This window comes from Dasypus novemcinctus, chromosome 20 (assembly GCF_030445035.2).
Source record: "Dasypus novemcinctus isolate mDasNov1 chromosome 20, mDasNov1.1.hap2, whole genome shotgun sequence".
Lineage (NCBI taxonomy): Eukaryota > Metazoa > Chordata > Mammalia > Cingulata > Dasypodidae > Dasypus > Dasypus novemcinctus.
In genome coordinates, this window is record NC_080692.1 from 29,137,892 (window position 1) to 29,267,453 (window position 129,562).

The 129,562-nt window shown below is 38.9% G+C and overlaps 1 protein-coding gene across 15 annotated transcripts; it reads left to right on the forward strand.

Moving 5' to 3' along the window:
• The first annotated feature begins 6,501 nt into the window (after positions 1-6,501).
• Positions 6,502-87,829, forward strand: RIMKLB (ribosomal modification protein rimK like family member B). Of its 15 annotated transcripts, XR_011646662.1 has the most exons (10): positions 7,643-7,957; positions 9,432-10,232; positions 20,600-20,831; positions 60,051-60,281; positions 62,012-62,098; positions 74,625-74,828; positions 80,492-80,963; positions 84,829-85,040; positions 87,146-87,223; positions 87,669-87,829. XR_011646662.1 is itself a non-coding variant. In XM_058282738.2 (7 exons), the coding sequence occupies exons 3-7, from the start codon at positions 20,657-20,659 to the stop codon at positions 80,953-80,955; spliced, it is 1,161 nt and encodes a 386-aa protein (XP_058138721.1). In that variant the 5' UTR covers positions 7,524-7,689; positions 10,134-10,232; positions 20,600-20,656; the 3' UTR covers positions 80,956-82,910. The 15 variants fall into 15 exon arrangements, 9 of the variants coding, with proteins under 9 accessions (XP_023443664.1, XP_058138721.1, XP_058138720.1 ...); XR_009182082.2 differs by lacking the exon at positions 87,146-87,223 and having other exon boundaries at positions 7,613-7,957; positions 10,134-10,232; positions 20,604-20,831; positions 80,492-80,637; XR_009182081.2 differs by lacking the exon at positions 87,146-87,223 and having other exon boundaries at positions 7,640-7,957; positions 10,134-10,232; positions 80,492-80,637.
• Positions 87,830-129,562: the final 41,733 nt, after the last annotated feature.

The following is a 129,562-nucleotide window of genomic DNA, read 5'->3' on the forward strand; positions in this document are numbered from 1 at the left end:
ATTCCTTTCTGACATGATTTATCTTGGTTGTACATTCATAACAGGTATATTTTACTTACTCCATGGGATATTTAAAACTTTAATAGTTGTCAAGAAAGCTCCTTACCAGTTCTTAGATGAGAGAAAGTTTTTTCTGATATTTAAAATAATGTGTGACGTGCAGGGCCATTGAAATACACCCTATCTTCACATTATAAAGATGACTATTATTTTTACTTTAATACTAACATTTAACAGGGACCATCTACACTTGGAATGAGATAGTTAACCTAGTCATGGAAATTCTTCTAGATCTAGGTAGATACACACAGAGACAGCATAACACTGAACCTGGTTGTGGTCTGGAGTGGAAGTCCTAGTTGGGAGTATCCCAGTTTTGTTTTATTGCCAATACACCAAGCAAGTATTTTCTGCAATTTCAAATTACAACCATTATGATGTCATTCTTTCCCACTAATTTCCTCACTTGATTTTTTTAACCTAAATAATTAGCAATTATTTTAATAATATTTACAATTCTACCTTTGCTCCGTTCATTAATCTCTCTTTTGTCTCATTTGGCCATTTTTTCCTTCTTTCTTTTTACTCTTTTCTCATCTGCTTTTGTATTTCTTCCTCTCATTTCCCAGGATTTGACTAACATTTTCTGTCACTTCTTTCCTCACCGCTCTCTCCTTTATCGAAATCATTCTTTTTCAGTCTCTTTCTTTCCATTCCTTTTTCTAGTGTCTTTGTCCCCAGCAGAGGGGGTCGGATGGTGATGCAGAAATGGGGAATGAGGCCTGGGAGAAAGCAGGCTGGGAGTGGGGGCGGGAAGGGGGAGTGGTGCTTCGGCTGTTTCTGTAATCAGTCTATAAAAGGCAGACCAAAAGCCCTCTTGCACATCCCCGGTCTCCCGCCCCTCAAACGTTCTACTTCCCTACCGTACATTCTGCACGCAACCCCCCTACTCCATGTCTCATGACATAACTCTCAACCAGCTGTGACAGCCAGGGATACTGACCTACTTTTGGTCTATTAGGCACTAAACCTTGGTATTTCTGCTGTTTTGTTCCAACATGTCAGTGGGTCACTTTTAAAATATCAAAACATTTCACAATTTTCCAAAAGATAGTAGTTACAAGAAAAAGCATAGTGATAAAAAGCTAAAGTAGCTTTAGCAATAGCAATAATCATTGAACTTTATAGGTGATTCTTGGTTAATGGATCCTTGGATTCTTTGAAATTATCCTGAGGCTTCTGAGTTCAAAGGCCTATAGAGAACTACTGTTATGTTGTCTTCAATTCAGTTTCCTTCTTTTTCATTTTGTCTCTCTGTGGCTAATTCTAATGTTTTCCAATGTTATTGGAGACATAAGTCCAAAAGCAGACATTGATTTCTAAATAAAACTGTATTCACTTAGAAGTACAGGGCATGGACTCTGCTGTTTGGATTCAAATCCTGGTTCTGCTACTTGCTAGCTGTGTGACTTCAGACATGTTACTTAGCCTTTCTGTGCGTCAGTTAGCCCATTTGTAAAGAGAAGATACTCAAACTCAGCAGGGTTGTTAGGAGGATTAAATGGTTCGATAAATGTAAAAGCTCTAAGATGTGGTAGGCTTATGATGAGGCTGGGTCAGATATTTAACTATGTCTTCCGAATACATACAAGGTATTTGTTATTTTTATTCACCAATTACTTACTAAGCAAGCAGTGTGATAGAGTCTCAGTCTAAGTTGTGTGCCCTATTTTCCTAAAATGTTCTGGGAAACAAGCAAAAAAGATAGGAAGCTGTACATTAGACAGTGAAATATTTCACTGTTTTACTCTCCAGTGATTTTCTTTTTATTGTTAGATTGACATGCAAATGGAAAGGCACTGAAAGAGCAGGAAAATCAAGAAAAGAAAGGAGGTTGGGGATCAGGTGGAGCATTTGGGAAGAAGGGTTAAGTAGGAAAAGGAGGGAAAATAAATCTAGCTCAATGACCAGTGTTGACATAAAAAAAGGGAGCAAAAATGATTTTTAAAAAATGAAGAAATGGGACAGGTAAGATGTGAAAAAAATAGGTATGAACTGCATTTGCAAATGTTTATTGACCACTCAGGGTGCTGCTGATAGCAACTGGTCAAATCCTTGCAGCGGTTTGAACATTATCATTTCTGTGGTTGGACTGCACTGGCTACCAGTCATGTTTCTCTGGAAGGAAATAGTGTCAAGTGCGTGGCAATGGAGTGTGGGGGCGGGGCTAGTTTATTTTCCTTTATTACTTGGTGCTCCCTCTATCCTTTTGTACAAACCCCCTTTCCACATTTACGTACTCCATTCTCTCTTCTTCCATTTTTCCCAGCTTGGTATAGTTTTAAGACACTCTAGTGGATAGACAATCAGATCAGGAAATGACCAATGATTTAAATGATTTTGTCTTTCATCAGAGGTGACTAACAATGTTTGCTTATATGTTGAGTGCTTTAAATGAAGACTATTCTACAAATGGTTATTCTAGTCTCTCTCTGAAACTATTCTCAACTTTCATGGGCCTTAGAGTCAGCTTATGGCCAATTCTATAAACTTTTATGTATGGCTCAAGAAACGTACGTTTGCAGGCTGATTCAGGTGAGAGATGAGGACCAAAGAATCTGCATTTCTGACAAGCATCCCAGGTTATTCTTATATGGTAGAAAAAAAGAAATCTTGCTATCAACGAGATGCAATTAAGAGGAAGGGGGGAAATCTGCATTACTTCTCTTTCTAAATCTTTTTTTCCCTACCACCCTTTTCTCTCTTCTCAGCCAATTTACTGCTCCCTTTGTGTCTGGCATCAGCATTTTGTTGGCATAGTCAGGGAGTCTCTTAAAGTGCAGAGAGGGAGTGGAGGAAAAGGAGGAGGGATGTGGGTGGAGAACGGCTAGCTCTGGGCTGAGCTATTCTAACTGCGAAGACTGTTGTTGTCGGGCTGGTTCTAGCCGGTTGGCTCCGGGAGAGGAAGCGGCCGGGAGGGAGAGCTAGATCTATTGCAGCTGCCGCCGCTGTTGCGTATTTGCTAGTGTAGGTTCTGATAGGAGACACCCACCACCTTTTTGCCAGCCACATGAATTTTGCAGTCATCACAGTAGATATCCCATGAGGAATACTATTTTCGGTACTGACAACTGTCCCGGATTCAGAGATTAGTTCCTATTTACGATTCTCATCTTTACTACTTTGAGGCCTGTAGCTTTGAACAAATCCAGCTTGTTTGCCTGTCTTTACACCCAGAAGGGAAAGATTTCTGCCAGATGGTGCCCACGGAGTACTTAAAGAGGTTTGCTTGACATGTAATGTTGATGCAGCTTCTACTCACGGCTGCATGAGTGAGATCTGCTTTTCTGGCCAATGTAGACATACATGTATGCAACACAAGTTGAATCGGAGAGGGGGAGAGGGGGTTGTTTGTACCCTTAACTTTGTTAGAGGAGATATTCCTTTCATCAAATCACCAATTAAAGGGTGTTCCCTCCCCTGGTATTTTCATATTATTCTACGAGGAGCTTAAGGAAAAAAGGCTTCCTGCTGCAAATTAAGGTATCATAATTCTAAGCAGCTAATCTGATTGACTAATTGAAATGGCTAGTAACACACATATTTCAACAATGTGCAAATATAGATTATTCTAACATCTGTTGTCTCAACTAGTGATTTTTACCTTGACTGAACATTGGAATCCCCTAGAGAGCTTTAAAAAATACTGGGGCCTGGATCCCAATTCCAGATATTCTGATTTAATCTGTATGGGAATGCAGTTTTGGCATCCAGGTTTTAAAAGCTCTCCAGTTGATTCCAGTGTGTCTAGGAATAAGGGCAAAAATCGGGAGGCATTTTGGTTTACTTTGATTCTGTCTCAAATCATAGGGTTGGTCTCATACTCCTAGGGAGATGCAGTGAATGTGCCTAACTGGTCAATATGTACAATGAGCATCAATTAGCCATGAAGAATAATAGCTAAGGATTATTGAGAACTTTTATACTGTGCATTATTTAAGTTATTAATCCTTACATCCCAATTAGTGTTAATATGATCTTCATTTTGCTGATGAGAAAACTAAGATTTATAAAGGTTAAGCAACAATCCCATGCCACTAATAAATAATAAAGCTGGGATTTCATATCCAATTTATTTGACTCCAGAGATGCTAAAGTTACCTATATTACGTCTTCCCAAGGAATTCATCTACTCCAGAGCCTCCTGAAGAATGTTAATTTGCTGGTTAAAAACGGGGGGGTGTATGATTAAGACAAGTTACTTATAGTTTTGAGCATACAGTGTTACCAAAAGGGAATTTGAGTCCATACCTACTTAAGCATATCAACTATGAAAACACAAAGATTATGATTGAATCTAAGTAACCGAACATTTCTGGACCTTGGTTTCCCAGTCTGGAAATGTTCAAAATAATGTTATGACATCATATAGCAAGAATGAAGTATGAATTTGATCATTATACATGTTGCGTGAGCTCCAAATGGAAGATTTACAAAATTGTTAAGTCATCTTCTTTGAAATTACAAATTTGTATCATAAATGTTAAGCCATAGCATATATAGATATATATTATCATTCTGAGATTTTTTTTTTCAACTAACTTAAGTCAAAAGCAATGTTGTTGTATACAGGCATTTCTTAAAATGTGGTAGCAGGGGAAGCGTACTTGGCCCAATGGATAGGGCATCTGCCTACCACATGGGAGGTCTGCGGTTCAAACTTCGGGCCTCCTTGACCCTGTGGAGCTGGCCTATGTGCAGTGCTGATGCGCGCAGGGAGTGCCCCCCTACGCAGGGGTGTCCCCTGTGTAGGGGAGTCCCAGGTGCAAAGAGTGCGCCCCATAAGGAGAGCTGCCCAGTGCGAAAGAGAGTGCAGCCTGCCCAGGAATGGCTCCGCACAAACGAAGAGCTGACGCAGCAAGATGACACAACGAAAAGAAACAACAGATTCCCGGTGCTGCTGATAAGGATAGAAGTGGTCACAAAAGAACACACAGCGAATGGACACAGAGAGCAGAAAACTGGGGGGGGGGGGGGGGGGGGGCGGGGGGGAAGGGGAGAGAAAAATATAATTAAAAAAAAAATCAAGACTTAAAAAAAATGCAGTAGCAGTTCATTGAATGGTAGCTGACTTTTTTTTGTTCCAATCCCTGGTACTTCATCTTTTAATAATTGAACCTTGTACATGGGAAGCAGGTGCTCAAATCACTGAGCACACCTGCTCACAAGCATTTTATTTTCTTAATGGCAAGTGAGTTAATAGTCTACTACTACTTATCCTCCTCTCACCAATACAATCCACTTTGGGCAGGGAGGGTGTTGCATGTTTATCATGAACCCGGTTCCTTAAGGGGGACTGAAGGAGTAGGCTATTATTGATTCTTGGCTGGGCGGCATTACAGAAACTTTTCCCCGTTTCAGTTTCCCTATGTATTGTTGATGGAAAGGGTTCTGTGGCAGGAAAGAATTCAAGGACTAAAATATTTTACTATAGCTGTGTAAAATATTGGTGAAGGAGAACTGATTTTCCTTTTACCTCATATTGTACACTAAAAAGTTCAATACAAATTTATCCAGTGTCAGAAAAAAAAAACAAAACCGAACTAGGCAAGAAGACAGTTTATTGAACGTTGTTAAAGTAAGGAAAGCAGGAGCAAGTGGGTGGGTCTTGTGCCTCCAAGCAGAGAGCTACCTCAGGGGTTGCTAGTTGACAGTAAGTCCTTGGGCAAGGGGTGGGTTACAAGATAAATTAAGCTGTTGTTTGTGTAGCTTTAGGCTTCTATTTCTAGCAAGCAGGTATCTTTCCCCAAATCTTTTAACTTGAGGTTGGTTGCTGGGCTTTCCAAGTAGGGGTCTCTAGAAACGTGAATCTCCACGTGCCTCAGATCTCTAGATAAGTGACTTTCCACCTACCCCAGGTTTCTAAATACCTGATTCTCCTACCTCATATCTTCTGTCAGATTTTCATACAGTTACTATCTCTGGGGTGGAGCCTCCCATGATCACAAAATGCTCTGTCTTTTGGGTTGTTTTCTTTATGTCCTAGAAGGCTGAATATCAGAGTGGAAATAAATAGAAACATTTTAGTTTCTGTATAGACCCGGTAATACCCTTGTTTCTCTAAATGTACTCTATGAAAATAGTTCACTATCCTAGGTGATTCTCAATGTGATAACATATTAGTAAACACTTTTTAACAGTACTAGCGCTCTGCCAAGCATTAAGTATTGTACTCTCGTTAACTCATTAACTGCTTATAAAAGCTCAACGAAGTAGATTATTTTTATCATTTTTTACGTTTGCGCATATTAAGGCACAGAGAGGTTAAATTACTTCTGAAGATCCTAGCCAGGCAGTCTGGCTCCAGAAATTTATCACTCTTAGATTATGCTAAATCTCTTGAAAGACTCTCAGGGAGTGTTTGCCCTGAGGGAAAGACAGGAAAAAAAAAAAGAAAAAAGAAAAAAGAGCAGACCGATGATGAAATTACTTTGGCAAAAGGTTGGAAATAAGCGCTGAAAAGAAGTTACTGGCTGAGACGAGTGGGAAGGCGGCATAACCTGCAAAAAGGCAAACTGGTTAGGCATCTCAGACAATAATGAATGAAGTTCCCCGGAAATGAATCTTCCATAAGGTAAGACACCCACCTGCTGCCTTTGGTTTTACTTTTTAGGATGTTGTTAAGGGAGTAGTAATGTAGCTCAACAAACGCACATTCCTAGCCCCCTCTTTGGGCTATAGTTTTATTTTCATGTAGTTTTGTAATTTCCAAAACGCTCCTAATGACCTTATCTCATTCTCACAGCAACCCTGGAATATATCCTTACCTTTTCCTAAGAAAGGATCAGAGGAAGATAAATAATTTGTCCACGACGTTACACTGGTTTTTAAGTGGCAGAGCTGGCGGTACCACACCACCCAGCCTCTAGTTTGAAACCTACTTAAAGCCAGAGAATGGTTTTAATATTTCCCTCACAATATACAAAGGCATTCTTTACTCCGCACACGAGTAAGGACCTTCTAGATAGTAATGATCTGTGTCCCCCAAGTTTTGCCTCCAGGGTGGGGACAGACCAAGGGAAGAGAAGATTCTAGGCGGCGGCTGGGCGGAGGGTGGGCTGCGGGGGGCCCGACAGGCGCGTACTCGGAGACCCGAGCCCGAGGGGCTTGGCGGGCTCGCGTACTGGGGCAAGTGCGGACACGAGGGCCGGAGGAGGGAACGTGCGGGCGAGGAGGGCGTACAACGGAACGGGACCGATCTCGCGGTTTCGAGTTGGAAACAAACCTCGCCCCCTACCCGTTTCCTTTTCTCAGTGAGGACGGTTTGGGGGCGGGTGGGGAAGCGCGGCCTCGGAGAGCTCTCGCGCTCCCGCTTTCCTCCCTGCGCGCGCTCCGCCGCCTCCCCACAGCCCCCGAGGCTGGCGACGGCCGCGAGCCGGGGCCGGGAGGCGGGAGGGTCTCGGCGCAGGTGTCGGGCCCGCGACCCGCCTGGCTGCGGCGCCGGGAGGGCGGGGCGGCGGGGCGGGGCCGGCGCGCGGGGGCTCTGCACGCCGCGGCGCCTCGGTCTGGGGAACGCGGGGCGGCCTCCGCCGGCGTCGCGCGCGCTGTGTGTGAGCGGGACCGCGCGCGCGCGCGCGACGGCGAATGAGAGTGAGGGAGTGAGGGTGAGGGAGCGAGGAGCGGCTGGGGGTGAGTGTGTGTGTGGGAGTGAGTGTGTGCCGGGGGGGGGGGGGGGGTCGGGGTGAGGGAGAGCCGGGCCGCGAGACTGAGAAAGTGAGCGAGCGTGCGAGGACGCCCGGCCCGGCTGCGGGAGCCGCGGTGGCCGGAGGAGAAAGGAGGCGGCTCCCGGCATCCCGACCCCTCCCCCTCCTCGCCGCGTCCGACTTCCAGCCTGCGGGGCCGCCTGCGCGTCCCTCCGAGGCCGGGCCGAGAGCGAGGGAGGAGCCGCCCGAGCCAGGTGAGCGGGAAGCTCGCGTCCCTGCCCACGGTGTAGGCGCGGGAGGCGGCGGCGCGCTGCCCCCCGGGGGGGGCCAGTTGGGCCCCGAGGGCTCCCTGAGGAGCGGGGCCCGGCCCGGGTTGGGGACGGGACCGTGCGCGCCCGAGGCCCGCGGCTTGTGGAGGCCGGTGGTCGCTCGGGTGGCCGAGGCGGTGGGGAGCGAGTCAGAACCTGGGGGACGCGTGTGCGCAGGGAGGGGGGCGACACTGCCGTGGGGCGTGTGACTGGAAAACTGTCGGAGGGAGGCGGCGTGAAACGTGGTCTCCCCAGTTAGTGAGGGGGTGTGGTAACCTGGGGGCGCTCGTTGGAGTGAAAAATGCGGGTTGCTAACCTATCCTGCAGAGTGCGGTAGTCCCTGCCCCTGCTTCCTTCCGACATTCCGGTGGTGTTCGTCCTGCAGTTAGTACGTTATCAATTCCACGTTTCCCCCCTTCCCTGTAAATTTCGGAGTGTGACAGCCATTCCTCTTTCCCTTTGACAGTCCTCTAAAAAAGGCTGTGGGTGACCAAATGGTTGTGTACCTCTTGGTTGATTTTTTTTAAAGCATTTGACCCATCTTCAAAAAAAAAAAAGGGATGATTTCCTCAGTTAGACCTTATTAATTTAGCCTTATTTCTGATAGTAGTTCGTAATTCCGGTATTTTTTCCCATTGTATTTATGAATGTATTTCCCATGTATTTATGAGTGAAAATGAGGTGGTAATTCTTTTCTGCGCGTGGGACTATTCTACTAACTATTCTGAATGTGACTTTGGTGTAAATTCTTTCAATGTGCTGTTATTTCCCTTGATTACATAAACTTTCCACATCTTTGTGGAGTTGGGTTAAATTCTAAGAATGCACGGAAACTGTATCGGCAGCTTAATACGATTTTTCTTATGTGTGGGCTTATGTTTAGAATGTATGTTCTTTGCTAACAATTAAAATTTAAATGTTATTTAAATCTTATTTTCCTTTCCCAATACTGAGTGATTTAAAGGTCATTTCTTCTGTTGTTTAAAAAAGTTCATTTTAGGCGAGCAGGTATAGCTCAGTGAGTGAGCCCTTGCTTCTCCTGTAGGGACTCTCGAGTAGGAGGTCCCGGGTTCAATCCCCTGTACCTCCTAAAAAACAAAACAAAACAAAAAACCCCAGTTCATTTGAAGTAAAACTTTTTGAAATTCCCAGCGTGGAGATTCCTAAATTTTAGAGTGTAACTCTCTAATTTAAAAATAAACATAGTTAACTTTCTAACGGTTACTGTGTTCTATTTTGTTAGTATGTCAAAGGGGAGGCAGCCTATTTTGTTTTGAGATTTCTTCCTTTTTTCCTTGGTTAATACAATTAATTTCTTTCATTTGATTTCTTTGATTTAGTTAGTTTGGCAACATGGCTGTTGATGTTTTTATCTTTTTCTGTCTCCCTTTTTCTCTCTTGTCTTCTCTTACCCCACCAGGTGCTGGAATCTGCTTGTCAGGTTGGGGGGCAGTCTGTGATTCTGAGAAAAGAGCCAAGAAGGGGAACAGCAATTTCTGTCATACAATTCTCCACTCAGTCAAGAGCCACTTTTCTCTTCTCGCCTTTCCCCCTGCTGGGGGCAAGGAGCCCAGTAACTGTAGACTATTTGTTACCAGCTAAAATTCCACTTATCTTAGTTTTGAGTGGATAACTTCTTTTCTAATGTTTTCTTAGAGTCCCTGTTGAATGTACTCCAGTAGTAGGATCAAGGACAGTGACAATCCCTTTTTTCCCTTCTCATTCAGTCCCCTTTTCCTCTCCAGAGGGAAATTACCAGTAAAATCTTATAAATCTTCTACTCCTTGTCAGCTGTATTGTTAGGAAACCCCTAAAGTGGATATTCTAATTTCTTCTGACTAAAGAACACCAATCAAGCCTCAGACATTAGTTTATTGGGGCACAGGGAGAAACATACCATTTAAAATATCCCCTCTTCCCCCATTTTCCCTGTTTGCACTCACCTAGGATTTGCTGTTGGGGTAAGTCATTAGATTTTTTTCTTTATCCACCTTCCCTATGAACTGAAAGGCTGATAGATCATGAACACAGGAAGGGACTGGGGAAAGGGGGCAGATTACAGTGAGTTGTGCTACACTTTGGGAAGCTGGAATAGATTGTATCATCTTCCTCTGGGGAGCAGGCATAGAGACCTAAACTGAATGAAAATGGGTGGAGGAAGAACTTCTATACCTACGAACATCATGTGAAGAGTGTGAAAACCAAACATAAAGTAAGGAGGGTGAGTTATATTGTATGTATTGACAACTCTTTTGGGGACACTTTAGTGAATGTGGATTTGTAGAGACTTTCATGGCTGGTTAGTTTTTAAAATTTTATTTATTTTTCTGGCAGGTTAGTTTACAAAGAGTAATCTGCAAATGGGATTAAGTAATAAACATGAGAAAAGAGCTTTTAGAAATCATAATAGTTAGGTTATTTTTAAATCAGAGAGGAGATTATGATAAAAACAATGAAAAGTATTTTTTAAATGTTACCTGTCTTGGCATGTGCAGTTATTCCAAGAGTTGTGAAGTAGGGAGATTAAGTACAGATTTGGGGGCATTATCATTCATAGTTTGGAATCTTCCTGCTTGTCATATTAAAGTTTGTTAAGAAATAATACAGTACCTCAAAATAATCTGCACACTGTGCTTTGGATTCATGTGCCATATCTTTCTGTATGAATGTAAAATTTTCAGGAAAGGACTGACTTTCTGGTTTCATGGTAACTAATGCCATGGTGTTATTTTTAATGTTTTCTTTTCCAGTGTTTTTTTTCCTCTCAAAATTGGCTTGGAGGACAAAAGCTACAGAGCTAGCCAGCTCTACTCTCTTAGACCCTGGTCTGCATTGAACCCATCTGCTTATATCTTTTTTCCTCTTATTAAAATTAAGGGGTTTGGTTGTTTCCCCTAACTTTACTCATTAGCAAAGCTATTTATTTCAGGATTGGTATTATGATGATGATGGGAGATAACATTAGGCTTGATTTTTTTTTTTAAGTGAAACTGAAAAAATAGATTATGAATTTCTGACAGCTACGTTTAGATCTTAAGGGGATGTATATCAGCTTGATAATTAATACTGAAAATAGGTAAGGTTTTTGATACTCTGTGATTTGATATAGCAAGCTCATTTTTTTTTTAAGAGGCACCGGGAACCAGGTAGGTGGGCACCCAAATGCTTGAACCACATCTGCTTCCCAGCAAACTCTTTTTAAATAACTGAGCCCTTAAGTCAGTCTGTTATATATCAGGTTCCGTGTTTGCTACTGGGAATAACAGCAGAGAATAAAACAGTTGTGGGTTCTCTCTTTATGGAGCTTACAGTCTGACTAATATCATTGATCCCTGTACCTTTATCTGCCAGTCAGTTCTCCCAGTAGTGTCTGGGAGAGCTTACTAAATTCTTATTGAATTTGTTATCAATTTGTGAATTGAAGAGTTAACAAAAATCTGCTTAAGCAGTGGTATGCCTAATTAATTTTATTACCTGTCTTTGAAAAGTAACAGCATATCACTGAGTTATGAAAAAAATAGTAGTCCAAACTTTATATCCCTACCCCCTCTTAAATTTTTTTAGTCTGTTTTAGGCTCCTTAGAATCCACATCTTTTTAAAAATGTCTTTCCCAACCCCCCTTTCTGGTACTAGCTCTTGGCTTTATGTTCTTATAAATTTAGAAATAAGATTTCCAAAATAGAACATGGAGTTGCTACACAAGATCAGACCACTTCTGTGTTACTGCTGTGGTGTCACATCTTTGGCCACATTTCAGACTGTGATGGTTTATGAGCAAACTGCATCTTAAAAATTCATGCAGGTTTGCCCAAACACCATCCTTGGATTTCTTCCCTGATGCTTTGGAGTTCTCAGTTGATAGTTTACTCCTTGGCACGTGATTTAGTTAGCCATATTTGTAGAGCCTTGAGCATGAGTAAATTAATAGTTTCTCAACTCCCTTTTCAAGGTAATTCCTAGAAAGAAAATTTGGAAGGGAAGGCTTGACATTTAATCATGTTAAATGAGAGAACTTTGAGCTATACTGTGCATTGTATTTCAGGATGTGTACTCAGATTTTGTGACATGGTTCAGAGTTAACTTTGATGTCACTTTCCATTTTCCAGTAAAATCATAAATTTTATTTGGATTCCAGAGATAATTTTATTATTTTTAATAAGTTTTGTGTGCCACAGCCTATTTTGGGAATTTTGTGGAAAATGATTATAATCTTAGTATTAAGAGAAAAGTCCTACTTCTAAAAAAATACTTACAAACAATACAAACAGTACCACTCAGTAACAATACTTACTGATGTAAACTTGATATCAAGGGAACAATTTCCTCTAACTTTGAGCACGGTTTGATAGAGTGTATTTATTAGGGTAAGTTTCAGCGGCATATAGTGAAGAATCCCAAGATACTGACATTTCTGTTGCACATAAAAGAGGTAGTTGGGCTAGGGTTGACCCATATCTTTATAGTTTAGATAGTTGCAGGAGTTGTAGCCATAACACTCACATTCCAGGTAGTATGGTTGGAGGAACAGCTAAAGAAGAGTACACCTCCCTTAAATATGCTTCCTATAAGTTGCAGTGCAGTACAGTCAGATCTCATTGGCAGAATTTAGCTAAATGTCTGTATCTACCTGCAAGACAGTCTGGGAAATAGTCTTTTATTTATGTTGACATTGTGCTCAGCAAAATAACAAGTGTCTTGTTACTAAGAAAGAAGTGGAAAATGAATATGGGGAAGCCACGTGTAATCTCTGCTATAGGGTGTGTGGAGTCAATATGTAGGCTCTACCACTTTCTAATTGTGTGACTTTAGGAAAGTTAACTAACTTCTTCTGCTGTAATACCTCCCAAATGAAGACAGTAATAACACAAAGGAATGGTTGTGAGGTTTAAATGAGAAGATACAATCACCTAACACAGTGTCTGGTACATATAATCACTCAAAATGAATTCATTTTCTTTATCCAAATTTCCTTTGATGGTATCTTTAAATATAGCAGAAAGAGTATGAAGAATTCAGAAAACCTGAATTCCAGTTGTGTTTCTATTATTGTATCTTAGGTATGTCTTTCTTTAAAATGGGGATGATATATATGTGTTAGTCACAGAATTATTATATACAGATTAAGTAAAAATTTATTTGGAAAGTGTTTAAACAGTCACATTTTACTATAATTTTTCTTCAGTCTTTATTTATTTATTTATTTTTTAAAAGATTTATTTTTTTTATTTATTTAATTCCCCTCCCCTCCCCCGGTTGTCTGTTTTCTGTGTCTTTTTGCTGCGTCTTGTTTCTTTGTCCGCTTCTGTTGTCGTCAGCGGCACGGGAAGTGTGGGCGGCGCCATTCCTCGGCAGGCTGCTCCCTCCTTCGCGCTGGGCGGCTCTCCTTATGGGTGCACTCCTTGCGCGTGGGGCTCCCCTACGCGGGGGACACCCCTGTGTAGCAGGGCACTCCTTGCGCGCATCAGCACTGCGCATGGGCCAGCTCCACACGGGTCAAGGAGGCCTGGGGCTTGAACCGCGGACCTCCCATGTGGTAGACGGACGCCCTAACCACTGGGCCAAAGTCCGTTTCCCGCAGTCTTCATTTTTTTTAAAGATACATACATCACAGAAAATGTTAAGTTAAAAAAATATAAGAGGGTCCCGTATATCCCACTCCCCACACCCCCAATTCTTCCCACATTAACAGCTTCTTTCATTAGCCTGGTACATTCATTGCATTTGAGGAGTATGTTTTGGAGAATTGCTACACAGCATGGATTATAGTTTATGAGGTAGTTTACACTCTCCCAGTCCATTCACTGGGTTATGGCAGGTTATATAATGTCCTGCATCTGTCCCTGCAATATCATTGAGAACAATGCCAAGTCCCGAAAATGTCCCAATATCACATCTCTCTTTCCCTCTCCCTGCCTCTTCAATCTTTATGCTAAAGGGACCAGATTGTTTGGATAGGAAAATGGTTATACTCTTATTTTTCATCCATAATCATGTCTATAAAATCATGCATCACATACATAGCTGTCAAATTTTTTATGGGTATTAAAGGTGAAGTTACCAGGAAAAAATAAGAGTGAATGTGCCATGGTAGCTTTATTTTTTAAAATTAATTGATTAATGAATTTTTCCCATATAACCCACCCCTACTCCCCCACCACATTTTGGTAAATTGTATTTTTTTGAAGATATATATGTCACATAAAAAACGTTACATTAAAAAATATGAGGTTCCCGTATACCCCCCACCCCCCCAGCCCACTCCTCCCATACCAACAACCTACCCCATCATTGTGGCACACTCATCTCAGTGAACACATTTTGGGGCACTACTGCACTACATAGATAATAGTTTACCCTGTAGTTTGCACTCTCCCCCCAGTACATTCAGTGGGTTATGGCAGGATATATAAAGCCCAGCATCTGACTCTAGTATCATTTAGGACAACTCAAAATCCCAAAAATGCCCCCACATCACATCTCTTCTTCCCACTCCCTGCCCTCAGCAACTACTGTGGCCAGTTTCTCCACCTCGATGGTAAAATTCTATTACTCGTCACAGTAGAATATCAGTAAGTCCACTCTAGTTCATATTTTATTCCTCCATTCTGTGGACCCTGGGATGGTGTTCGTTCCACCTCTCGATCAAGAGGGGTCCATTTGGATGATGGATGCAGTTCCTCTGCCTGTAGTTATAGGCACTTTTGATTCCCTGGTGTGGTGTTTGACCATCTTCACCTACCTGTTAGCTGACCTGGGTAAGACCAGTGAACCAGAGAGTAGGAGTCGCCACTCTGCTGAGGCTCAGGGCCCCATGGTAGCTTTAAAACATAATGTTCTTTGTTTTTGAGGTATACTATTTAAGAGTAAAGAAGGGACTCTGGGGACTGTCATACATTTCTTTTCTGACACTGCTTAAGCCATCTTTGATTAATATTAGCCTCCTACTCTGACAGCATTTCCAGTCTACCTTTAAGTTAATGTGGTAAAGAAAATGGCATTTTATAAACTCCTAAACAGTGATTTTTTTTTTTTACCAGATGGCAGACATTTTATGGTTGTATTTCACAAAAATAAAACTTGAAAATAAGCTGTCTATTCATTTTCCTTGCTGCGTAGCAGGGCTTTGGGATTGGTGACTCTAATGGCCAGCTGGCCTGCTCTTTCTTTGATGGCTTTGTGGTTCTTGGAAGAAACATTGTGAGCATTCTCAGCACAGTAAGATTTGTTGCACATCAGCCGCACTTCCAACTCCTCGACTATATGGGCCAGGAACTTTTGGAAGCCTCTGGGTAGCATGTGCTTTGTTTTCTTGTTCCTGTAACCAATGTTGGGCATCAAGATCTGGCCCTTGAATCTTCTCTGCACTCTGTTGGCAGTGCCTCTGGGTTTCTGCCAGTTAGCTTAATTTTGACATATTTGTCTGACTGGTGCCGGATGAACTTCTTGGTCCTCTTTTAAATGATCTTGGGCTTCACGAGGGGTCTGAGGGCAGTCATAATGCCGGCTAGGAGATGGTGGCCACTTTTGTAGTCTGTGCTGAGGAAGAGAGAGGCCAGAGTGATATTTTTAAAGGAACATCTTAGCTAAAAAGATGAGATTGTATGGGAATTAACTATAGGGACTTTTCTTTTGTGATCATTTCTGGGGAACATAATTAGTGGCTGATTGGGTAACTGAGCTCACAGTTATTAATTGAAGATGGTTATTAATTTGTTACCATTTGAGAGTCTTAAGATTTTCATCTTATATCCTGTATTTTTAGTTAAAAGCTACAAAGATTTTTTTCCAGTGGGGTGGTTCTTGATTGCCCCCATCCTTTTTCTTTAGGAGAGATTGAGGATTGAACCCCAGACCCTCATACATGGAGAGCAGGCACTCAATCACTGAGCTACACCCATTATCCCCTCCTTGTTAATGTCTTTTTCCCCTTTACTCCTACTCCTCTTCTCATTTCTCTCATTCTCTCTCAGATACCATTTTGATAGTACTTTTGGGTAGAATAAGGGAAAGGAAAGGGGAAATTTTCATACATGTCCAAAATTGTGTTTTTGTTTGAAAAGAATTGGAAGCATTAGAACTCACTGAGAAAAACCCTTGATGAAACAGATCTTTGGTTTAAAAAAGAAGCATGAAATTGGTGTTAAAGGGTACAATTTTTTTTAAAGGATTTTATTTATCCCCCCCACACACTTTGCCATTTAACACTTGCTGTCTGCTCTCTGTGTCCATTCACTGCACATTCTTCTCTGTGTGCCTGTCTTCTCTTTAGGAGGCATCCAGAACCAATCCTGGGACCCCGGACCTAGGAGAGAGGCACTCAATTACCCAAGCTACCTCAGCTACCTGGTCTGCTGAGTCTCTCAGTCTCTTCTCTGTGTCTTCCTTTGCTGCATCATCTTGCTGTCCAGCTCTCCGTGGCATGGGCCATCAGCTCTCTGCAGTGAGGGCCAGCTTGCCTTCACCAGGAGGCCTCGGGAAGGAAACCTGGGGCCTCCCATATGGTAGATGGGAGCCCAATCGCTTGAGTCACATCCACTTCCCCAGGGTACAATTTTATTAAGTTTTATGCAGGGAAGTGCGTTTGTCCCAACTGATAGGCGGTCCTCCTACTACACGTGAGGTCCAAGGTTCAAACCCAGGGCCTCCTAACCAGTGTGATGAGCTGGCCTACACGCAGTGCTAATGTACGCAAGGAGTGCTGTGCCACGCAGGAGTGACACCTGTGTAGGGGAGCCCCACACGCAAGGAATGCGCTCTGTAAGGAGTGCAGCCTGCCCAGGAATGGCTCCGCACACACGGAGAACTGACGCAGCAAGATGATGCAGCAAAATGAGACACAGATTCCTGGTGCTGCTGACAAGAATACAAGTGGACACAGAAGAACACACAGTGAATAGACACAGAGAGCAGACGACTGGGGGGTGGGGAAGTGGAGAGGAAAAAAAAAATGCGTATAGTATGATTTGGAGGGAGCGTCTTGGGACTTCGAATCAGGAAATCTTTGAAATCCAGGCTGTTCTACTTATTATTTTTTTAAAACTTGAGATAAGTCTCTTGATTTCTTTTAACTTCAGTTTATCTGCATTGACTGTAATATCTGAATTGTAGTTGAGGTAGTATATACAAACATGCTCATTAGATTAGTTATTTCTGTGTCTGAACTTTGATAAATACATTTACAATATTGCGCTGCTTTTATGTGGCATATGCTGGAAGTCCTAGTTAATGAGGATACATGGATAAGAATACCTAATTCCTCTCTGCACTTCCTACTTGAATAGACATTTTAAATGAATTATAAAGACAAACAGTAAAAATGTTCTTGGCTCGCTAGATATGTTTGTGGAACCTTGTTTGAGAAACACTATACTGGGCTTATTGTATGAACATGCCCTTCAATGAAGACTTACCCCTGTAAAAAAGAAATTGTCTTTATAATGAATGGAATCATTTAAAAATTTGCCACCTACATGAAAACAAAAAAAACTAAGACTTCATCTTACAGCACTGGCAGACCCTAGTTAAAAAACTCAAACCATAAATTACAGTATATTGTAATATTTGCAAGATATATGTATAATAAGGTGATGTAGACTCATGGAGGAAAGATGACTTCAGGAGTCAGGAATATATACTCTAAGAAAAGGGAACCATGAGAGAATACATTGTAGTCAGAAAATTGGAAGGGAAACGGACTTGGCCCAGTGGTTAGGGCGTCCGTCTACCACATGGGAGGTCCGCGGTTCAAACCCCGGGCCTCCTTGACCCGTGTGGAGCTGGCCCACGCGCAGTGCTGATGCGCGCCACGCAAGGGTGACCCCGCGTAGGGGACCTCCACGCGCAAGGAGTGCGCCCCCGTAAGGAGAGCCGCCCAGCGCGAAAGAAAGTGCAGCCGCCCACACTTCCCATGCCGCTGACGACAACAGAAGCGGACAAAGAAACAAGACAAGACGCAGTAAATAGACCCAGAGAACAGACAACCGGGGGAGGGGGGGAATTAAATAAATAAATAAATAAATAAATCTTTTAAAAAAAAAAAAGAAAAGAAAATTGGAAGTAAGAGAGAACAGAGAGTAGATTTGTTTGGGTGCCTTTATAATTTTCCAGGTATCATATAGTGAATACACTAGAGATGGAGAGAAGGGAGAAATTGTGTGTGTATGTGTGTGGTGTGTTTATGTAGTGAGGGTAAGATGAAAGTCAGAAGTGATTCCCATATTTGGGATTGAGTGCCTGATGGCATTAATAAGGATGAGAAAAACAGGTGCTGAAGCAGGTAAATGAGCAAAAATAAGTTCAGTTTTTTTTGCATGGTCCACTTTAGGCAACAGAGGCATCATTTAGTTAGGGATGCCCAGTAGGCAATTAAAATGGGGTTTGAGAGCTTTCAGTTTGAAAGAGACATGTGGTAGGTTACTGATATATTCAAATTTTAATGATTATTGTTGAAATTGAATGTGGATGACTTTTCTAGAGGAGAGAAAAGGGAACTGTTACGAGGAAAGGGTCATTGAAAAGGAGACAGAAGGAGTGCCTAAAACTTAATCCACAAACCTGCTCCAACTCATATTCCACATTGAAGAGTGGATGAGATAATTACAAGCATGTTTATAATAATTGCCAGATGGAATGAATTCTGGTTGGTATATTGCATAATTTTTTCTTTTCCAACTATTCTTTTTCAGTCTTTTGAATTCATATACTGTGTATTACCTGAAATAGTAATACTAATACTTACTAAGAATAAGATGTGCTTTAATAGGTCCAGATGGTAGATTGTGATTTTGCTTTTTCCTTACTAGAATATTTACCATTGGGAAGGGGCCACACAAGAAAAATGAGGGGAGAGAAAAAATGTTCTCAAACTTTCATTTTAATTTTTCTTCTCTTACTTGAATGCAATTTTTCACTCTCTTCATTTGTCCTTCTGCAGGGAAGAATAGATTGAAATAATGTTTTTTTTAATATACCTTTGGAAACTTTGAGGTTTTTGACTCCAAATATTGAGCTTTTCCTTTGTTGAGGAATCTTAACCTAATAAGAAAAATAATACTAAGCTTTAGATCCCAGGAGTGTTTTCTTGAAAAATTTTGTCAGGTAGAAAAATTAAATTATCCCTAGAACTGCTCTAATATGGGAATTACCACCAAGAGTTGGGGGAAGTAATTAAAGTAATATTTTCTAAAATATTTTCTTAAAAAGAATCTTAAAAATATTAAGCATTGAAACAAGTTTGTTCATTTCCAACGTCTAAACAGTAAATGAAGCATTTTATGTATGAGTTTATGATTTCCAGCCTTTTAATTAAAATCCCAGCTAATTAATTACAATTAATTAAAATAAGTATTTGATGACAGCTGTTTTCTTTTAGTATACGTATCCAGAAGTTTGCAAGGGAAGACTCTCTTGTATAAAAGTAATTCTATGTTTCTAGAATTTATGTTTATTTCAAAAGAGTTGCTCTGTCAGTTTATCAGCATTTATTTGGTATCCGATATATATAATTGTTTTCCTGGATTTTCTGGGGAAATAAAGATAGAGGATGAGAGTTGGTTGACTTGAGTTTTCTTATAGGGAAGACTGCTTCCTGTGTGTACTGATATTTGCAGACATCGCATTTATCTGACACTGCAGGAGAATAAAATATTTCCTTTCAAATGTTTTATTGGGTAGCTAAGGCTTGCCCCCTTAAGTGTGAGAAGAAAATTTTATTTTTTGCATGGGACTTGTATCTTCTTAGTAAACATAGTTTGACCTTTTTGTTAAGACTTGGTTGTAAGTTGCACTATCATTTTACTGGACTTTTGCCACCTTTTTTATTTTTCCTTTATTAGTGAATGGGAAAAATAGAATAGTAGATGTTTTAGAATTTTATTTTAAAGAAAGAGTAAGGACCCTGGGTAAGCATGTTGTCCTGAAATAAACATTTTAGTGAATGGACATAAGTAATTATTTTGGTTACTTAAAAGGCTTTTTCTCATAAATCATTTATGCTATGTGATTCTCACGTGCTAATATAGGTACTACAATCTCATTTTTTCCTATGTAGCTATAAATATGTTTATTTTTAATAAAATGCACATATAATACAAGGAAAGAATTGAATATAAGACTACAGATATAAGAAATACATAATTGGGGTTTCTAGTGATTGGAGAGAGATGAGGATATAGTGTTGATAACTGGAATCTCATATATTTCATATTAAGAAAGGATTTGAACTTTGGAGGCAAAGTAAGTCAATGAAAAGTAGATGACCAAATAAAAGTATACTCTTTGACTATAATATAGGAAGTGGCATTGAAAGTTTTTGCTAATAAGTGACTTGCTGTAATTATTAAACTATAGTGCTGGCTTTCCCAGCTGAAAATGGTGAAATCTTATTTCAGGGAAGGTTTCCTAGTTTCTGTATTTTTAGTGATATAAAAAGGTTTTTATTTGAATGAAAGGAAAGAGGGCATTAAACTCTTATTTGCTTGTCCTTGTTTGTATAGTTAGTATATAATCACGTTTATTTATGTAAAAGGCAAGAATTAAGTAGCTTTCTCGATTTACTACCTTATACATGTATTTTCTCTTCCATTTAGATAGAGTTCACATTCAAGAGGAAATAATCTAGGAAAAGAAAGAACAAGCAGATCAAGATGTGTAGCTCTGTGGCTGCCAAGTTGTGGTTTTTGACAGATCGTCGCATCAGAGAAGACTATCCCCAAAAAGAAATCTTACGAGCATTGAAGGCTAAATGTTGTGAAGAGGAACTGGACTTTAGGGCCGTGTTGATGGATGAGGTGGTATTGACAATCGAGCAGGGGAACCTGGGTAAGACTATACTAAGTTATCTTTTGGATTTTTACTTAGAATAAGGTATATGGTGAATCTGCATGTTTTAGGAATAATTAAGAAAAAGAAATCTTCTTAAGTATTATCTAATCTAAAATTCTAGTATATTTTATGTAAAAAACAGAAACACTAGCATTTATTAAACATCCAGTATTGTAGTATTTGGGAAACCTTTGGGAGGGAAATTAAAGATCTACTAATTTTCTTCCATTTTTTCGTTTTTTTTTTTTTTTTTAAGATTTTTCATTTATTTCTCTCCCCTTCCCTGCTCCCCCCCCCCCCCCAGTTGTCTGCTCTCTGTGTCCATTTGCTGTGTGTTCTTCTGTGACCGCTTGTATTCTTGTCAGCAGCACCCAGAATGTATGTCTCGTTTTGTTATGTCATCTTGCTGTGTCAGCTCTCTGTGTGTGCAGCACCATTCCTGGGCAGGCTGTACTTTTTTTGCACTGAGTTGCTCTCCTTACAGGGTGCAGTCCTTGCGCGTGGGACTTCCCTACGCTGGGGACACCCCTGTGTGGCACGGCACACCTTGTGTGCATCAGCACTGTGTGTGAGCCAGCTCATCACATGGGTCAGGAGGCCCTGGGTTTGAATCTTGGACCTCCCGTGTGGTAGGTGGACACCCTATCAGTTGGGCCAAATCTGCTTCCCCAGTCTTCTTGTTTTTAAATATCTTGTTTATAAGGTGTTCCTAAGGAGATTGGTACCTTCTGGGGCCTCTTGGTAAATTAATGAAAACCCGTGTGAAATTCTTTATAAAATAAAGGTTTTTTTGTATGGATAGAAGTGGCTTAATGATTTGACTTGGTTGACAATCAGTATTTCTAGTAGTTCATATATGTCTCATTGTTATAAGGAGACAGTATCCTAGAAAACCATAGCAATTCTTTAGGACTGACTTCAGGAATCTAAATCTTTGCTTTGGAAAGTTATGACTTAGTATAACTAAATTAATCTTTTTTTTTTTTTTTTTTTGGAGGAAGTATTATGTGGTGGCGTGTGAGTGGAATTTTTGATTGGCATTCAGAAAACCCTTCATAATTTATGAAGGCATTGCAGAAGAATATAATAAGCTTTTTTTTTTTTTTGCTTTAGGCAAATTTTTGTGTTGAGTTAATTAAGGTAAATAAAGACTAAGGTAATTCCTTAGGTCTGGGCTTCATGGGAAGGGACAAAATAATGTCTTTTCATATCAAACTGTTTGACATCTCTGTCAGATAGCCTTTCCAATATTAATTAAAGTAGAAATGATTTTTTTTTTTTCCTCTTTGGTGTGGAATCACTCCAAGATTCTAAGAGTTTTGCTGATTCTGGGAAATATACCATTAAGTAAAAATTGGAAATTAAGTAGGAAATTATTTTCTAGTTTTCCTTTACATATAATAAGCTTTTTGACTTCAGTCAGAATGAAGCCACATGATTTAATTTACCTATTGATAAAATAAAATAAATACAGTGGAGCCTTTTATTTGATACTGTAGGATAATTCCATTCATAATTGGTAGATTCAGACTGTCTGATTAATAAGCTGTAGTAAGTAGAATTTCTTATCAGATGATCACTGTTTATTATCTGCCCTCTTTGCATTTATTTCATCCTCAGTACCTTTCAGCAGTTATTACTGCTTTAGAAATGTTTCTAAACATTTATGATGTTTATAAGAACAGTGCTCACTATTTTATTTTCAGTCCAGTTCTCTTTCTAATATTTGTGCCTAATCCTTATATATAAACTTAATTATTCAGGTTCAGAAGATCTGGGGTAAAACCTGGTTGATGCTGTTATTAAATATTATTTGAACACTTACTGTGTGCTAGTTACTATGTGCAAAATTAGACATGGTCCCTGTGTCCTACATTAAACAAATGGTCATGCATAAAAATGTTCAATTATTTTAACTTTGGTGTTATGAATGAAAGGAATGGATGCCACTTTGCAGCCCTCCTGCACTTGTTACACATACCCTTGAACAAATCAAGGTAAATCTTTTTTCTAAAATTCAGTATCTTTGGTATGCTTTTTCAACTTAAATTTTTTTCAGTTTAATGTATGCACAACTGTTGTTGCAATTGGAGTCAGAAACTTAGATGCTTTGTTGTTAGGAGCTATGCTGTTGAGGTCTATATGAGACGAGACAAGCCAGTCTGGCGTATTTACTCATTCAGCACAATTCCCACAGGCTTCTGATTAATGTTCCTGTGTATTAGAGGTTGGAAAATCAAAAACTTTTTGAGTCCTCTGCAGGTAGGCTTTTCTGTGTGATCTAGTGTCTGTCAAGAATACACAGATCTTATGTACATGGTAAGTGTCATGGGTTGAAAAAAAGCTAAGATTAAAAACTTCTGCTCTTAATTTTTATCTCAGGTGCCTATAGGACATTTTTACTTAGTTCTCAACTGTCTTTTCCATGTAATCTGTTAAAATTGAAGTCTTTTTTATCTAAAACTGTCTTATCTCAGCTTTTTTGTCTGTTTCTGACATCACCTTTTTTCCACTGACCTGACTTTCTAATATGTCAGTCTTTCCTCTCTCAGGCATTTCTAATCTTCATTAAGCACCACTTTTTCGTGTTTCACATTCTTTTAAAATACTTTCAGAAGCTCACTTTTTCCTTGTAACATTAAATCTAATTATTTTTATTTTTTTAAAAGATTTATTTATTTTATTTCTCTCCCCTTCCCCCCACTTGCTGGGTGTTCTTCTTTGTCCGCTTCTGCCGTTGTCAGCGGCACTGGAATCTGTGTTTTCCTCTGTTGTGTCGTCCTGCTGTGTCAGGTCTCCCGTGTGTGCAGCACCACTTTCGGGCAGCCAGCACTTTATTTTGCGCTGGGCGGCTCTCCTTATGGGGTGCACTCCTTGTGCGTGGGGTTCCCCTGCCTGGCAGGGCACTCCTTGCAAGGAGGCCTGGGTTTGAACCGTGGACCTCCCACGTGGTAGACGGATGCCCCAACCACTGGGCCAAGTCTGCTTCCCTAAATCTAATTACTTTTAATACCTCGTTGATAAAATTTATTGAGCATCTCCTGTGTATTCTAGGTTTTTTGACATTTTACATATTTTATATTAATTTCAGATCATCTTTTAGGGAAGGTAACATTACGATGTTTCTGATGAGGAAACAGACCCTATCATAGATTAGAAACCCTGTTCTAAACTTATTGCTGGCTCTCCTTGATATACCTGCGGTGCTTTTTTTTTTTTTCTCTTTAAAAATTTTTTTGTTATTTTTTAATTATTTTGTTTTTGCTGTTGCTTCTTGATAAGATAGACTGTGCAACATTGATCTCTCATTAGACCCTGTTCTTTTCCTTGGATTAGTCCATTCACTATTGAAGCTTAATGTCACTTTTGTTCTTACTGTTTCTTTGTTTTTTCCTCACGTATTTTACTCCATCTGAATGTTCTCCTTCCTTAGTCTTTTTACACCTCCCTAAAGAAGTTGAACCTGACTTTTTTTTTTTAAGGTTTATTTTTTATTTCCCTCTCCTTCCCCACCCACTTGTCTGCTCTCTGTCCATTCACTGTGTGTTCTTCTATGTTCACTTTGAACTTGACTACTTTTAACGTACTTCATGTCTATGGAACACAACAAAATTCTTAATTACAAAGTAATTTTTCTTCCAGGGAATTTATCTTTTCAATTTCCTAAGTCCAGAGATTGTCTTATATTTCATGTTATGTCTCTTGGCAATATGTAGGGCACATAAATATTTGGGATTCTGTTCATACATTAGTTTTATTAGTAAACAATATATGTTGAATGTCCCTTATTTATAGCATAAAAATGGTAACTACATCAATTACAGTGATGTACCACAACACACCCACAGCCAACTCGCTCTTGTCAAATTACTGTGCTGTCTAAGCCGTGGGTTTGGGGTGGAGGCCGGAATGGGAGCAGCCGTAGGCAAAAAGGCCACAGACTTCCGTTGTTCATATGCAGATTCTAACAGATTTTTCATTAATATTTGCTTTAATCAGTTTCTAGAGTTCTGAAGTATAATTTTAAACAAGTTTGTCCAGTTTTTTTTACTTTTTTTTTTATGACCTATTCCTGTTAGCATAGCTGTAAGTCCTTGGTTATACCTTTTAAAGAATTCCATTATGTATTTTTTTGAGGTGCTGGGAATTGAACATGGGACCGTGTATGTGGGAAGCTGGTGCTCAACCACTGAGCCACATTGGCTCCTCCGAGATGATTTTTTGCTTGTTTATTTTCTTTTAGGAGGCATCGGGGACTGGGCCCGGGACCTTCATGTGGGGAGCAAGTGCTCAGCTCCTTGGGCCACATCCAGTCCTTCCATTGTTATTTTTGCTTAGACTGTTGAATAACCTTTGAATTGGCTTTCATACCTCTGTGCTTTCTTCTCTTTCAGTACATAATAATAAATTGGACGCCAGATCAAGCTTCCTTAGCCCCGCTCATAATTATGCCTCTTTACTTAGAAGCTTTTAATGGTATCTTGTTGCTCCAAAAGTGTAAGGCCCTTGATCTGACATTGAAGGCCTCCATCTTTGTTGCCAACCTTATTTCCAACACTTGTTAAAACACCTCTTGTTCCAGCCTAACTGTTGGGTATCGAATCCTGTCCCTCACAGAAGGCTTGTACAGTTCTAACCCCTGCTTGCTGTGGGTGTGAATCCATCTGTAAATAGTATCTTTGAAGATGTTATTAGTTATGGTGTACTTGATTGAATGAAGGAAAGACAAATAGTCCCCAGAAGCGATGGGGACTAGCCAGAGGATAGAAGTCAAAGAAGCCTGAAAGAGAAAGGAGAAGCCACCATGTGCATTGCCATATGACAGAAAAGCCAAGGACCAAGGGTCACCAGCAGCCAGCCCCAGAAGCCACAGTCTTTGGGAAGAATGCATCACCTTGCTGATGCCTCAAGTTTTAACTTCTAGTCTCTAAACCATGAGCCAATAAATTCCCATTGCTTAAGCCGATTCATTGTATTTGTTGTAACAGCCAGGAAACTAAAACAGTAACTGAACTACTTGATCCTAAATGTTGGAGTTGAGGTAAGGGCAGGAATGATTCTAACAGGGAAATCATGCAAGGATAAATTTGGTAATTGAATAAGAATTCCTAAATACTCCCTCACTTGTTTGTATGCCATTGGAAAGATTAGTTTCAGAAATAATTCCTTCATATCTTCATTCTTGTGACTACTTCGATGTTATTTCTTTCTCTTAACTGGCATCCATTTTTGGGCTCTGGGTTGGCAGCAAGTATACAGGAATCTGAATGGAACAACTGAGGAACTTGAGGAATCTCTGAAGGATGAGGGCACTCTTAAGAAGCATTTGGTATATGGGTACACAGGTAGAGCAGTAGCTTCTATAATTTTTACTTCGGTAGTGATGACGAATCATTTTGATTATAAACCTTTATTAATTTCAAATTGATAAAAAATTGCTAAGTGCCTTTATTCTCTTAGTGCAAACTCTAAAGGCCATACGTTATTGGCCCATCAGAACCTGGCTTTGATGTTAACATATTTAGAAACACATAACTTATTTTGGAGCCACTTTTTCATTTAAGCTATTTGTTAAGGAGAAAAGTGATTGGTTTCATATGTAATTAAATTTTGTCAGTTTTCTGTTGATTGGGGAGACTTTTTTTGTAAATTAAGATTTAAAGATTTTCCTAGTTGTGATTAAATTTTAAATAATATACTAAAATACTATAAAGGAATGTAATATTAAAAAAAAAGACAAAAATAAAATAAAACTCATTAAACCTAAAAAAAAATAATAAAGTAAGTTGCATAATTCATTACAAAAAAATACTATAAAGAAAAATATAGCAAATTTCTGTGAATTCATCACCCCCTAGACTTTTGCAAACGTCATATTTTTTTTTTCTGATATTTTTAAAGAAATAACACTTTATCAGCAAAGTTGCAATTCCCTATGATTCCTAACCTCTCCAGAGGCATCCACAATGTGAATTTGATATTGATACAGTCAGTGCCTTTGTGTTTTTATTACATATGTATATATTTAAAGTATATATACATTTTAAAAAATTATTTTAATACAGTGCAATGTAGGTTGATTTTTCTCTTTACATTGTTTTTGAGCTGTAGTCTTATTGATGTAGAGTCTGGTTTCTTTATATTTCCCTATTAATGAATAGTTGTAATTTTTCTTGTTTTTAAATATTGCTGCTGTGAACATTCTTGTACCTATTTCCTGGCTTGCTTGTGCAACTGTTCTTTACTTGAAGGTATATAAATGGAAATGGAATTGCTGAGCCATAAGTTCAACATATTTTCAACTTTACAAGGTTTTACTAGCTCTTTGTTTAAAGCAGCTGAAGCAAAATACACTTCTAACTAGTATAAGAGAGTTCCAGTTCCCTTAGATCCTAAATTTTCTGTACTGTCAAACTTCAAGAAATTTGTTAGTCTGATAGGTATCTCATTATTGTTTAAATTGTACTTTCCTGATTATTGGTGAGGTTTAAGCATCTTTTCATACTTTAATAGCTATTTGAGGTTTCCCCTTGAATTAAATGTTCATGTTCTTTGTATATTTTTCTAATTTTATGTATTTTATTTCCCACCCCGCCCCCGGCCATGGTTCCCTGTGTTTGCTCACTGTTTTTGCTCGTTGTCTGCTCATTGTTTTTGCTCCTTGTCTGTTTTGTTTTTCTTCTTGGAAGGCACTGAGAAACGAACCCGGGACCTCCCATGTGGGAGGCAGACACCCCAACTGCCTGATTCACATCAGCTCCCGTGTCCTTTATTTTTTTATGCGTATGAATTCTAGAAATACTCTGAATACTAGTCCTTCACTTATTACATGTGTTGCATATTGTATTTATCTATTATTGCATAATTAATTACCACAAACTTATCTGCCTAAAGTAACTCACTATCTCATAGTTACTATGGGTTGGCAGTCCAGGTATTGCTGAGCTGGGTCCTTAGTTTATGGTTTTGCAAGCATTCCATCATGGGGTTGGCTAGGCTGTGTCCTGATTTGGAGGCTTGACTGTGGAATAATCTGCTTCCAAGCACAATCCGGTTGTTGGCAAAATTCATTTTCTTGCAGCTCTAAGACTGAAGTCCCTGGCTTCTTACAGAATTTCGGCTGGAGGCTACCCTCAACTCCTGGAGGCTGCCTTCAGCTCCTTTTCACTTGGGCCTCTGAACAAGGCTGCTTATTCAAAGCCAGACAGGGAGAGAGAGAGTCTCTAGAGTGAGTCTGCCAACAAAACATAATCTTACATAATAGAGTATAACCATGGAAGTAACATCCATCATCTTTGCCTATTCTGTTGATTAGAAGCAAATCACAGATGTGAACACCAGGAAATAGGGATCATGGAAAGCCACCAGAAAAGTCTGTCTGTTACATGTTATCTCTTAACTCTATTTATGGCATTTTTGTTGTTTTACAGAAGTTTTAAATTTCATTATAAACATATCAGTAATTTCATGTATGTTTTCTGTTTCCTACTTTTGGTCTAAGAAATATTAATTTTCAGGATAACTGAGATGAAAGATATTTTACAATATATTTCCTTCTAGTAAATTTTTAATTTTATTTAGATCTGAATTTTTTTTGTTTTGTTTTTTTTATGGATTAGGAAGTCAATTTTCCCCTCGTTGGAAGTTTAGCTGTCTCAATACCATTTATATAGAATAATTTTGTCATATACCAAGATTCTGTATAAGCCAAGGACCAGTATGATATGTGGTTTCCATTGTGATTCCATTTTAATTCATGAATTATTTAGAGGTGGGTGTTTCAGTTTTCAAGCATAGTGCTTTCTCCCTGTAACTTTTTTTTTTAAGGTGTATTTTTTTGTTTATTTCTTTCCCGTTCCTCCCGTTGTCTGCTCTCTGTGTGCATTCACTGTATGTTCTTCTGTGTCTGCTTGTATTCTCATTAGTTGGCCCCAGGAACTAGTCTTGGGACCTTCTGGAGTGGGAGAGAGGTGATTACTTTTCTTGTGCCACATCAACTCCCTTTTCCACTATGTCTTCTTATTTTCTCTCCTCTCTGTCTCTTGTTGCATCATCTTGCTGTGCCAGCCCTCTGTGTCGGCCAGCACTCCTGCGCGGGGCAGCTTTCACATGCTGGGTGGCATTCCCACGCAGGGTGACACTTCTGCGTGGGGTGACATTCCCACGTGGGCCAGCTAGCCCTCACCAGGAGGCCCTGGGCATTGAACCCTGGACCTCCTATATGGTAGATGGGAGCCCACTTGGTTGAGCCACATTTGTTTTCCTCCCCATAACTTTTTAATGTTGAAAACGAATTTGATTGCATTTGGAGACAATAGTCTGTTTAATGGTGACTTTGAAAATTTTAATTCCTTTGTGACCTAGTAAAAGACTAGATTTTTATATATGTTTCTTTCACATATGCGTGAAAATAATGTATATTATCTGTTTGAGTGCTATGGGCTTTCTATATTTCAATTGTGTATATAACAAATCTTATACCCTTATTAACTTTTCTCTGGTTGATCAGATAGAAGTGTGTCAAATTCTCCCCTATTGTTTGAAATTTTGTGCATTTTTGTGTCAGTTGCTATTTTTGGACCTTTTTCTACTATATTTTGTGTTTTCTTTTAACCTTTTCTGTTACTTCATTTCCCCCTCTTCTCTTTGGTAGTTTTTTCCCATCTTCTTTGTAGGTTTAGAAGTTACAGAGTGCATTTTTATTTTATTAGCGTGTGTGTTTTTTGTAACAAGTCTCAAGTCATTCAATATCTCTGTTTTCTGCAGCAAACTACTTGAATCTTTGCCTCCGTCTCTCTGCTTCCCATGCTGTACATAGTTGCTATCTCTGGCTATTCTTGCACAATTATTTATTAAGCAGTTTATTGAGATATATTCATATACCCAGATGGTCTATCCAAAGTATGTAATCAGTTTATAGTATAATCACAATGTTGTGCATTCATCACCACAAAAAAAGTTTAGAACAATTCTGTTATTCAAAAAAGAAAAACTCCACACCTGTTAGTCTTTTCACAGCCCTACATAGCAACTAATCTAACTTCATCTTTATAAATTGATTTATATAAATGGAATTATACAATATGTAGTACTTTGGTTTATTTTACTTAGTATTATGGTTTTTTTGTTTTTTTGTTTTTGTTTGATATTAACATCTTGTGTTAACATTTGTTCAATTTCATAGAAAAACAGGCATGTAAGCAGTTTTACCCATATTCATATTTAACATGCCTTTTTACTATGCTATACAGTTCCATGTTAACAATTTTTAGCTTTCCTTTTATTAATAGTAATATATGTGACCTTAGATTTTCCCTTTTAGTTTTTTTTACCTTAAAAATTTTTTTTAATTTTTTAAAAAAAGATACATAGATCCCACAGAATGTTACATTAAAAAATATTAGCGCTTCCTATATACCCCCAGTCCCCCACATCCCTCCCACATCAACAATCCCCCTCATCAGTGTGGCACATTCACTGTACTTGATGAATAAGATTTTTCCTTTAAACCCCTTTCATACCCACACAATAGCACTGCTAGTTACAGACATTATGTTGGGCTTTCACCTTTTCTCTTCTTTTCCAAAGATTAACACACATCCTTTTTTACCAATTCTTTACAAGTTAACTCTCAGCTTTCCATTCTGTAACTTTATTGTATTTTCTGGTGACCCATTTTCAAGTTATTAACTCCATTAGATTACACAATATATTTAGTTCATAATACTCCATTCATACCATATTTATTCTTTTGTGTCTGGCTTGCATGTCCTCCATGTTGTTGTGTTTTACAACTTCATTTCTTGTTACAACTGCATAATAGTCCATCTTGTGTATACACCCCAATTTGTTTATCCATTCATCAGTTGATGGAGACCTGGGGTGTTTGGATTGTTTGACAGTGGTGAATAGTGCCGCTATGAACATCTGTTTGCAGATGTCTATTTGTGTCACTGCTCTCCGTTCCTCTGGATATATACCTAGTGTCAGTATTGCCAGGTCATATGACAAGTCTATACTCAACTTCCTTAGGAACTGCCAAACAGTCTTGCACAGTGGCTGTACCATTCTACATTCTCACCAACAGTGAATAAGGGATCTTCTCTCTCTACATTCTCAGAATGTAGAATAAGAGATTCTCTCTGAAGTGCTATCTTCAACACTTGTAGTTCTCTGCCTTTTTAATAGTGGCTATTCTAATAGATATGAAATGATATCTCATTGTAGTTTTGATTTGCATTTTCCTAGTTGCCAATGACTTTGAACATTTTTTCATGTGTTTTTTTGTCGTTCATATTTCTTCTTTGGACAAAAGTCTACTCAAGTCTTTTGCCTACTTTTTAATCAGTAATGACCTGATTAAAACATCTTTTTATTGTTGAGTTGTGGCGTCTTTCTATGTGTCATGGATATCAAACCCTTATCAGATACGTGATTTCCAAATATTTTTTCCCATTGAATTGGCTGCCTTTTTACCTTACTTTTTTTTTTTTTTAAGATTTCTTTATTTATTCCCCCCCCCCCCCACGCCATTGTCTGCTCTCTATGTCCATTCGCTGTATGTTCTTCTGTGCCTGCTTGTCTTCTCTTTAGGAGGCACTGGGAACTGATCCTGGGACCTTCCAGAGTTGGAGAGAGGTGCTCAATCTCTTGTACCACCTCAGCTGCCTGGTCTGCTACATTTCTTATTGTCCCTCCTCTGTGTCTCTTTTTCTTGAGTCATCTTGCTGTGCCCACTCTCTATGTAGGCCAGCTCTCTGCTCGGCCCAGCTCACCTTCACCAGGAGGCCCTAGGAATCAAATCAAACCCTGGACCTCCCATATGGTAGACAGGAGCCCCATCACTTGAGTCACATCCACTTTCCCCTTTTCACCTTTTTGACAAAGTCCTTTGAATCACAGAAGTATTTAAGTTTGAGGAGGTACCATTTATCCATGTCTTCCTTTGTTGCATGTGATTTGGGTGTAAGGTCCAAGAAACCACCACCTATCCCAGATCTTTAAGATGTTTCCCTACAGTTTCTTCTGGTAGTTATATGGTCCTGGCTTTTACATTTTAGTTCTTTGATCCATTTTTAATTGATTGTTGTATATGGAATGAGATAGGGATCCTCTTTCATTCTTTTGGTTATGGATATCCAATTCTTGCAGTACCATTTGTTGAAGAGACTGTTTAGTCCCATTAACATGGCTTTGGTAGGTTTGTTAAAATCAGGTGGCTGTGGAAGTGAAGGTTTATTTCTGAACTCCCAGTTCTATTCCACTGATAGATGTGTCTGTCTTTATGCCAGTACCATGCTGTTTTGAACACTGTAGCTTTGTGATATGTTTCAAGGTTAGACAGTGAAATTCCTCCCATGTCACTCTTCTTTTTTAGAATGCTTTTGGCTATTCAGGTCCACTTTCCCTTCCTAATGAAATTGGTAATTGACATTTTTATTTCTATAAAGTAGACTTGGAATTTTGATTGGTATTGCTTTGAATCTTTAGTCTTCCAGTCCATGAACATGGAATGTCTTACCTTTTGTTTAGGTCTTCATTGATTTCTTTTAGCATTGTTTTGTAGTTTTCTGTGTATAGGCCCTGTACTACTTTGATTAAATTGATTTCAGGGTATTTGAGTCTTTTTGTTAATATTGTCAGTGGAATATTTCCATGCTTAGATTGTTCAATACTACTATAGAGAAATATGTATTTTTTTGTGTTGATCTTGTATCCTGCCAGTTTCCTGAACTTATTTATTAATTAGCTCAAGTGGCTGTTTTGTAGACATTCCAGAGTTTTCTAAATACAAGATCATGTCATCTGCAAATAGAATTTTACTTCCTCTTTTCCTATTTGAATGCCTTTTTTCCCCCTTGTATAACCACTCTAGCTAGAATTTCTAGCACAACCGTTTGAAAAACAGTAATGACAGTGGGCATCCATGACTTGTTCCCAATCTTAGAGGGAAAGCTTTCAGCCTTTCCCCATTGAGTATCATGTTGGCTGTGGGTTTTTCATGCATGCCTTTTATCATATTGAGGAGTTTTTGTATTCCTATCTTTTGAAGTATCTTTATCAAGAAAGGATGCTGGATTTTGTCAGATGCCTTGTCTGCATCAGTTGGGATGATCATGTGATTTCTTTCCTTCAGTTTGTTAATGTGGTGTGTTATGTTGATTAAATTTCTAATGTTGAGCCAGCCTTGCATACTAGGAATAAATCCCAGTTGACCATGATGCATAAGTCTTTTTTTTCCAAAGATTTTAAAAATTTATTTATTCACCTCCCCTCGTTGTTTGTACTTGCTGTGTCCATTCGCTCTGTGCTCATCTTCTCTTTAGGAGGTACCAGGAGCCGAACCTGGGACCTTCCATGTGGGAAAGAGGTGTGCAATCACTTGAGCCATCTCCTCCCCACTTTTTCTGTCTCCTTGTTGCATCTTCTCACCATGCCAGCCTGTCACACCAGTCGCTGTCTTACTTGCCTTCTCCAGGAAGCACTGGGAACCAAACCCAGAACCTTCCATGTGGTAGGCAGGAGCGCAGTCACTTGAGCCACATCTGCTTCCCTGTATAAGTCTTTTGATATGCAGTTGGATTCTATGTGCAAGTATTTTGTTGAGGATTTTTGCATTTATGTTCACTAGAGAGATTTTTTTCTTGTAGAATCTTTAACTGGCTTTGGTTTTAGGGTGATGTTGGCTTCATAAAATGTATTATGTACTTTTCCCACCTCTTTAATTTTTTGGAAGAATTTAAAAATAATTGCTATTAATTCTTCTCAAAATGCTTGGTAGAATTCACCTGTGAAGCCATCTGGTTTTGGAGTTTTTCGTGTTTGGAGACTTTGATGAGGGATTCAATCTCTATAAATGTGACTGGTTTGTTAAGTTCTTGTATTTCTATTTATTTGTCCATTTCATCTAGGTTGTCTGGTTTGTTGGCATACAGATTCTGACAATATCCTGTTATGATCCTTTTATTTCTTTGGGGTCAGTTTTAACTTAACCACTTTAATTTCTGATTTTATTTATTTGCATCTTTTCTCTCCCTCTTTTTTTTTCTTTTGTTAGTCTAGCTGGGGGTTTGTCAATTTTATTGATTTTCTCAAAGAACCAGCTTTTGGTTTTGTTTTTCTCAGTTGTTTTTTTGTGTTCAATATCATTTATTTCTGCTCTAATCTTTATTATTTCTTTTCTTCTGTTTGCGTTGGGAGTAGTTTGATGTTATTTTCTAGTTTCTCCATTTCAGTTAGATCTTCGCTTGTAGCTCTTCTTTCTTGATATTGGATTTTAGGGCTATAAATTTCCCTCTTAGGACTGAATTTGCTGTATCCCATAAGTTTTTTGTAAGTTGTGTTCTCGTTTTCATTTGTCTCAATATATTTAATAATTTCACTTACACTTTTCTTCTTTGACCCATTGATTGTGTTCTTCAGCCTCCACATATTTGTGAATTTTTGTTTTTCCTGTGTATTATTCATTTCCAGTTTCATCCCATTATGATCTGAGAATGTACTTAGTATAGTTTCAGTCTTTTTGTATTTATTGAGACTTGCATTGTGACTGAACACATGGTCTGTCTTGGAGAAAGATCCATGAGCTCTTGAGAGGAATGTATAACTTTCTGAATTTGGGTTCAACTTTCTGTATATGTCTGTTAGGTCTAACTTGCTTATCATGTTGTTCAAGCTCTCTGTTTCCTTGTTGATCACGTGTCTAGTTGTTCTATCTGTTGATCTGAGTGGTGTGTTAAAGTATCCAAGTATTATTGTAGAGACGTCTATCTCTCCCTTCAGTTTGCCAGAGTTTGCCTAATGTATTTAAGTACATAGATATTTATGATTGTTTTTTTCTTCCTGGTAGATTGTCCCTTTTATTAATATATAATGGCCTCTGATTCTCTTAATTTTTTTCATTTAAAGTCTGTTTCATCTGATATTAGCATAGCTTCAGCTGCTCTTTTTTGGTTACTGTTTGCATGGAATATCTTTTTCCATCTTTTCCTTTTTAGCCTGTTTGTAGCACTGGGTCTAAGGTGAGTCTCTTGTAGGCACCTAATGATGGCTCATGTTTTTATCCATTCTGTCAGCCTATATCTTTTTTGTTTGTTTGTTTAAAGATTTTTGTTGTTTATTTATTCCCTTCCCCCAGATGGTTTGCTCATCTGTCTGCTCATTGTCTGTTCTCTTTCTCCAGGAGGTACCGGGAACTGAACCCGGAACCTCCCACATGAAAGGTGAGTGCCCAACAGGCTAAGCCGTATCTCTCCCTGAGAGCTGTGGCATCCGCTGGCTGCTTTGTTGCAGCAGGGGCAGAATCTAGCTTGTTGCGGTGGCGGTGGCATCTAGCTCCCTTGTGTCAGGAGGTGGCATCTGTTCATCTCCTTTTAGGAGGCACCGGGACCTGAACCCAGGGCCCTTCCATGTGGTAGGTGGATGCCCACATGGTTGAGCCACAGCCGCTTCCCAAACTGTGTTTTTTGAATGGGGAGTGTAATCCATTTCATGTTCAATGACGTTACTGTAAATGCAGTATTTAATTCTACCATTTTATTTTTAAGTTTCATATATTATTTTTGTCTTTTTACTCTTTTGGTTATCCTTTCTGCTATTTCTTCTTCTTCTGTACTCTCCTTAAGCCTTTCTTTCTCTCCTGTCTTTTTCTTTCAGGTTCTAAGGCTTCCTTTAATATTTCCTGCAAACATAGATTCTTTTTTACAAATTCTTAGTTTTTGTTTGTGAATATTTTTTTAATACTTTCTTTTAAAAAATACTTTAGATTATATAAATGTTATATAAAAATATAGAGATTCCCATATGCCCCATTCTCTACCCCTCCCACACTTTCCCACATTAATAATTCGTTAGTGTGGTATATTTTGTTACATGAATACTCATGGGAGCATTGCCACTAAGTTTGGATTATAGTTTATCCTGTGTCCCGCATGATTTTGTAAGTTTGACAAAATATATAATGGTCTGTATTCATCATTGCAATGTCATTCAGGGCAATTCTAGTGTCCGGAAAATGCCCCCATGTCACACCTATTTTTCCCTTTCCCTCTCCTCAGAACCACTGGTGGCCACTGCCTCCACATCAGTGATAAAAGGTCTTCCATTGCTAGAATAAAAGTAAGTCTATAGTAGAATAACTGTTAAGTCTATTGGGATTTATTCTGATTGGGGTACGCTGTGCTTCTTGGACATGTAAATTCCTTTCTTTTGTGAGAGTTGGGAAACTTTCAGCTGTTATTTCCTCAAATACTCTTTCTGCCCCTTTTCCCTTCTCTTCTCTGGGATTCCCTTGACATGTATGTTTTGCATTTTGTATTATCATTCAACTCACTGAGCTCCTGCTCAAGTTTTTCCATTCATTTCTCTCTCTTCTTTGTCTTTCATTTCAGTTCTTATCTTCTGTATCAGTTATTCTTCTGTCATTTCAAGTCTGCTGTTGTATGCCTCTAATATGTTTTTTTGTTTTTAAAGATTTTATTTATTTCCCCCCCCCAAGTTGTCTGCTTTCTGTGTCCAGTCGCTATGTATTTTTCTGTGTCTGCTTATCTTCTATTTAGGCAGCACCACGAACTGATACTGGGACCTTCCAGAGGAGGAGAGAGGTGCTCAATCTCGTGCACCACCTCAGCTCCCTGATCTCTTATTACCTCTCCTCTGTGTCTTTTTTAGATTTATTTTTTATTTATTTCTCTCCCCTTCCCTCCCCCCACCCCCGTTGGCTGCTCTCTCTGTCCATTTGCTGTGTGTTCTTCTGTGTCTGCTTGTATTCTTGTCAGCAGCACTGGGAATCTGTGTTTCTTTGTTGTGTCATCTTGCTGAGTCAGCTCTCTGTGTGTGCAGCGCCACTCCTGGACAGGCTGCACTTTTTTCGCATGGCGCGGCTCTCCTTGAGGAGTGCACCCCTTGCATGTGTAGCTCCCCTACGTGAGGGACACCCCTGCGTGGCATGTCACTCCTTGAGCGCGGCAGCACTGCTTGTGGGCTAACTCACCATACGGGCCAAGATGCCCTGGGTTCGAACTCTGGACCTCCTGTATGGTAGACGGATACTTTTATCAGTTGAACCACATCCGTTTCCCTTTCTGTGTCTTTTTGTTGGGTTATTTTGCTGCACCATCTCTCCACTTGGGCCTGCACTCTGCTTGGGCCAGCATTCCATGTGGGTCAGCTCGCCATGTGGGCCAGTTTGCCTTCACCAGGAGGTTCCAGGAATCAAACTCTGGACCTCCCATATGGTAGACAGGAGCCCAGTCACTTGAGCCACATCTGCTTCCTCTAATATGTTTTTTACCTCAACTGTTGTGTGTTCCATTCCCATGACCTCTGTTTCTTTTTTTTAAGATTTATTTATTTACTCCCCCCCTTGTGGCTTGTTTCTTGCTGTCTGTTCTCTGTCCATTCGCTGCTCGTTTTTTCTGTGTCTGCTTGTCTCCCTTTGTTGCGTCATCTTGCTGTGTCAGCTCTGCAGTGCACGGACCATCAGCTCTCTGTGGCGCACAGGTCGTCAGCTCTCTGTGGCATGCAGGCTAGCTTGCCTTCACAAGGAGGCCCTGGGATGGGAACCTAGGGCCTCCCATATGGTAGACAGGAGTCCAACTGATTGAGCCACAGCCGCTTCCCAACTCTGTTTCTTTTTATATTCATGCTTTTAAATTCTTGTTTGTGGTCACTCAGTGTTTTCTTGATGTCCTTTATTCTTTAACCTTATTGTCTTTCAGCTCATTAATTTGATTTTGGAAGTTTGTGTGCATCTCATTAATTAGATGTCTCAAATCTAATTTGAGATTAGATTGTGCATCTCTTCTTTGGCTTTAATGTATTACTTTTCTTGGGCCATGTCTTCCATTTTCTTAGTATGGCTCGTAATTTTTTGCTGATGTCTAGGCATCTCATTTAAATAATAAGTTTACTCAGATGCTCAGTTTCTTTTTCATAGGGGTTTAGTGATGGGACACTGTGTTACTGCTGTTCTTTGATTCTTGGTTCAACCTGTTCTGGGTCTTTAAGATTGTCTCTTGATAGTTCCTCTAAACTGGGCAGTGTACCCAGTAATGGATTGTAGACCCACTACCTACGACCTTAGCTAGGGAAGTTATAAAGGCTGGATAAAGCCTCTTAATTTTAATTTCCTCATGTGCACTTCCTTTGTCTGCCAGCAGATGGCGTTTTGGCACCCCTCTCAGTTCAATGCCTGGTTGGAGTGTATTTGCTGGAAGAACTGGATCAATGTGATATAGGTTCCTGCCTGGAGGCTAAGAGCTTTTTATTTCAAACTTCTTTAGAGACAGTTTTCAAACCTTCACTGACAACCCCCTCCCTTTTTCCTGGTAGGAAATAATTCTCCTTCCCACGTATCCTCAACAAGCAGTCCTGGTTAGTAGAGAGGGTTGCCTCTCCTTAGTCCCGGATCTCTTCAGCCCCGAGCTGTCTCCCAAGGCAAACAATGGTGCATCTCACCTGGCCTGGAAAGGCTTCTGGACACAGCAGACCAAATTTGTAGGTCAAAAGCTGAGTCAGCCTTAGGTTGTGTCCTCCTCTCTGTCCTTTCCTGGGGAGGTGGATCCCTGGGGTCCCCTTTGTCACCACCGACTCTACAGCCTGAGAATTCAGAAGTGTCTTTATAGTGTTGAGGAGGGTGCCCACAGTAGCAGCTGCTACTTTCAACTCACAGTTTTGCCATCGCATTTCTTTTCCTTTGTCACTCTGTCCTTTGGGCAGTGTCCAGCCTTCCTCGGGTGTCCTAAAATATAGAAGATATTTTTCCAGGTTGTTTCTGCCTGTCCTCTAGCTATTTTTCTGGGAGAGAATAGGGTCCCATGTCTTTCTAGTCGGCCATCTTCCCAGAAGTTGGCTGAGCCTTCTTAAAATTAAAATTTTATATCTACTGTAATGTGGTTTTTTGGGGCAAGGTAATGTGTAAGGGGACTCAAACTGTTAACTTCATTTTTAATGAGAAGGAAAAATGGCTCCAAACCTTAGCATTCAGATAGTCACTGTTAAAACTTTTAAAATTAATTTAAAAATGCATATCGTAAGATTCAAAAAGGACCAGTTGCATAATATAACATATATAGTTCCCTGATAGTAACTCCTATTAAGGATTTTTTCTTGTATGGGGAAAAATAGTGTGGCTGTAACAGATTATCTTCTTTTAAAATGACCATCATATGCACATTGGTCTGAATATTATTTTTCCCCATGTACTTCTTTGGAGATCTTTTTATGTCAGCTCAGACAGAATGCTTACTTCATTATTTTTAATCTAAGGATAATTCATACAATAGAATGTATAGATCTTAAAAGCTTATTCCAACGATCTATACTTGCCAATCCTTATGTAACATACTATTGAGCAGTTCCATCATCCCCAAAGTTTTTCTTATGCTCCTTTCCAATCACTTCCCTCACCTCCAGCAGCTAATATTCTGTTATTTTTTTTCCACCAAAGATTAGTTTTTATTATTTTTTTCACCAAAGATTAATTTTTTTAATGTTCTGTATTTTGTTCTATAATTTTTTGTTTTTGAGCATAGTCATAGGATAATGACTGTTGTAATTTGGGTCCAATATCATATGCATCTTAAATTTTGATACATTTTCCCAGATTGCCCCCCTAAAAGGCTGAACTTTAACACTAATATGTATGAGTGCCTATTAAGTTTAAGTCTTGATGACTTTAAAATAGTAGTATTGCCTAGTTAGCGTCTATAGAAAAATTGCTTAAATCAAGAAACAAAATACATAAGAATGATTTATAATTACCATTATATTGGTGCTTATCAAGTCCTTGAAGATTGTTTACTTGAAAAGTTTAAGCATTTTCCTTGTAATCTGGCTTCCATTTTAATTGAAAGATCAGATGAGTAAAGGTAAATTTCAGTTCACTTTTGTCTAAATCATAAATGAAAAATTAGTTTTGTCTGAATTCTTCAGTTTATACTCAACATTTCATTTAATTTTTTTAAAGATTTATTTTTTATTTATTTCTCTCCCCTTCTCCCCCCCGTTGTCTGCTCTCTGCGTCCATCCGCTGCGTGTTTCTCTGTGACCGCTTCCATCCCTATCAGTGGCACCAGGAATCTGTGTCTCCCTTTGTTGTGTCATCTTGCAGCGCCAGCTTTCTGCACATGTGACACCACTCCTGGGCAGGCCGCACCCTGTTTCGCGCTGGGCAGCTCTCCTTATGGGGCACGCTCCTTGCACGTGGGGCTCCCCTACGCGGGAGACACCCTGCGTGGCAGGACACTCCTTGCGCGCATCAGCACTACGCGTGGGCCAGCTCCACACAGGTCAAGGAGGCCCAGGGTTTGAACCACAGACCTCCCATGTGGTAGGTGGATGCCCTGTCCATTGCGCCAAGTCCGCTTCCCTTTACATATTTTATTTATAAATCAAACTCAAAAATGCTCTGATTAAGGGAAGTGGATTTGGCTCAAGCGATAGAGCTTCTGCCTACCAAATGGGTTCGATCCTTGCGGCCTCCTGGTGAAAAAGAAGAGAAAACATGCCCGCATGGTGTGCCAGTGCCTGCATGAATGCCTGTGCAGTGAGCCAGTGCCCATGCAAGTGAGTCATGTAGCAAGATGATGATGCAACAAAAGAGAGACAAGGAGAGAGAGTCAAGGTGAAGCACAGCAGAGACCAGGAACTGAGGTGTCGCAATTGACGGGGAACCTCTCTCCACATCAGGAGTCTCCAAGATCGAATCCTGGTGAATCCTAGGAGAGAAAATGAGAAGACAACACTGACAGCAAAAATAGCAGGGCAGGAGGAGGGGAAGGGGAAAAAAATAAATCTTAAAAAATTCACATACATTTAAAAAAATGCTTTGATTAAGAGAATCTAGAAAAGAAAAATAGAGCATTCTAACATCTTAATATCCAGGATCTACTGTTATTTAGAATTTACAAGGTAAGGTCCATCATAGTAGTATCTATCACTTTCCCAGCATAGTTAAGAAATATGAGGGGAAAGATTTAAATTTTTATATAAAAGACTGGGCTGCTACCTTTGGGTGATTTCTGTCCCCACCCCAGTGGTGGTCAGGTTCTCTATCTGAGTAATTTCTGCACCTTCCTTTCCCACAGTCCAACAGTAAGTACTTAATAATTGTAAACTGAATGAATGTATAAACCCGTTTGTTTTTCTCTCTCCATTTAAAATCTGTCACATTCACCAAAATAAAATAAAGTAATAACAATGTAAAAAAAAAAAGAATGTGCTAAGCTGAGATATTTAATTTATGTAGAGATTTTGTTAAATTCAGGTTCATTCAAAGACTACTTATTGAGTGCCTACTCTATGTGCATTGACTTGTTGAGAAAGGTGTGGTGTATGCATAGAATATTCCCCTACTTGATCAAGAGCTTTTAGGTGTTCTAGAAGACTAAAATATAGAGTGTTATATTGGTTATAAATAAAATATAGAGTGTTATATTGGTTATATAAATAAAATATAGAGTGTTATATTGGTTATAAATTATGTACAAATAAGGTACTTGGAGAACACAGAAGAGCAGTCTAGTGGAGGGGGGTAGTTGGAAGGCATTGTGGAGAAGTTTACGGTCTCCCTGGACCTTATAGGATGAATTGGACCTTTAGAAACAAAGACAAAGAATTGTGTTTTAGGTAAGAAAATAGCTAAATCTAAGTTACAGAGAAGGAAGGGGAACCACTGCAGAAGTCGAGTAGGAAATTTAAGCGTTTGAACTAGGGCAGCAGCAGTAGGAATAGAGAGTGGGCCAGTTTCACTTGAAAGATATTTGAAAGTGCATCTATTGTTTGGTGACTTAATGACTAATGAAAGGAAGGAGAAAGGAATTGAAGGAAAACTACAAGATCTTGGCTTGAACAGCAGGGAAAAGGTTATACAATTGTCAGGGATAAGAGGAGGAATACATTTAAGCTGGTGTTAGAACATCTAGTTGGAGATAGCCAGGAAGCATTGGAAAAATAGTCTGAAACTCTGAAGATAGGACCTAACTGTAGTCGTGTAGAGTGATGGTTTTGACAAAAGTTTAGACATTTAGTGTTATTGCTGTTGAAAACGAATCATACTTAAAGCATTTTTAAAAAATAAAGTTTCATTGGAACACAGCCATACATCTTCACTTAAATTTTGCGTGTGTTTTATTTCATACTACAGTAATAGAGTTGAGTCATTGCAACACAGACCAGCCACAAAGCCAAAAATTTTACTCTCTGGCCCTTTACAGAAAACATTTTAAAGCATGTTTTGATAAATGGTTACATGGACATATGTGTGTCCATAGACACATAGACATAGACACATAGGAGAGTGTGTCTAGGGTTCTATGTAGTTTGCTTTCACATCCTTTTTAAAAGGATATTATCAAATAAATGTAACACATGTTTCATTTGACTAACATTCAGATATTGTGTGTGTGTGTGTGTGGAGGAGTGTACAAAAAAATTAAGCCAGAAAAAGAACTTTAGAAATTATGAAATCTCCTCCTTGCCCTCCATTTTAAAGAAAAGTAAACCATCTTAGGGATCGCCACTTACTCAACTTGGAATAAAACTTCGTTTTTAAGAAAAATTCCCAGTCAGTGCGTTTTCCACATACTGTTCATCAGTTTTTGCTGTGCTGTTCTGATTTGTTCAAGGTTATTTTGAACATCTTTTTTTTTCTAATTTCATAAACTCTCAGACCTGTTGAACCCAACTCCTCCTCATCTCAGTGCCTTAACAGGGGTGTTACCCTGTGGTGTCTTGCAGCTGTATGTACCCCAGAAAAAACATGTTAAATTTAATCCATTCCTATGGGTGTGAATTCATTGTAAGTGGGACCTTTTCATGATGTTACTTCAGTTAAGGTGTGGCCCAGCCTAGTCAGGGTGGGTCTTAATCCTGTTAATGTATTCCTTTATAAGTGGAAAGAAATTCAGATAGAAAGAAAGAAAGCCATAGGAAGCAAGTAGCTGAAATGGAGCTCAGAAGAGAAGGAAGAGACAAGGAACGGCCACCAAGAGCCTTGCCATATGACAGAGGAACCAAGAATCATTGGCAGCCAGCCCCAAAATGCCACAGTCTTAAGGGAGAAAACATCACTTTAATGATGCCTTGATTTGGACATTTCCCAGCCTCAAACCATGAATGAATGCCCATTGTTAAACCCAGCCCATTTCCTGTTATTTCTGTAAGCAGCCTAAGAAACCAAAACAATACCTATGCAATGACACTGTGTACTAAACTTCTTAGGGTAGGTACTTAAATTGTTCCCCTAACCTCTCTTCCTTTATGGTATGTGACATCTGATTGTGGCACTTAGTCCTTTGGAGCATATCAAACCTTGTATCATTTAAATTATATGATAGTTGAAATAAATATAAATTTGAATACTAAATAGATATATGTTGGTTTTAAGGAATTATTAAAATTTTAGGGGTGATATTGTATTGTAGTCATGTTTTTAAAAAACCTTTTATTTTAGGGCTTTACACTGAAATATTTGGAATTGAACTGATACAACATCTGGATTTACTTCAAAATTATAAGATGGGGAATGGGTGGAGTACAGTTGGTACAAATGTATGAAGATTGGCCATGAGCTGATTACTGTTATGGGACTGACACACTATTCTGTCCACTTTTGTATAAAATTTAATTTGCCCATATTAAAAACAATTTATGAAAAAAAATTGTATGATAGATTTTCATAGAAACTGGACAAGAATACTTAATTGTAGTTTTCAAGTGGACTTGGCTCAAAGGATAGAGTGTCCGCCTACCACATGGGAGGTCCACGGTTCAAACCCAGGGGTTCCTTGACCCATGTGGAGCTGGCCTACATGCAGTACTAATGTGCGCAAGGAGTGCCGTGCCACATAAGGGTGTCCCCTGTGTAGGGGAGCCCCACGAGCAAGGAGTGTGCCCGTAGGAAGAGCCGCCCAGCGCGAAAGGAAGTTCAGCCTGGCCAGGAGTGGCACCACATACATGGAGAGCTGACGCAGCAAGATGATGCAACAAAAAGAGACACAGATTCCTGGTGCCGCTGACAAGAATAGAAGTGGACACAGAAGAACACACAGTGAATGGACACAGAGAACAGACAACTGGAGCGGGGGTTGGGAAAGGGGGAGAGAAATGACAAAAAAACTTTAAAAAAAAGTAACATGAATGGAAAACTAAAAATGGATTTATTATTAGTAATAAATGGCTCATTTTTTAAAATTCGAGAAATACAGAGCACAAAAAATTTTTCCATAATTTTACTACCTAGAGAAAGTCATTGTTAAACTTATAATGTTTGCCCTACTAGTCTTAATTTGAATATTCATAATATTTGGAAAGTATTAGCCCATAACACAGACTTTAATGGCTCTCTAGTATTACATAATATAGATGTAATACAGCAGTATATAGGGTTTATGGTTAAGAGCATGGGCTCTGGAACCAGACTGCTTAGATTTAAATTATCTATAACCTACAAGCTATGGATTTAGTGCCTGGCATAATAAGCCTCATTGTCAGTTACTTTTCTCATACTTTAACCAACAGTTTATTAGACGTCTAGGTTGCTTTCAGTTTTTTTTTTTTGTTTTTTTTTTTTACTGCTAAGTAATCTGCTGTGGACCTTTATTTATGTATTTGTTTATACTACTGATTTTTATTTCCTTAGAGCAAATTTCTAAAAGAGGAATTACTGAGTCAGGATATAAATATTCTCATGTTTTGTTTTGTTTTTGTATATTTGAAAAATACTGCCAGAGGGATGGCAGGATTTCGAGAAAGATTTTGTAATTTATATTTCCACTAGCAGGAAATTGTCACCCCTTTCCTCTATCTCCATTAACTCATACATATTATATCGATAAAAATCTTAAGTTTTATAGGTGGAAAATACTATTTCGTTAAATTATATACTTTTTAATTTCCTCTAAGGAATCAAGCTTGTTTTTGGACTGAATATAATTTCCTTAATAGTAATAGTTAGGGGTTTAAAAAAGCATAGATTTTTTTTTTGGTCGCTATTTGATTTATGTATAGTCATATTTACTTGTCTATAGTATAAGTATAAAAAAATACTTCAGTATTTTTTCCATTAATTAGCTCAACACAAGGGAATTTATTCCAAATTATTTTATAAAACTAGATACATTTATTTAAAATAAACATCTTACTGCCAGGAGAAATAAATGTCAAGAGGCGAACTGAATTACACCATCTCTGTTCAGGTAATCATTGGATAAAATCTTCTTTGTCATCCTTTTATGTGACTAGATGTTAACTAAGTACAGAAAATCCATTCTTCCATAATAGGAACCAGAAATTCACTTCAGGGGAAAGAGGAGCGTGAGGTATTTCACGTACATCTACCATCCTTTGCAGTATATTCCTTAAACTGTATTTTTTGGGAATGAAAAAAAACTGCCCTAATTGCTCATTTGAGCACAGGAAATCTGGTGAGAAAATTAAAATGTTTGTTTTCCTGGGTCAAAGAACTGCAGAATGTCTGGTGATGTAAGCTCTGCACTATTACTTTGTACTCGATTTACTATTTATTAACTAGGCTAAACATTTTTTTAAAAATTGTAAATACCAAGGGAGAGCAAGCTTCAAAACAAAGTGAAATATTGCTAATTAGAGAAGATACTAATTATCCGTTGATGAGCAGCAATGAAAGACATTTATTTATTCATTGGGCCTTTTTGGTAGTTTTTGTTTAATGAGGTATTTCATGGAGTGGTTACTGATTTCACACTTACATATTGTTCATTCTATTAGTCTCTTTAATAGAGTTTAGGTTGTTAGAACTGAAGGATTTTCTCCTAGTCATTTCATATAGTGAAATCATCTGTCCTTTTGTGTCTGGCCTCTTTTACTTGGCCCGATGTCTTCAAGTATCATCCATTTCATAGCAGGTATCAGAACTTTGTTTCTTTTTAGGCTGAATAGTCCATTGTATGTATTATATCACAGTTTATACATTTTTCCGTTGATGGACACTTAAGTTGCTTCCAGCTTTTGGCTATTGTGAATAACATGATTGAGTTTTAAATGTTAAACTTTGAATTTTTGAAATTCATTTGGCTTATGATTTTTTATTGTTATTGCTGGATTTAACTTGCTAATATTTGTTTAGGATTTTTGCTTTTATGTTTCATGAGTGAAGTTAGCTTGTAATTTTCTTTTCTTGAAATATCATTATCAGTTTCTGGTAAGTTATGACAGCCCTATAAAACACACTGGGGGAAAGTGGATGTGGCTCAAGTGATAAGGCCTCCCCACCTACTATAGGGGAGGATCCAGTTTCAATCCCTGGGACCTCCTGGTGAAAAAGAAGAGAAAGTGTGCCTGCTCGGTGAGCCATTGCCCGTGCGGTAAGCCAAGTGCCTGCGCAGAGTGCCTGCATTGAGTACCCACGTGGTGAGCCAGTGCCCGCACAAGTGAATCACACAGCAAGATGATGATGCAACAAAAGAGAGATGAAGGGGAGAGTCAAAGTGTAGTGCAGCAGAGACCAGGAACTGAGGTGGCACAAATGACAGGGAACCTCTTTCTACATCAGAGGTCCCCAGGAGCAAATCCCTCTGAAACCTAGAGGAGAAAGATGAGAAGATAAAACAAAAAAAAGAGAGAAATAGATACAGAAGAACACACAGTGAATGGACACAGCAAAAACAGCAAGGCGGGAGCAGGGAAAAAAAATCTTAAAAAAAAACCCCAAAAAACATCCTGGGGAGTTTGTTCGTTTGTTGTTTTTTAACCCCTCTCTTTTCTGAAAGAATTGTGTTATTGCTTCCTTAGACATGGTTGATAGAATTCACTTTGAAAGCTGTCCCTTCCTAGAGTTTTCTTAGTGGAAAGATTTTTAACAAATTTTCTTTAATTATTGAATTACTCAGATTATGTATTTTTTCCTGGGGCAGTTTTGATAAATTAATTTACTAGAAGTTTTTGTACATCCCATCTAAGTTTTCAGATTTATTAGCGTAAGGTCATTTTAAAAATCCTTCCATTCATTCACTAAATAATAATCGAGCATGTGTGCCAGGTGGTATTCTGGGTGTTAGAGGATATAGTTGCAAACAAGATAGTCAAGTCCCTTACACTCTTACACTTGAGGAAATTACTTGCTAATTAACTCTCAGCTTCCCATGAACAAAAGGGGATGATGGATAATGATAATGATGGTTAAGAATTATTGAGGAAAGTGGATGTGGCTCTAGTGATAGAGCTTCTGACTACCATATAGAGGACCTGGGTTCGATCCCTGGGGGCCTCCTGGTTAATAAGAAGACAAGGTGTGCCCGTGTGGTGAGCCAGTGCCCGTCTGAGTCACGCAGCAAGATGATGATGCAACAAAAGAGACAAGGGGAGAGTTAAGGTGAAGTGCAGCAGAAATTAGGAACTGAGGTGGCGCAATTGACAGGGAACCTCTCCCCATCAGAGGTCTCCAAGATCGAATCCCGGTTAATTCTAGAAGAGAGAAAATGAGAAGACAACAGAGACAGCAAAAACAGCAGGGTGAGAGGAAGGGAAAGGGGAGTAAATAAACAAATCTTGTTTTTTGTAATTATTGAGAGGTTACTGTGTGCTAAGCAGTTTTTCAATGAATTGTTAGAAAAGATTTATTTATTTATTCACCCCCCTCACCTCTTGTGCTCACTGTCTGTTCTCTGTGTCCATTTGCTGTGAGTTCTGTGGCTGCTTATCTTCTCTTCCTGTCTTTTTTTTAATATTCCCCACCGTGTGGCTTTTTTTCTAATGTGCTGTCTGCTCTCTGTGTCCATTTGCTGTGTGCTCTTCTGTGCAGTTGTCTCCCTTTTTTTTTTTCTGCATCACCTTGCTGAGTTAGCTCTCTGGGGTGCTTGCAGGCTGGGTGGCACTTCGCAGTGTGCGGGCGAGCCTGCCTTGACAAGGAGGCCCTGGGACGCGAACCCAGGGCCTCCCATATGGTAGCCGGGAGTCTGACTGACTGAGCCACAGCTGATTCCTGCTTCCCTCTTCCCGTCTTTTTAAGAGGCACCAGGAACTGATCCCAGGACTGTCCAACTTGGAAGAGAGGCACTCAGTCATTTGAGCTCTCTGGTTTGTTGTGTCTCTCACTGTCTGCTCTGTCTCTTTTGTGTTGCATCATCTTGTTGCACCAGCTTTCTGCACTCTGTGGGCCAGTTCGCTTTTACCAGGAGGCCCCAGGTGCCAAACCCAGTACCCTCCATATGGTAGACAGAAGGCCAGGTGCTTGAGCCACATCTGTTTCCCTTTACTAATGATAACCAAGTTAATTCTTACTACAGTTCTATAAAGAAGATACTCCTGGGAAGTGGACTTGGCCCAGTGGTTAGGGCGTCTGCCTACTACGTGGGAGGTCCGCGGTTCAAACCCCCAGGCTTCCTTGACCTCTGTGGAGCTGGCCCATGCGCAGTACTGATGCGCGCAAGGAGTGCCATGCCAGGCAGGGATGTCCCCTGCATAGGGGAGCCCCACGTGCAAGGAGTGTGCCCCATAAGGAGAGTTGCCCAGCGCAAAAGAAAGTTCAGCCTGCACAGGAATGGCGCCGCACACAGGGAGAGCTGACACAAGATGATGCAACAAAAAGAAATATAGATTCCTGTGCCGCTGACAACAGAAGCAGACAAAGAAAAACATGCAGCAAATAGACACAGAGAACAGACAACTGGGGTGGGGGGTGGGAATAAATAAATAAATATTTAAAAAAAGAAAAGATGCTCCTATTATTACCGTTTTTATAAATAAGGAAACTGAAGCACAGAGAGGTTAACTTGCCTAGGGTTAAAGAGCTGGTAAGTGGCAGGGCTGAGACTTGAACCAGGGGTGAGGTCATCCTTAACTTGCCAGAGAGGATTCTGCAGAATATACTTTTATTTTGCCTTTGTCATCATGTCTGATATTCTCTTGCTCTATGGGGTCTAAATGAAACATGGGAGGGTAAAACCTTTATATTCTACTTTCTCTGTTATTTTCTTCAGAATGTTCTGTATTCAAAGGGCTTTTTTTGTTCCTTTTTATTGTTCATTCCATACTTTCTATTTATATCTATATTCAGAAAGTTCTAGTTGTCATGAAGTTGTAGAAGCTACTCTTGATTGCCAAATGTTGGTTATGAACAGATATTAAAATTTGACTTAAACTTGGAGCCATTGTTAACAGAAGTTTACCCTTTTCCAATTTGGACAGGAGGGCTAAACTTGCTTATGTTTAAGAAGTGTCACATCCTCTCTCCTCTTCTCTATTGTAGTCTGTGGCTGGAAGATTGCAATTAGTTTTTTGTGTTTTTCTTTTAAAAATTTTATTTATATCTTCCCCCCTCCCTCCATTGTTTGCTTTCTGTGACCATTTGCTGTGTGTTCTTCTGTGTCTGCTTGTATTCTCCTTAGGGGGCTCTGGGAACTGATCCTGGGACCTTCCAGAGTGGGAGAGAGGCGATCATTCTCTTGTGCCACCTCAGCTCAGTGGTCTGCTGTGCCTCATTATCTGTCCTCTGTGTCTCTTTTTGTGCATCATCTTGCCGTGGCATCCCTCTGTGTGGGCCAGCACTTTGTGCAGGCCAGCACTCCACATGGGCCAGATAGCCACACAGGTCAGCTTGCCTTCACTAGGAGGCTTGGAGTGTCGAACCCTGGACCTCCCATATGGTAGATGGGAGCCCAATTGCTTGAGTCACCTCTGTTTCCCTGCAATTAGTTTTTATGGCTGCCTTCATTAGCAGTAACTTTAAAAATTGCTGTTTTATGAGGGGAAAAATAACATTTTTATTTCCAAAACATATTAAGGTAATAAGAAACCTTCATAAATAGAAGATTTCATGATAAATTAAGACAGAACTATATATATATATATTTTTAAAGTTTATTTATTTATTTCCCCTTCTCCTCCCTCCGCCACAGTTGTCTGTTTTCTGTGTCTATTTGCTGTGTCGTCTTCTTTGTCCACTTCTGTTGTCAGCGGCACAGGAATCTTTCTTTTTGTTGCGTCATCTTGTTGTGTCAGCTCTCTGTGTGGGCGGCGCAATTTTTAGGCTGCACTTTCTTTCTCGCTGGGCGGCTCTCCTTACAGGGCACACTTCTTGCGTGTGGGGCTCCCCTACGTGGGGGGATACCCCTGTGTGGCACAGCACTCCTTGTGCGCATCAGCACTGCACATTAGCCAGCTCCACACGGGTCAAGGAGACCTGGTGTTTGAACCGCGGACTTCCCATGTGGTAGACAGATGCCCTAACCACTGGGCCAAGTCTACTTCCCCAGAACTATATTTTCTCGTTCGTAATGCTCAATATTTTATGCATCAAATATTAAATAAACCAGGTATGTTTGATTGTGGGGGAGAAGGGGATAAAGAAATCAGTTCTCATGTTGTAATGCTAGTAACAGTCACCACATGTGTGTCATCCTACTCACCCCATCACTTTGAGCTTAAATATTAAGTAGTTAACTATGTGCCAATCACTTAAGTACTTCGTATGCATTGTTTTTTTCCCTTGTGTTCCCCTAAACCGCTTGGGTGGGGCTAGGGCTTTATCCCATGGTTCAGATGTCTTAAAGTGGGGTGTTCAGCAAGTGATTTTGAATGAATAAAAGGGTGAATGGATTAGCCTCTTAAGGGTATTTTGTCTTTTGGTGTTTCCGTTTCATAAGGTCTTTCTCTTGAGCTAATTTTTATTTTACTATTTAAGTATGGAAAACTTACAAGAGTATACTCAAACATTTGGAGCTTTTGAATGCCAGCATTTATAAAATTTAAGGAGGTAGATTGAGTTATTTTAGCTAGTGGTATCACATTTCTCTATATATGATATGTCTTACTCCCTTTGCCAGTTTTTGGGGTGAGTTTGGTTATCTATATCTTCTTATTAAAATAGTATTTAAAAAAGAAGCCAGCCAGTCATGTTACCTTGAGTAAGAGATGCTTTTAACACAGAAGCAACCATAATCTGTTGCTTATTTGCTTGCTATTTTCCTCTTCTCTTTCTCCTTTCTGTTTCACATTCTTTAAAAAAACAACCACACATGACTGTCAGCTGCAATGTCAGCTGCAATGCGGCAGTGCTCAATGATAATGAGGTGAGCTGTTACAGCAGTCCTTTTGTTTCTTTCTGTAACACTGATTAGGGATCTGAGAAGGGATTTCTCTTAGTTCATCATCATTCCCTAAAGAGCATACCTTTGAAGATAAAAATTCTTCTCTCCCTGTGATTAATAAGTAGATAATACTTTGAAATAAGATATTAAGAAATTATAGAGGAAAAGGATTGCTGAGGATGTTAAAAAGAGATACTCTGGTAGAAACCACAAAGTAGATATTGTTAGAAAGCATGTTATAATTGTTTTGCTTTTCAAAAAAAATTACCCCCTCCCCGCCATTGTCTGTTCTGTGTGTCCATTCATTTTGTGTGTTCTTTCTGTGTCTGCTTGTATTCTCATTAGGCACCTCTGGGAACCGATCCCGGACCTTCCAGAGTTTGGGAGAGGCAATCATTCTCTTGTGCCACCTCAGCTCCCTGTTCTGCTACATCATCTTCTTGTCTCTCCGCTGTGTCTTTTGTTGCGTCATCTTGCTGCACCAGCTCTCTGCATCGGCTGGTACTCCTGTGCAGGGCGGCATTCCTGTGCGGAGTGGCACTCCCGTGCGGGCTGGCACTCATTGTGGGCCAGCTCGGCACATGGGCCAGCTTGCCTTCACTAGGAGGCCCTGGGCATCGAACCCTGGACCTTCTATGTGATAAACAGGAGCCCAACTGCTTGAGCCACATCTGTTTCCCATGTTATAATTGTTTTTAATGTTTGATTATTGATAGTCTTATGAGTTCTTAGCCTTAATAAAGAATTTTTTAATGTTTTGTGCAACTTTCTTGAGAATTATCTGACCCTCAGTGCCATAAATTCTCATTGGTAATTGTCCTTTTCACTTCAAAATTGAACTAATTACTTTGTGACCTGGTGGACGAAACAAGCCAATAATAATAATACTAATAATTAAAAAGTCAGGTATATGTAAAGACTGATTTGCATTTATTATAGTACTCTTGAAGAAATCTTCTAAGTAGTTAATGTCCTGGGACAGATTAATTGGAAAATAGATTTATAATGATTTAAGTATCTTAAAATATTGCAGAATTATCTAGTCATTTTCAGGATTTGACTCTGGAAATTTTACATGTGTAAAATACCAATTTTTTTTTGGTGGTGAATTAAATGCTTTGTTAAATATTGAGTCATTTTTTTTGTGGATTTGTTAGTTAAGTAATGAGTCCTCTTCAGTTAAGGAATTTTTTTTGATGTGTATTTAGCTGGGAGGTATCTCAGAAGTTGTGACTCTTACAATGCCTCCTAGCTTTTTCAGAAGCAACTCAGAAATTGTGACTGTTACAATGCCTCCTTGCTTTTTCTAATTACACCTCACAATCTGAGAAATTTTTGGTTCTGATGATTACTTTTAGTTCATTTTCCTTCTCTTTTCTCTTTCCCTATCTTCAAGATGAATTAATATAAATAATTTTATTATAGTAATAACACTTAAAACATAAGTGGCAAGAGGAAATGGGGTAGTAGTGGAACAATAAATGGGCTTTTGTTGGTGGAGGAAAGGATGAGAAACCACGAAAACATTTGAAAGCTGAATATCAAAGAAAAGAGATTCTGAAATAGGAACAATGACCAGCATCCATTTTCTTCAGTGTATATTCAGGAATTTGATGTGACGTCTTGGTTCCTCTGCCCCTTACCCTGAACTTTTTATTAAGAATTTTAAGCGAATAGAAAAGTTGAAAGAAAATATTTATGATTAGTTATATACTTGCTACCTAGATTGTTTTGTAATAACCTTTTGTTGTTCGTTTTTCTTTCTTGTGATATGTATAGATATTTCATACATAAACACATAGGTTTTGGTGGGGACAGGGGTTTAACCTTTCAAATTAAGTAACTATCTTCCTGTTATTTTGCCCCTAAATACTTACGTGTGGATCCAAAAAAATAAGGACACTGTCCTATATAATCCAGTAATATTAGCATACTTAAGAAAATGAATAACTCCCTCATAAGATCTTATAAGTTCTAGAATCAGAGTTTTTCAGTTAATACCAAAAGACCTTTTTCAGTTATTCTTTTCAAACCAAATCTGGTAAGAGTCATGCATTGTTTTTATTTACTTACTTACTAATTTTTCAAGAGGCAATGGGGATTGGACCTGAGACCTTGTATATGGGAAACAGGACTCAACCAACTGAGCTAACCCACTCCTCAATGTGTTATTTTTATTTTTGAAGATTTATTTATTTATTTCTCCCCACCTGCCACATTGTCTGCTCTCTGTGTCCATTCGTTGTGCGTTCTTCTTGTCTGCCTGTCTTTTCTTTAGGCGGCACTGGGAACCGATCCTGGGACGTTCCGGAGTGGGAGATGGATACACAGTCCCTTGTGTTACCTCAGCTTCCTGGTCTGTTTTGTCTCTGGTTATCTCTCCTCTGTGTCTTTTTGTTGTGTCATCTTGCTGTACCAACTCTCCGCTCAGGCCAGCACTCTAGCATGGTCCAGCACCCTACTTGGGCCAGCTTGCTCCATGGGCCAGCTCTCTGCTTGGGCCAGCTTGCCTTCACCAGGAGGCCCTGGGAATCAAACCCTGGACCTCCCATATGGTAGGCGGATACCCAATCGTTTGAGTCACATCTGCTTCCCAATGCATTGTTTTAGATGTTATGTTTTCTTAGTCTTTAAATCTAGAAGTCTCTCCATCTTTATTCAATGACATCAACTTTTTGAAGTAATCAAAACAATTGTCTTAAGAATGGATATTTTAGATTTGTGTGATAGCTTCATTGTAGTGTCTGCCTCTTGAAGTTTCCTGTAAGTTGGCATGGTTAGATCTAGGTTACATGTTTTGGGAAAAATATTTTATCATTGATATATACTTCATATTGCATTCAACCAGGAGGCACAAAATGGCAGGCTGTGCATCATTTGTGATCGTTGGTTAAGTAATGAGTACAAGGTCCCTTAGTTATTAAATTCCTTTCCTTAGTTTAGCAAATAATTTGTGGTATTTGGCACTATACAAATACTACCCCATCAGTCTTTCTTTAATATTTTTAGCATTGTTAATGATTCTTGCCTGATTCCCTTTACTGGTGTTTAAAAATTGATGGTTTTTCTAATTTTATTATTCCTTCTAAATTTATGAGTTGGCATTTTTCTCTAAAGAACTTTCTTTCCCTACTGTGATGAACTGTACTTCCTTCTGAAAAGGTAGAGTAAATGTAATCTGTACTCTGCCAGGTTTTAGAGTAAGAAGTTGTCTAATAGTCCTCTCTAGTGGTAGCTTGAGTTGTTTCTTTAGTTCCCCTACATTTGAGTATCATTATGAATTCATGGACTTTTTTATATTCACTGTGTTATCAGTTACACTTTTCTGATGATTAGATCATCTCAAATATGTTAGTGGGAGATCTTCCAGACTTTCTTGTGTCCTTGTAACACAGGAAATGTTAGTCTTGGAGAGCATCCTTGACTTTTGGTACAAAGATTGTATGAGTTGTTAATTGTGTAAAACCAACACACTCAGTTGAAACTTGAAAAAATAAAAAAAAAATTTTTTTTTTACTGGAAAAGTTGTGAGTTTATGGAACAAACATGTATAATTCTCACATATCACCTGACCACCATCACCTTGCATTGTTGTGGAACATTTGTAACAAATTTTGAAAGAACATCATCAAAATACTACTGCTAAGGGGCAGTGGGTGTAGCTCAGTGGTTGAGCGCTTGTTTCCCATGTACAAGGTCCCAGGTTCAGTCCCTGGTACCACCTAAAATATATATATTACTGCTTTGGAACTTTTAGTTAAAATTGTATAAGCTTTGAAAATCTTATAAAAGTCCTGAAAAATCTTCTAGAAAATTAGAAAATAGATTCAGTTATTGGTGTTAATTACACAATATCCTCCTCTTCCTGCCCTCCCCTCATTGCTATTCCTAGGTTAAACTCCTCAGTGACTCTTTATGCATGATCATCTACCCAATCCAAAACGTATATTCAGAATATTAATACTGAAATATTTCTAGTGTATAATAAAACTAAATGGACAGTTTCATAAGATGAGGTTTAAAATGTTTAGTGAAAAAAGACCGTTTGCATTTGAGGAAGTGGAGGTGCTCTGCTTTGTCTTCAAGGAATAACACATTCATTTGTAATGTGTAAGTGTAGTGAAATTCTGGGGAAAGTTCTTCACACATTCATGTTCATGTGTAACCTAAAAACAGGGATCAAAGGGAAGAAGCTATTCCTTTTATTTCAGCTTTATAAAAGCACTACAACAAAGATAAGGGTGGCATTCAATAGAATTATGCCTAAGAAATCAATTGCACTGGCATGGTCTTAATAGGTATGACTTTGCTTTTTGGGGGGGGGGCTCACGTTTATCTGTATCTGCCTTTTCCAGCCTTGAATCACCTTTTGCTTGCCTAGAATAACATAAAGGGTTCGTTTTGTTATAAAATATCATCTTCAGTTATACTCATATAGTGTACTGTGCAGATCTGACTTTGTTTTAGGTAAAGTACTCCAGGGAGTCATTTTTGTGTGGCAGCAGATGGATGGCTCATTCTGGTGGTGTGCACTAGGAGTGGAAGACTCCCTTGCTTTCTTTATCCCACCTCTTTTTTTTTTTTAAGGAGGTACCTGAGATCAAACCCAGGACCTCTTGTACATGGGAAGCAGGTGCTCAACCACTTGAGCTACATCTGCTTCCCTATCCCACTTCTTTTTCTTTTTTCAAGATTTTTTTCTTTCTCCCTTTTTTTCCTTTCTTTCCTTCTCCCTCCCTCCCCCTACCCCCTTGTTTTTCACTTATGATGTTTATCTTCCTTGCTTCTTTAGGAGGTACTGGGAGCCAAATCTGGGACCTCTGATGTGGGTGAGGTGTGCGTAATTGTTTGAGCCACCTCCACTCCCTGCTTTATTGTGTGTCTCATCATGTTTTTCCTCCCCATGTCTCTTGTTGCATCAGCTTGCTGCACCTGCCTGTCGTGTCAGCCACTGTCTTTAGAAGGTACTGAGGACTTCTGCTCCCTCCTTTGTTGTATCTCTCACCATGTTTTTTTCTTCATATATCTCTTGTGTCAGCTGCCGCACTTGCCTGTTGTGCCAGCTTGCTGTCAAAGATTCTTTAAGAGGCACCAGGATCCAAACCAGTGACCTCCCATGTTGTAGGCGGGAGCCCAGTTGCCTGAGCCACATCCACTTCTTCTTAAAAGGATCAAATCTATCTCCATTTTTAAAATGTGTAATGAGGGAAGTGGACTTGGCCCAGTGGATAGGGCGTCTGTCTACCACATGGGAGGTCTTGGTTCAAACCCCGAGCCTCCTTGACCCGTGTGGAGCTGGCCCCTGAGCAGTGCTGATGTGCGCAAAGAGTGCCCTGCCACACAGGGGTGTCCCCCATGTAGGGAAACTCCACGCACAAGGAGTGTGCCCCGTAAGGAAGAGCAGCTGTCCAACGCGAAAGAAAGTGCAGCCTGCCCAAGAATGGTGCCGCACACATGGAGAGCTAGCACAACAAGATGACACAACAAAAAGAAACACAGATTCCTGGTGCTGCTGATAAGAATAGAAGTGGTCAGAGAAGAAACACAGCGAATGGACGCAGAGAGCAGACAACTGGGGGGGAGGGGGGGAAGGAGAGAGAAATAAATAAAAAATAAATCTTTAAATAAAAATGTGTAATGAGACAACAGTGTAATAATTGTTGAATTTTCTCTTGACAATTGATAGTATATCTGTCTTCTGATAGATCAAGCTTATTTCAAAACTTACCCTTATTTTTCTCTTTCATTTATTGCATTTGATCATTCTCTCTCGATAATACAGACTTTTCTTATTTTTTCTTACTGCTATGTAATACTAGATTTTCCTTGTTTTTGTTTTTTTTTTCCCTTAGATTTTCCTTTCTACTTGTGTACCTTATTGGAATCTCTCAAATCTTGGTGTTTTATTTCATTCTTCCCTTTTTTCTTTCAACTAATATTCTTCATTTTCTTTAATTATTGCTTCTCTGCTGACTCCTATAAATACACACAACTAACACATACACATAGGCCACACCTCCTGTATGAAAAGTGTATACATATATATACATTTCCATTTTATCTTCAACTGTTAAGAGAGTTCTGTTTTTACCTCCTAGTACCACCTAAATCTTTCATATCTAGATCCAAATTACAGTATCTTCTGCCTCAAACTGATTTCACTTTTCAACTTTCTCATTTTTTGTGTCCTAGTCTCAAAACTTTTAACAATCCCAATCTGATCTGGTCACTTAGGTTTTTTGTTTGTTTGCTTAAATGCTCTTTAGATTTGCCTATTCAGGGAAGCTACTGCTAAAATTCTAAGAAAGTAGGAAGTGCAGGACTGCAGAAAGCTGCTGCTGCTGATTTTAAAATACTCGTAGCAGCTAAGTGAATGAGGAGAATGCCTGTAATCCACTGGTAAAGCTTCCTGTCTGCTGTCTTCTGACAACCACCTACCTACCCACAGCTGTTCCTGGAGATAATGACTTCTTCTCTTTCACCTTCAAAATTTTGTTTAATTGCTTCTCATTGATGGACTCTCAAATGGAGTCCTTGAGGCAGGGGATTGTGGGGGTTGAGGGTGCTTCTGACTTTTGCTATAAGGGAGAGGAATTAAAAAATGAGCATGGTATAAGGATGTCATCAGGCAATATCCAGCACCCATCCCAAGTTCCCTCAATCAGAACAGATAGAAATTTTTTTTAAGCTCTGAATTTGTGGGTTTCCCTATCTGACACCTTATCTGACCAACCTTATTTTTACATTTCTTAGTACAAATTTGCAGTGGAAGCACACGTATTATTCTCTTTCCCTTGTGTCTTTTTTTTTTTTTTGATATTTGAAACATTTATTTATTTATTTTTTAAATTACTTATTATTTTTTTTAAAAATTACATTATGAAAAATATGAGGTTCCCTTGTGTCTTGACTCCTACTTCTTTGCATCTGAATGTGTCCTTCAAACATATACACGTATCTCAAGGTCTGTGCCCTAACTCTGCCATTAACTCTACTTCTACCATAATGATTTTAGGTTTCACTGAACTCTCCTGCATCTGAACTTCTGTGTCTAATCACTCATATCATAAAAATTAATACTTAGAGCACCTGTCCCTCCCACTGGAATGACTCCTTGAGAACCAAGGACCTTAAAGGAGCTTACCTGTCTTATTTACTAATTTATTCCTAGCATTTAGAAAATAATCTGATACATAGCAGTTATTTAATATTGATCGAATGAATGAATGTCCCCTCAGTAAAAAATGAAATAAATCTATGTATGCACCAACATCAAAGATGTCCATAGTATAATATTAAGCAGTTATATAAAATGAATATAAAATCTCATTATTCTAAAGTTATATATTTTCCTGCTTAGATAACAGTGGGGAGTTTCTTTAAATTAAATTTTTTTTTTCATTGTAAAGCATATGTCCTTAAAAAAAAAAAACAACAATAGCAAAAAGAAAGTTGCAGGGCGGCGGACTTGGCCCAGTGGTTAAGGTGTCCGTCTATCACATGGGAGGTCCGCGGTTCAAACTCCGGTCCTCCTTGACCCGTGTGGAGCTGGCCCATGCACAATGCTGATGCGCACAAGGAGTGCCGTGCCACGCAGGGGTGTCCCCCGCGTAGGGGAGCCCCACGTGCAAGGAGTGCGCCCCATAAGGAGAGCCACCCAGCGTGAAAGAAAGTGCAGCCTGCCCAGGCATGGTGCCACCCACACGGAGAGCTGACACAACAAGATGACGCAACAAAAAGAAACACAGATTCCCATGCCACTGACAACAGAAGCGGACAAAGAAGACGCAGCAAATAGACACAGAGAGCAGACAACCGGGGTGGGGTGGGAAAGGGAGAGAAATAAATTTTTTTAAAAATCTTGAGAAAAAGAGAGTTGCAAAGAGCACAAAGTTAAAAGTTCCCCCATTCTGAGTTCCTCTTTTTGCCTTGCCGTTCAGTTATACTCGGAGGAACTATTGTTTTGTTTACCCTTTCAGACATTTTGTATGCATCTGATTTGCTTTTTTAAAAATTCAACATTATATATGGATATTTTTCCACATGTGAACATGTAGGTTTATATATGACTTTCTTTTTGATGGCTGTATAGTATTTCATTGTATTGACATGACCATAATTTATTTAACTAGTGCAGGGATTTTTCCAATCAAGGTTTCTTATGAAAGAATATAATTTAAGGAGGCATAATGTCTCTCCATCCCAATCAAATATTAACAAATTCTAGTGCATTTAGTTTTGTGACCCCAAATCTTGTATGTTTCTGCTCCTCAATTTTTTAAAATAAAATTTTATTGAAGTATACTATTCATACATGAACAGACATAAATAAATGTATAATAAAATTTATGAATTTACAAAACAGACATGTGTACCATCATGCAAGACTCCTTACATCTCCCCACCACCAGTACCTTGCATTGTTATGAAACACTTGTTGCAAACAACGCAAGAGCATTGTCAAAATATTACTATGAACTATAGCCCATATCTTATATTTGGCGTATGTCACTTTGTAAAAGAAGAGTGTTCTCATATTTATACTGTTAACCACAATTTTCATCCGTCAGTGAAATCACTTATATATTCCCTAGTTTATTCTCTAGTTTCTTTTCAGTTTGTTTCCACAGACTACCCCTTTCAGGCACAATCACATTTATAAATCTGCGTGTTAGTTGTACTAACAATAATGTACTACTCTTAACTCTATTCATTTCCACACATTTGCAGTTAACCTGATTAATATTGCTACATGCATTAAGCATTAGCTCCCATTCTCAGTCCACATTATATTCCTTAGTAAACCATACTATAGTTTATCTCCATGATAGAGTTTATCTTCGTGATAAGATAGAGTTTATCTCGTATTTTGTTCATACTAATGAGACCATACAAAATTTGTTCTTTTGTGTTTGGGTTGTTTCATGTAACCTAATACCCTCTAGGTTCATCCATGTTTTCATATGCATCCCGATTTAATTTCTTCCATTTTGTGTATGTGTACATTTTGTTTATCCATTCTTCAATGGTTGATGACCCCTTAGGCTGTTTCCATATTTTAGTGATTGTGAATAATACCGATATGATCTGTTCCACAGTTTTATTGTGTATTCCTTTCTAATGACGTTCGCTGCATTTCTCTGTATTTCAGGTCTACGGATTAATGGAGAACTAATCACTGCCTACCCCCAGGTGGTGGTAGTGAGAGTACCGACCCCTTGGGTGCAAAGTGATAGTGACATCACTGTTTTACGCCATCTAGAGAAGATGGGATGCCGGTTAATGAACCGACCTCAAGCCATCTTGAACTGTGTTAATAAGTTCTGGACATTTCAAGAGTTGGCTGGCCATGGTGTTCCTCTGCCAGATACTTTCTCTTATGGTAAGTTCACTCGTAATAATATATCATCTGAGTTTTCAAGAAGTGATGGTTTTGAAAGCCATACTAATCTAATAGGATTATATGATACATGGAAATTTATGAACATGAAAGAACCTTAAGTATTTTTGGTTTCTACAAACTAGACAGAATTATGAATATTAAGATTTGGTTCCACAATGTGGAATAGAATGATATTAGCAAACTTATTCTGTGCAGGGCCATATAGTACATATCTTAGGATTTGTAGGCAATAAGGTCTTGGTCATGACTTTCACTTCTGCTCTTGTAGCATGAAAGATACCATAGACAATATGTAATTAAATGGGTGTGTTCCAGTAGAACTATTACAAAAACAGGTGGCAGACTGTTGGCCCACAAGCTGTTGTTTACCATCCCCTGAGTAAAAGATAATAGAATTTGAGACATATCGCTTAATTTCTTATCTATAGTAACAGTCTCATAATTTTTCATAAATACTTTCATATTTTCTAGAAAATGAATAGGTATACCTTAATTCAGTGCTTCTAAAATTTTCTGTGGTAAAGGAGCATTTTTTTTTTAAAAGGCCAATACTGCTGCTGTGAACCAGTATTCTTGTAAAATATAATAAAAGCATCAAAGCAATGCCAAATTGCTATATACACTTTTTCTGTTTATCTGATTATGTATCAATAACATAATGTAGACAGGCACAGATACAGGACCATACTTTGAGTAGCACTGCTATAAACAATTTTATGCTAATGTGTCTCTTGCCTTTCTGGTTCTTCTAGTTGGGAAAAAAGCTGACTTACTAAAATACAGTATAGAATTTTCCATAAAGGTATTTCTCGAATAAATACCAAGTAGAGTGCTTGGAGATTTAATGAGGCTTTAAAGAGAAATCCTTGGCTTCTTCTTATTTTTAGAATTTTAATGAAGAAGGGACCGCCACAAATCTGTATGGCACATGTGGATGCAATTGCCATTTTTAGCAGGGTGCACAAAGAAGAGACCTCATGGTTCTACAGTTCTGATTTTAAGAGAATGGAAAGGAGATAAGGGAGAGTGCAAAGAGATAAAATACTCTATTTGTTCTAATGTTGAAGATTTAAATTTTTAGGACTGAATCATCTTTATTTAAATTGCAAATTTATGATATTTCAGTTTTAATGAACTTTTTCCTGGCTTTGTGTTTCTACATTATCTTGCTGATTTTTACAACTCCAGTCCATTTTTGCTCTAATTTTCTCCTAGACAGTAAAAATGGTAAGAAGCACGTGTACTGGTTAGCTCTGATTAATAGGGAGCATTAATACAACAAGAAGTATGTTTGTATGTGTGTATTCATGCACTTTCTCTTCAGATTCATTCTTCAATTTCTGAATGCAACCAGGAAATTGAATATTTATAACAGATTTTGAGACTTCTGTTATTTATGTTGCAGAAGAATAAAAACATGAAAAATGTTAAGGAATCCAGAGGCTTTGTTTAGCTGAAAGATACTTAACTTTTTAAAGTTGCAGATCAGTATATGTATAGTTTGATAGCTATTTTCCATTTTAAGCCATGTAATTGTTTTAAACAGCTATTTATTTGTACTTCTTGCTTATATGTATTTTCTCCAAGAAAAACAAAATTTAGTCATCAGGTTCTTACCTTCTACAATCCTTCTAATCATTGCCTGATTTTAGTGTAGATAAAGTTTATCACAAAACATCTCTGTTAAATATATTTTTTGCTCAAACCAGGTGGCCATGAAAATTTTGCTAAAATGATTGATGAAGCAGAAGTACTGGAGTTCCCTATGGTAGTGAAGAATACACGGGGTCATAGAGGTGTGTATGAGTTATTGCTGGATCATGATTTTGAAATTACTCTTGGGAATTAGAGTGATTAAAAAAAAATCTATTGTATATAATCAGATCAAAGCAACTAGTTGTATTTTTCTTCTATTTTCTCATGATTATTGACTAAATTTTGTTGTTAATGTATAGTCATCTATAGTTTTTGAAACAGGGATTCTGAAGAATAGTTAGAAGAAAATTGTTAGGTACATGGTACCTCAGGCTTATAGATGCTACTGTGAGTTGTTCAGGTTGGCTCAAAGCTATTTCTTTACATTTAGTAGTTATCCTAGAATAACTTAAAGTGAGTCTCATATTAGTGTCTTGACCCTCCTCCTGAATATTACAAGGACTTTAAGTCACTAATTGCAATCATCCTCTTCCCAATTTATATATTTTATTATGTATTAGGTTCATAGGTAACTCAGAATAATTGCCAGATAAATTTTTAGAACTTGTAAAGTTTTAGTAAGTTGTTGCAGTTTGTTTAAAAAATGGCTATCGGTACATGAAAAACAAGCAATTAGAAAATAAATTTTTTTAGAGATATTTCAAATGACATCAAAGTATAAGTGACTAGAAAAAAATCTAATAAAATAGGGTAAATTATATGGAGAAAATAAAATTTTATTGAAAAACGTTGAAGAAGACCTAACAAAATGTAGACTTTTGCATTCACTTCTACCATATTCATGAATTGAAGACTCACTATTAACCACTTTTTAAAAGAACTTTTTTCATGATGAAAGTGTTTTAATCTTCCCTTATCAATAAATACAGTGGCTCTTGAACTTGAATATGTCTAGTGTGACAGAGAAACAATTTTACAGTTTTTTTTGATTAATTTTAAATAGTTACATGGGAGAGTACAAGAATAGTTGTTCTCAGTTTGAACTATAGATTGAATATAATATCAATTGAAAAATTTGATTTTTTTTTTTTTTTGGGCTATTTCTTTTTTTTAAAAGGTTTATTTATTTGTTCATTTGTTTGTTTATTTCTCCACCTACCCCTCCTTTTCCTGATCTCTGTGTCCATTTGCTGTGTATTCTTCTGTGTCTGCTTGTATTCTCATTAGGTGGCTCCGGGAACCGATCCTGGGACCTTCTGGAGTGGGGGAGAGGTGATCATTCTCTTGCACCACCTCAGCTTCCTGGTCTGCTGTGTCTCTTGTTATCTCTTCTCTGAGTCGCTTTTTGTTGCGTCATCCTGCTGCTCCAGCTATCCGTGTGGGCCAGCACTCAATGTGGACCAGCTCACCACACAGGCCAGCTTGCCTTCACCAGGAGGTCCTGGGTATGGAACCCTGGACCTCCTATATGGTAAACGGGACCCCAGTCGCTTGAGCCACATCTGCTTCCCCTTGCATTTTTTTGATGATTTTGTCAAGCTGATATAAAATTTATATGGAAGAACAAAGTGCCAAGTATAACCAAGACGCTCCTCAAGAAAAAATGGATTGATATTATCATTATCATAAGTAGAAATCATTTAAGACCACATTGGGGGAAGCAGATGTGGCTCAAGTGATCGGACTCCTGTCTACCATATGGGAGGACTGAGATTTGATCCCTGGGTCCTTCTGGTTAAAAAAAAAAAAAAGACCACACTGGGGGAGCAGATACAGCTCAAGTGGTTTGTTGAGTGCCTGTTTCGCATATACGAGGTCTTGGGTTTGATCCCCCTGTACCTTCTAAAAACAAAACAAATGATGAAGCCACCTCTCTTCGGGGAGCAGATGTAGCTCCGTGGTTGAGTGCCTCCTTCCCATGTATGAGTTCTAGGGTTCAATCCCTGGAACCTTCTTAAAAAAAAAACTATATGGTATTTGTGCAGGTTGAGATCTATAGGTCATAAATGGTGCTGAGACAACTGGTATTGGGATTTTAAAAAATGATATTGCATCCTGCCTCATGTTATATACAGAATTAATTCCAGGTGACTTGAAGACTTAAATGTATGAAGCAAAACTTTAAAACTTGAGAAGACAGTATATGACAATATCTTAAAGACCTTGGATTAAAGGAGGGTTTTTTAAGGCATAAAAAGTATATACCATAAGAGATTACTAAGTACAGTACAGCTCATATTTAGCACCTTGATAGTGGTGGCTCTGTTAGTTTCATCTTGGACTGTTGACTGTAATATTTATACCTGGTTTCTCCAGTATGTCAGCCAAGGAGTCTAAGAACTCCTAGAGTAAGTGCTCCAGTGAACAAAGCAGAGGCTGCATTTGTTGACCTAGCTTCAGAAGTATACAGTTGCCTCCGCTGGTTGTATTCTGTTGCTTGAAGCAGTCAGAGTTTTTCTAGATTCAATGAGAAGGGACATCCACCATTACCCCCACTGATGGGAGGAATGTAAATAAATTTAATAATGGTGTTTATATTTATTTATTATTTAGCAGTTCTATTGAGATATATTCACATTTATACAATCTATCCAAAGTATATAGTGAGTCAGTGGTTTTTAGTATACTCACAATGTTGTGCATTCATCACCTCAGAAAATTTGAGAACAATTTCATTACTCCAAAAAGAAAAACTCCACACACCTTAAGCAGTCTTTCCACAGACCTACATAACCACTAATCTGATTTCATCTTTATAAATTGATTTATATTTACATTTTATATAAATGGATCATACAATATGTAGTACCTTGTGTCTGGTTTCTTTCACTTAGCATAATTTTTTTTTATGTTAACATCAAGTAGTATGTATATTCAATTTCAAAGAAAATTTGTTAATATATGCAATTTTACCTATATTCATATTTCACATGTGGTTTTACTGTGCTATACAGTCCTATTTTATAATTTTAGCTTTCCTTTTAGTATAATATACATTTATGACCTAGATTTTCCCTTTAAACCCCTGTCATAGCCACATAATAGCACTGCTAGTTACATTATGTTGGGCTTTTCATCTCTCCTTTGCAAAGATTAACACACATTCTTCTTTTAAAGATTTATTTACTTTATTTTTCATTATTTATCTCCCCCTCCCCTGATGGTTCTCTTGTCTGTCTGCTTATTGTTTGCTCACCTTCTCTAGGAGGTACCGGTACCCAAACCTGGGACCTCCCACATAAGAGGTGAGTGCCCATTGAATGGCCTGAGCCACATCAGCTCACCACAGGCTGCGGTGTCTGCTGGCTTGTGGCATCCGCGTGTTGTGGCAGGGACGGCATCTTTTAGGCACTGGGACCTCCCATGTGGGCAGGCACCCAATTGGTTTTTGGTTTGTTTTTTTTTTTAATCAACAATTTTATTTATTTACTTTTCAGTAAGTTTAAATCCTTGAGGGGTACAGCATCACACGGATTCGGTGTCCAGTGGCCTTAGCTGGAAGGTTGCTTCGGAACTTAACATGAACCATGCCACTATTTCCATGAGCACGAGTTACCTTTCCCCAAATTACTCTGGTTTTGTTAGGTTTGCCGCCAGGTGTCACTGTGTTGTTTTTTGCTTTGTACACATAAGCACATATCTTGCCCAGATAGAATTCCATTTCATCTTGGGCATAAACACTTTCAGTTTTAAGAAGGGCTATGTGCTCCCTCTGGTTCCGAAGCCCCTGCTTATAGCCAGCAGAAGTGGCTTTGGACCACAGCCTTCCAGACATATTTGCCCTTTTAGAAGTCCTGTTCCCAGGAGGCCTCCACAGGCTCCAAGATGGCAGAAAGAGCTGTTTTTTTTTTTTTTTTTCCAAAGGATGTGTATCTGCTCTCTCTGTCCATTTGTTGTCCGTTCTTCTGTGTCTGCTTGTTTTCTCTCTAGGCAGCACTGGGAACTGACCCCAGGACCTTCCGGAGTGGGGGAGAGGTGCTCAATCTTCTGTGCCACCTTAGCTTCTGGTCTGCTGTATTTTTCATTGTCTCTCCTCTGTGTTTCTTTTTTGTTGCATCATCTTGCTGTGCCAGCTCTCCACTCTGGCCAGCTTGCTGCATGCCTAGCACTCTGCGAGGCCCAGCTCACTGCGTGGGCCAGCTTGCCTTCGCCAGGAGGCCCTGGATAACAAACCCTGGACCTCCCACATGGTAGATGAGAGCTAGTCATCTGAGCCACATCTGCCTCCCCCTACACATATCCTTTTTATCAATTCTATACAAGTTAACCCTCAGCTTTCCATTCTCTACCCTCATTCTACTTTTCTGGTGACCCATATTCAAGATATTAATCCTATGAGATTACGTAATATATTTAGTTCATAGTAGTGCTTTCATACAGTATTTGTCCTTTTGTATTTTGGCTTCCTTCATTTAACATAATGTCCTTCAGGTTCATCTATGTGTCATATGCTTCACATCATTTCTTCTTATAGTTGCATAATATTCCATTGTGGGAATATACCACAGTTTTGTTTATCCATTCATCAGTTGATGGACACCTGGGTTATTTCCAGCTTTTGGCAGTCATGAATAACACCTCTATGATCCTTGGTGTGCAGAAGTCTGTTTGTGTCACTGCTCTCTGTTCTCCTGTGTATATACCCAGTGAGGCTATTGCTGGGTCAAGTGGCACATCTATATTCAACCTCTTTAGGAATTGCCAAATAGTCCTCCACAGTGGCTGTATCATTCTACATTTCCACCAACGGTGAATAAGTGATCCTTTTTCTCCACAGCCTCTCTAAAACTTGTAGTTCTCTGTCTTTTTAATGGTGTCCATTCTAATAGGTATGAAATGATATCTCATTGTAACTTGATTTGCATTTCCCAAATTGCTAGTGATGCTGAACATTTTTTCATGTGTTTTTTTTTTCTTCCATTTGTATATCTTCCTTGGACAAATGTTTATTCAAGTCTTTTGCCTATTTTATAATTTTTCATTTGTCTTTTTATTGTTGAGTTGTAACATCTCATTATATATCATGGATATTAAATCCTTATCAGATATGTGATTTCCGGATATTTTCTCCCTTGAGTTAGCTGCTGCCTATTCACCTGTTTGACATAGTCCTTTGAGGTGCAAAAGTATTTAAATTTGAGAAGGTCCCATTTATCAATTTTTTTCTTTTGTTGCTCATGCTTTGAGTGTAAGGTCCAAGAAACCACCACCTACCACAAGGTGTTTAATATGTTTCTCTACATTTCCTTCTAGTAGTTTTATGGTCTGGCTTTTATATTTAGGTCTTTGATCCATTCTGAGTTGATTTTTAATATAGGTGATAGGATAGGGATTTTCTTTCATTGTTTTGGTTATGGATAACCCATTTCTTCTAGCAGCATTTATTGAGAGACTATTTTGTCCCATTAACACAGCTTTGGTAGGTTTGTGTAAAACCAGGGGGCCATAGAGATGAGAGTTTATTTCTGAACTGATTGATGTGTCTATCTTGATGTCAATACCTGCTTGTTTGGATTGTAGCAAGGCCAGGCGGTGAAATTCCTCCCATTTATTTCACTCTTTTTTAGAGTGCTTTTGGCTATTTGGGAGCAGTTTCCTTTCCAAATGAATTTGGTAATTGCCTTTTCTATTTCTGTAAAGTAGGCTCTTGGAATTTTGATTGGTATTACATTGAATCTATAGGTCAGTTTGGGTAGGATTGACATCTTCGCAATATTTACTCTTCCAGTCCATGAACGTGGAATTCTTTGCATTTGTTTAGGTCTTAATTGATTTCTTTCAAGTGTTTTTATCAAGAAAGGATGCTGGATTTTGTTATAAGCCTTTTCTGTGTATATCGAGATGATCATGTGATTTTGGTTTTCTTTTCTCTTCAAGTCAGTGTGGTGTGTTAATTGATTTTTTTTTTATGTTGAACTACCCTTACACACTAGGAATAAATCCCAACTGGTTGTGATATATAAGTTTTTTGATATGCTGTTAGATTCAGTTTGCAGGTATTATGTTGCAAATTTTTGCGTTTATGTTCATCATAGAGATTGGTCTGTCATTTTCTTTCCTTTTAGTATCTTTTCTCTAGCTTTTTGGTATTAGGGTGAGGTTGGCTTCATAAAATGTGTTGTATAATTTTCCCACCTCTTCAATTTTTTGGAAGAGTTAAAAAAGGATTGGTATTAATTCTTCTCGAAATGCTTGGTAGAATTCACCTGTGAAGCCATCTGGTCATGGACTTTTCTTTGTAGGGAGATTTTTGATGATGGATTCAATCTCTAAATGTGATTGGTTTGTTAAGTTCTTATATATCTTGTAGTGTCAGTGTAGGTGGTTTTTGCATTTCTGTTAATTTGTCCGTTTCATATAGGTTGTCTGGTTTATTGGCATATGCTTCTCATAATATCCTCTCTTTTTTTAAGCTTTATTTTATTTACTTATTTCCCCTCCCCTCATTGTTTGAGGTTGCTCTCTGCTCTCATGACCATTTACTGCGTGCTCTTTGTGTCTGCTCGTCTTTTCTTTAGGAGGCACCAGGAACAAAACCTAGGACCTCCTATGTGGAAGAGAGGCACTCAGTTGCTTGAGCCACCTCAGCTCCTTGCTTTGTTGTGTCTCTCATTGTCTTTCCTCTTTGCATCTCTTTGTTGCATCACCTTTTTGTGTCAACTCACTGTGCCTGCCCATTGCACTAGGTTACCTTCTCCAGGGGGCATCAGGAACCTAACCCATGTGGTAGGCGGGAGCTCAATTGCATCAGCCACATTTGCTTCCCTTATGATATATATGTATTTTAAATTATTTTTATTATATTCTTTCCTTTTCTTTTTCTTTTTTAATATAGATGTTTAGCGCTCTAAATTCCCTCTCAGGACTGCCTTTTCTGTATCCCTTAACATTTTTTTTTCCTAAGATTTCTTTTTATTTATTTCTCCCCACCCTTTGTTGTTTGCATTCTCTGTGTCCATCCGTCTTCCTTTTTTCCTGGGACCTCCAGTGTGGGAGGGAGGCACCTAATTCCCTGAGCCATCTTCAATACCTCCTCTGTTCTGTCTCTTATTATGTTTTTCTTCTTGTCTCTTGTTGGGTCATCTTGTTGTGTCATCTTGCTATGCCTGCTCACTCTTCCTCATCCTCCTTAGGAGGCACTGGGAACCTCTGCTCCCTGCTTTGTTGTCTCTCATGTTTTTTCTTCTTGTGTCTCTTATTGCATCAGCTGGGTGCACCTGCCTGTCGCACCAGCTTGCTGTCTTCTTTAGGGGGAGATATCAGGAACTGAACCACACACTTCTCCATGTGGTAGGCAGGAACCCAATTGCTTGTTCCACATCTGCTTCCTCCCATAATTTTTTTTTTAATTCCCCCTCCCCTTGTGGCTTGGTTGCTGTCTGCTCTCTCTGTCCCTTTGCTGTATGTTCTTCTGTATGTCTGTGTTTATTTTTATTTATTTCCACCCCCCAGCCTTGCAGCTTGCTTGTTTTTTGTGTTTTTTTTTTCTCTCTGTGTTCATTTGTTGCACACTTTTCTGTGTTTTTTTAACTTGTCTCCCTTGTCACCTTTCTGAACCAGCTCTCTGTGGTGCTTGTGGGCCAGTGGCTCTCTGCAGCATGCGGGTGAGCCTGCCTTCACAAGGAGGCCCCGGGATGTGAACCCAGGGCCTCCCGTATAGTAGACATGAGACCAACTGATTGAGCCACAGCCGCTTCCCCTCACCCCCATGACTTTTGATAAGTTGTGTTCTTGTTTTCATTTGTCTCGATATGTTTACCAATTTCACTTAAATTTCTACTTTGACCCACTGATTGTGTGTTGTTTAGCCTCTACACATTTGTGAATTTTCCTTTTTCTTGTCTTTATTGATTTCCAGTTTCATTCCGTTATGATCTGAGAAGATGCTTTTTGTAATATGTCTCTGTATGTATTTTGAGACCTACCTTGTGACCTAACATGAGGTTTATCCTGGAGAAAGATCCATGAGCACTTGAAAAGAATGTATTACCTGATGAGTTTGGGTGCAACATTTTGTATATGTCTATTAGGTCTAATGTGTTTATCATATTGTTCAAGTTCTCTGTTTCCTTGTTGATCTTCGTCTCGTTCTATCTCATGATGTGAATGGTGTGTTGAAGTCTCCAACTATTACTGTAGAGATGTCTATTTCTCCTTTCAGTTTTGTCAGAATTTGCCTCATGTATTTAGGTACACCCTGGCTAGGTGCATAGATGTTTATGACTGGTATTTCTTCCTGATAGATTGTCCCTTTTATTAATATATAATGGCCTTTTACATCTCTCGTAACTTTTTTGCCTTTAAAGTTTGTCCAGTATTAGTATAGCTAAACCTGCTCTTTCCTGGTTACTGTTTGCGTGGAGTATCTTTTTCCAACCTTTCACTTCGCTGGTTTGTATTGTATCCCTGGGTCTATGGTGAGTCTCTTGTAGGCAGCCTAAGTCTGGCTCATGTTTTTTTATCTATTCTGTCAGTCTGTATCTTTTTTAAAATTATTATTTCATTTTCTTATTACTTTTTTTTTTTAATTTTTAAAATTTTTAAATCTTTTTTTTTCTTAAATTCATTTATTTACTTATTTTTTTCCCTTTCCACTCCTCCCACCCTGCTGTTTTTGCTGTTATCTTCTCTTCTCATTTTCTCTCCTAGGATTCACCAGGATTCAATCCTGGAGACTCCTCATGTGAACAGCGGTTCCCTGTCAATTGTGCTACCTCAATTCCTGATTTCTGCTGTGCTTCACCTTGGTTCTCCCCTTGTCTCTCTTTTGTTGTGTCATCACCTTGCTGTGTGACTCACTTGCGCAGGCACTGGCTGTCTGCGTGGGCATACTTTCTCTTCTTCTTTTTCACCAGGAGGCTCCAGGGATCGAACCCAGGTCCTCTCCATATGGTAGGTGGAAGCTCTGTCACTTGAGCCATATCTGCTTCCCATTATTTTTAAATTTTTATATATATTTTTAATTTTTTAATTTTTCTTCTTCTTTTTAAAAAGATACATAGATTACACACAATGTTACATTAAAAAATAAGAGGTTCCCATATACCCTGCTCACCCCATCCCCCATTCCTATATCAACAACTTCTTTCATTAGTGTGGTACAGCCTATATCTTTTGGTTGGGCAGTTTAATCCATTCACATTTAATGATATTACTGTAAATGCAGTATTTACTTTCACCATTTTATTCTTTGGTTTTCACGTTACATCATATTTTCATGCTTTTTTTACTCTTTCGATTATCCTTTCTGCTATTTCTTCTATACTCTCCAAGCCTCTCCTGTCTTTTTCTTTCAGATTTTAGATCTCCCTTTAATATTTCCTGCAAATGCGGATTTGTTTTTCAAACTCTTTTAGTTTCTGTTTGTGACTATTTTAAACTCACCTTTATATTTGAAGGACAGTTAATGTTAGATAAAGAATTCTTAGCAGTGTTTCTCATTCAGTAGACTAACTGTACCATAACACTGTCTTCTTGCGTCCATGGTTTGTGATGTAAAATCCGCACTAGTCTAACTGGCATCCTTTTTTTTGAAGATTTATATATATATTTTAATTTCTCTCCCTTTCCCCGCCCCATTGTCTGCTCTCTGTCCATTCTGTGTGTCCTTCTGTGACCGTTTCTATCCTTATCAGCGGCACTGGGAATCTGTGTTTCTTTTTGTTGCGTCATCTTGTTGCGTCAGCTATCCGTGTGTGCGGCGCCATTCTAGGGCAGGCTGAACTTTTATTCGCGCTGGGCGGCTCTCCCCACGGGGCGCTGTCCTTGGCGCGTGGGGCTCCCCTAAGTGGGGGACACCCCCGCATGGCACAGCACTCCCTGCGCCATCAGCACTGCACATGGCCAGCTCCAAATGGGTCAAGGAGGCCCGAGGTTTGAACTGCGGACCTCCCATGTGGTAGGCGGACACCCTATCCATTGGGCCAAGTCCGCTTCCGTAACTGGCATCCTTTGTATGTGATGGCTTGCTTCTCCCTTGCTGCTCTCAGAATTTTCTCTTTATCTTTGCCATTGACATTCTGAGTGATAAGTATCTTGGAGTAGGTCAGTTTGAATTAATTCTGATTAGGGTATTGTATTAGTCAGCCAAAGGGGTGCTGATGCAAAATACTAGAAATTGATTGGCTTTTATAAAGGGTATTTATTTGGGTTAGGAGTTACAGATATCAGGCCATAAAGCATAAATTACGTTCCTCACCAAAGTCTATTTTCACATGTTGGAGCAAGATGGCTGCTGATATCTGTGAGGGTTCAGGCTTCCTGGGTTTCTCCCTTCCAGGGTCTTGCTTCTCTCTGGGTTCAGGGTTCCTCTTTTCCCAGGGATTGCTTCTTCCTGGGCTCAGGGTTCTTTTCTTCCTGGGACTTGCTTCTGTTTCCTCTGTAAGCTTACTTCCTCGGGCTTCAGCTTAAGGCTTCAGCATCAAACTCCGACATCAAGATTCCAAATCAAAAACCCTACACTCTTGTCTAAGGGGTGCGGACTCAACACCGTAATGATGTGGCCCAGTCAAAGCCCTAATCATAACTTAATCATGCCCAGGTATAAACCGGATTACAAATATAATCCAATATCTATTTTTGGAATTCATAACCATATCAAACTGCTACAGGTATGTTGTGCTTCTTGACATGTAAGTTCATTTCTTGCATAAGATTTGGAGAATTTTCAGCCATTATTTCCTCAAATACTCTTTCTGCCACTCATCCCGTTTCTTCTCCTGGGACTCCCATGACACATTTGTTGTTGCTTTCGTGATATCATTCAACTCCTAGCCCCTGCTCAATTTTTTCCATTCTTTTCTCTTCAATTTCAGCTGTTCTATCTTTTCTCGTATTCTTCTTTCATTTCAAGTCTGCTGTTCTGTGCTGCTAGTGTGTAGTTTTGCTTTTTTGTTTTTTTAATCTCCCATGTCTTTCATACCCATGAGTTCTGTTATCTTTCTATTCAGGTTTTCAAATTTTTTGTGCTTGCTCAGCACAAAGAATTTCTGCACAAAATTTCTTGATGTCCTTTATTCTTTAGCCATATTGTCATTCAACTCATTAATTTTATTTTGGAAATTTGTGTCCATCTTGTTGATTAGTTATCTCAAATCCTGTGTCTCTTCTGGGGCTTTAATCTATTCCTTTTCTTGGGTCATTTCTTCCATTTTTTTAATATGGCTTGTAATTTTTTTCCTGGTGTCTAGGCATCTAATTAGGATGATGAGTTTACTTAGATGCCCAATTTCTCTCCCTCTCTTAGGGATAGCCGTAGGAGACTGTGTGTTATTGTTGTTTGATTCTTTGTTCAACCTGTTCTGGGTATTTAGGATTGTTCCTGTTAGTTGCTCAAAACTGGGTCCTGGACCCAGCAATGGCTTCCTAGGACCTTGAAGAGATAGGCCAGGAAAAACCTCCCTTGCATATTTCCTTTTAATTTCCTCCCACGCATTTCCAGTGGATGATGCTCTTTGGCAGCCATTGGCAGTGATTTTGGTTTGTTTGCTGCAACGTGGACTGGGTCAGTGTGATAGTTTCCTGGCTGGAGATTAAGAGCCTCATAATACATCATTTCTCAGTGACGGTTCTCTAACCTTTACTGGCAGTCCCTTCCTTTTTCAGGAGTATGAAATAAATCCACTTCCCTCTGTGTCCTCAACTAGTTCTGGTCAGTAGAGAGGGGGAATTGGGAAGTTGAATCTCTTTAGTATTTTGTGGGCTTCCAAGGCAAATAATGGTGTGGACCCACCCACCCTAGAAGGGCTCATGGGACACAGCAGACCAAATCTGTGGGTCAAAGCTGAGTTAGCCTTAGGCTATGTCCCTCTTTCTCTCCTTTCCTGGGGGTGGGTTCTTAGGACCCCCTTTGTAAGTATCTTTCTACCCTGAAGGCCTGAGAATTCAAACGTGTGTATTGGGTGGGGGAGGTTGTTCACAGCTGGGGCTTTTAACTCACAATTTTGCTGTCTTTGATTTTTCTTCCTTTTTTTTTTCTTTTGATTTTCTTCCTTTATTCTCTTCCTTTGTCCCTCTCTCTTCTGGGTGGTGTCCTGCCTTCCCCTGATATTCTAAACCCTAGAAAAAATTTTCCAGACTTTTTCTTCCTTTCCTCTGCCTGTTTTTCTGAGAGAGAAGACAGTCCCATCCTCCCTTAAGTGATAACTATATTTTAAAAGGAGCCACAGCCCTTGGGACATGAATAGAAAAATAAAGCATTGAAACATACTAGAGAATATGAAAATAATAAAAGTCATCTATGTGTTACTGTATATTAATATAGTATGTTATGTACTGTTACAATATATATAACATATAACTTATAATTCAGAGTGAAAGGTTTTGCTAATAAACGAGGCCAACATTATTGGCTAACTAGTACTGGTTTAAGGAATCAAAATCTTAGACCCCTACCTCACAACATAAATTAATAACAATAAAATAAATCCTAGATTATCATAAGAGTATGAGGCTGAGGGAGTGGTAGAAGGTGATTATTAACTTTGTCTTTACACAATTTTATGTTTTTTTTTCTTATTAATAATAAGTATGTATTACTTTGGTTAGCACAGTTCTAACAAAGAACATTTTATGAGAAATAAAGTATGATTAATTCTGAAAAGTCCAGGATGATGCAGGTAGTAAATAACAACTGCACACAATTTTTTCTTTCTTTTCTAATCACAGGCAAAGCTGTTTTCTTGGCTCGAGATAAGCATCATTTGGCTGATCTAAGCCATCTTATTCGTCATGAAGCTCCATACCTATTCCAGAAATATGTTAAGGAGTCCCATGGACGGGATGTACGTGTCATTGTCGTGGGAGGCCGTGTAGTTGGCACCATGTTACGTTGTTCAACAGATGGAAGGATGCAAAGCAACTGCTCACTAGGTAAAACATGCAAGCATCTTTTTAGTATATGAAATAATAGTACACCTTATCCAGTGATCATTTGTCTATAACTTTAGTTCTTTTTATTCAGTATGTTGAAAAATATGTTTTTGATATGTAAATATGATTTATAGATCTACCATCAATACAATAATACTTCTTTCTTTGAGTTTTTTTTTTCTTTCAATAATACAGTTGGATTCATGCATGAAAAGTCCTACCAGAATTAGTTTCTCTCCAGGGTAAAGTTAGTTTGTATATAATTGGTGTTCCTTGAAGCTGTGTCCTAACCCATTTTACCTGCTACTCTTACTGAACAAGATTGCTCATCTTTATCTAGTTATATGTTTATTTTCTGAGATAGTGAAGGGCTTCAGAACCTAGTCTCTGGATTTTTTACTCTTCTTTATATATCACTTTCTTAGTAATCTTACCCATGTTGTGGCTTCATATGCAATCTATATGCTTAACTATTTTCAAATTAGATCTTCAGCTTATGCTTTCCCTCTGAAGTCCAGGTTCATATCATTACTTTCATACTCAGTATCTCCACACAAATGTCTAATAGACATTTCCATCTCAATATGCTTGAAACAGAATTTGTGCTTTAACTCCCCAGTGTGTTCCATCTACAGTTTTCTCCCTATCATTAATAACTCCTATTTTTCCAATTTAGGGCAAAATTCTTATTCATCTTGACCTCTTTCTAATTTTTTTAAGACCTGTTTTTTAAATTAACTCTTAATTTTATTAGAGAAATCATGCATGATGTGCGGAATTCCCATATATCCTCCCACCACCAATACCTTGCATTGTTGTGGAACATTTGTTACAAATTATGAAAGAACATCATCAAAATACTACTGCTAAAAAAATGAAAAATTACTGCTAACTATCGTTCAAAGTTTACGTTTGGTGTGTTTTTTCTGTAATCCCCCCTGTTATTAGCACCATGTATTAGTATTGTACATTTATCATAGAACATGCTCATATTTGTACTGTTAACAGACCATCATCCACTACATCACATGGTTTTCTAGTTTTTTATAGTTTTTAAGGTTGTTATTTCACTTCCACCACTGCCCCCTAACCAATTTAATTTGAAAGCTTAACTATGGTTTTGCATTCTGTTGTTACCTTCTCTTCTCCTCTGCTCATAATTAGGCATAAATTCTTTGAGAAGATAAAAAATAATTTTCCCTCATACCCTTTCTTCTCTACTTCCCATCATAATATTAAGCCTTTGAAATACTGTTACTTTTCTCTTTTGTCCTTTGTTCTCTCTTATATCCAATGAGAAGATTAGAACAGTTTTATTTCCTTCCATATTCCTCCCTCTTCATTTATTAAGAGTAAGAAGAGGAAATCCAAAGAAAAACAGAAGAATAGAAATATTAAAAATTAAAGCAGAATTCAGTGAAATTGAAAACAGGAAAACAGAAGAGAAAATCCACAAAAGCAAAATCCGGTTCTTTGAAAACATTAATAAAATGGATAAAGCCCTAGTGAGACTGACCAAGAGAGAAAAAGGGAGAAGACATGAAAAACTAATAACAGAAATGAAAGAGGGTACTCATTACTGATCCTGAAGATTATAATGGAATAAACCCACAAATTTGTTAGCTTAGATAAAATGGGCAAATTTGAAAGATACCATCTATCAAATCTCATACAAAGAGAAATAGATCATCTTAACAGGCCTCTATCAAAGTAGATGAATCAATAATAATGACCTTCCAAAACAGAAGGACCAGGCCTCTCTGGTTTCATTGGGGAATTCTGCGAAATATTTAGGGAAAAAATGATTCCAATTTTCTACAGTATCTTTCAGAAGATTAAAAAAGAGAGGACTCCTCCTAACTCATTCTTTGAGATCAATGTTATCCTAATACCAAAATCAGACAAAAATCATTATAAGGAAAAAATTCAAACTGATAGCTCCCGAATACATAGATGTAACAATCCTCAACAAAGTATTAGCAACTCAGAACCAGCAAGGTATGTAAAGAATTTATACAACAGATCTAGGGGGGATTTATTCCAGGTATGCAAAGCTGGGTCAATATTTGAAAATTAGTGTAATTCATCACATCAACAGGCTAAAGAAGAAAAATTATATCATACAAGTGGGTGTAGAAAAAGCATTTGTGAAAATCTAATGCCCATTCATGGTAAAAACTCTCAGCATAGTGGGAAAGGAACTTCTTTAACTGGATAAAGCGCGTTATCTACAAAAAACCTACAGCTAACATACTTGATGGTCAGAAACTAGATGCTTGCCCTTAAAATTGGTAATCAGGCTAGAATGTTTCCTCTTCCTAATCCTATTTGACATGTTACTAGAATTTCTGAGTAATGTAATAAGACAGGAAAAGGAAAGAAAAGTTATATAACTTGGGAAGGAAGCGTAAAATGTGTTTGTTAATAGTTAATATAATTGTGTGGAAACCCCAAAGAATCAGCAAAAAAACCCCACAACCTTCTGGAACTAATAAGTGATTATAGCAAAGTTGGAGGTTGTAAGATTAATATACAAAACGAAGTTGCTTTCCTGTGTATCAGTGAGAAATTGGAATTTGAAATTAAAAAATCATAACACCATTTGCATTAGTGCCACCATAAAAGAGAGAGAAGTCCTTAGATTTATACCTAATAAGATATATGCAAAATCTATATAAAGAAAATTACAGAACTCTGGTGAAAGAAATCAAAGAGGTTCTGAATAAATGGAGAGACCTTCCATGTTCATGTTTAGGTAGAGCCAATATCATTAAGAAGTCAGTTCTTCCCAATTTGATCTCTAGATTCAATACAATTCCAGTCAAAATCTCAGCAAGGTATTTTGTGGATATCGACAAACCAATTGATTCTGACATTTATATGGAAAAGCAGAATACCCTGAACAACCAGTGCAGTATTGAGGAGGAACAAATTTAAGGACTGACACTATCTGGCTTCAAGACAATGTAATGTGGTATTGGTGGAAGAAGAGACAGATCAGTGGAACAGAGTGGAGAACCCAGAAATAGACCCACTCATATTTGGTCAACTGGTCTTTGACAAAGAGCAAAGATAATTCAATGGAGAAAGGATAGTCTTTTCAACAAGTGGAGCTGGAACAACTAGATGTCTGCATGCAAACAAATGACTTCTAGGGACTGACCTTACACCTTTCACAAAAATTAATTCAAAATGGATCATAGACTTAAATGTAAAGTGTAGAATTATAAAACTTCTAGGAGACATCTGAGGGACCTTGGGTTTGACAATGACTTTTTAAAAAATTATTATTTCTTTCCCCTTCCCCACCCGCTGTGTTCTGCTCTCTCTGTCCATTTGCTGTGTTTTCTTCTGTGTCCACTTTCATTCTTGTCAGTGGCACTGAGAATCTGTGCCTCTTTTTGTTGCATCATCTTGCTGCGTCAGCTTTCCGTGTGTGCAGCGCCACTCCTGGGCAGGCTGCACTTTTTTTGTGTGTGGAGTGGCTCTTCTTGCAGGGTGCACTCCTTGCACTTGGGGCTCCCCTACAGTGAGGGACACCCTTGCGTGGTAGGACACTCCTTGCAGCATCAGCACTGCTTATAGGCCAGCTCACCACACGGATCAGGAGGCCCTAGGTTTGAACCCTGGGCCTCCATTGTGGTAGATGGATGCTCTATCAGTTGCAAATCTGCTTCCTGACAATGACTTCTTAAATGCAACACCAAAAGAAAAAATTGTTAAGTTGGATTATTTATCCATCCATTTATTTATTTATCCATTGATTGATTGATTGATTGATTGATTGAGGTACTGGGACCAGGGATTGAAACCAGGACCTCCTATATGGGAAGCAGGTGCTCAACCACCAAGCCACATCAGCTCCCCTGAGCTGACTGCTTCACCTCTCTACCTATTTGTTTTTGTTCCTAGGAGGCACTGGGGATCAAACCCAGGACTTCCCATGTGGGAAGCAGGTGCTCAATCACTTGAGTCACATCCACTCCCCAAGTTGGATTTTTTTTTTTAAGGTTTATTTTATTTTACTTATTTTTCCCCCTTCGTTGTTTGCCCTTCTTCTCTCCTCTCTGTGTCTGTTCATTGTATGCTTTCTGTGTCTGCTTGTCTCTTTAAGGAGGCATGGGTAAATGAATCCAGGACCTCCCATGTGGAAAGGAGGCACACAATTGCTGAGCCACCTCCATTCCTGCATATTGTGTCTCTCGTTGTGTTTTTTCTTCCTTCTGTCATCTCATTGCATCATCTTGTTGCATCTGCTTGTTGTGCCAGCCCATTGTATCAGCTTGCAGTCTCGCTTGTCTTCTTTAGGAGACACTGGGAACCAAACCCATGTGGCACGTGGGTGCCCAACTGCTTGAGCCATGTACACATCCCTGGATTATCTTAATGATGGTTTTTAGTTTTTTTAAATTAATTAAGGTGGGTTTTTTTTTTAATCTTTCCTTGTTCTTTTTTTTTTTTTTTTTTAAGATTTATTTATTTCTCTCTCTTTCCCCTCCCCCAGTTGTCTGTTCTCTGTGTCCATTTGCTGTGTGTTCTTCTTTGTCCGCTTCTGTTGTTGTCAGTGACACGGGAATCTGTGTTTCTTTGTGTTGCGTCATCTTGTTGTGTCAGCTCTCCATGTGTGCAGTGCCATTCTTGGGCAGGCTGCACGTTCTTACCCACTGGGTGGCTTTCCTTACAGGGCGTATTCCTTGCGTGTGGGGCTCCCCCATGCGGGGGACACACGTGCATGGGACAGTACTCCTTGCACACATCAGCACTGCGCATGGGCCAGCTCCACACAGGTCAGGGAGGCACCGGGTTTTAACCGCAGATCTCCCATGTGGTAGACGGACGCCCTAACCACTGGGCCAAGTCTGCTTCCCTAAGGTGGGTTTTTTGATACATGGAGATTTCTAATTTTTAAGCAATTAAATTTATCCTTTTTTTCAAAAACAGGCTTTTTGCCTTTATGTTCATAAAATACATGAAATTGGACAACTTGGTTATGTCTAATGAGTGTTATGTCATTCTTACCTTTTTCTAGGTTTCTGGAAGCTAGTGAAGTAAAAATATTCACTATTAAATTTCTCTTATTTAGGAAGTTTTCTTGTGCACACATTGCACACTTTAACAGTAACAGAAAAGTACATGTTTTCTCTTTTTTTTTTTTTTTTTTTAATTTTTACTGCTTGTTTTTTTTTTTGTCTCTTTATTTTCCAAAGTTCAGTTTTCCATGGAACCAGAGGCACTAAGATTCTGCTATTATTACCACAGGACTATTTAGGATACATATAGGGAAAGTCAAAGGGGTAGAAGTGCCTCAAGCTAAGTCAGCAGTTCTCTGAGAGATTGGGTAGGGAGAAGATTCCTACTTATGAAAACTTAGATGTTAAAATTGTACACCAGGGAGTGGATGTGGCTCAAGCAGTTGAGTGCCTGTTTCCCGTATGGGAGGACCTGGATTTGGTTTCTGGTGTCTCCTAAAAATACAACAAAACAAACAACAAGCAAGTAAATGACAAAACCAGCTCAGGGAAGCCAATGTGACTCAGTGGTTGAGCCCCGCTTACCTTTGTTTCAACTAATGATTTAGAGTCTTAGTCTTGGACATCAGCTTTTAGTTTTACTCCAAAAAATTTGTCATTTTGGTAACTTCTGTCTTGTTTCTCTTTTGACAGGTGGTGTGGGGATGATGTGCTCATTGAGTGAACAAGGAAAGCAGCTAGCTATCCAGGTGTCTAATATCCTGGGAATGGATGTGTGTGGCATTGACCTATTGATGAAAGATGACGGCTCCTTCTGTGTCTGCGAGGCCAATGCAAATGTAGGTTTCATTGCCTTTGATAAGGCTTGTAATCTAGATGTAGCTGGTATCATAGCAGACTATGCTGCCTCCCTTCTGCCCTCTGGCCGGCTCACCCGGCGTATGTCCCTGCTCTCCGTGGTGTCCACAGCCAGTGAGACTAGTGAGCCGGAGCTGGGTCCCCCAGCCAGCACTGCTGTCGACAACATGAGCGCAAGTTCCAGCTCTGTCGACAGCGACCCTGAAAGCACGGAGCGGGAGCTGCTCACCAAGCTCCCAGGGGGCCTGTTCAACATGAACCAGCTGCTAGCCAATGAAATCAAACTCCTGGTGGAGTGACTCCACTGGTAAATAATTAACCAACAAAACCCTTGTAAAACTTTTTCTTTCTTTCTTTCTTTCTTTTAACCAACTTGCAATGCTGTTCATGGAAAATACTCAGGAAGATGAGAGAAAATTGAGTTAGGAGAGAAGGGGAATTGATAGATAAGACCTCTACTATTAAAATGTTACTGACTTTCATTTACAAACCCTACAGATCTAATTTGAATCCTACAGATCTAGAGGCAGGATATAGAAAAATGTCATGCTCTCATACTTACCCTTTTAAATTACTCAAAAATTTCTGTGCTCTTAGGCCAAGAGGAACATTTAAATTTTTTTCATAGTCCCTTGCTTTTGTTTTAGTACACTAGAAGTTTCACAGTAGCATGGTTTCACATTGTGTTGCAGAGATTTATAGTGTGTAAGAAATTAGCTGCCTAAATTATAGGAACTTCAAAAATATAAATCTGAAACTTTTCCTATCTCCATATTAACTAGCAGCTCTATGTTCACAGTTGTTTATAAAATCTTGAGGGGCTCTTTTACTTGGATGAACTTTTTTACCCCTTGGGTGGGAGGGCAAGATGAATATGACCTAATAAAAGCTAATGACAAAATTGGCATGTTTTTGCATGATGAAAGGTGAATGAACAGTATTGCAATGTCTGGTACACAAAATAACCTTTATTCCAATGTAGATAAAATTTTAATAGTTTAAAATATGTGCATTGACTTGTATTTGTTAGTGTTTTAGTCTTTTTTGAAAGATATATGCTCTGTTAATGTTTTTTTTTTTTTTTTAATACACGCTAGTCTAACATTCCTTACTCTATGCCTGCATTTTTAACAATGGCCAAAGTGAAGAAAATGATATCATTTTTGTTAACAAGACACTGACTTGAAACATGTGCATTTAAAGGCTTTCATTTTTTTTACTTTTTCTGTTGGTGGTTAGACATTTAAAGATAAGGACAAAGAAAAATATTAGGGAAGAGAGGGACAGATCAAGGGCCTATAAGTTCTTAAGTATAAAGCTGAAATGATTTCTAATGTTAGCATTATATATTTGCATTTTTCACATATTAGGAGGAGTGTGTGTGTGTGTCAGTATGTGTGCACGTATGCATGTGTATGTGTTTTGCTTTTTGTCCACACCAATCAAAATGCCAGATCCTAGAAATGGAGCATGATGGGAAACACAGTTTTTGAGTTTGAAAAAACAGATGCATTGTTTTTATATCAGGATTCCACAGGGTTAGAGATACTCACCAGAGAACATATGGAGGAGAGAGTAGATGCTTCCTAGACCCTTTTTGTGTATTTGTATGTTGTTTGTTTTTTTCTTTGGTTCTAGACTGTTCAGTGTATGATTTTTTTCCCAAGGTTACATGCTTTTTTTCAGTGCTTTTCCTTTTACTCATAGGATTTGGGACGGGTCGGGCTGACCATTTTTTGTTGGGGACTGACTTAACAATATTGAGTCTTTTATAGCCCTGCTCTTAAGCCTTCAATATTCTACACTCTTTAATCTTTTACTTTCTGAATTTATGAAATTCCTAAAACTGCGTATACTATGAGCCTTTAAAACATGGGTAAAACTATCCCAATAATGGATTTGGAAGTGGTGTTAGAAATGGAGACTCTTCAGTGCTCAACGTAATTTTTTAAACAACAAGTTCCATCTCCCTACAATCCTGAAGCTTTTACCCAGGCCCTTTCTTACTCTCCAGTGCTACTTTTCCTTCAGATGGACCTTAAACCTAATTTCTTGGACATTACTAGAGAGACTTCGAGGCAATGATAAAAGATCAGTATTAAACAGCTCTAACAGAGGTTTGATCATGCTTACTTGTACAGTTGTCCCCACTTTAAAAGGAATGTAATAAAATTTGTTTTTTTTTCCATAGAATTAAATAATATTAAAATTGAGTGAAAGGTTGATTGTTGATGAATAGAATAGTACCTCTAAATCTGTGCAGTGTCTTATTTTACCTCAGAAAAAAGATACATAAGAGAAGTTTCTTATTTATTTTGGGATACTCTAATTATACCTAAAAGAATTTGACCTGGGCAGGTTTATTGGGGAACTCACACATATGCATAATAAGTACCTCTGACTCATTAAAAAATAAATACTTGGTACTTCTTTCACTGAATGACCATAATCTGGGGTGTTCATACTATTTGGTATAGAGAAATAAAGGGAAAAGAAAGAACTGCTTAGTTAAATCATCATTCATATGTTTGTGTAGAGACCATCTGGTTACCACATATATTATGATACATATAGTTTAGTTATATCACATGTATGTAGATATAAAGTAGAATAACCTCTTCGATGAAAATCTCAAGGTTTGTGTTGGCGTGGGGTAAGGGACTAGAAGAAATGTAGTTAGTCTTTTTTAATCCCTACCAAATTAACCAATTTTATTATAAGAAATATCTCAAATTACTTTACCTTTATTTACTGACCATTTACCCATCTTTTGTCCAGTCACGCTATAGTAAAACAACTTTTATCTACCTACTCATGGATTGTACACACACGTTAGAATGAAAAAGACCGTAATGGTCATCTTAGACTTTAAAAACATGGATATCTTCTTGCATTCCCTCAAAAATTAAGGTGAAGAATAAAAACAAATCATTCTTGGGAAAAAAACAACGAAACAACAGTAGATACTTAAGTGAAAGTTAAGTTTATTTTCAAAATTGTTTAATAAATTTTGTATAATTTTCGCCATTTTGGAGAGAAAAATGTTATTTATCAAATATGTATAATCATCATCATACCAAAACCTGAATTTTGTAAAAATTTTTGTGTATTGTTAAAATTGTAATTGTGAATTGTATTTAAAAATAATTCATTCTGGTATTGTTTTTATGTCGCCTGTGATAAAAACTGGCTATATATATGTATGTATATATATATATACATATAAGTATGAACTCTATTCCATTTAAAATTTTTAATAGTTTTTTTTCTTTTTTGATGCCTATAATTGATAATTTCTACTGGCTTTTTTCTCCACTGAACTTTGAAATCTTTCTATATATATGCTATCAATAAGAAACCTCCTTGGAACATTAGAAAAAAATCCAACAAGAGACTTGCTGACATCAAGCACTATCAAACTGAGAAGGTTTCGAAGGCATTGAAAGCAGTCATCGACTATCAAAATCATCTCTTCTTTTTCTCAAGGAGAACAGAAATGGAAAACCAAATTCTCTTCATTGAATCCCCAATTTGGGGTCTGGGGGGCTTAGAGAGACATTGTGAAATCAAATCTTGTGTTATATTTTTCTCCTGGCTCACTCTTTTTGAGAAGGTTTATGGGCTATATGGCTGGTGAGACACGATCCCCTCCTAAGAAAATGTAGGTGCTCAGACAGGTAACCTCTGCTGCTACTGTTTTTATTTGTTTGTTTGTTTGTTTAATTTCATTTAAAATTTGTGTTTTGGTTTTTTTTGTACTAGGATTTTTTAAATGAAAATATTGTAGGATTTATAACCAGGTTCACTGCTTTCCTTTTTTTTTTTTTCTTTTTTTCCTTAAAACAAAACAAAAAATTTCATTTAAAGTGCGTAAGGCGCCTTTGAAGCTTGGATTTTGGAATGTTTCGGTAGTGGACAGAAATCTGCTGTTGGATCTTCTAGTCTTCCAGGTTTAATTTGAAATGTTTTTAGTTTTGTTTTGGGTTTTTGTGTGGTATTTCATTTATTTTATATCAGTGCCCTTTTGCCATGCTATTCTGGGGTGGCTGCCTAACTCTAGTGAAAATTCTATTTATGAAAGTTTGGCTTTTTAAATTCCTTAATGTTTGCATTTTTAAACTTGTTTTTAAAGAAATATTCTAACTGCTTGCACTGTTACTGTTCTTTGCCAGCCTTTTCAGGAGCCAAAAAAACAAAAACAAACAAACAAAAAATACCCAGAGAAAAAACTTTCCTTCTTCCCCCTTCCTGATGATGAGTGAGAAGTATTGAGAACTTTCGGGGTCAGTGCCCTTCTAAACTCCCCTTCCCCCAATAATGCAGCTGTATAATGAATGGTAAATGCAGCGGTTTGGATTCAGGCACAACCCCAGGCTGCTTGCAGGTAATTTGATTCTTTCTCCTTTCCATCCCAAGGCTAACTTTACTTTTTAAAAATTTATTTCCTTTCTTTATATACTTCAAAGGCAACCCTGGTTTACAGTAACTTTGAGGGAAAAACTATGTATAAATACACCTAGCAAATAATTTGATTAAAGAGTTTTGGGGGTAAAGTTTTGATTTGGTCGGGATGAACTCAGGACTTTCCTTGGGGATTTTGTTTAGTCATTTAGATAACTCCATTCCTTGCATATATGTCTGTAATTATTTCAGAGTATGACTTTTGGCTTTGTTTTTATTTTGGGCTTGTTTGTTTCTTCCATTTTGCTACTCTGGCTTAAGCTTTTTCAGGGGTTGGTGTTCCGAATACACAATGAGCTCACAGTATAAAGACATCAATTAGGAGTTGACAGGTATGGAAAACTAGAGTTTTGAAAAGGTAAAATTAGGTTTTAGGTTATATGTATGGTAAAAACTCACCATAATATTCAGCTTACCTTAGCACTTCTCTTTCTGTGACATCATTGTAAAAGTGAAAGGGAATGATGAGACATAGATTTCAGTTGTTTTAGGAACAATGTGATTTCAGAACTAAACATTTTGGCATTTTTGAGATGCTGATTCTATCAAAGTTATAAATCTGAGCAGTTAGGATTATTATAAAATCATGGTTTAAACATTCAAAAATGGTTAAGCAGATAAATTAAGGCCAAAAAAAAAAAAAAGAAATTAGTGGCAGGACTAGGACTAAAATTTGTCCATTTTAAGAGCTAATAAACTCCTCTCTCTTTTGCCTCCTGAGTGCACTTACCCTTTTCTCTTTTGTCCTTCCTAAAGTTTTAGCTATAAATATGGGTTATCATTGTGGGACATAATTTTCTTTCTAAAAGATGGAATTTTAGTGAAAGTGACAAGTAACAAGGACCCTTTTAAGATACACTTCTGCATAATTTTATCCTGTGTCTTTAGCCAAAGTCCAATGAATCACTAGTTTAGTGAATTGGGAATTCTGGCTTGTTTCCACTGTTTCTACAGCTGAAAGGCATGCAACAAGTCATTAACATGTTTTGTGCTTCATTTCACTCTTAAAAGATGGGGACAGTCACTCCTCCAAGCATCTTGAGACAAAAATATTTTATCTGTTGAAAGGAGATTTACAAGGCAGTCTGAAATGCACTCCTGCATTTGTGGTGTATCAGAGAACCTCATTCTTTTGTTGATAGGAATTACCAGCATTAGAATGTTTAGATTGCGTGATTACATAGGGCATGGAGAGTTTGACAACCTCCATTCCGCTGCCCCCATTGAATATCACTAATTTGTTAAGAATGATTTTGCTTTCAGATTTCACAATAGTCAAACTTATTAGATGGGCCTTATATAGCATATATACATGGCTGCTATTGTGGGGTATGGAACATGAGGGGTAGGGTGAACTGTTGTTGTTTTAGGTTTCAGTCAGACAGACATCCCTGTGCCCCAGTTCCCAGAAGCACAGCAGGCCTCTAGGAGCATCCGTGGGAACGGCGCAGTCCTGACATCACCAACTCTCCTGCTCAGGCTCATCCCATATACAGAGGTCAAAGGGTGGGGCTTGAGACTGGGGGAAGGAATGAGAAAGAAAGTAGAAACAATGTCACTGCAGTGCCACCATTGACAAGCCTTTTTGCTTATGTCAGTGTTTGTTTTATTTCCTGATTTTATTTTTATTTGGCAGAACTACCTATTTTTATTTTGGGATAAAGGTTAGTGGGAGGGTGGAACAAAAACAAGCCATTCTTATTATTTAATTCCTTAGCTAATAAGAAATTATGTTTGAAGCTTGGACCCCAGTGACAAACAGAATAGAAATAAATCCCAGGATTTTAACAAACAAGGAAACATTTATATGGTATTAATGTACAATTCAGTTCTCCTGCAACTGCTATTATACATTCGTCATTTTGTTCCCCCTCTCCCTGCCCCCAATTCTTCTATGTGTATATGCAGTTTGAGGAAATGTACATTTGTATCAATCCTTTTTAAAGGACTTAATGAATTTATTATTCTTGAAAGGAATATACACAATGTGTATATGGGCATACAAATGCTACCCTATTTTAAATGTAGGTGGCGTATGTGTTCGTGTTTTAATGTATTCAGAGTCATTGGGCAATAAGCAGTCCAGAACATTGAAAACTCAAGCAGGTAAAGCATTCTCTAACACTTGTAGTTTCTAGAATGACTTTTTAAAAATCTTTCATATTGCTGCATCTTCACAAGTACGTTGATACTGACCTCAAATTTTGCAGGAGTTGTAGAATACCTAGTTAAAACTTTAAGTTACGTCTTTCTTCATAGATTATAGGGATAGGTGATGAAGGAAACTGTAACAGGAGTGAAAATGGCTCTTTGAGATGGCAACTGCTGAGTGTCTAAAATCTTTCCACTTTTTTTCCCCCCAGCTTAGCATGAACATTGATCATATATTGATTTTCTGTCATTGGAATTTTTGTTGTTTTGAACTGGGTGGTGGGTTGGGGAGACATTAAGAAGTTGGTGCAGATATGTAAATATAAATGTTGAGCAAAGAAATTCTTTGTTTAATCTGAATAGTAAGCAAGAACTTTTTCTATATACTCTTCTGCTGCAGCAGAGAAATAAACTGATAGGTGGCAGCAGAAGAAGGAGTTATTCAGACTGATGGCTACTTAAGATCTGCACAGTTGAAGAGATAGAGCATGAGATACCAAGTGAAGCAAGGGGGGCAAAAATGGAAACAGAACAATATTTCTTGGATTTTGACTCTAACTGGTGAGTTATATTCAAATATTTTCAAACCTATTGAGTTTCTTTTCATTGTGCTGAATAATCATGAATGCCTGTAGGTCCTCGCCTCACTGAATTCTAACAAGTGTGCTTTCATTCTTTACTTTAAAAAAAAAAAGTACCTAAAATTAAGGTTTTCTCCCTTGTACATGGATATATGTGAACCTTAATAATGGTGGAAATTTTGCTGATGGTAAATATGATTTTTTAAAAATCTGCAATAGAAATGAAATATGTATTGTTAACCATTTTACAAAAACTGAAGGCTGCCCCTCTTTTACTGGGAGCACTAGAGAGATAACAACAGAAGTATACAATTTGAAAAAATAATGGGGGGAGAGTGGATTTCTTGAATAGGCTTTCCTGTTTCTGTCTAGGCCCAGTTCCCTTCACTTTGTATGTTCATTAGTTCTGCTCTGCCTGTTCACCTTTCTCTTACTTATCTGTCTCTGCTCTTCCTCTTTTCTTTTCTCTAGTTGTGCTTCTGCTTGCCTGACTTTCTACTGCTCTCTGACCTCAGTCTCTCTGTGTACCTATTTTCTCTCTTTCATTCCCTCTGAATTTTACCTATGCTGCCATCTTTTATCTCTGCTTGCCTGTTTTTGTTAGTGTCTGGGTTTATATGTGTGCATGTCACTTTTTATCCCTTCCCCTTTCCCCACTTCTCGTTTGCATTCTCTATGTCTATATCTGCTTGTGTAATGGAGGTTTCCTTTGCTTCAAAATGTCTTTAAAATATGGATCACATTGTAATTCTCTACAAATTGAATTTATACTGGGCTGAGTAGAAGAAATTAAATGATATTTTAAAAGTCAGCCCCCTAGAATTAAATAATGTAAATTTCAATTTTTAAATCTATAATAAGATAAAAACCTGTTTATTCAATATTTGTTTATTTTAACACTATCTCTTTATGGTTCCTGGCAACTACACTATTTAAAATCACTTGGACAGAAAGGAATGGCCTATAATGTTTTATCTATCTAGATTTTGTTTTTTAAAGATTTATTTTTTATTTATTTCTCTCCCCCCCAGTTGTCTGCTCTCTGTGTCCATCTGCTGTGTGTTCTTCTGTGACTGCTTCTATCCTTATCAGTGGCACCAGGAATCTGTGTTTCTTTTTGTTGCGTCATCTTGTTGTGTCAGTTCTCCATGTGTGTGGTGTCATTCTTGGGCAGGCTGCACTTTCTTTTGCACTGGATGGCTCTCCTTATGGGGTGTGCTTTTTGCGCGTGGGGCTCCTCTACATGGGGGCACCCCTGTGTGGCATGGCACTCCTTGTGCACGTCAGCACTGCGCATGGGCCAGCTTGACAAGGGTCAAAGAGGCCCGGGATTTGAACCGCAGACCTCCCATGTGGTAGACAGACGCCCTGTCCATTGGGCCAAGTCTCCTTCCCTATCTAGATTTTTTAACTTCAGATTTATTCTGATTTTCTAATGAAATCTAAATGAGCAAAGTAGTATTTTATAGATGTATATGCTAAAGAAAATAAATTTAATTATTTTTCTAGGTTATATGTGTAGATGCTTTAGAAGTATTTTTATTAGCTCTCTTAAAAATAGCTGCGAATAATTGTTTCCAAGTTTTATAGATGGTAAAAATAGGGTACCCAGAGGAAAGATTAAACAAAAGGAATTTGAACTCCTGGCCCACAAAGGCCTGCCATAGAAGTGTAGAATTTTTAAGATGGAAGGTTTAGAGATTATCTGATACAATCTTTTTTTTTTTTTAAGATTTATTATTTATTTATCCCCCCCCATTGTCTGCTCTCTGTGTCCTCTTAGATTCTTGTCAGGGGCACTGGGAATCTGTATCTCTCCTCACTGCATCATCTTGCTGCGTCAGCTCTCCATGTGTGTTTGGTACCACTCCTGGGCAGGCGATGCATTTTTTGCGCGGGGTGGCTGTCCTTACAGGGTGCACTCCTTGTGCGTGGGGCCTCCTCTCTGCGGGGACACCCCTGCGTGGCATGGCATTCTTTGCACGCATCAGCACTGCACATGGGCCAACTCCCCACACAGGTCAGGAGGCCCTGGGTTTAAACCTGGACCTCCCATGTGGTAGGCAGACGCTCTATCAGTTGAGCCAAATCTGCTTCCTTGATACAATCTTGAATTAACAGTAAGGAAACTAAAGTCCAGAAAGTTAGTGACTGGCCCAACATTAGAGTGCCAGTTAGTTGGGACCCAAGTCTCCTGACTACCAGTCCAGTGCTTGTTGAACTATATACCATGCATCTTTCAAAATCTACTGTAGTCACTGAACAAGTGTTCTGCAGTGGGAGCTGCAGTGTTACAAAGAAACTTGTTGCTGTTTGTTCCTATAGTATTTAGTATAGGGTGGGGCATTTGTTCCAATAAAAGATATTAAGGCAAGTTGTGGGTGGTCATTTTAGATGATTTTGTTTGCATGCAGAATAGTTTACTTGTTTAATGTATGTATGCTTATATACATTAAGCACTGTAATTATGCCTACCCTGATAGTTTGATTCTGGAAAGGTGTCCCAAGATGCAGAGAAAACTTTGTGTTCTTTGCAATTTCTGGTCAGGAGAGAAGAATGAATTACCTTAGATCTAGTATACCATGAATCCTTTGCCTTTTCCTTCAACTCTTCTTTTCCCATTCTTGAAAGTGAATCAATCAACAAAGTAAAATTTTACATTATTCTGAAATTCCTTTTTTTCCTGCAGATTTTCAGGGTAGCAGTGGGGGAAGCAGATAATTAACAAGGATGATTTGGTATACTTACTAGTATGTTGACTAGTAACATGAAGTATAACTAAGCTCATTGTCTAAATATCCAGTTAATTTTCTTTTTTTTTAAATATAAAAGAAAAGTCACCTATTTTTTAATTGCTTATCTTGATGCTGATTAATGAATATTGGTATGGAAGACAGTAGTAATACACTGACTTGGATAATGTGGTTAGAGATTGTAAATTTTTTGAAATTTAGTTTTGTCTTAAGAATTTATATTAGTAATAGAATGTTAATGATTTAGAACTGAAAGATGACCAATTTGGAAGATGACCAGTTTGAATCCGAATCAAAATTTATTGCTCATTCTATAATTTGTTGAAAATTTAGCTCAGAGAAAGAGCACTTAGGCTTAATTTTGTGGGCATTTTGGTGCAATAATTTTGTTTTACTTTGTGTGATATTGTACAAAAACTTTTATTCTTGCTTCAATTTTTTCTTCTATGTATGATTTTTCTGACCGAAATGAAGCACAATTATCCTTTTTATAGGATTGTTAAAATTAACTTGAATTACATTACACATCTTTATTTTTTGCTTGTTATTGTATTTTTTAAATGGTTGTGAATATTCTGTGTTTAAAATTGATTTTAAAAAGCATATGTTTTTTCTGTAGGACAGTTTAAAATAATCCATAAGCATAGAAAGGGATGCTTAACTAGATATCAAACTGAAATGAGTCACAAAACTCCGGTATAAAGAAAAAACTGTTGGTTATTATGTTGGCAAAATCCTGATGAAGTAGGAAATACAGTGGACCTATTAACTGGAACTAATGACTTCTTCACCCACCAGAGAACAAATTCCAGAGAGTTAAAATAGGTTCTCCCCAAGAAAGGTCAAGTAAATTTGGGAGTAAGATTGCTCTTGTTAAAACAGTAATAGGTTTAGCTTTTCATTTTTAATGATGAGAACATTAAATGTCTTCCAAGTCAGATTCAGAGTGTATCTCTGTCAACTAAGATCACCAAGTACTGTACATTACAAAAACTTGACTTCTAGTCAATTTGTAATATTTTATTGTCATCACATTAGTTGACTTTGTCTTTATTTTCTTTTTTTCCTCATTCTATTTATAGAGATTATTTTAAGTCTTTGATTTAAGGGAGCATATGTTTTTTTCCCCCACCCTTCCCAGGTCCTTTTGAAGTAACCAGTGATATTTTTTGCTTACCTCATTAACAGAATGGATGAAGATATATTTGACTTTATGTTTTTTTCAAGTGGAGGATAAAAATACACAGTACAAAGGAGCAGTAACTCTACTCAATTTGATATGTATTCTAAAATAAACACTATGAACTGGAAAATAAATAGCCTGCAGTGTGACTTGTTCTTTTGGCAGTTGTTTTTACGCTCTCCATCCTATATGAATTTTCTTAAGTCCAGATATCTAGACTTGAAATGCAAACTTTCCTTTATTTCACCATGACAGCGCTCAGATACAGACTCGTCACAGTCTTGTCCACTGAATTTTAGTCTTCTTGTGATGAGACACCATGTCTGATCTAATATTTGAATTGTATAGGGTCTAGTGTGTATATGTATATGTATATATATAAATGTATGTATTTGAATTACATAGAGTCTAGTGTGTATATGTGTGTGTGTGATTATATATATATATATATATATTCAGAGGCAGTCCTGGTGCCTTTTTTTTTTTAACTTTTTATTTTGAAATTTCAAACTCAGAGGACAATTGCAAAAATTAAAAAAACATACAGAAAACTCCAACATACCCCCAAATACCCAGTTGCCTTTATCTACCAATTTAACATTTTGCTACCTGTGCCATACCTGTCTATAGTCCTACCTATCTGTTTACTAATTAGACATTTGAAAGCAGACAGCTTGGTAATTAGATATTGATTCAAATTCTAATTCCATTATTTACTGACTGTTTGGGCAAATCATTCTCTTCAAGCCACAGAGTATTTGTAAAAATTAAAATAATTATACTTAAATTACTAGCTTAATGTGTAAGGATTAAGCTATGCTATAATGCCTATATAGTGCTTAGTACATAGTTATGTTTTTTAAACAAATCAACCTTGATTTGCACATTATATTAATAAAGCACACAGTTCAAAGTGTACAGTCAGTGGTATTGGGTACAATCACATAGTTGTGCGTTCATCACTTCAAAACATAGTTGATATTTAATAAATGCTAACTGTCCTTTAATTTTATAAGTTTAGGTTGTTCTACTCAGGAGCTACTGACTTCATTGTAGGGTTGACTATGAGGTTTTCCTCTGTTTCCTTTTAGTTTTTCTAATCCTAATTTTTACATAATCTTGTGTTTGGAAGAATTTTTGGTTGTGTGCAGTTGTAGCATTTCTTCTAATCGCCACCAGTTGATCCTTATCTTCATACTTCCTTGGCTAACTGAGAAACTTTTCCTGGATAGTGTTTAATCAAGGTAATAGGAGGAAAAACTAAGCTGTTTTAATGTTTGCCCATATTAAGATAGAAATTATCTCAGGTTAGAGAAATTTGCTCACAGCTCCTAGGAGTTCTCTGAAAGCAGTTGAGGCAAATGTTCCTCTATTCCTGATTTTTTCAACCTTGATACTGTTGACATTTTGGGTTCTTTGTGGTTGGGAGCTGTCCTATGCATTATAGGATGCTTATCAGCCTCCTTGGCTTTTACCTGCTAGATGGTAGTAGTACCTCCTCCTCTGAGATGGGACCACCAAAAATGTCTCCAGACATTGCCAAATGTCCCCTGGTGGACATAATCATCCCTGGTTGCGAACCACTGGTCCATACCATTTGCAGAGAGTTTGGGGCCCAAACAGATGTGTAAGACATTAGGGAAGGTGTTGAAATGGAACAGGACTAAATGCCAGGATATGTGTTAGTACCATGTGCTGTGCCTGGCACATGGAAGGCCCTAAACCAAGGGCTATCCCTTTCTCCACTCCAACACAGATGGAACCAGAGACACTCATTTAGGCCAGGCACTAGACCCAACCAGAAGGCACATTTTGTTTGTCCCACAGTGTTTTTACATTTAAAGTCTGTTTTGTCTGATATTAGTATAGCTATCCCTGCTCTGTTTTGGTTATTCTTCAAAGGGAGTATCTTTTTCCAACCTTTCACTTTCCAACGGTTTGTATTTCTGGGTCTAAGGTGAGTCTCTTATAGGCAGCATATGGATGGCTCATTTTTTTTTTTAATCCATTCTTTCAGCCTATATCTTGATTGGGGAGTTTAATCCATTCACATTCAATGATATTACTGTAAATGCATTGTTTATTTCTGCTATTTTTATTCTTTGGTTTTCTATATCATGTCTTATTTTCATCTGTCTCTTTACTCTTCTGGTTATTCCTTTTGCTATTCTTGTCTTCTCTACTTAACCTCCAAGCCTCTTTCTCTTGTCTGTCTTTCAGGCTGCTAGACTCCCTTTAATACTTGCTGCAAAGGTGGATTCTTTTTTATGAACTCTTAGTTTTTTTGTTCACTTGTGAATATCTTAAACTCACCTTCATATTTGAAGGACAGTTTTGCTGGATAAAAAATTCTCAGCTGGCAGTTTTTCAGGATCCTAATTATATCATACAACTGCCTTCTCGCCTCTGTTGTTTCTGACGAGAAATCCGCAGTAAGTCTTACTGGGCATCTCTTGTATATGATGGTTTGCTTTCTCCCTTGCTGCTCTCAGAATTTTCTGTCTTTGATCTTTAACATTCTGAGTAGTATGTGTCTTGGAGTTGGTCTGCTAGGATTTATTCTGCATTGGGATACGCTGCACTTCTTGGACATGTAAGTTCATTTTTTTCATGAGAGTTGGGAAATTTTCAGCCATTATTTCCTCAAATACGCTTTCTGCCCCCTTTCCTTTCTCTTCTTCTGGTACTCAACATGACATGTATGTTTTTTTATTTCATGTTATCATTTAACTCCCTGAGCCCCTGTTCAATTTTTTCCATTCTTTTATCTCTGTTCTTTTCTTTGTTCAGTTTCAGCTGTTCTGTCTTCTCTATCACTTATTCTTTCTTCTGTCTGCTGTTGTGTGCCTCTGATGGGTTTTTTATCTCACCTATTGTGTCTTTCATTTCCATGAGCTCTGTTAATTTTCTATCTGGGTTTCAGTTTTTTTTTTTAATTAGCTCAGTGTCTTCTTGATGACATTTCTTTTGCCATATTGTCATTCAACTCTTTTTTGATTTTGAAAATTTATATGCATCTCAATTAGTTTCTCAAATCCTGTGTCTCTTCTATGGCTTTAATTTATTCCTTTTCTTGGGCTATTTATTCCATTTTCTTAGTATGGCTTGTAATTTTTTTGCTGAAGCCTAGGCATCTGATTAGGGTGATAGTTTACTCAGATGCCAAATTTCTCTCCCTTTCATAGGGATTTAGTGGTCGGAGAGTGTGTGTGACTGCTGCTTTTTGATTCTTGGTTTAACTTGATCTAGGTCATTTGGATTGTTCCTGTTAGTTGTTCATCTGGGCTGTGGACCCAGTAATGGGTTGCAAATCCACTACCAAGCGCCTTAGGGAGGGAGATTGTAAAGGCTGAAAAAAGCCTCATTTAATTTTAATTTCCTCCTGTGCACTTCCTTGGTGTGCCAGCAGATGGCATTCTTTGGTAGCCTCAGTTCAGATCCTGGTTGGAGGGTGTTTGCTGCAACATGGACCAGAATCAGTGTGATAGATGATCATGCCTGGAGGCTGAGAGTCTCAATTCAGAGTTCTCAACGGCAGTTCTCCAACCTTTGTTGGCAGTCACCTCCCTTTTCCCAAATAGGGAATAATTCCACTCCCCTCTGTGTCTTCAATAACCAACAGATTTCTGGTATTTTGCATCAGCACCCCTTTTAGCTAATATATACCTATATAATACTTAGTACATAGTTGATATTTAATAAATGCTAACTGTCCTTTGTGTAAGTTTTAGTTATTCTACTCAGGAGCTACTGACTCTTCATCCTAGGGTTGGACTCTGAGGTTTTCTTCCTTCGTTTCCTTTCAGTGTTCCTTCTTAAACTCTTTTCACGTGATCTTGAGTTTAGAAGATTTTATTGGGTGTGTGCAGTTGTGGCATTTTTCCTAATTCCTAGTGATTGATTGATCCTTGTCTTCAAGCTTCCTTGGCTGACCAAGAAGTTGTTTTTTGTTGTTGTTTTTTTTAAGCTTTATTTACTTATTTCTCCCCCTTCCCTCCATTGTCTGCTCTTTGTGTCCATTCGCTGTGTGTTCTTCTGGGGCTGCTTGTATTCTCATTAGGCGGCTCCAGGAACTGATCCTGGGACCATCTGGAGTGGGAAAGGCAATCATTCTCTTGTGCTAACTCAGCTCCCTGGTCTGTTGCATCTCTTATTTATTTATTTATCTATTTATTTATCCACACCCCCCCCTTGCAACTTGCTTGCTGTCTTCTCTGTCTATTTGCTGCATGTTCTTCAGCGTTTTTGCTTGTCTCCCTTTTTTGTTGCGTCACCTTGCTGAATCAGCTTTCCGCGGCACTTTCGGGCCAGCGGCAGTCCACGGCACCTGTACCAGTGCTCTCCGCAGTGTGCAGGCAAGCCTACTTTCACAAGGAGGCCCTGGGACATGAACCCAGGGCCTCCCATAGAGTAGGCAGGAGCCCAACTGATTGAGCCACAGCTGCTTCCCTCTGTATCTTTTTGTTGCGTCATCTTGCTGCACCAGCTCTCCACGTGAGCCAGCTCACCACACGGGCCAGCTTGCCTGAGAAGTATTTTTAAAAAGAAAAAAAAAAACCTTTTAATTTTCTTCTCCTGACACTTTTGCTCTATATGCTCATCACAAATATATTCTTTTTTGGTCCTAAAATGGGAGAACTAAGCAAGTAAGGTGCTGTAAGGAATAACTTAGTAGAGTATGACTTTTCAGAGTTTATTGATTTATCTTGTTTCCCCAAAAAATGATTTGAGGTTATTTACAGAGACGTATTAAAAGAAAATCGGCGGGAAGCAGACTTGGCCCAGTGGTTAGGATGTCCATCTACCACATGGGAGGGCCACAGTTCAAACCCCGGGCTTCCTTGACCCGTGTGGAGCTGGCCCATGCGCAGTGCTGATGCGCACAAGGAATGCCATGCCATGCAGGGGTGTCCCTGCGTAGGGGAGCCCCACGCACAAGGAGTGCGCCCTGTAAGGAGAGCCGCCCAGCGTGAAAGAAAGTGCACCCTGCCCAGGAATGGCGCCGCACACACGGAGAGCTGACACAAGATGATGCAACAAAAAGAAACACAGATTCCTGTGCCACTGACAACAACAGAAGCAGACAAAGAAGAACATGCAGCAAATAGACACAGAGAACAGACAACTGGGGTGGGGGGGGGGAGGGGAGAGAAATCTTTAAAAAAAAAATTGGAGTGAAGGCAAAATAGAAAAAAAAGATGAAGCAAGTATTAAAATAATTAAAATGCGTAGTATCAGGTTCTGTACATTTGCTTAAAGGTGGTAAAAAGTAGAATAAGATAATGAGAATATTCAGTGTATCCTTGAGAGAGAAGCAAATTACTGGCAGTTTGAATCATGGTGTTACTAAAGACTAGGCGATGGGATCTCACTGGGTGTTTTAACTAGCCCTTTCTCTGCCTTGCTTGTCTGAGTTTCACCAGAATTTGAAATGGCTGGCGGTAAGGCTGGGAAGGAGTCGGAAAAGGCCAAGACAAAGGCAGTTTCCTGCTTGCAGAGAGCTAGCTTGCAGTTCCCAGTGGGCCATATCCATCAACACCTGAAATCCAGGACAACCAGCCATGAGCGTGTGGGTGCAACTGCCACTGTGTACAGTGCAGCCATCCTGGAGTACCTTGCTGCAGAGGTACTTCAGCTGGCAGGAAATGGATCAAAAGGATTAAAGGTATTTAATATTACCCCTCATCATTTGGAACTTTCTGTTTGTGGAGATGAAGAATTGGACTCTGATCAAGGCTGTAATTGCTGGTGGTGGTATCATTCCACATAACCACAAATCTCTAATTGTAAAGAAAGGACAACAGAAGACTTGTCTGAAGGATGCTGGGATTCCTTATTATCTCAGGACTCTAAATACTCTTAACAGCTGTCCAGTGTTGATGATCCAGAGAACTGTATCTCTGTGAAAAACCCGATTTTGCCTTTTTGTAATTCTATTTGAGCAACTTTCCAACCAACCAGATTTCTGCATTTGAGTCTTAACCATATTTACGTGTTACTGTGACTTCAAAGAAGCTATTGATTCTGAAATAGTATAGTGGGTTTTGATTAAGTTGACTTTAAAAAGTTTGGATTTTAATTGTGATGCAAAAGTTACAGTAACAAACATTTGGTTTTGTACAGACATTATTTCCACTCTGGTGGATAAGCTCAATAAAGGTTATATCCCAACCTAAAAAAAAAAATTACTCAGGAAAATATTTCCTGCTACATTGATGTCCCACAATGCAAATATCATGACCCTAAAATATAGTCCAATAAATTTGAAGGACAACAGGGACTCTAGTATGCTAGGAGCAGTCTGGGAAGAGAGCCTGTTTTCCATGTAAATGCAGCAGCAGATCAGAAGGATCAGCAGCTGGAATCGATCTACATTACTTCGATCAGATTTTCTTGATCTGAATGGTGTGCCTCAGTGGCGACCACGTTCTCTTCTTGTACTGCACAGATAATATCACCACACGTTTGGGGAGCAGCTCTTCGATGCTTCCATGGGCCTCTGCTATAGATTCTAAGTTGCATTTTTTTCTCACCATTGACACCTCCAGTGCTATAAGGTTTGCCAGATCATATGGACCAAACTGCAGGGCTAGGTGCAGCACAGCCTGGGTCTGCTGCAGAGCTCTTTCTTGCTCCAGCCCCAACTCAGAGCTAGCAGCCTATATAGTATAAATGCTGGAGTAGTGTTTCTGACAGAATTGTGTTGCCTCCAGAATCGAGAGAGACTTTTCATATGTTTTGCTGCTTTTTAATAGGCGAGGCAAGATGTAGTTATTTGTCTTTTACCTTACAAGGGATGTTCCAGCATGTCCTTGACTACTAGTTTGCTAAAAACTTTACAGAAATGGCAGGTGCCCTAATCTTTGTAGAGTTTAGCTTCTACTTTCTGGAAAACGTTTCTCAGCAAGGCCTCCAGTGTCCTAGCTACTTTTTGCTCATCTTTGTCCAATCAATATAATGTCATTGATAGAATGTATCAATGTGGAATTCTGTGGGATGACTAGGTGGTCCACAGTTCAGAGTATATCATCAATGATGGAAGAGTTAACGTCCCTGGGGCAAAAAAAATTGTAAATGAATATTGTCCATTTCACATGGACGCATTTCTGAGCCTTTTTTCCAATTGCAGTAGAAAATTATGCATTTACCAAATCAGCAGCTGTATACTGTGTGCCTAATGTCTAGTATCCCTGCCATGTGCAGTCACTAGCTGGGAGTAGGCTAGGAAAAGTGTGGCCTCAGTTTGAATACTGTAGAGAATTTGAAAGGTGACAACTGGAGACACTCCAGCCAACTACAGTTCTCACAGTACATTCCTTTAAGGCTGATATGAGCGGCACATCTCTTTGGTCACCACAGTGCTCATGGCAAACTAATAGTTCTCATGAAGAGAATACACTGAAAAGTAAAATCCACTGACACCCTTCCCCCTGACCTTAATACCCAGAGGAAGTCCTTTTCTTGCATATCCTTCCAGAGTTTCTATATGCATTTATAAGCATAACCCAGTGGGATTGTGATATATAAAGTGCTCCATTCTTGCTTCACAATATTATCTTGAATATCTTGCCATATAAACAATATAAACTACCTCAGTTTATTAAAACATAGTGGAATTTTTTTCTGTTTCTCCCATAATTTATTTCCTTGGTTTGGCTATGTAAAAATAGCTCTGTATTTTTCCAATAAATTTCCCCTGGTTGCTTAAATTTGTTTTGGTTACATACAGCCAAAAGAAGTCTAACTCGTACAAGAAAAATAGACTGAGAACCACAAGATAAACTTCATGTGACAGATTTATTTAAGATAACCAATTGAAAGTTCTTGGAACACCTACTGAGCAGTGATGGAGAGAAAAAAATATGTATATTAATGGCAAAAAAAAAAAAGACACCTTGGAAGGCCATAGAAAGACTTAGAAACTTTGTTGACATCCAAGATGAACCCTGAATTTGGCTCATTAGCCAATTATTAAAATGTTGGCGAGTGGGGGATATCAACATGCTTCCATAAACCAGTAGAAATCATGGGTTGACCTGAGTAGCACTAAATCTAATGGAGGGTAATTGAATCGTAATAGGGATGTGTAGATTAAAGACTTGCCAGGTCTAATTAATACCTAGGGACTATAAAATAGCAACAGGAACAGAAAAGTCATTTGTAACAGTGCAATAAAATCCATTGAGTATTTAAACACACACAGGAAATATATTAAAAGTACATTTTTGGTGTAATTAGGCCACAGATCATGATGAAATCAGAAAGTCTGCCAACCAATTTAGTATTTCCAAAAGAATTTTTATATTCCTCAATTTTATTTCACTATCCCACTCCATCTATAAGTCTGTAGGAAAACCCAATTAACAACACACATGCCAAAACTAGCCAAACACATTTGATATGTATTTGTAGGGAACAGGTAATTAAACATTTCAAAAATTCATTTTATGTGTAAGCAGATGAATTGGCCAAATTCTAGCCAGTTTGTGTACAACATCTCTGCCAAAGAGCTTAAAGTGTAATTACATAGAGCTCCTACTCTGGATTAAACAGACCTGACTATAGATAAAAGAAATCTTTTATTTAAAAAGCAGATCTATGCAGACAGTTCAGGGAGTTTGCAGTGAAGTTAACCAATAAATAAGACTAATCATATTAATTGCACAGTAGTCTTCAATAATCATAGTCTAATAATTTGATTGTCAGCAGTATAGTGAGCAAAGTGTAGCTTTTCCCTTTAGACCTAAACCTTAATTTGTTTTGCTACATTGCAGTTCTGTTGTGGGCAAGTTTCCCTTTTTTTCACCAATTTCTACATCTGTAAGAGATTATCAATGATACATTTTTCTTTTATTTAAGACAGTTAAATAAAATCCTAAATTACTTAGAGCAGCACTGATGTTTAAATAAATGGCTTTCCAAGAGTTTCTCCCCTTTGCACTGAAGGAGCATGAAAGAACTAAAAGCAATCTCCGACCTTCATTAGCCTAAAATTCTGCTAGGGTATGGGGAGAAAACAAGACACTTGGTGAACAATTAAACCAAAAACAGAATTTCAGGATGGGTAAAATTAGACAAAAGCCTGAGTAGTACAGAAGGTATAGGAATTATGGATGTATGTGGGGCTGTGGTATACCTTTATAAGACTACAGGAAAGCCTAAAAAGTCTCAAAGGACTTGAATTAGACCTTCAAAAATAACATATCAGTATCATGTTTTCCAGTTTTACACACTTTTAAGTATATATTTTTTATTAGAGAAGTAAGTTTACAGAAAAACCATGCATACAGTCGAGTTCCCATATACCACTCTTAACACTTTTGCAATAGTACATTTGTTACAATTCATGAAAACATTTTTATAATCATACTATTAACTGTAGTCCATTGTTAACTACTATATATATATATTTTTAAAAGAAGCTTTAGATTACATAAATGTTACTTTGCAAATATAGGGGATTCCTATATGCCTCACCCTCTCCCCCTCTCACACTTTTCTTTCATTAGTGTGGTACCATAGTTATAATTGATGAACACATTGAATTATTGCTACTAACCACAGGCTATAGTTTACATTATTGTTTACACTTTGCACTGCACAATTTTATAGGTTTTGACAAAATGTATAATGGCCTGTATCCGTCATTGCAATGTCATGCAGAACAATTCCAATGTCCCACAAATGCCCCATGTTAACACCTATTCCCGCTCCCTCCCCTCAGAACCTCTGGTGACCTCTGCCTTTATATCAGTATTATAAAATCTTCCATTACTAGAATAAAAATAAGTCTACTTTGGTCCAAAACTGCATTTCCCTCTTATGTTTGTTCATTCCTCCATCTTGAGGATTTTGGTGTGGTGATGCTCACTCTGCTTCCAATTGAGAGGGGGGTTAGATCCCATGGGGCAGATGGGTGGAACTGTCTTGCTTGCAGTTGTAGATACTGTTTTTTGGGATGGGTGTTGTCCATCATCCTTTTGTTAGCTGTCCTGGACAAGTCTGATGAACTGTGTTGGCTGCAACTCTGCCAAGCTTCAGGGCTCAACTGGCATATGAACAGCTGGAAGATTTAAGTCTCTGGGACACGTATTTAGTGGGTATTGTGCTAATTGTAGGTTCAAATAAAAGAGGCATAAGAACCATGTGTAGGAAAATTGTGGGTCCAACACTGGAACAATAGATTATCATATATTCCAAGGTAAAGCCCACTAGCAGGGTGCCCAATTCCTGGCTTGTCTGCCCTACCTGTAGTGTACAGATGTCTCTAGAGCCCTCAGGAGCTCCCCTCCTTGCAGCACTTTACCATGGCAGTCAGTGAGGACCTCCTAAGACGTCCATTAGGATAACCTCTGGAATGACCTTCCAACTCATTTTGAACTCTCTCAGCCATAAAATTAATATTCCCCCTTTTGATAAAGGTCTTTTTTCCAAATACATTGCTAGTTGGCACCTGGTGATAATCCCTCAGTGCCAGAAAGACTTATTCCTGGGAGTTATGTCCCACACCGGGGAAAAGTTAGTGAGTTTAGCTAAGAGAGTGGTCACATATGAGCAACAAGGAGGCTTTTAGGAGGTAACTCTTATGCAATGCATAATACTAGGCTAAGTTTCAATTTTACAAGAACAAAGTTCATAAATAGAAGCATCAATATCAAGGGCCCGGTGTATTGTTGTGTCCTTCCTCAGTAGGCACTGCCATGTACTTGAAGGATTCTTGCCACTCTATTAGAGAATGTAGCAGGACTCTCCAGGATGGGAATTCAATATTCTTTTGATTATTGTGTGGGTCTCCAGCCACCAAGAAAACACCCCATGATTATGTGAACACATCCATAGTCCATAGAGGCATTCCCTAGGTGCACTCCTCCCCACACATCCCCTCACCACTGACCCTGCTCCAGTGATCCTTCCCTGCCACAACTGCACCTCTGCTGCTATCCAAAACCTCCCCCAAAACAAAGCCAGAAAAATAAAGTAATAAAAATAGAGAAGTGGAATATGGCTCAAGTGATAGAGCTTCCACCTACTATATAGGAGGACCTGGGTTCAATCCCTGGGGCCTCCTGGTGAAAAGATGAGAAAGCGTGCCCATGCAGCAAGCCAGTGCCCAAAGTGAGTACCCATGTGGTGAGCCAGTGCCCCCTGCAAGTGAGTCACACAAGATGATGACATATCTAAAAAAGAAAGGCATGGGGAGAGTCAAGGTGAAGCACAGCAAAAACCAGGAACTGAGGTGGTATAATTGACAGGGAACCTCTATCCCATAGAGGTCTCCAGTATTGAATCTCAGTGAATCCTAGAGAGAAAATGAGAAGACAACACAGCAAAAAAAAACAAACAAACAAACAGCAGGGTGGGAGGAGGGGAAGGGGGGGAAATAAATAATCTTTAAAAATAAAAAAAATAAGGTAAAATGAACATTTTTTTGCATTGTGTCTTTTCTCCCCATAAGATATGTTGTCTTTTAACTACCATATATTTTTAAGTAGTCTTCACAAGAACCCTACATTGTATTTCCCCAAATTATGGGAGAGTTCAGGAGGAATTACGTGTCTTACTGAAAGAGCTTCTTAGAGCTTTTTTTTTCTTTGTGTCCATTTGCTGTGTATTATTATTTTTGTTTGCTTCTGTTGTCAGCAGCATGGGGATCTGGTTTTCTTTTTGCTGCGTCATCTTGTTGCATCAACTCTCCGTGTGTGCGTCGCCATTTCTGGGCAGGCTGCACTTTCTTTCGCCCTGGGCGGCTCTCCTTATGGGGCGCATTCCTTGCACATGGGGCTCCCCTATGTGGGGGGCACCCCTGCGTGGCATGGCACTCCTTGCACGCATCAGTGCTGCACATGGGCCAGCTCCACACGGGTGAAGGAGGCCCAGGGTTTGAACCTTGGACCTCCCATGTGGATGGATGCCCTAACCACTGGGCCAAGTCCTCTTCCCTTCTTAGAGCTTTAACAATCCATGTATCCTGATTTCTGAAGGGAAAATGACATTTCAGTGAAAAAGCCACTGGGATCCAAGAAGCAGGTGCTTAAGAAAATGTAAGGTGATTCATTTATCTGGAACAGGATACTAGTAGAAAAATAAGGTTGAATAGGCCCCCTTTGTGTCGGGAACAACTCTAGACAGTGAGGATAGAGTGGTGACCCAGAACCTTGCCCTCCTGGAGTTCCCATTCTCATGAGGCAACAGACAATTTACAATGTAAACAAATAATATAATTTCAAATAGTCTTACTTGCTATGAAGACAAAAAGTGAAGAAAGAGTAATGAGGGTTGTTATTTTAGGGAGAGTGGGAAGGGAAGGTTTAGCAAAGATCTCAATGATATAACAGAGGAAGTCTCACAGATCTTGGGGAAGAGTGGTCAGGGAAAAGGAAACAAGGAGTTAAAAATCCTGGAGTGATGGGAAACGGACTTTGGCCCAGTGGTTAGGGCGTCCGTCTACCATATGGGAGGTCCGCGGTTCAAACCCCGGGCCTCCTCGACCCGTGTGGAGCTGGCCATGCGCAGTGCTGATGCGCGCAAGGAGTGCCGTGCCACGCAAGGGTGTCCCCCGCGTGGGGGAGCCCCACGCGCAAGGAGTGCGCCCGTGAGGAAAGCCGCCCAGCGTGAAAAGAAAGTGCAGCCTGCCCAGGAATGGCGCCGCCCACACTTCCCATGCCGCTGACGACAACAGAAGCGGACAAAGAAACAAAAGCAGACAAAGAAACAAGACGCAACAAATAGACACCAAGAACAGACAACCAGGGGAGGGGGGGAAATTAAATAAATAAATAAATCTTTAAAAAAAAAAAAAAAAAAAATCCTGGAGTGAGTATAAGGTTGAGGTGCATAAGGCATGGCCTATAGGATTGGATCAGAGTGAAAAAGAGGCAGAGAAGACAGAAAAGTTTTCAGACACCTTTAAGTCCAGGTCCATAGTTTGAGACCTTAGGCAATGAGATCCCATTAAACATACCAAAACAAGAAGAGAAGACAAAAAGAGAAATAGAGAAGATCATACAGCGAATGGACACAGCAAAAACGGCAGGGTGGGGAAGGGGAAGAGGAAGAAAAAAAATAGTCAATTAAAAAAAAATCAAAGGATCCTACAATGTTGAAATTGGTGTTTGAAGAAGACTAATCTGGTGACAGAATAAAAGGTGTATTGGGATTTTGTAAATAACGAGGGATCTAGAAAATGGGAGCCAGGAGATTTATTAGTGTAGTTTGTTAGATGTGATAAGGGCCTGGATATGGAGACCCAACCTGCATTTGTTAGATTCAAATCTAATTTGGATTTGAGGTTGAGACTGATCTCGGATAATGATACGTGCTTGAATTAAAAGAACTGTAGAGTCAGGGCTAGAAATGAAGACATGGCCCCATTCAAATCAAAGTTATGGAAGAGAAAAGAGGTCTACAAAGAAGGGTGGTCTTAAAGAGAAGTAGGGAAATGGAGGAAACTCAAAAAGAAAATGAGAGAGAAGGAAATGAGACCCCACGGGAGAGGGAAAGAAGAGCCTCAGTTCATGATTTTTATTTCCAGTGCCTAGTTGGTCCAGCTGTACTTAGTTTGCTTCTCGTAGATTTGCAAGGTTGCCTGTTGGATCCTATCAAAACCCATTCCTCACCCTTTTTTTTTTTCAAAGATTTATATATTTCTCTCCCCTTCCTCCCATCCCCACCCCGGTTGTCTGTTCTGTATTTGCTGCATCTTCTTTGTCCGCTTCTGTTGTTGTCAGTGGCAAGGGAATCTCTTGCTTTTTGTTGCGTCATCTTGTTGTGTCAGCTCTCTGTGTGCATGGCGCCATTCTTAGGCAGGCTGCACTTTCTTTTGCGCTGGACGGCTCTCCTTACAGGGCGCACTCCTTGCGCGTGGGGCTCCCCTACGCAGGGACACCCCTGCGTGGCACAGCACTCCTTGTATGCATCAGCACTGCGCATGGGCCAGCTCCACACGGATCAAGGAGGCCCAGGGTTTGAACTGCGGACCTCCCATGTGGTAGATGGACACCCTAACCACTGGGCCAAGTCCACTTCCCCTCACCCTTTTCTTAGCTGGGATTTTTTTTCCCTTGTAACTATACTGATTAAAACAAAAGACAAGACAAGAGTCACATGAAAACAGACTTAACATCATTAGCTCTTAGGGAAATGCAAACCAAAACCACAAGACACCACTTTATACCCCCTAGAAGGCTATTATTTTTAAAAGGGAATATAGTGCTAGTGAGAACATGGAAAAATTGGAATTCTCATGTGTTGCTAGTGGGGATGTAAAATCATGCAGCTGCTATGGAAAACAGTTTGGCAGTTCCTCAAAAGATTAAGCATAGAATTACCATATGACCCAGAAATTTCACTTCTAGATATATACCTAAAAGAATTGAAAACAGGGACTCAGATATTTGTACAATAGTGTTCATGATAGAATTACTTACAACGGCCAAAAGATGGAAGCAACCCCCCCACACACACATATATGTATATATATATATGTGGTATATACGAACAGAATATTAGCCATAAAAAAGGGAGTGAAGTTCTGATACATGCTAGAACATGGGTGAACCTTGAAGACATCATGTTGAAATAAGCCAGTGGCAAAAGGACAAAGATTTTATGATTCCACTTATAAGAAATATCTAGAATAAGCAAATTCATAGAGACAAAAATTAGATTAGAGTTTGCCAGGGATTGGGAGAGAGGAATGAGGAGTTTTTAGTAAATGGGTAAAATTTCTCTTTGGTGTGATGGAAATGTTTTGGTTTTGGATGGTGGTGATGGTAGCACAATATTGTATGTGTAATTAATGCCACTGAATTGAACCCTTAAAAATGGTTTAAATGGGGAGCGGACTTAGCCAAGTGGTTAGGGCGTCCGTCTACCACATGGGAGGTCCGCGGTTCAAACCCCGGGCCTCCTTGACCTGTGTGGAGCTGGCCCCTGCGCAGTGCTGATGCGCGCAAGGAGTGCTGTGCCACGCAGGGGTGTCCCCTGCGTAGGGGAGCCCCAAGCGCAAGGAGTGCACCCGGTAAGGAGAACCGCCCAGTGTGAAAGAAAGTGCAGCCTGCATAAGAATGGCACCACCCACACAGAGAGCTGACACAACAAGATGATGCAACAAAAAGCAACACAGATTCTCGTGCTGGTGACAACAACAGAAGCAGACAAAGAAGGAGATGCGGCAAATAGACACAGAGAATAGACAACCAGGGCGGGGGTGGGGAAGGGGAGAGAAATAAATAAATAAATACGTCTTTTAAAAAAAAAGGTTTAAATGGCAAATTACACACACACATGTGTGTGTCTATATAACCACAATAAAACTCAAAACCAAACAAAAAGGCAAGGTAATGATATTTTGCAAGAAGTATTGACCTGGCTAAATGACAGCTGACATATAGAGAATAAAGAAATGAGACAAAACATTTTCTCAGATTTCTAATGTAGAAACTATCAGAGGATGATGTTATATGCAGGTAAGTTCTGCCGATAAGAATTTTAGTATAAAATTATGTAAAAGATCAGTTACAGAGACTAAAAAAATTTCTTAATTAAAAGTAGTTTTTTAAAAGTAATATTTACAAAAAAAATAGAGAAAAAAAATAAAAGTTTTATCCTCACAAAAAAGGAAAACAAATTACGGAAGAATAACATGGTTAAGCAAAATGAAAGTAAAAAGCCACTTAGATATTTAGATTTGCTGCTTATATGTTCTGAAGTAATTGTTAGCCATACATAGTTACTATTCACAGAAGACTAGCATGAAGAAGTAGGTATGTGTTGTATTCAATAGTTAAGGGAGTATGGAAGTCAAGAAAAAAAAATAAGAAAGTGCAGTGTCACAGAGACAATAGAGAATTGGATTCTTACATTAGTCTGTTAAATGTTAATTGTTAAGATTTCCTTCCATCTTTTAAAAAAAAACAAAACAACGACTACTGCTCACATTCCTGACTACATCCCCTGTGCTCCTTTACTCCTCCCATTATCAGTGCATAGTCTCCGTAACTGGATCCACACTAAGGGTCTGCCCCAGGTGACAGCTGCCTATAATTGTATTTTGCTTCTCTTAATAAACAATTCTGGTCCGTAGAAGGGGAACCTTGGTCAGAAATTTACATTTGATGTAGATTGTATTAACCAGCACTCTCAATTGCAAAATGACAGAAACCCAATTCAAACCAGTTTAAGGGAATTTTTTAAAAAATTTTTAAAAGGTGAGGGAAATTTATTTCCTTGGTTGTAGGACCTGGATTTCCAAGATTGCAAAGGTTTCAGGCATGGCTAGATCCAGATGCTCAATGTTGCTAGGAATTGGTTTCTCTTCCCATGTCTTTTGCCTGCTTGGTTTCACATCTGGCTGTGATTCAGATATACTTCTCCATTTCTTAGCTCTGCTTGCCTTCTTTCTTCAGATAGGCTCTTAATATGCAGTGGACAAAATAATCACTGGCCACTCCAAGACCCATATCGTTTAAGCTTAGTAGCTCCAGATATCGTCCATAAATTACTCTGGTAGGAAATCTAGGAGGGGGCCAGGGAGGAGCTTATTTGGATCTCATACCCACCTCTGAACTCATCCTTCCCTGTGCTGGGGGAGGCGGGTGGGTGAAGTTCTCTGATTTGCTATGCTTAGGTCAGCCCTCCTGAGATATGTGGGGTGGCTTCCCCACAAGAATAAAAGGGGAAGAGGGTTTGTTTTCTTCCCTCAAATGGTATAGAAGAGATAATGAATGAAATGAAAATGGTTACACAACTTTAATATAGAAACTTAATACTCCCTTGTTTTACTGAAGATAAATAAAACATTGACAGAAATTAAATGACTTTTCAATAGTTACATGGTAGCAAAGTCAAAATATTTTAAAATGCCTTTTCTTAATTCTTTGTTACTACTCTAAGAGTGGTGATTTCAAGTTTTTTATTCTATTTTATGATGATCTATTGACTAGAAATCAACTGGAATAGTCCTGGATACTCAGGAAGTAAGAAGAATCAAATATTTTCTATTAAGTATTGTTAATAGACAGAATTCTAAGATGGCCCACAAGTTTCCTCCTTTTTGACATACATGCCCTGTAAAATTGCTTCTCCTTAAAAGAACCTTCCAAATATAATATGATATTCCTGTGATTAGCTTATGTTATATGACTAATGTGAAGTAATTTTTCAGATACAGTTAATGCCTCTAATCAATTGACTTTAAGTTTATCAAAAGGGAAGTTATCCTGGGTGGGCCCTATGCAATCAGGTGAGTCCTTTGAAAGAGGATCTAGAAGTCAGAGATTGGCAAAGTCAGAGATTTTGAGCAGCAGATACTCATGCTGACCTTGAAGAGGCAAAGTGTCATTTCATAGAGGCAGGGAACAGGGAACATCAAATGGCTTCTAGGAGTCAAGGACTTCAGTCCTACAACTGCAAGGAACTGAATTTTGCCAACAACCAGTGAACTTGGAAGAGGAACGCAAGGATCATGTAAAATTCCAGCCCTGGCTGACAATTTGATTTCAGCCTGGTGAAACCCTGAGCAGAGGGCCTGTGCCCAGACTCCTAATTCATGAAAACTATGAGATAATAAATTTGTGTTGCTTTAAACCACTAAGGTTGTCGTGATTTGTTATACTGCAATAGAAAACTAATAGATCTTTTTAGTAAGGGAACCAGTCTGTTTTTCTATGGCAGGATTACACTGCCTTGTCTGATGTGGGATAGCATGTATTAGACATAGATTCACAGGCTTAGGGGTCTAGTAAATTTCATGATTTAGGATAAGTAACATTGCATAGTAGAATGAGCACAGGGATGGGAAAAGGAATATTCTGGTGCTGGTTCGGGCACTAACTGGGTAATCTTGGATAAATCATTTAATCTTTTTGGGTTTCAGCTCCCTCACTAGAAAGGGAAGGAATTAGACTGGGTTAATTCTGATGTCCCCTCTAGCTGTAACCTTCTATATTAGGTGTATCAGTTATATGTAGAATGATAGGTAGACTTGGAAGGGAAGATAAGCTTTCCAAAGTGGTGATATATAAATATTCAAGAACTAAAATGAATTGTTTGCTCACAGTTAAAGACCACATCAGAAAAGAACTGCAAAGAAGGAATTTACAAGAGACAGACAGAGGGAAAGACGGAGAGAGAGAGAGAGTCTTGAAATCAAGGAGGAGAGTTTTCTGAATGCAGCAGGATGTGAACTGTGAGAAGTTGAAGTTGCCAATTTAAGGCTACTTGAAGGATCACTGGCCATAAATGTCCTGTACTTTTTAAAATACTTTTCTGGCCTAAATGAGAACACTAAGAGCAGTACAAGAACATGTTTTAGAGCACCTATGGGTACGACATGCTGCTTTATCTTCTGCAGTGAGACAGACTTCAACCCACAAGTAGCCCTCAGGTCAAAAATGAGATGACCCAACGCGTAGGCTTCCACCCCCAGTTAATGCCAGGAGAATTGGTACTGGCAGCTAGCACAGAGTGGAAGAATGAAGGAACTGCAAGATAGTCTTCCTAATAAGACATACTTGAAAGAAAGATAAGATCTGACATTATGAATGAAAGATAAGTCAAGGACATATGCTTTTCAATCACAGGTAGCTGAAAATCTTCTCTACTTCAAAGTTAAAATGGGGACTGAACAACATAAACAGTGAACCATAATGTAAACCATGGACTATAGTTAATAGTACAATTATAATACTATTATTTCCTCTTTTGTAACAAATGTACCATACTAATGCAAAGTAATAGGGGGATTTATGAGAACTCTATATTCTGCATGATTTTTTTGTAAAAAAAAATTTTCTAATAAAAAAAGAACAGGATGTGTGTTTGAATGTACACATGAGAATTAGAAGGGCTCTTGGGATTAATTTGTGCTTTCTTCTGCTTCTCCTTATACTGTATAACTATTCCCTTTGGGATATTAAAGAAAGAAGTTTCTCCTCAATTTGCCAATTATATAGGTATGTATAAGCAAATATTTTTACAAAAAAATATTGCTGTACTTTTTTTCATTTAAGAAGAACTAGTGTATTGAATAGCAAGTTTTCTATGATGCTAGTAGAAAACTTCAAGTATAAATCCAAGTCCTCCTAATATTCTATTAGAAAATTTTGCCCTTTTTAATAATGTCTTCAGGATATTTCTAGTTGAGCTTAATATCAGGTCTTGCATCCCACAGTTTGAGTCACTTGATTCTGATCAATGTGCTCAGCCCAATCTCTAGGCTAAATTCTGGTTTTTGGTAGAGTACATTAAAGACTTCTTATCTAATAGCACTTAGCATCCAATGGCCCCTGGCAATTGCCAAGACTGATACTGTACTCCACTTTTGGTCAGTGGAGTTCTGTTTTGTTTCCTGTGGCTGAGCACCTGTTTTTGTAACTTTCCTAGTCTCCTTTTTTTAAAAAGATTTATTTATTTCTCTCCCCCCACCCATTGTCTGCTCTCTGTGTCCACTTACTGTGTATTCTGTGTCCCCTAACACCCTTGGTGGCACAGGGAAACTGTGTCTCTTTTTTGTTGTGTCATCTTGCGTCAGCTCACCATGTGTGTGGCACCACTCCTGGGCAGGCTGTGCTTTTTTCACGCAAGGCAGTTCTCCTTGCAGGGCGCACTCCTTGCACGTGTGGCGCCCTGCGTGGCACAGCACTCCTTGCGCGCGGCAGCTATGCGCGTGGGTCAGCTCAACACACAGGTCAGGAGGTCCTGGATATCGTATCCTGTACCCTCCCATATGGTAGGCAGACACTCTATCAGCTGAGCCACGTCCACTTCCCTAACTTACATTTTAAAAAGATAGTTTTAGCTACAATATTGATGGTAGACTCTGGACAGTCACAGGTAGATGCAGAGAGGCTACTTCAATAATACAGGCAAGGGAAGCGGACCTGGCCCAATGGATAGGGAGTCTGCCTACCACATGGGAGGTCCGTGGTTCAAACCCTGGGCCTCCTTGACCCGTGTGGAGCTGGCCCACATGCAGTGCTGATGTTGCGCAAGGAGTGCTGTGCCACGCAGGGGTGTCCCCCACGTAGTGGAGCCCCACGTACAAGGAATGTGCCCCGTAAGGAGAGCCTCCCAGCGTGAAAAGAAAGTTCAGCCTGCCCAAGAATGGCGCCGCACACACGGAGAGCTATTGCAGCAAGATGATGCAGCAAAAAGAAACAGATTCCTGGTGTGGCTGACAACAATACAACAATGGAAGTGGACACGGAAGAACACGCAGCGAATAGACATAGAGAGCAGATAACTGAGGCGGGGGGAGGGAAGGGGAGAGAAATTTTTAAAAAAATAATCTAAAAAAAAAAAAAATACGAGCAAGAGAACTTCTACTTCTGGCCAAGATGGAGTAAAAGAGACCAGATTTACCCCGCCATCTGAAACAACTGAAAAACAGAACACAATATATGAAATAATGTTTTTCAAATATTAAACATCAGTTAATGCTTGATAGTGGCACCTTACAGTGGGAAATTAACTTGGGTGAGTACTGTGGTTGCTCCAACATACTACCTGGGGAGAGTTTTCAGGTCTAAGTGCAGGGAAGGGTAATCTAAGAGGAGCTTAGAGTTCTTGCTGGGGCAAACAGATGAGATTGAGTTAGGGAATGCCAAAGCAGCTAAAATTCTCAGAGCAGAGTACCAGAGAGGAAAGATTTACACAGAGAGAAAATTGGATTGCTGGAGAGAATTCATCTTGAATCTTAAGCTGAGTAATGATCATGTATGTGAGGAAAATTCCCACCAGGAGGGAAAGAAATACAATTATTAGTGGTAACCATCCTTGGGACTCACAAAAATACCAGAATAGTTTGTATTCCCACCAGCCAGGGGGAAATAATCAAGTATATTACAAGACAAAAAGTAAGAGAAATCAGAGGAGTATTGCCCCACCAGTGGGGGGAAAAAAAAAGCCCTAAACTGAAGGCTGCTTGAGCACATATAACAAAGATAACAATAACCCACTGAATGAACTGGGGGAGAGTGTAAATTACAATGTAAACTATTATCCATGGGGTGCAGCAGTGTTCCAAAATGTATTCACCAAATGCAATGAATGTGCCACAGTGATGAAAGAGGTTATTGATATGGGAGGAGTGGGGTGAGGTGTGGGATATGTGGGAACCTCTTATACTTTTTAATGTAACATTTTTTGTGATCTGTGTATCTTCAAAAATTTACAATTTTAAAAAAAAGAAAGCTCAATAACAGTTGGATCATTAAATAGACTAAATAAAAGAATAAAAGAAAAAACTGAGGAAGGAGATAATGATGGGGCTTTGAGAGCTCTGTCATATTTCTGAGAATCTAGAAAGTACACATGCATGAATAGGGCATAAGAAGAGCTGAAGCTCTCACCTCTGATCTTGAGACTCTGCACAAGCTGGAAATGAATGCCAAGACAGAAAGATAAACTGCCTGTTTTAGCACTGAAGGCATGCTCCAACATACACAGAACCCCTCAGCAAAGACAGGGAGATTTATTGGTTTCAGACATTTAAGGAAATTTCTGTCCAATCATTAGCTCACCACTAAGCTAACCAAATGGCTACTTCAGTGATTCCACCTGAAAAAGAATATAGATGTTACGGAATTAGCTCAGAAAAGTCACTCAACAAAGTTTTCACATTATATTATTGAAAATATGCAGTTTTCAACAAAAAACTAGAAGACACACAAAGAAAAAAAGTACAGCCCATGTATAGGGGGAAAATGCTCAACAGAACCTATTCCTGAAGAGAAACAGATATTGGACTTAACAAAAAAATATGGTAAATCAGTTATTTAAAATATGTTCAAAGAGATAAAAGTAAACCATGTCTAAAGAACTAAAATAAAATTTGAGAACAATATTTCACCAAATAGAAAATGTCAATAAAGAAATAAAATTATGAAAAGGAATAAAATAGAAATTCTGGAGTTGAGAAATACAATAACTGAAATGAAACACACATTAGAGGAGCTCAACAGCAGATTCAAGCAGACAGAAGAAAGAGTCAGCAAACTTCAATATTGGTCAGTTGAAATAATCCATTTTGAAGAACAGAAAGAAAAAAACGAATAAAGAAAAATGAGCAGAGACTCAGAGATTTGTGGGACATCATCAAACATGTATATATTGGAGAGGACATGGAGAAATACAAACATTCATTGTTGACAGGAATGTAAAATGGTCTAATCTCGGTGGAAAATAATTTGGCAGTTCCTCAGAATATTACATATAAAATAGCTATGTGAACCAGCAATCCCACTTTTAGATATATATTCAAATGTTAGAAAGCAGGGGCATAAACAGATATTTGCACACCAATTTTTTTGTAGTGGCATTATCCACAATTGCCAAAGGATGGAAGCAATTCAAGTGTCCTCAACTGACAAATGGATAAGCAAAATGTGATATGTAAATACCATGGAATATTATTCAACTTTGAAAAGAAATGAGTTCTGATAAATGCAACAAGATGATTGCCCTTGAAGACATTATGTTGAATGAAATAAGCCAGACACAAAAAGCAAGTATTGTATAATTTCATGTATTTGAAATAATTAAAATATACAAATTCATAGAGTAAGAAATTAGAATACAGGCTACCAGTGGTCAGGGCTCAGGATGGGGAGTGGGGAGTTAATGCTTAATTGGTACAGAATTTCTGTTTAAGGTAATGGGAAAGTTTGGGTAATGGATGATGGTGATGGTAGCACAACATTGTGAATATAACTAACACCACTGGATTATATATCTGTGGTTAAAAGGGTAAATTTTGGGAGCAGATGTAGTCAAGTAGTTGAGCTCCTGCCTCCCACATGGAAGGTCCTGGGTTCAGTCCCTGGTGCCTCCTGAAAAAACAAACAACGAGCAAAAGAAATGAAAAAAATGAACTCAGGAAAGCTGATGTGGCCCAGTGATTGAGTGCTGGCTTCCCACACACAAGGTCCCAGGTTCAATCCCTGGCCCCTGATACCTCAAAAAAAAATTTTTTTTTAAATATATGTTACTAAAATAAAAATTAAAAACAAATATTTATACATATGCATAGCAGGAGCCCTCTTCTTGAGAAAGGATAAAGAGTAAGGGGCAGAAAGAACATCTGAAGAAATAATGGCTGTAAACTTCTCAAATCTGTTGAAAGAACATTCAGCTACACAACTGCAAACTCAGTGAAATCCAAGTAGGGTCAACTCAAAGATGTCTACACTTGGATACATCATATTCAAACTGTTGAAAATGAGAGAGAGAGAGAGGCCCTGGATTTGAACCCTGGTCCTCCCATATGTTAGGCAGATGCTCTATCAGTTGAGCCAAATCTGCTTCCCAAAATTGCCTTTCAAAAATGAGGGAGGGATCAAGACAAAGGCTGAGGGAGTTTGCCACTACTAGAGCAGCCTTAGAAGAAATGCTAAAGTGAGTTCTGCAGGTTGAAAGGAAAGGACACTAGACAATTGGCTGAAGCCACATGAAGAAATAAAGATCTCTGGTAAATGACATGGGTCAATAAAAATACCAGTACTATTGTATTTTTCATTTGTAACCCTACTTTTTACTCCCTACATGTTCTGAAAGACATCTGCATAAAATGTAATGATAAATCAATGATTTTGGCCTCATTCTGTATAAACATGATAAAGTGCATTTATGAAAAACCATTATATTTAATGATGAATGACTAAAAACTTCCCCTCAGATCAGGAGCAACATAAGGATGCCCACTTTATCACTGCTATTCCATTTTGTACTGAAATTTCTAGCCACAGCAATTAAGCAATAACAATAAATAAAAGACATTCAAATTGGAAAAGAAGTAAAACGATCTCTTTGCAGATGACATAATTTATACAGAGAAAATCCCAAAGAATCCAAGAGAGAGATACTTGAGCTGGGAAGTGAATTCAGTAAAATTGTATGATACAAAAGTAACAAACAAAAATCAGTTATTTTTCTATACACCAGCAATGAATAATCTGAAAAGGAATTAAGAAAACAATTTCATTTACAATGGCATTTAAAAGAATACCCTACTGTGAGGATGGACAACCACCACACCAAGAACCGAGAGTCTACAACTGCAAGAGAGACTCCCATTCGCCAGCCATATGGGACTGAATCCTCCCCTTAATTAGAAGTGGGTGGGCATCACCATCCCAGAATCCTCAGGATTGGGGAATAAAATATGGACTAGAGTGGACTTACTGGTATTCTACTATAGACTTACTGTGATTCTAGCAATGGAAGAAATTGTATCATTGATGTGGAGACAGTGGCCACTGGAGGTGCTGAAGTCAGGGAGAGGGACAAAAGGGTGTAACACGGGGAGAATTTCAGGACTCAGAATTGTCCTGAATGGGGAAGTGGACTTGGCCCAATGGATAGGGCGTCCACCTACCGTATGGGAGGTCCGCGGTTCAAACCCCAGGACTCCTTGACCCATGTGCAGCTGGCCCATGCCCAGTGCTGATGCGCGCAAGGAGTGCTGTGCCACGCAGGGGTGTCCCCGCATAGGGGAGCCCCACGCACCTTGCGCCCTGTAAGAAGAGCCGCCCAGCGTGAGAGAAAGTGCAGCCTGCCCAAGAATGGCCCCGCACACACGGAGAGCTGATAGAACAAGATGACGCAACAAAAAAAAGAAGCACATATTCCCGGTGCCGCTGATAAGGATAGAAGTGGTCACAGAAGAACACACAGTGAATGAACACAGCAGACAACGGGGGGTGGGGGTGGGGGGGTAGGGGAGAGAAATAAACAAAAAATAAATCTTTAAAAAAAAGAATTGTCCTGAGTGACATTGCAATGACAGATATGGATCATTATATATCCTGCCATAACCTACAGAATTGAGTGGGAGAGAGTATAAAATACAATGTAACCTATAATCTATGATTAGTGGCAATGTTCCAAAATGTGGTCATCAATTTGCAATGAATGTACCACACTAATGAAAGAAGTTGTTGATGTGGGGAAGGGTAGGAGGTGTGGGAGTGGGGCATATGGGAATCCCTTATATACTTTTTAACGTAACATTTTACGTAATCCAAGTATCTTTTACAAATAAATTTTAAAAATATAGAATAATACACTACTGAGGAAATAATTTAACCAAGGAGGTAGAAGAGCTATACACTTATATACTAAAAATGACAAAGCATTGCCCCACCATGGGTCTTTTCTTTGTTTATTAATTTATTTATGTTTGTAATATCCTGTCTTTTCCAAAAAGAAATTAAGAGGTTAGTCCTTAATGGTTACAGAGTTTCAGTTTGGGGAAATGAAAACATTTTGGTAGTAGATGGTGGTGATGGTAGCACAACATTGTGAAAGTAATTAATATTGAATTATATACTCAAAAATGGCTAAAATGGGACATTTTATGTTGTATATATATATATATTACCACAATAAATGAAAAATAAGGTTGATCCTTTTGGATCTTGTTTTTGTAATTTATCATGATAGAGAAAGGGAATTATTTTCTGGAACTAAATAATTTATCCTCGCTACTAAAGCCTAACCTTTCTTAGGACTCTACCAAGGCCCTGTGTGTTATGAGGATTCTCTGCTTGGCTGATGGGTACATAAAGTATTCTCAGACTTGTATTATATCTAGGAATGTTCTAGCCTCCTGCTATTTTTTTTTTTAAAGATTTATTTTATTTATTCTCCTCCTCATTTTTATCAGTCACTGTCTGCTCATCTTCTTCTCTTCTCTTCAGGAGGAACCAGGAACTGAACCTGGGTTCTCCCATGTGGGAGAGAGGCACTCAATCTCTTGAGCCATTTTAGCTCCCTGCTTTGTTGCATCTCTCATTGTCTTTCTTCTTTGTGTCTCTTGTTGTGTCAGCTCACCGTGCCTACCCCTCGCACCAGCTTGCCTTCTCCAGGAGGCACTGGGAACCAAACCCAGGACTTCCCATGTAGTAGGCAGGAGCTCAATTGCTTGAGCCACATCTGCTTTCCTAGCCTACTGCTTTCTGATGGTTCTTTCCCCAGCCTCAGGTAGTTTCTTCTCGTGGGTACTCATTTCAGTATCCAGCCAAAGACCTGAGATGATCCTTCTAAAGGTCTCAGGAGACTTCTTTCTGTTCAATTATCTCATCTCCAGTTCTCTACCTTGAAAATGTTAGCCACTTGGCCTCTCCAAACTCCAATTCATGACTCCTTAATCCAGTAAGATCATCAGGCTCTGTTTCTGTTCCTCCTTCCTATCTTAGAGCCTGATACTGCCTCCAGGAAGCAAGCTGGGGGCAGTTGCTGGGCACCTCATTTGTTTCCCTTCTCTGGGAAATCACAGTCCTGAGCTGCCTGTGCCATTGTGTCCAATATTGGAAGATCATTATTTCACTATTTTATCTGTTTGGTTTTTTTTTAAGTTGTTTATAGGCTCTGGTGCAATTCCTGTATCGGATCATCTTACAGGTGGAATTGTGACTTTTCACCAAAAGGAAGTGGAATTGTGGCTTTTCACCAAAAGGAAGAAAAAAACACCCAACATTTCCAGGCATTGTATTATATCATTCCTTCTTTTTTTCCAGTTTTTTAAAATCAATTTTATTGACACATATTAATAAAGCATATAATTATCCAAGGTGCATAATTAATTGTATTTGCTATAATCGTTCCCTTTTTAAATTTGCAAATTCAGATCTCCTTACATCCTTAGACTCCCTTAAAAACCAGCACCTCTTCTAAGTTTATCACTCTCTCCTCTTCACTTTGAATCAGCCCATATTATGATGTTTAAGTCTCTTTTTGAACCTACTTTCTCTAAATCTATGGATTGTTCTTTGTATTTTGAATTTGCTTCACTAGTTCATTGACTTAATCTCAAAGCTTCCTTGCTTGCACAGGAGTGTTGCAATACAGTTCTCTGAAAACTCTTAGATGTTCCTTTAACCACTTTTTATGAGAATGCTTTAGAAAGACTGAAACTGTGGGCATAAGGACATGTATAATGGGGTTGTATTAAATCAGGGCGTGAAAAAGATCTTAGGTCATTGTAGTAGTCAGCCAAAGGGGTGCTGATGCAAAATACCAGAAATTGGTTGGTTTTTATAAAGGGTGTTTATTTGGGGTAGGAGCTTATACATACCAGGCCATAAAGCATAGGTTACTTCCCTCACCAAAGTCTATTTTCCTGTGTTGGAGCAAGATGGCTGCCGACATCTGTGAGGGTTTAGGCTTCCAGGGTTCCTCCCTTCCTCAGGATTCTCTCTGGGTTCAGGGTTCCTCTCTTCCTGGGGCTTGCTTCTTTCTGGGCTCAGTGTTCCTCTCTTCCTGGGGCTGGTTTCTCTTTCCTCTGTGTGCTTACTTCCTGGGGCTCCAGCTTAAGGCTTCAGCATCAAACTCCAACATCAAAACTCCAACATCAAAACCCCCCAGGATCAAAAAGCTTCAACTCTGTCTTTTGGCATGACTTTTATCTGTGAATCCCCACCCATCAAGGGATGGGGACTCAGCACCCTAATGACATGGCCAAATCAAAGCCCTAATCATAACAATCATGCCAAAGTACAGACCAGATTACAAACATAATCTAATATCTATTTTTGGAATTCATAACTATAGCAGACTGCTACAGTCATCCTCCTGCCGTTAAATTTATGTTCAAACAACCTTAGGCAAATGATACTCTAGCTAAATTGTTAAAATATCTTTCACAAAGATTCCATTACTCTGTTATTGCATCCTAGCCCAAAGATGATAATCTGTCTGAGAGGATATTACCTAATGTTTATTCCCATATGACTGCCCACTTCTCATGTCTCTTAAAACTATTTGCTTTGTTCTGTTCTAATGCCTTGCTTCCTTTGGATGAGTCCCGTGTACTTTGACTCCATCTACTGGATATAACCTGAAGTAACAACAGATTTCTTCACCCATCAACTTCCACCTGGAGGAAATTTAGTATTTCTTTCTTTTTTTTTTTTTTTAATAACTTTTTTTTTTAATCTTTTAATTTTTTTTTTCATTTTGTAAAAATATTACATTCTAGTATTTCTTATCATTGTAGAGATAGGCATCTTGTTTAGGAACTTGGTGACATTCCTTGGATTTTAAACGTAATCTAATCTTACCTTTTCAAGCTTCCACTAAATCTGTCCAAGGATTTAAGATTAACAAAGCCAGATAGAACAGCATGGCATTTTCAGAGAGTTGTGATTGCAGTTTATATAGAATTCAATGGTGCCTAGTTACTAGAAAATTTTCCAAAGACAAGTCTCCTCTAATGTTTTAGAAATTGGAGAAATGGAAGGTATACAAGATAAATTCCACACAAATGTGTAATTGATATTTAGACATTTTAAACCAAGCTTAAAAGGAAAAGTTGAGGAATGAGATGATCACAGGAGATTTGAAACACTCTAACATATTCCTGGGAGCCTAGAAGGCCACATACATGTTCAGGGATGTGTGCAACTATGCTAAGTCTCAAGATGTAGGAGATTTAAGGCACAATAACTCAATGCTACATTTATAAGTAGGCCTTTTTTCCTTAGTGGTTGCTTTGGAAATTGCCATTAACATCTTAAATTGTAACAATCTAGTCTGAATTAATGCTAATTAATTTCAATAATATACAATAATACACAAAAATTCTCCCCCTCTATAGCTCTGCTCCTTCCCTCTTCTTTATGCTGTTATTGTCACAAATTACATTTTATATTGTGTGCCCTTTAATTTAGATTTATAATTATTACATTATGCAGTTGTTTTTAAAATCAGATAGGAAAAATTAAATTTATACAGTAATTAAACAAGAATTATATCTAGGCGGCAGACTTGGCCCAGTGGTTAGGGCATCTGTCTACCACATGGGAGGTCCAAGGTTTAAACCCCGGGCCTCCTTGACCCATGTGGAGCTAGCCCATGTGCAGTGCTGATGCGCGCAAGGAGTGCCCTGCCACGCAGGGGTGTCCCCTGCATAAGGGAGCCCCATGCACAAGGAGTGCACCCCATAAGGAGAGCTGCCCAGCATGAAAGAAAATGTAGCCTGCCCAGGAATGGTGCTGCACACACGGAGAGCTGACACAGCAAGATGACGCAACAAAAAGAAACACAGATTCCCATGCCACTGACAACAACAGAAGTGGACAAAAAAGACATAGCAAATAGACACAGAGAACAGACAACTGGGATGGGGGCAGGGAGGGGAGAAAAATAGATAAAATAAATCATAAAAAAAAAAAAGAGTTATATCTATACTGTTTTTTGTTTTTCCCTATGTAGTTACTGTTACCAACACTCATTTCTTCATGTGGATTCAAGGTATTGCCTAGTGTCCTTCATTTCAACCTTAAGGATTCCTTCAGAATTCCTTGTAGGTCTGGTCTGTTAGTGATGACCCCAGTTTCTGTTTATGTGGGAATATTCTATTTCCTAGTCTTCATTTTTTAAAAATTTATTGAAATATATCACTCATACATAAACATACATAAACAATAAGTGTATAATAGTTGTGAACTTACATACCAAACATATATAACATCAGACAAACATGTATAACATCTCACCTTACCACCAATAACTTGCATTGTTTTTAAACTTTTTAAACTAATGATTAAAGAGCATTGTCAAAACTTTACTACTAAACAAAGTAGTTTTCCCCTAACCAATCCGATTGTTGTTATCTTTGTATCATTTATATATAAACATACATAAACAGTTAAGTGTATAGGAAAAGTTGTGAACTTACAAAGCAAACATGCAGGGAAGTGGACTTGGCCCAATGGACAGGGCATCTGCCTACCATATGGGAGGTCCGCGGTTCAAACCCCGGGCCTCCTTGACCCGTGTGGAGCTGGCCCATGCAGAGTGCTGATGCGGGCAAGGAGTGCCGTGCCGCGCAGGGGTGTCTCCCGCGTAGGGGAGCCCCACATGCAAGGAGTGCACCCCATAAGGAGAGTTCCCCAGCGCGAAAGGAAGTGCAGCCTGCCCAAGAATGGCTCTGCACACACAGAGAGCTGACACAAGATGATGCACAAAAAGAAACACAGATTGCCGGTGCCACTGATAAGGATAGAAGCGGTCATAGAAGAATACACAGCAAATGGACACAGAGAACAGACAACTGGGGGCGGGGGGGAAGCGGAGCAAAATAAATATTAAAAATTGAAAAAAAAAAAGCAAATTTGTATAACACCATACAGGGGTCCCATACCTCAGCCCTCCACCAACACCTTGTATTGTCATGAGACGTTTGTTACAAACTGTGAAAGAACACTGTCAAAATCTTACTACTAATCATAGTCCTTATCTTACATTTGGTGTGTTTTTCCCCCAACCCACCCTAGTATTATTTAAATTTTTTTTTAATGACAGAAGTTGTAAACTTATAAAACAATCATGCACATGTGCAGAATCCCCAAACAACACCCCTCCATCAACACACCATAATGTGGTGTGTCATTTGCTACAGATAAAATAATATTATCTGATTGTTACCACGTCCATAGTGTACATTTGGCTCACATTTTCCAAATCGTCTCAGTATCAACACAGTACATCTCACTGTGTGTTACCATCCACTCTATACATTTCCACAATTTTACAGTAAAGCTAATTAAAACTTCTACACACATTAAACATCAGTAGTCCACTCTGTCCTTCTCTTATCTCCTTTAAGAATCCACCACCTACCACCAGGTCTTGAAGATATTTTCCAATCATTTCTTCTAGAAGTGTTATGGTTCTTGCTTTTATTTTTAGTTTTTTGATCCATTTTGATTTAATTTTTGGAAAAGGTATGAGATAGGGGTCCTCTTTCCTTCTTTCAGCTATGGATTTCAATTTTTCAGCACCATTTGTTGAATGGATTGTTCTGCCTGAGCTGTGACTTTGACAGGCTAGTCAAAAATCACTTTGACCATACCTGTGAGGGTCTGTTTCTGAACCATAAATTTGGTTCCATTGGTCTATTGTGTCTTTTGCCATGTTGTTTTTACCACTATAGGCAGGTATTATGATTTAAAGTCTGGAGATGAGGGTTCACTTTTCCTTTTTATGATGTTTCTGGCTATTCAGGACTCCTTACCCTTCCAAATAAATTTAAGAATCATGTTTTCAATTTTTTTCTTTAATACTTGTGTTACTTTTATCGGGATTGCATTAAATCTGTGTATCAATTTGAATAGAATTGACATCTTAATGATATTTAGTCTTTCAATCCATGAGCATGGGATATTCTTCCAGTTATTTAGGGCTTTTTTGATTTGTTTTAACATTGAGTTGTAGTTTTCTGAATACAAGTACTTTACATCTTTGGTTAAGTTTATTCGTGACTATTTGAGTTTTATCTGTCATATTTTATTTTCACCACTCTTTTAACACTTTTAGTTACTTTTATTGACATAATGTTCATTTCTAGACTCTCTTTCAGGCCCCTCTCTCCTGTTTTTTCTTTTCAGGCTCTAGCACACCCTTTAGTATTTCCTGAAAATTTGGTCTCTTGCTTAGAAATTCTCTCAGTTTCTGTTTATCTGTGAATATTCTAATTTTGTCATCATTTTTGAAAGACAGTCTTGCTGGATATAAGATTCTTGGCTGGAAGTTTTTCTCTTGTAGTATCTTAAATATATCAGACCACTGTCTTCTTGCCTCCATGGTTTCTGGTGAGAAATCAGTGCTTAATCTTACTGGGTATCCCTTATATATTATGCACTGCTTTTCTCTAGCTGCTCTCAGAATTCTCTCTTTGTCTTTGGCCTTTGACATTCTGATGACTATGTGTCTTGGAGTTGGTCTATTTGGATTTTTTTGGATGGGAGTACGTTGTGCTTCTTGGACAGGGATATCTATGTCCTTCAATAGGGTTGTGAAATTCTCTACCATTATTCTTCTAATATTCCTTCTGCCCCTTTTCCTTTCTCTTCTCCTTCTGGGACACCCATGACACGTATGTTTGCACACCTTTTATTGTCATTTAGCTCCCTGAGACCTTGTTCAATTTTTTCTATTCTTTTCTTCATCTGTTCTTTTGTATGTTCACTTTCAGAGGCCACTTCTTCAAACTCACCAATCCTTTCTTCTGCCTCCTCAGATCTATTATATGATTCCAATGTTTTTAAAATTTCATTGATTGCATCTTTTATTCCTAAAATATCTGCTCTTTTTCTATGTATGCTTTCAAATTCTTCTTTGTGCTCATCCAATGTCTTTTTTTTTTAAGATTTATTTATTTATTTCTCTCCCCTTCTCTCCCCTCTCCCCCCCCCCCCCCGTTGTCTGTTCTCTGTGTCTATTTGCTGCATCTTCTTTGTCTGCTTCTGTTGTTGTTAGTGGCATGGGAATCTGTGTTTCTTTTTTTTTGAGTCATCTTGTTGTGTCCGCTCTCCATGTGTGCAGCGCCATTCCTGGGCAGGCTGCACTTTCTTTTGCACTGGGCGGCTCTCCTTACAGGGCGCACTCCTTGCGTGTGGGGCTCCCCTACACGGGGGACACACCTGCGTGGCACGGCACTCCTTGCACGGATCAGCACTGCGCGTGGGCCAGCTCCACACTGGTCAAAGAGGCCCGGGGTTTGAACCGCGGACCTCCCATGTGGTAGACAGATGCCCTAACCACTGGGTCAAGTCCGCCGCCCCTGCCCCCTGTGTCTTCTTAATATCCTTAATCTCTTTAGCCATCTCTTTGAATTTATTAAGAAGATTTGTTTGAACATTTATAATTAGTTGTCTCAACTCCCTTATGTCATCTGGAGGCTTATCTTGTTCCTTTAACTGGTCCATAGCTTCCTGTTTCTTGGTGTGGATTGTAATTTTTTGTTGGTGTATTTGCATCTGGCTTCCTAGAGTATTTATTCCAGGTGCAGTTTTATTCTTTAGTTTAGGGCTTCCTATCTTTTCTCCCTTGCTGGTTGTGCCTTAGGAGCCAAGCATGTAGTTGGTGCTGTAAGCCGTGAAGGCTCAAGCTGCCCTCATTGCACCAGGGACCAATGAAGCTTCTTCCAACTTTCTCTTTTGCCAGGGGTAGGAACAGAGACACAGCTATGTGGAATAATCCAAGTGCAGGCCTTGACCGTAGTTGCTCAGAGAGACTGATGAAGTTTCACATCCCTTTCTCCCCTGCCTGAGGCAGGGATGGAGCTGCAGGTGTGAGCAGCAATTTATGCAGTGCGGCTCCAAGATGACCTCAGTTGCCTGGTAGACTTCTGCTTTTCAGTCTATGGCAGCCAAAGTTCCCTGCCGTTACCTATATAGGCTGGTGCAGGGCTCCTCGGCCTCCTCCCCACCAGAGGCGGGGCTGAAACCTAGGCGGGCTGCAGGCCGATGGACATGAAAGAAACTGGTTCCTGCTGACAATGACACTGAGAGTTTCAGTCAGCCCGGCTTCCCCTCAGGGTGGGGGCAGAGTCAGAATGGCGGCTACTGACTTGGGCTGTTTCTCACCCCCCTGTTCCCAGAGTTATCTCTTAGCCAGCCAAGTCTACCAATCAGTAGCTGAAACCAGCAGTGAACGGTCTCCTCCCCTGTTTCTGGGAAATGGAGCTTCCAATTCCCGTCATAGAACAGCTCCTGGGGCGGCTCATGCTGCCAGAGCAGGATAATCACCGACCTCCACAGCTTGGTTGGTGATTTCCCAGAGAGGCTGGCACAGGTCCCCGCAGCTTCCTCCCTGCTGGAGGTGGCACTGGGGCCTAGGCAAGACCTGCAATATGACCTGGATGGGAAGAAGCCGGTCCCACCAGCACTGGGATTCTCAGTCCACCCCGCTTCCCCATATGCCAGGCATGGAGTTAAGAGAGCAGCTCCTGGCTTCTTTCTGACTTGGACAGGCTCAAACCTTAGCTGTTCTCAGGATTATACTGCAGCCCACTGAGTTTCACACCAATAGCTGAAATTGGTGCCCAACCGTCTCTTCCTCCCCCATTTTGGGCAAGTGGAACTTTCAATTCCAGCTGCGGAACAGCTTCTGAGGCAGCTTGTGCCTCCAGTGGAGGATGGGCACCGGCCTCCACAGTGTGGAGCACTCTACTTACGAGTCTTCTCTGCAGATGGGCAGTCTCCTCCTTCCACTCCTTCAAGGATGTGGCAGGATGCTCTTCTGGCCTCCTGGAGCCCCCAAACAGGTGCTTCAGCTAGTTCCAGATAGCCCTGGGTGTTTGCTAACTGCCCTGTAGCAGGAGCCGACTCTAGGAGCTCCTTACTCTGCTGCCATCTTGCTGATTGTCTAGTCTTCATTTTTGAAATATAATTTTGTTGGATATAGAATTTTTGGTTGGCAGCTTTTTCTTTCAGCACTTTAAATATGTCACCCCGCCCAAGGAATTCAAGACTTTGATATCACTCTTGCTGCCTGCCCTATGGAATTCGGACTTGGCAGTCCCCACAATTACGTGAGCCAGTTCCTTATAATCAGTCTCTTCAGGAACATGCACACACACGTCCTGTTGGTTCTGGCTTTCTGGAGAACCCTGACTGATACATGTGGATTAATATGCAAAAATCAGCATCTGGTAGGGGAAATGAGATGGCTAGTACTGAAAAGCTCCTTTCTTCAAGAAAGAAGACATATTTTTTAATTTGAAAAGATTTAGAGTTAGAAGCGTAGGAAGGGTAAATGCATAATGAAAACCTGGATGAAAGAGGTTCTGCCAAATTTCTCATCTACATTTTATACTCCATTAAACCTTTCCCAACATTTTATCCCAGCCCACACATCTATCTTCAAAGTGCTAATATTAATGTAATATTTATCACTAGTAGCATGCATTTGGTAAAAAGTCATATGCTATTCAGTGGAATTTTAAAAATATCTGCCTTGCTTGTTACTGGACTTTTCATATATGAATATCTTATGTCCTCAAATATTTCCCTTGATATCAAAGAAAAGGCCTAAAATATATTCCTTATATTTCTACTGTGCTGAAGGTATTCAATAAATATTTGGTGAACAAAAAGTCTTACTTCCTAAATATAATCTGAACACAAGATCTCCATATTTCTCCTTTCCCTGTTTCAATAAAAACTTTTTAGCTCCCTTTCATTTCCTATTTTGGGAAACAAAATTTGGCTCAGGAACCCCACAGTGGGTGGGGTTGGATAGCAAACTCATATGCCTGACACATTCATATTTTAACTTAGAATGGATTTCAGAGAAGGAGAGAGTGAAGCCTATAATTAGTAGAACAGGGTGGAGGAAACACAGAAGCCAGCAAGGCGTTGCCACACGTTTCACTGGTTCCTCCCTTTATTTTCCTCGATGTGGTAACTTGGTTCAATTAGCTCCCACCCTCAGGAGGTAGAGCCTCAAAGCAGCAGTCCTGCAGTGGGATAGAAGCAGGCTTCTGGCTTCCTACAGAATGAGGCATGCAGAAAGCTGGCTTCTGGTATCAAAGCCATCCACTAGGAAGCTACCAACTTTTCCTGTGCACATCGTGGAAAAGCTAATTATTCAAATAAAAAGTCAAGAGATGTAAAGACCAAGACTATTGGTGAAAGTGGTGGTAATCTAGAAACCAGAAAATAACATCCTGGAGCAGAATGCTGTTGGAAGAAACACAAGACACATAGAAAACTCAAACTGGGACAATATAAAGAAAAGAGAGTTTCATACACACTAGAAAAAAAACTTTTTCTTTAGCTATACTGACTGGTGGTTATCACCATATTTTTGGTGAGGATGAATTGGAAATTTATATCAGTATCTGAATAATAATTATAAATTAAAAATATATAGCATGGGAAGTGGCTGTGGCTCAATCAGTTGGGCTCCCGTCTACCATATGGGAGGCCCTGGGTTCATATCCCGGGGCCTCCTTGTGAAGGCAGGCTTGCCTGCATGCTGCGGATAGCTGACTGCCTGCAAGTGCTGCGGAGTGCCAGCTCAGCAAGGTGACACAACAACAAAAAAAGGGAGACAAGCAAAAAAATAGAACGAAATGCAGAAAAACGTGTAGCAAATGGACACAGAGAGGGAGGGAAGGGAAATAAATAAATACAGACACAGAAGAAGGCACAGCGAATGGACACAGAGAGTAGACAGCAAGCAAAAAGCCGGGGAGGGTGTTAAAAAAAAATATATATATATATATAGCATGCCTAAAATAATATATATCATACGAAAATAAGCTAATATATATAACTAATATAATTCTTACTCAAGAAATAGTCTTATTGCTTACATTAAAGATTTTAGTGCAAGAATCCTTCCAGGTATTTTATTTTGACGTCTATGTGGGCTAAAACCCTTGCACCAGGATTCCAATGCCCAGAGTTAACTTCCTTACTGACTACCCCACACCTTGGCTCAGTTCTATCCATATGTGTCATATGATGTGCCGGCAGCAGGGTTTTATGCAGCCTGACTTTTGGTGCTTATTAAACACCGTGTGCCTTTTGCCCACCAAATTCCAGTCAGATTATTGGACTGATAACTGTATTTAGATGGATTTTATAATTGGTGGGCCTATTTAACTGTAGAAGTGGTAAAGGAGCCTAAACCACTCCCTCTGGAGGGTCAGTAGGCCTCCTAATTCCCTTTACATAGAAAGCAGAGGCAGAACAGGGGACAAAGAAGAGGTCAAACTTGCCAAAACGAATCTTCAGTCCTATGTAGAACCATGTGGCCACAGTTATGGGCAAACCATAATGGGAATCTCCGGGAGGGGGAGACAATCACAGTGTTCACAATCTGGTTATTTCAAACTGCAGCTGGATTCAGATTGAGCTAGGATTGGGTCACTTCTCCAGCCAACAAGTTCCATGGTGATATTGATGTTGCTGGTTTAGAGACCACACTTTGAGAACCTTGGGTATAATGCAAAACGTAAGAAGAAGTTTCCTGATCTACTCAAAATAGCTATTACTTAGATCAATAAATGTAATTAGTTGAAAGTATTTGGACTTAATTAACATAAATATAATACTTAACTGTATCTTTGAAGTTTCTAAGAGGCAAGATTGGCCTTGTCAGCAGTTAAAAGCTACCTGCCTGCTTATCCTTCAGGGAAATCTCAGGGACGGGTAGAAAGAAAAGGGAAAGATTGGCATAAGATGGAACCATGTATTTAAAGACAGTCATTAATAATAGAAAGAAATGATAGAATGTAGTCTGGGATATCTCAAAATTCTGGAGTTTATGCTTCTTTAAGTTGGTTTTCAATGTCATATAACCTTTCCGAAGACTACAAATGTACGTATAATAAAATTGATGATTTACTCAAGAACTTATTTGGTATGTATGCTCTGGTTTTATGTTGTGTTCATGACAATCAAAGCTTCCAGGGGTACTCACAATGTCTTCAGTGCCTAACTACAAAGAGCTTTGGTGTGTGCACATGTGTGTGTGTGCCTATCATGTATATTTGATGTGGCAATGGGGGAAAAAATGGAACGATCATTTCAACTGCAGATTCAAGTTCTCTAGGATCTTCCTAACAAGGTTCTGATGGGATAGTCTTGTCAGATCCAATCGTATTTTTTTTTTTTTTTTTTTTTAAAGATTTTATTTTTTTTTTTATTTATTTAATTCCCCTCCCCCGGTTGTCTGTTTTCTGTGTCTTTTTGTTGCGTCTTGTTTCTTGGTCCGCTTCTGTTGTCGTCAGCGGCACGGGAAGTGTGGGCGGCGCCATTCCTCGGCAGGCTGCTCCCTCCTTCGCGCTGGGCGGCTCTCCTTATGGGTGCACTCCTTGCGCGTGGGGCTCCCCTACGCGGGGACACCCCTGCGTGGCACGGCACTCCTTGCGCGCATCAGCACTGCGCATGGCCAGCTCTACACGGGTCAAGGAGGTCCGGGGCTTGAACCGCGGACCTCCCATGTGGTAGACGGACGCCCTAACCACTGGGCCAAAGTCCG

Coding starts and splice junctions, on each gene's coding strand:
- RIMKLB (XM_023587896.3), top strand. CDS start 20,657: ATGTGTAGCTCTGTGGCTGCCAAGTTGTGGTTTTTGACAGATCGTCGC. Junction 20,832..60,050: donor AATCGAGCAGGGGAACCTGG/GTAAGACTATAC, acceptor TCTGTATTTCAG/GTCTACGGATTAATGGAGAA. Junction 62,099..74,624: donor GAATACACGGGGTCATAGAG/GTGTGTATGAGT, acceptor TTCTAATCACAG/GCAAAGCTGTTTTCTTGGCT.